The sequence below is a fragment of the Rosa rugosa genome, chromosome 2 (genome assembly GCF_958449725.1).
Source record: "Rosa rugosa chromosome 2, drRosRugo1.1, whole genome shotgun sequence".
NCBI lineage: Eukaryota > Viridiplantae > Streptophyta > Magnoliopsida > Rosales > Rosaceae > Rosa > Rosa rugosa.
In genome coordinates this window covers 14,400,499-14,522,394 of record NC_084821.1, presented here as the reverse complement: position 1 = coordinate 14,522,394, position 121,896 = coordinate 14,400,499, and the positions used below count along the sequence as shown (strand labels likewise).

Below are 121,896 nucleotides of genomic sequence, written 5' to 3'. Positions count from 1 at the left end.
TTCTTCACACATTTATAGAGAGGGTAATCAAGTACTCTGGTGCCTCATTGTTTTATATGATTTGGTGGGATTCGATACCACAATTTGCTCAAGATGTACCATTTAGGTCTTTGTAGTTTTCATTTTAACTAGTTTGTAGTTCTTTTGGTTGTTCATGAAGAGACATGTTTCTTCAATTTTTTTGATGGGTAAGGTTGTTGTTTTTCCCTGCATGTTTTAATGTACTCATGTCATTTTTTTTTATCAATAAATTGTCTTTGTTCTGTCAAGATTTGCCAAATAAAAAAATTTAGCAACAACGATTGAGGAGGAAATCCAAACCAATATTATAACTTCAAATCCATGTGGTAAGTTAAACCATACGGGATATGATCAAATTCCTCATTGGATAACTTCATCTAGTTTGGAAGATGCTTCATAGCAATTCCATCATTTGCTATGTCACATGATATAAACCATGTGGGAGAGGATATAACAAAATATAAACCATATATACCCCCATATCTCCATGTGGGTACGTAGGACAAAAGAGAAACTTGGCAAGGAGGATATATATATATATATATATATATATATATATATATACATCCATTCTTTTCCATCCTTATCTATGATCCTTCCTCATGTGATATATAATCTAAACCAGATCCTTAATACATCATCTGGTTTGTCAAAATTTGCAGGCTACATGACCCATGGATGTGACATAAAAAAATAAACAAAAAATAAATAATAACAATTGGGTAATTTCATGGATAATCCAAAGTACCGTCCTACATATTCGAGATCTTCGAAGGGTTTGGTGATTCGGATACTGTCTTTATCGTCTAGCTAAGGAGATGAATTATTATGGTTGTCATTGATGCAGTAATGCAGAAGAGGACCAAATAATGCAGGTGTTGGGGTGCAGGGTTACAAAAAAAGCTTACTAGAATGACTGCATTTCTGGAAGAAAGTAGTCCTGCATTGCATGCACTTTGGAATAATATATTTGGGGACTTCAAACAGTTTGACTGGGGGGAGTCGGGGAGGACAAGTTTGTCAGCGAAGCAGGAGTTGATCCAACTTAATGTGAACATATATCTCTGATGGACAATGGGGAAAGCTAGATATTCTTCAGTTCAAAAATGATGGTAACCCAGTTAGCCAAAATTCCCAAAAAGATAATGGTAAACCCCAAACATATTACTGTTTCCTCTATAAAGTTCATATAATAATGATCACCTCCAACAGCTGGTACGAATCTGCAAATTTTACTGTATTTTTCTTACAACTTTATAAAAACAAATATAGAAAAGTTAACTAAATATTAATTGTGTTGAGAATATATATACATCCCACATGGAAAAAATGAGACCTTGCCTATGAGTTTATAAGGGTTTAGGCAACTCTATCTATTGTCAATTGGTTTTGGATGTGAACCCCAGATTACTTTATCATGGTATCAGAGCGGGTTACCCACGTGTGAATGTCTCACGCCCACACGGGCTCCACGTCACCCAAAGTAAAGTTGTCCACGTGTATGGCTTGAAATTAAATTCGCCAAGACACACGTGGGGGGGGGGGGGTGTTGTGAATATATATACATCCCACATGAGAAAAATGGGACATTGCCCCCCCCCCCCCCCCCCCCCGTGTTGAGAATATATATACATCCCACATGGGAAAAATTGGACATTGCCTATGGGTTTATAAGGGTTTGGACCACTCCATCCATTGCCAATTGGGTTTGGATGTGAACCCCAGATTACTTTATCATGGTATCAAATTAATTTTTAAAATACTATATTCGGATTAATGGTATCATTGATCAGATTAATTTTTATTTATGAAACTGTTATTCGGAATGGTCTTTGAAATACTCTATTGCTTTGCTTTTAAGGTTTACACAAATGACAAATTGTGGCATATATATGTTCATACTCGTGCCATGCATTCATGTGTTGTGTCTTTGTCGAGCTCATATCGTGAGAAAGATCATTGATTGTGAGAACAATAGTCAAGCTCAAATGGCCTACAAAATGAAAGTAATCAAACATGCCATGTATGAAAATGATCTATGAAGATGACTTAATTTTTTACTAAAGTTATATGTAGCATGCATGAATGATGTGCGAGAATGAACTATGAAGATGACTTAACATGTTGTATGCACTATGCAGTACATTTTTTCTTTTTTAATTTGTCTCAATTTTGGTACCTGGTTTTTTCATTTTTTTTTTTATAATTAGTATTGTTGTAATAGTAGCTTGGAATTGTTTTACGTTTAGTAAGTAAGAAGCATTTGTACCTTATACAACAATGGATATTTTACCCATCTCATCTTACATTAGTCACCACGTATAGTCAAGCGAAACCTAGGGTTTCGAGTCTAGCAGCCGCGCCGCGTTCTGGCCGGATCTGTTGTGCATAGCGACGCCAGCGTCGAGCGGAGTACGCCGGAGTTTTCTGCCCTGATCGTTGGTGGGTGGAATTGGATCTGGGTTTTTGATCGATTGGAGTTCGGATCTGCGTATTGAGGGGATCGGATTCTACCGATCTCTGGTGGGCTTGGAGCAAGCGCGGTAGTTCTGCACTCTTCTGTGTTTGACCGCCTCCGATCGAGGTTTTGAGTTTGGTTTCGTTGGCGTCGGGCTGTTGTGCAGGTGCTTGGAGGCGTTGGTTGTTTTGTGACTTGAGTCCACCATGGTCAGGCTCAGTTGTGGACGGCCACCAGAAGGAACGGCGGCAGCGGCGGCTTGGTTCCTGAGGGTTAGGGCTCATGTTTGGGTAGCTCGGGTTTGGGCTTGGGTTTTTGGGCCTGGGCTCAGACTTGGGCTGCTGGGCTCTAAGCCTAGGCTTCAGTTATGGGCTGCCAAGGAGGGTGTCTTGCCACCCTCATTCATTACTTAGCGCGTCGGGCGGGCCTGACCTGAGAATTTGACCTACTTGGGTTATTTGGGCTTTTTAAGGTCTTTAAAGTGCTAGTCGTACTTTAGATCATGATTCCACGGAATTGGTAATTATCTTGAGTGGGACTGGCGGAAGCGGCTTATAGATGAGGAACTGACTCTTATTTGTTTGCTGGGAAGTGGCTTTTCTGTTGGTACCGCAATTGCGCGCCTGGCTAATGGGGATGCTAGTCAATGATTTTGCCCTAGAAGACACGGAGTTGTTCTTTGTTTATGGGTCGGCTTCCAAAGCGGGCTCAAAATCGACTTGTAATGAGTTTACATTACTTAGATAGGAGCGTGGTAGTTACCCCGCCATTTTTCTGTCTTTAAGTGTATGTTTAGACTCTGGCTTATTGGCTGGTCATCTAATGCAATGAACCATTGTTTCAAAAAAAAAAAACAATGTACGACATGTGCGTCCGTTTATAATGTACAGTGATCTCATAAGAAGGAAAGATTGAAATATCTATGATGATCGAGAGACAGTATTTAATCTCTAGCTAGAAAATGGGATATCTTCATTAGAATATAAATAAAGGGGAGTGCAATTTACATTCTCCATTTTACAATTCACACTCATTCTTTTATTTTTTCGTAACTTAAATTTTTGTGTTTAGTAACTTAGTTTTGCCTTTTCATTAGAATTTGAATAAAAAATGAAAACAATGAGTGTTGATTGTAAAATGAATAGTGTGAATTTCACTCCTTTAAATAAAAGGGACTCCTTTAAATAAAAGGGAAGCAGGAAGAGATGGAAGATACAAATTAATGAATGGAGTGATTCATATGGAGCTACCCCAATAAAGATTTGAGGACGATCTCAATGTGGAACAACCCCTCAAATGGTACTATTTGGCTAGAAGTAGCAAGTGAAGAACCATTTTGAAGCAAAGCGACATGCATAATTGCATTCTATCAATACGGGGGTTTGGTGCAGTTCATTGAAGGAAGCAAAATCTAGCTTCATAGATTCATGAATTCATAATAATAGGCATCAGGCATGGGTACAGAATGATTGAAGGAGTCCTTATAGTCACCCTTTTGCCCTAGAAGGATGGATCTAGATCCCTTCCCATGGGGGCCGGATTAGAACTTGAGGGAGGTTATGTGGTGGTGGTGGTTGCGAATTTATAATTGAAGGATAAGGGATACCTTAAAAGGAATGGAATTAGGTATTTGAGAGCAAATTGCAATCTCTCAATTTATGATTTCCAAAAAGATATTTTTTGTGACGGAATACACAAAAAATTAAATTTACAACCCATTTAAAATAAAAATATTTCGGATCATTCCATGAATGATTTAACAAGAACAACTTGTCAGTTGGCCGTGCGCGTAGCTTAGCACCGATTATTTTCGAGTTAGATTGTCTAAAATTTGTCAAGGACACCAAGGCTGAGGTGGATAATACTTCAGTTTTTGAAAAAATTGTGTATGATATCGTTTATCTTCAATTATCTCTTCCAAGTTCATTTTTTGTTCATGTCTTTAGAGAGGCTAACTCGGCAACTCACATGCTTGCCAAGTTAGCACTCAATTCCGAAAAACCAAAATGGTTCGAATCATTCTATTTGACAAAGTTAGCATTACTTGTGGTTTCTCAACCAACTTTCAAATTTTAGAAATAACCCTAAAATCCGAACGATATCTTTTATACATTTAGGAGGCTAGCTTTCCTTCAATCTTGGGAAGCATGGCCCTGTCTATGTTCCCTTTCAAGTAAATTCGATTGAAAAGCAATGTAGACCAAACATGAAATCTATGATCATTTAAATTTTGATGCTCAAGTTCGCATGCATGGGATCATCAATATCATTGATATGGTTGGAAGTAGGGACCAAAATAATTCCCAGACGTACAACCTACTATGCATCAATCTAATTCTAATGCGTGCCTACCCGAATTGTTTGGACCTTTACGCAATCTATCTCCATGAATAAAGCCACAAGTTTCTCAACCAAGCAAATGGTGAATCATATCTATGAGACCAAGCAACGACCTTTTTATAATCTTTAGTTTCTTCTAAAACACCAACATTTGCAGGGGCAGCACCATCACTATGTCTGTCCAAAACCCCCAATTCATGGCCCCAATTTTTTCTTTACAAATTGCCAAAGTAGTCGGGTTCTTGCTCAAAGCTTGTTAAACAGACCAACTACCACACCAACCAACTTAACTGCCTCTTGTATTATATACTACACCCAGAAGGGGTCGAAATATTAAATTGAAGGATTCTGGCCAGCCTTCTAATTGATTAATGGTCTTTAATTTTGCTCGTTGATGATTTGATTAGAATTTTAGATTTATAGGGGAGTCACCTACCGCATGCATGAAATTTGCAGAAGACAAAATCGATCCATGGACAAAACCACACCATAGATTGGAGCTAAACTGTCAGTCTTTATTCACTTCGAAAATTCTGAAAGTATTAATGAACAAAATTGATTCTTCTCCTACTTTACCAAAGTGGCCGGGTTTCAATGAACACATATGTTAGTTGATGTCTTTAACAAAAGTAAATGAAATTAATGATGAGCTTCAGGGAAGTATTGCTAGGATGGTAGCTGGTTGATAGACTCGATAGAAATGGAAAGCATGCCTTTCATTAGAGATTTCAAAGTGAACTCGTGTTGACATATAATTTGGTGGTAAATTGACTGCATGAGCAAAAAAAAAAAAAAAAAAAAAAAAATTGAACTAGGACCCGTCTACTGTTCTGCAAAAATGACTATGCTAAGAAATTATAATTAGGTTATGGGCTTTGGACATGGCCCTAGAATAATGTAACTAACTACAACATTGGGCCATCCGGAAGCAAAAGATCCACAGGCTACAACAACCAACACCGTCCACAATAATTCCATTGCTAAATGGGCTGCATATTTCAGTAGGAGGACATGGCCCTCTGGGTAACTTAGAATTTGAGACTTTAAAGAGGAGAGAGGGAGTAAAAGAATGAAAAGAATATATTACCAATGAAAACCATTGCTTGGTGAATACACAGGATTATTCTCTATAGGTATAAGATTGAACCACATCAATTAGCATTAATTCTATCACTTCTTGCATCTGTATGTATATGTATGTCAACTGCAAAGCTCCGTACATAGCTGCTGAATCCGGGAAGGGCTGTTATCTGCCAATGAATACGTGCCGGTTCTCCCGTTGCTTGAGCAAGTCAAGTTCAGTTGATTTCCAAGCTGGTTTGTCTGCAAGATTGGTGAATACATGCATATATTGAACCATGTATCAGTACAAAATCAATTTACAGTAACCTAGAGTACATAAATACTCAGAAACTTATTTCGGGAAACAAACTTAAGGCTAGAAGCTTCAAAACCATATGGATGATGGAGCATAACAACAGGTGAGTTCAGGAGCTCAGAATGGCTAGATGGACCTTTAATATCTCATGACTTTAGTAGAAACAGACACAAGCAGTGAGAACTTTTTGAATCCATTTCTTAAATTTTGAAAACATTAGCTTAAAGTTTTGATAGAACTAAAACAGACTTCATCTGGTTTGATAATTGTCTCTTCAATTTATCATTCTGTTGGCACTTCACTTTAATAAGCGAGTATTTCTATTTGTCAAATATTATGGTGAAAGTTATATATCGGAAGAAAAGTGCAGCAGCAATTACCAAACACTCAATTTGGCGTGGCTGGCACTTCCATTTGGAGGTTGGGACACAGCTCAAATAATGACACCAGGAACAGTAGTCATTCAGATTGACTCCTCTTAGGAGATAAATCAGGGCAAGAGTATACCTGTCAAAATCAGAAGACTACTGTCAGAAAATTCTCATATCTACTGATGTTAGGCACCTAAGATGAGAATGAATTTCCATTTCCAATAAAGAAGATACTAAAAAACCTACTATTAGTTAGTACTATCATCATAGTATTAGACATAAGGAATCAGGCAGGTATCAAGGTTATCCATTAGTGACAGTCAAGACATAGATTATTATATCTGTAATCTGCATATAAAACCAAGTTCTCTGATTTGATTATAATTATGCACTCATTACATATGCTGTAAAATTGTCATGAAAGCAGTTATGGTATAGGAAGTCAAACAATTAATAACCAGGGATTCGGATGCTTACCCAGCAATCAGTAGTATCAGAGAGATAACCCACAATACATACTGATAGGTCTTGTGTTTAGATCTAACTGGAGTTGTAATACTTCCAGGGGGAGCATTCATTTGATTAACCCATTTATACTGGGGGCGGATCAGAAACACAAATCCAAGGAGAAATCCAGAAACAAATCCTCCAATATGAGCAAAGTTGTCCACATGTGGAAGAATTCCCACTGCTAAATTTATTACAATGATGAAAATGAGAGTAAGCAATGCCGCTAACTGCACATAAAAATCTGACATAGTAAGATAAGGGTAGTGCATATAGAAGAGGTGCAACATTTAACTTGTCAGTAACTTTATTTACCTTGTTTGCATATATTGTCCAGTTTGATATAAGCTCTGAAAGCATGCTTCCTAGTAAACCAAAAAGTGCACCAGAAGCGCCAACAGAAATACCATTTTTGATAAAAAGTGCTGAGAGCAAACTCCCACCAAAACCAGAGATGACATAAACCAACCCAATTCGGACTGTAGAAGAATAAATCAGAAGCAATTAGGTTTTCAAACCAAGTGATGACATAAACAGTTCTACATGTTACATACTTATCCATCATTTTCTATTACTTAACATGATTGCTTCATATAAACTGCATCATGGAACATTTCAAAGTATTGAGGCAATTTGTCTACAGGAAAGCTGAAGCTTTCCATGTTCCCTTACAAGTAAGGGAAAAAGATAAATAACAAGCCAGTGTTTGTTTCAGCCACTTTCGTTCAGTAGAATACTGTGTCTAAACTAAACTTTGAATAGCCTGAAAAGCCACAACCATAACAAGGTTTCTCCTGAACCACATCTTAGGTGTATCACTTCATTTCTTTCACACACCCCGCTGAATAAAGCTTCCTTTTATTTGATGGAAACCTATCAACATAGTTATGCAGGTTATTATGCAATCCGTGCCATATGACCACTGCTCTAGGATTGCAATTCAAAAACTTCATGCCCTACAAATCTAGAGCTGCAGATTATTCTCAAGCCAAGACATCAAAAATTGTTTGTATTTTTGCTTAATAATTTCTGTCTTCTGCTTTGTGTTTCACTACAAACTTATAATTTGACTACAAATGCATTACACCACATGTCAAGATGGAAAAACAGAGGCATACCAAACCCAAATTCTTGCTCAAGCCGAATTCCAATAAATACAAGACTCAGCATATTGGCCAGTACATGGAAAACTCCAGCATGTAGCCACATACAGGAGAGCAACCGCCATGCCTGGTGGTGTCCATGGATCATTTTCTGCACTTCTAGAGCACCCATCTTGTCTAATCTGAAGAATGAAGGCACATACGAAGAAGTCAGATATATACCCTTCTCTTCTGATTACAACTAAGATCTGCTAACTTTAGCCTTTTTAGACTTGCAATGAGGCATATTACAATGAGGACATCAAACAGCTCATGGTTAATCACTCATAAACTCTCGACAAGTGCCAGCCCCTTTTTAGTTTCAACTTCTTACAAAAGAGATTAAGAAACAAGTAGGAGCTGCTGACCTATATGTGCCATATCTATAGCTCTTAATGTCAAACAGAAGAGTGAGAAGACAAGTCCCCCTTAAAGTGCTAATTTTAGCTTGGGATGAGGCATATTCCAACGAGGACATTAAACAGCTTATCACGTTTCACTCACAAATCCTTGATGAAGGCAAGCCCCTTCTTAGTTCTTACCAGAACCATTAAAATTCAACAGTTTCATTTTATCCATAATTATCCTGTTTATGGCCTCACAGAGCAAGGAAAGGTCAACTAAAAAGAAAAAAAGTGAAACCACTTTGTCAAATTATAAATTAATGCTGGAAATTTGACTCTTAACATATCAAGCCAGGTAGACCATGAATCATAATCTCCAAAATTTTCACACAGTTAATGACCATTGCTATAAATTGATTCCACTCATATTTCCCATGAAACCCACCCAATCCTCCTCATCACAAAAGCTCATATGCACTAGTTTCATCAACAACTAAAACAACCCAATTATGAATTCTAATAACTCTCCCAGAAGCAACACACAAACCCAATTAAATCCCAGCACACACATTTCCATTTCAAACTACAAATACCAAATCATTCTAAAAAAAAAAAAAAATAACTGCAAATACCAATATAATAAGACAGAGAAACTTGAAAAAGAAAAAAGAGTGAAACTTTACGTGGATGAAGATGGCCCCAGAAGTGGGTTTTCTTTGAAGGGCTGAAACGAAAAGCGACCCAAAAACCGAGCAATGCATCTATCAGATTTCTTGGGGCAATTATTCACGAACATGGTGATCACAAACACCACAATGTTGATCACAACAAACCACGGCACCAGCCACGATTTCCACCTCTTGAACGGCCTGTAGTCGCTGAAGGTCCTCGACAGCGCCGGCGACCGTACCGGAGGTGGCCCCTCCGGGTGGACCACGTTGTCACCGCGCTGCGGAGTGACCACCTTTATCTCTATCTCCGGCGAAGATTGCCGTCTCGCCATTGCAATCTGTCTTCTTCTTCTTCTTTTTTTCACGTTCTGGTATGAAATCAGTGATCTTGATTCAGACCCGGAAAACCCATTTGGGCTGTGAAACCAAATCAGGGATCAAAATGTGGGATTCAGAGAGAAATGGGATTTGGATTTCTTGGCGTTTTGGGGGGGTTGTGTGAGTTTAAAGTTTCTTGATTTCTTGAATGAATGTGAATAAAAATGATTGGCTTTATGGGTGGTGGGAGGAGTTGGTCTAGTCTCACAAGTCACAGCTCCCTTTCTCTCTTTTTTCACAACAAACGATTAGCTTTGGATTTAAGATTTTCCCGGATTTGGATTCATGTTTACGAGTGGAAATTGGTTTGGTGAAAAAATTGCAGAGTGGTGGGATTTGCGATAAAACACAGACGTGTGTGTGTGTGTGTGTAGAGAGAGTTTGTTATTGTGACGTTTTGATTTGCAGTAGCTGGAGCCTGGAAGGAAGGTTCTTCCTATACACCGCCAGCATTGTAGTTATGCCAATTGTCATTTCGTAAGCTACCAAATTTACTGTTTCCATTTTGGTGTTTATGTACGGAAATATTTGTCACGGAATTGGCGGTCAATTATTACACGGTATCTTTGTTTTTGATATTTTACATAATAAGCTCCTTTTTATGTATTACAAGACGATTCTCGAGTTTTGTTCATGTTTTAAGCGAAAGCTACGTAGCCCAGCAATTTCACTTTTGACACTACTTGTAGATGTGAGAAGTTACTATTTAGACTTCATGATTCCTTGGATCATTTTTCGCCGACTATTGCTCGTAAGTTCCAGTCATGTGGCTATCAAATGTGTTTACGGTTTGCACACGGTAATTGGTTATTGGATGCAATAGTGTCGTAGTTGCTTACAACAGTATTGAATACCAAAATAGTGTGGTATTTGATGTATTTTTGTTGAATACAATTCAACCAATCATCAAATTATGAGAATATAGACTTATTGATAAAAACCTAAAACTGAATTTGCGAGGAAAAAACTTATACTTTGAATTCTGAAATTTTTTTTTTTTTTATTTCTTTGTAAAGCCTTTTGGTATAACTTCTAGTTTTTGCACCCTAATATGAATTATGTTGGATTAATTATTATTTGAGTTATCTATTTTATGACAATGTTGGTACATGGTGTTTGCAAAGTTGTGAGTATCTCCAACAATAAAAGTTATTTTTCTTAGTCAAATTGTCTAAAAGTTAAATATAGTTTGCCAATTTTGACTTTGTTAGCTATTTGTAAGTTAAATTTTTTTTAAAAAAAATGTTGAAACTAGAAAAATGAGTTGTGGGAGTGCTAGGGCCTGTTCGGTAATGTTTTTAAAAATTATTTTTTTAAAAAAAATTATAAAACAAAAATGAGAAAACGAGATTTTATTTTTAAATTTGAAAATGTGTTTGATAGTTTAGTGCGAAAAAGATATTCTCCATATTTTCTAACTGGGAGAAAGAATAAGTGAAAATGTCAAATTGTTGTTTTCATTTTTTTTAAGTAAAAGTTGAAAAAAAAAATTAATTTTAATTTTCCATATTTTGAGAAATAGATTACTGTACCCATTTTCACCATAGGGAAAAAAATACAAACAGTACCCAACCTATGGCCGACTCCGAATTTCTGTACCCAAATTTTCAAAACTATCACTTTGGCCGACCCCGACCCAACTTTAGTACCTAGAACACTGTTGGCCGTTACGGAGTTAGCCACCCAGCAAACTTTGAAGGGTATTATGGTCCCTTCACTGTTCGTCTTCTTCTTCCTCACACTCTTAGTTTGTGTGGCCGGAGGGTTTTGATGAGGTCGCCGGTTTCGAAGTACAAGAGATGGAGGGTTTTGTCGTCGGAGACGGAGACCATGAACTGGGAGTCGGCAGAGAAGGCAAGGTTAGAGATGCACTGGTCGTGGCCCTCGAAGGTCTTGTCCAAATCTGCTCTTGTTCAATCTGCCTATAGTTCCTTCCTTCCCTGATTTTTCAAAATCCTCCACACACACACACACACACACACTCTCTCTCTCTCTCTCGCTTTCAATTCAGCCATAAACTCAAAGCTTTCATCTCCTCCACCGCCGACCCTCCAGAAAACCCATTGCATACCCAGAACACCGGACATGCAGGACGCCATCGATATTACCATCACCATTGACGGCAATAGAGATGCAGCACACCAAGCAATCCAAACAATTCACAATCGGGACTGATCTCATGTACAAAGTCAGACCATGAAATCAAAACCCCGTCGCCGTCTGCAGTTCAAAACCGTCCCCGAAGCCATCGCATCTTCCAGAAAAACTGACGGTCCCGATTGTGCCACATCTTCCAGAAAAAAAAAAAAGTCGTCTGCAGTTCAAAACCAAAACCAAAACCCGGTCGCCGTCGCATCCCACCACCAATCAAGGCCCTAACTCCGATCAACCTGGGAAACATCAAACAACATCAATCCAAATCTGGATCAATTACCCGACCTCCGCCACAGCCAATTCAGACCAAGATCACAACAAATACGAAAAGACAAATCTGGATTGTCAAATCCCCGACTGGTGAGGGATCTGAGAATCAAATCAAATGGCGTCGTAGGGCCACGGAGGTCCGATTGGCCAGACCTGGGAAGCAGGTCCATCTCTCTGAGTCCGAGATCAAACAGCTATGCGTTGCTTCTCGGAAATTTTTTCTCCAGCAGCTCAATTTGCTCGAGCTTGAAGAAGAGAGAGAGGAAGAAGAAGAGATTGCCGTGGAAATTAAAAAAAAATTAGAGTTGAAATTACTTATATACCCTTCAAAGTTTGCTAGATGACTAACTCTGTAACGGCCAACAGTGTTCTATGTACTAAAGTTGGGTCGAGGTCCGAACTTCAGTTACCAAAGTGATAGTTTTGAAAATTTGGGTACAGAAATTCGGAGTCGGTCATAAGTTGGATACTGTTTGTATTTTTTTGCCCTTTCACCATATGTATTTTTATTTTCTAAAATGAAAATACAAGCTAAATATATAGCTAGAGAATTGAGCAAAATTTAAATTTAACTTTTATTAATTCTATTGGAGTGGTAAATTATGTTAAAATTAATTAAGTTTTTAACTTTATGTTAATATAACTAATTTTTTAGAGATGTTCACTTCAAATAATTTTCAAATTATTAACGAGACGTGAAACGTGACATGATGGAAGATAGGAACTTCAGTACATCGATCTTTCTTTATTTGATGGCAAAGAACGTGATGATATGAAGTAGTTTATATGTGGTTGAATACCGTCGGCCTTGATGCCAATGGCCAACCAAATATTTTGCCAAAGTAATCGATCACTTCATTTAAATGACGTGACGCTCTCTCTTTCAAGATGATTCATAACTTCACGAATGAGGAATCCCAGAAGGCACCTATTAAACATTTTTCTTTGTTTCATTATTGAATGAACAGCAACTGATTGAATTATCTTCAAAATAAAGTCGCAATTTCATGAGAACTGTAATTAATCTCTATTTCTAATAATGTACAGTAATCATATGATGTTTAATTCAAATATCATTACGTATTAAAATACGAGATTACTATGATATAGCTTCTGACTTCTTGATTAATTGGATTAACATTTATATATATTTTTTTAACCAAACATATGGAATTCATCAAGGTGATGATTATAATAAAGGTGCATGGATCCTAATTGTCCAAAACCTTAGCATCACGCAATTACTTGGCAAAATTCCATGAGGTAGCTCGCTGGCCAATTAATATAAATTTGCAAGCATTCGACACTTGTTAAAAGTTGTCAAATGGGTCTCTATCCTGTATGCCTAATCATAGCTAGTTTAGGAACAAATAAAGCAATAGACAAAGCAATTGGAGAGTCCGCCATCAGTTCATTCATCCTCTCCAATTCCAACTTTTTCCCTGCAGATGAAGAAATAGTCCTTCGCAGATATATATGTAGTCCTTCAAATCCCTGCAGGCTTAAGATAGAAAATTAACGGAAAGGACTTTTATATTTAATTTAGGTTAAAACCAGATTCCTTAACTCTATATATATGGTACGTACGTAGAAGTGTATAGTACTAGGATTTATATTGACGTTGCATGGCCGTCTCAATTTCTCTATATAGCCTAGCTAAGCTTCAGTTTTTAATAGTTTAAGCATGTTATTCGCAGACAACGACTTACTCGATCTGCCGATTCTCATGCATGCAGTTTAAATCCCTATTTTTGGGGTGAATTGGTGAAATTGTCAAATCATTCCTTGACTAAAGCAACGACTTGCGTTTTGTTTATGTACATCATGATCTCTAGGAACGTACTAAGAACTAAATACTAAAGTAAAATTAATCGGAGATGGTTTAGAAGAAAAAAAGAAACCAAAGATATAGATTTTTATCAAAGACTTGTATCATTTGATCATGTAATTAAATGTGGATTCCTAGGAGTATGTAAGGTTGTATGGCTAAGAGCATCTTTAGCAGACTCTCTATTTTGACTCATTAATTATTTTAGAGAGCATGTTTAGCTTTTTATCTATTTTAGCAGCTGCACCAGACTCTTAAGTGACTCTCTATTATAACCCACTAACGAAAGTATCGTAAAGAAAACTAAAGCAAACTACGACCGGACAAAAGATGGAGGAGTCGGAATTTGTTTAGAAGAGGCATTTCTAGTAACTAGTACGTACATATATACCCAACCATAAGATAAAGATAGATCAGCTAAATAGATTCAAGTACTCTTTGAGGCTGCTGTGACAAAATAATGGTATCAGAATTGAATCAATTGATATATGGCCGGAAGTGTCTCAACGAGAACTTTCGATCTTTAAATGAGATCAATTAGTGACATCTGCAGCCAGCATCAAACACTAACAATTACCTGGTGCATAACTGCATATACAATCCCATATTGCAGTGGGTGACATATTATCTTATTATGCGACAATCAATCACTAATTCAATAATTTGTCTTCAGGATTGGGTGGAGGGGTATACAGTTTTTTTTTTTTTTTGGCTGAATAGAGAGATAAGAGAGGCAATGAATTCCTCCTAAACTCCTCAAAATTTATTTAAAGAAGTTAAAAGAGATACAAAGAGAGGGGGACTAAGCCAAAATATCTCTAGTAAAAATATCAAACACACAAGAAACAAACTAGCGAATGCGATACTGTGGAAGACCTAAACGGTCACTATTACATGATTTTTTTTTTTTTTTTTTTTGAGGAGAAGACGTCAAAGTATATATTGAAGAAGTCAATCAGTTTGTACACAAAGTGGCTAAGAAGCCACTGATTTCTGTGGAGACAAACCCATTCCAATACAGATCAAAATCAGAACCTAATGCAAATCTAGCCATCATGTTGGCAACCTTATTTACAGTCCGACTAATATAGCTGAAATAAGAGCCATGAAGGCTCCCCAGCATAGTGAAAATATCTTCATAAACTCTACCCAACAAAGAAGTATTCACACCTTGTGAGTTAATGGTAGTCACAACGTGCTGACAATCAGACTCAAAGGCAACTGGAGCAAGACCAAATCTATCCACCAAGTTGCATGCAGCTCGGCAAGCCAAAACTTCAACAGTTGGCAGATTTGACACCCAACGCACCTTAGAGCAAACACCGCCTGCTATTGAGCCAGAACTATCTTTAAGCACAACCCCAATACCACCAGAATGGCTTGAAGCATCATATATCCCAACACAATTAGCCTTAAGCCAACCCGGGGAAGATGGAGTCCACTGTGAATTCCCTCTCCCCACAACCCGGCGTGAAGAAGCTTGAACTGACCTATGAAGATGATAAAAAGAAGTAACTTGAAAAGCTAGCTGATCAAGGGATGCAAACCTACCATTCCAAAGCCTCTAATTTCTCTCCTTCCACACAAACCAGACCAATATCAAGAATAAGGAAGCATCCGTTTTAGTTAGATTCCCCAAACACAAAGCCAACCAATCACTTACAGAACCATGCACCATATGCAACGACTGCACTATACCCAATGAAGGAAAATAATTCAACAAGTCCTTCACAAAAGGACATTCACAGCTGACATGCATAATTGTCTCCTCCGCAGCATTACAAAAGAAACAACCATCCAAAATAGGTACTCGACGAGAACAGAGCTGTGAATTAGTGGGCAAAATGGAAGAACAAACTTTCCAAATTAAAGTGAACCTTAATCTTCCCAGGAACATTTGCGAACCAAATAGACTTCCAAAACTCCGAAGTCCCCCCACCTTCAGAAGAAGAAGAACCCCCATGTAGTAAATCAAAAGCTAACAAATATGCGTTCTTCGTAGTAAAATTACCTTTAGCGTCATAATGCCAAACTAATCTGTCAGGTACATCCCGTCGGCTCAAAGGAATGGCCAAGATTAACTCGGCATCACACTGATCAAACCACTCTAGCACCAAGTCGACATTCCAAGAGAGTCCGGAAAGCATATAATCCTTTACCCAAAGAGGCCCCCCATCCATACGAATAACAGGCCTGAAAGTAACAGGTCTAGGAATCCACGGATCATCCCAAGCATGAATAGACGCTCCATTCCCCACCTGCCACCTTATACCGCTTCGAAGTAGTGGAAGTGAAGAGTAAATGTCGCGCCAACATGCAGAAGGAGATGAAGAACACTACTCCAGATATCACCCTGCGAAAAGTATTTGGCACCATACAATCTAGCTACCAACGAAGTGGGATTGCTTAATAAGCGCCATCCCTGTTTAGCTAAGAGAGCAATATTGTGTGCATGTAGATCTCTGAACCCCATCCCACCTGCGTCCTTAGGTTGGCAAAGTTTAGCCCAAGAAAGCCAATGGATCTTCCTATTCTCAGCCTTACTACCCCACCAGAAACGAGCACATAACTGATTAAGTGAATCACAAAAATGTTGTGGAAGCATAAAGCAATTCATAGTGTAAGTAGGCAGCGATTGAGCAACAACCCTAATAAGAAGGTCCTTACCTGCACCACTGAGTAATTTACCCTGCCAACCAACCAACTTCTTACTAAATCTTTCCTTGATAAAAGCAAAAGGCTCAGTTTTATTCCTACCCAAATAAGTTGGAAGACCCAAATACTCCTCATGCTTAGGCACAATCTTGACACCCAAGGAATCAGACAACTGACTCTGTAGAGCTCCACAAACTTTCTTACTGAACACCACACTGCTCTTAGTATAGTTAACCTTCTGCCCCGAGGCTAACTCATAAGTAGAGAGAACAGACTGGATTTGTGTGAACTCTTCCTGAGTAGCTCTGCCGAAAAGCAGACTATCATCAGCAAAAAGTAAATGGTGAATAGTCGGCGCCTTTGGGCATATCTGAATACCCTGTAACAAACCCAGAGCCGCTTTACGCTCCAACAGCATGGAAAAGACCTCAGCACATAGCAAGAACAGATAAGGGGACAATGGATCTCCTTGCCTCAACCTTCTAGAAGGAGACAAGTAACCACAAGGTTGTCCATTAATCAGAAAAGAATAACGAACAGTTGTCACACACTGCATAATAATCTGAACCCAACTCGTAGCAAAGCCAAGTCGTAACAGTACTGCTTCTAAAAAACACCATTCCATACGGTCGTAAGCCTTACTCATGTCCAACTTCAGTGACATTATCCCTTCAGTACTAGACTTCCAGTTGTGAATATGATGAGAAATTTCATTTGCAATAAGTGTATTATCGGTGATCAACCTCCCAGGAATAAAAGCACTCTGTGCTGGTAAGATCAATATATCAAGAATCTTCTTTAACCAGTTAGCCACAACCTTAGAACATATCTTATAAATCACATTACAAAGAGCAATGGGGCGTAAATCAGACATGTGTTCAGGATTTGGTACCTTTGGAATCAAGCATATATGTGTATAATTGAGGGACCCAAGCAACCTCCCTGAGTGTAGGAAACCCCGTACTGCAGCCACAACATCAGGCCCAACCACCTCCCAATACTGCTGGAAGAACAGCGGAGGCATCCCATCCGGACCAGGTGCCTTAGTGGGATACATTTGGAATAGAGCGGTCTTGATCTCCTCCTCCGAGTAAGGTGCACATAAATCATCATTCATCTCCCTAGACACCTTAGGCTGTAGCAAATTAACAACCTTATGCATCTGAGAACGATCAAAGTCATCGGACTTAAACATAGCTGAAAAATATCCCATAACCACCTCTTCCATTCCTACCTCCGTGGACTGCCAGTTCCCGTCATTATCAAATAAGCCCAATAACCTGTTCTTAGCTCTACGATTCGATGCTTTACGGTGAAAGTACTTTGTATTATGATCGCCTTCAGTCAACCATGTAACCTTGGACCTTTGTTTCCAAAAGTTATGCTCAGCAATTAAAAGATTATCCAGTTTAGAAGACAACTCCATTTGTTCCTGCTGCACTTGGTCAGAGTGAGAACCAGAAAGCAAGTGTTGGAGCCTACTACGTATCATTTCCATCTCCCTCCACCTATTACCAAAGGTGGCTCGCTGCCAATGATTCAAAGCAAAGCGAGTATGCATAATATTTTGCTGCACTTGGAACATATCAGTACCACCAACTTGGGTTGCCCAACCTTGTTCAACAATTTGATGGCAGTCCGTATGCTGGACCCAAAATGACTCAAACCGAAATCTCTATGTCGGCACTCGCAGTGGCAGAGCACCCCCACAACTCAGGAGAATTGGGAGATGATCCCCATGAATAGGGGCCAAGTGGGAAACCCTAGCCGCTGGAAACAGGTCCACCCATGATGCCGACGCTGCTGCCCTATCCAACCGACATTTCACACCGCCTCCTTGCCAAGTAAACGGAGAATTCAGAGAACCCCAGATCATGCAAATCACAGTGCGCTAAAGCATCGCGCATTAACTGCATTTGTGCTTCGCGCCGTGGTGCACCGCCGTCCTTCTCTGCAATATGCAATATCTCATTGTAGTCACCGATCACCACCCACGGCAAAGAAGATGAGGCGCTCAGCTCTCGAAGCAAGGCCCAGGTACGAAACCTTTCTGATGTGGTCGGGTGTCCATAAAACCCGGTCAGCCGCCATTGCTGCCCCGACCTGTCAGTCACCTTAATCTCAATATCAACATGGTGGCTTGATTTCGACTGGAAGCAAACGTCCAGACCATCGCGCCAGAAGAGCGCCAGGCCGCCGGACTGCCCCTCGCTGAAGACGGCCTCACAATTCAGATAACCCACCTTCAACCAAAGATTTGTCATGTAGTCAACATCAGAAACCTTAGTCTCACTAAGGAAGATAAAATCCGGCTTATGTTTCTGGATAAGAACACACAAAGCCTGCACAGAAGCATCATTACCGATTCCTCTGCAATTCCACGCCATGATCTCCATTGAAATCGACGAATAGTGCTGAAAAACCCGAAACCCTAGCCCAAGCCCTAGCTCCGTGTTTTCAGGTAGTGTTTAATAATAATAGCTAGACAAAACCTCTTTCGCTGCTGTCACTATTATATGATGATAGTATGAAGAACGTGAAATTTTTTTTGTCACCTACTTCAATTTCCTTATACATGCATATGTTTTTATATTATTTTATTTACTATATATGCAATCATTTTAGTTGATTTTTTTTATAATTTTTATTTTTTTATTCTAAAGGATAAGATGAGCATTTCAAAATTCCGTGAAGACTTTAGTTAAGCCAAATTCATAAAAGAATCAACGAAAAAGGGAATTTTAACCATTCTTCTCTCCTTTTCATTTCTAGTGGTTTTCCTTCTTTCTTTCCTTATAATCTGCATAGAAATAGGCAAAACTAAGCAAATAGTGACGGAAAAATTTCAACAAACAGGGAGAGAGGGAGAGAGAGAGAGAGAGAGATCTCAACAAGAAAATTCAAAAGTTCATCTACTGCAAAATACATCAACAAACATACCTTCTTTCAATGATTATTTTGATCATCATGTTTGAACCGAACTCCCAATCTTGAATATATTACTATATTATCTAAAAATTCAATTGACCGTTAAAAACAGACTAGGTATCCAACTAAGGCCCAGTTTGAGATATTAGCTTAGCTTAAATCATAAGTAGTTGTAGCTTTTAGCTTATGATAGGTTTTTTTTTTACCAACTTTTATAAGCAGCAAGTTAATAGTGTAACTTTTAAAATAAGCTGCTTTATTAATTTCACCCAACATCTTCTACTACTATAAGTTATAAGTTAAGCAACTTTTTACATTTTAAAACCTATGCCAAATTGGGTCTAAAACCAAACAAAATCAATTGATGTTAATTAAGCCATATTCCACGACCTTTTTTTTTAGCATTAGGACCAGGCAATATTAAGCAAAGAGCCAAAGAGTGAGAGACCGAATCAAAAGGGGTTTGGGATTTGTTCAAAAACTGGGATTATCGTGCTCTGTACTTCTTTCTTCAATTCTCCGATTTCTTATTCCATTTTCATCGGTGGGAAAAAAATCTTTTTTGTATGAACTGCAAATCTGCAATGGTAACCCACATTTTTCATTCTTTTTTCTATCCTCCACCACCCTTTTTGTATACGAACTGCATTCTAAGCATGGGAGAAGCCATGTAGCGTACTGCATACTCCAGTTTTGTTGTAAAAAGTGGCAATATCTATACTATTATTAAGAGAAGAGGTTTTGTTTGGCAAAATAAAAATTTTTGACTGATTTAACCCTGAAAGATTAAAAAACTTTGAGAATAAATTAAATCACAAGAGTAAATATGACAATTACAAAATAGATTTTCATTACAAAAATTAAAAAGAAATTATCCTACAATCCCCATTTTTCTCTCCCACTATTTTCTCTCTGCAATAACTGTTTTATTTATTTTTTATTTTTTTATTTTCTTAAAAAAAAAACAAAAAGAAGTATCATACATGCAGGAGCATGTGTGAAGAATGCTAGTATAGTTTATGAATTGTAAACATAGATTAATTCAGCATTATTTCAAAAAAAAAAAAAAAAAAAATAGGGCATGTATTATCAAAACATCAATTTGAGCCCAGTACCATTTGGTCTAGTGGCATAGTCTTTTCTTTCTAAGTAAGAGGTTGTGAGTTCGGCTCACGAAAGACTAGTTGTAGCATTTGAGTTGTCTATCTGATAAAAAAAACATTAATTTGAGATTTGCTCCCACAAGAACTTACAAATAAAAACTATTGAAACTGATTGGTTTCCCAAATTCTGATACACTCTTGACTGCTTCATCATTCATCTCTCATTCTTTCCCTTTCTCTCTCCCAATCCACTTTCCCAGAAACTAATCCATGCAAAGACGTCCTTTTCAAATCCCATGCATTTCCTTGCCTCTAATATTTCTACAATCCAATACATCCATTATTCTTTCTGAACCACAAACAAACATTAACAAATTTTAATTTCTTGTGCTCCAAACAAGGATTCGGATTCGTATTGGTCTTTTTCTTTTCCATTTTCCTTGCATGGATTCCAATTCTTTTGCTTCATCTCTCTTTCACATAATGTTGTATTGAGGTGGTTCTTATTGATCCAAGATAGACACAACGGAACAACGACGAATCGAAGAAGATTCAGATTACGGGCCTTTCGTGACAAGATGGGAAGGCCTTTAGTGACAACCGGAATATGCCGCCAATCATGGTTCGTCGTTTTAGCCGGTTCTCTTTTATGGTTTTTATTGATTGGTGCATACTATTCCCAGTTTATGGTCAGCAAGGGTGTCATGATCACCTTTTTCAATCACAACATCTTCGACAACAATGTCGCTACTGTTGCTTCAAATTCTGTTGATCCTTTGCTAGATAAAAAACCCAATGTTGAAAGGAAAGTTGTTTTCAAGGACGAAAGTGGGGCTATGAGAACCAAAGATGTTAATGATTCTGAAGAGCATGGAAATTCGACGAAAGAAACAGATCGAGAAGCACATGATAATTCTAGAGGGAATAAAGAAACTCAATTTGATGTGAAAGGGGTTACCAAAATACCCATCAAGGAGGAAGAGATTCATACTGATATTAAATCAGATTTCAAATCTGAATCTGAATCTGATCTGTGCCTAGGTAAGTACATATATGTCCATGAAATCCCTAGCAAGTTTAATCAGGATTTGATCCAGCATTGTGGTTCACTTAGCAATTGGACTAATATGTGTGAGTTGTCATCAAACTTGGGTCTTGGCCCTCATTTTCCAAATAATGAGAGAGTCTACTCCAAAACTGGTTGGTTTGCTACAAACCAGTTCTTGTTAGAGGTCATATTCCACAATAGGTTGAAGCAGTACAACTGTTTGACAAATGACTCCTCTCAAGCTTCAGCAATATTTGTACCTTACTATGCTGGCCTAGACGTGTCGCGGTACCTTTGGGGTTCCAGCTTTAGAATGAGAGATTCTGGCTCACTTGAACTTGTGAAGTGGCTGAAAGAAAAACCAGAATGGAAGAGAATGTGGGGCAGAGATCATTTTATGGTGGCAGGAAGAATCACTTGGGACTTTCGGAGATTTACTGATGAGGATTCAAACTGGGGAAACAAGCTTATGCTTTTGCCTGAGTCGAAGAATATGACCATCTTGACAATTGAATCAAGCCCTTGGAATAGTAATGACTTTGCAATACCATATCCAACATACTTCCACCCTTCAATGGACACTGAAGTGTTTCACTGGCAGAACCGAATGAGAAGACAGCGAAGGAGGATCTTGTTCTCATTTGCAGGCGGCCCGAGGCCTAATCTTCAGGACTCTATCCGAAACGACATCATCGACCAGTGTAAAGCTGCAAGGAGAAAATGCAAGTTGCTAGAATGCTCTACAGGGCCAGACAAGTGTCACAAGCCGGTTTTCGTGATGAAAATGTTTCAAGGTTCTGTGTTCTGCTTGCAGCCTCCTGGTGATTCTTTGACCAGAAGATCAATCTTTGATTCTATTCTAGCTGGGTGCATACCGGTTTTCTTTCATCCTGGTTCGGCCTATGTCCAATATGTGTGGCACTTACCAAAGGAGCACACCAAATACTCTGTGCTTATCTCACAGTTTGACGTAAAAAACAAGACGGTCAGCATTGAGAGGGTCTTGAGTGGAATTTCAAGCCAGGAAATCGTGAAAATGAGGGAAGAGGTTATAAGATTGATACCGAGAGTTGTGTATGCTGACCCAAGTAACAAATTGAAGACTCATGATGATGCATTTGATATTTCTGTTAAGGGGGTTCTTGAAAGAGTTGACACAATTGGAAAGGACATGAGGGAAGGGAAGAATACTAGTTTTGATTTTGCAGAAAAGGTGAGTTGGAAGTACAATTTGTTTGGGATAGTGGGAGAACATGAATGGGATCCTTTCTTTGAAAGCCAGGATTTAAAAGGCTAGACAATAGAGATATGAAAAGCTTTAAAGAATTTTTTGTAGTTGTAGAGAAGTGAGCTTTACCTAGCTAGTTTTTTTTTTTTTTTTTTTGGTCTGAGCTTTACCTAGCTAGTTGATTCTTATGCAAACATAGACATTTTCCTTTTTTCTTCTTCTTTTCCTTCTTTTGTAGAGACATGTTTTTTTTCTTCTCTCTTGTACAAAATATTGATGCTTTGGACGTTGGAACATACAACAGATAAACTAGATTTAGGTTCTTATTCTTTTTTTGTTCTTTTGATCACAAAGATGGATCTCATTCATACTCTTTAAACTTCAAAGACGAATTACTTACTACTTATTAGTCTCATTATTAAAAACCTTAACTGCAAGCTGCGAAAACGGACAAAATGTACCACATCGATCCTAGAACTACAATCACAAGATAAAACAACACTTGAGAACAAAAATGATTAAACCAAACACCTTTCGAAGAAGTTTTTGCCCCATGCTAGCAAGCCTAGAAATCAATGTTTGAAAGAGATATTTCTAAATTAATTCTTGAAGAATTATGTGTAGAAGAGTCTAAAAAGGATTAATCATTTTGACCTTACACCCTTTTTGATCAATAGATGGGAATCACTTCAAATTGTTTGCCTACAATACATAAGGTTGGTTGCTTACTTAGTGCTTGCATATAACTCTGTTATAATACCAATTACTCTAGCTTACAAACAAACAAGACGGAAGCAACACTATCTTCCGTTTTCATCAAAATTTCCATAATTTGACATTGCCGACATTTTAGCGACACATCAAAATTTTTGCTCACCGAAATTTTCACTCATAATCGAAATGAAAGAAGATTTTAAACAAGCAAGCGTCTGTAGTCCAACGGTTAGGATAATTGCCTTCCAAGCAATAGACCCGGGTTCGACTCCCGGCAGACGCATTCTTTTTTATTTCGTCTCTTTCCTTTTTTTTTTTTTTTTTTTTTTTCCCATTTCCTGGAAAACGACGTCGAATCTTGATCTAGAAAAGTATTCCTCTGCCTTATTCTGCCCGGAAAGGCCATACTCATCCTCAGCCAATCAACCAACCCAGATATTTACGCGCCAAAACCATTTCCGTGGCCCCAAACTCTCTCTCTCACCACTCAGCTTGAGGTGCTTCACCTCCACGCTTTCCAGTTTCATGGCGGCCACGGGCGCCTCCTTCGCCCCCCACCACTTAATCGGGTCCACCGTCCCCGAAAGTTCCAGAACCCTCCGAACCGGAGCTCCATTCTCCGCTCGTATCTCCGCCAGCGGCAGCCACCTCGCCACCACTCCCGACGACCCCGCCGCCGGCCCCTCCTGCATCTACGTCGGCCCAATTGAAACCGCCAGCAAAGAAACCCTCGAAGCCCTCTACCGTCAAGTATGGATTTTCCTTTCTTCTTTTTTTTTTTCCAATTTTAATTTCGGTGATGAAAGATTCAATCTTTGATTATTTGTTTCTGGTGCACGTGGCAGGCACGTGATGCGTACTACAGTGGCGACCCTTTGATAGTTGATGACATGTTCGATAGAGTAGAGGTACTACTATTATATATGTGTGTGTTCCTTTTTCGTTATGTAGCGATTTGGGGTTTGCAAAGTGACATTTTTGATTGGAAAACAACAGTTGAAGTTGAGATGGTACGGTTCGAAATGCGTGGTGAAATACCCCCGTTGCAGTCTCCGGCGACAGTCGGCTTACTCCGATGCTGAGGTGATTCATTTTGATTTTAGTTCATGAATAGTTGAATACAATTACTTGGTTTCATAAGCATACAGTATGTTATGGCTTTTGAGGTCCTTGTGTTTATGCTCTTGAGTAGTGAGTAGTGCTATTTCTAGCTCAAGTTCTGTAATGTTTTACTTTTGCTTTGCTTTGGACTATGACCTATGCCTGTTTAGGACATCAGTTTTGCAAACTGATGTGTTGTGGGATAATACAGTATTCACCAAGATTATTATTTCCTGAGTAGTAGTGATTTCTTTCTCTTCTTGAGTATTGAGTGACATGGATGTAGGGCAGGCAGACGTATCACAGGTTTATGCATTAGCGAGCATATGGATACTCATTCTTGCGTTTGGCACTGGATCGTTTCTCATGCCCATATTATACACCGTTGGCCTAGCTTATCAAAATGCATTCAGTCCAGGACTTTCTTATGTAAATCCAGCAGCTAGTCTTTCCGTGCTGAATAGCATTCTCTTTATGATAGTCGGTTCTGTCATTGGTCTCCCTATTGCATCTGCTTCGGGTAAGTTAATCTGCATCCATTATACTAGTGAATTCTGTTGTCAAATATGGAAAATTGAAAATCAATCGTAATTAGGGAAATGAGGAAGTTCTAATCTTCTTATAATTGATTTTAATGTCAGAGTTAACATAAGTTCCTTTTTTTCACAGTTAAAGTACTTGAAGGCCTATGGACGAACGACTTGATGGCACTGAAAGGGGTGTGCCCAAACTGTGGGGAGGAGGTGAGTTGATCATGATAGATGTTGTCAGCAAGAGCTTCTAAAAGCTGTTTACTTTTTTCCATATCATCCATTTTCACTAATTGGAATACTTTCTACAGGTGTTTGCATTTGTGAAATCAGATCAGTCTAATAACTCCCCACATAGAGCAAATTGTCATGTATGTGAATGCTTGTTAGAATTCCGCACCAAGGCTGAGGTAATTTGGCTGCTTCTTGTTTCCCCCACCAACTTTCATGTGTTAAAACTTGTATTTTGTGAAGATCTAGATTCAAAGATGACAATTATAGAGAAGTTAGGAGTATTTACTTGAGGATCAATAAATTGAAGTTTTAAATAAAGACATTCATAGAGTTTCATACAGAATATGTCATATTTTAAAGGCGTTCTGTGGGAGGTAACTGAACAAGACCGTAAGGTATCTTTTATGTTGAAAATGCTCTACATGTTACCATGTCAGGAGAACTTTAATCAACATTTATACACCACATTGCTGGCTCTGTTAAGAGGTGAGGTGAATATAAGAATCACTTCAGTAAGAGTAAAGAGTAAACCCTAGACCCTAATGAGAAATGTAAGAATTCATAAGCGCCTCACTTTCTCACTATTCATATTACCCCAGTTTCCTCCACATTTTCCTATTAATTGCACTTTAAGTTTTGTGTTTGAAACTGCCACAATCCACCATTGGTCATAATGCCTCTCTTTATCTTTCCGAAATGAACCTAGCTCTCTTATTTTGATTTGCGAGGCTGAAAAAAATTACATGTTCAGTCGCTATATGATATTATAGAATCTTTTGCTGTTTGTGTATTGCTTGCTTAACAATGGTTTAATTTTGTGCAGAAATCCCTTTCACCTCTGGGTAGAAGATGGGTTTATGGACGTATCTATCTTGTTTCAAGAAAAGGTGGAGGTCGACTTCAAAGAAGGGATTGATACATGCATTGTTAAGCTTGTGTACAGTACGGCAATTTTTTCCTGCTCCTTTAGACCAATTGTAATAAACTTAAAGTCAATCTTACCTGAGTAGGATCAATTCATATGTGCCAGAACAGAAATAGGATCATTCTATAGATTGTGACTCTTATGTCAAGGGAATGCACTTCTTAGAAGTTTAACTATTATCATTGTCGAACAGTTCAGATACTTTTGATGCTTTCTGATATGAGCAGTTGATAAATGGCAGCATCCCTTTGATGTTCTCTAATTTCAACCAAAATATTCATCTAAATGATTAATAAACCTCCTAGTTATGTTACACGCCCCCATTTCATTAAGGATATGCCACTCAAAAACCGAGAGATCCAATTCTTAAAGCCGCCTTCAGTTGGAACTCACGTAATAATTCGCAAACAGCTCCCAGTCGGGTGTCAACCTAAACATGCTAGAGAGAACAAAAGAAGACCACTAAATGATAAGCACATTGCATTTGCACTCAAATACTCGGCAGTAATACTCATATATCTAGCCACGTAACAAAAGAATACATAAATTTACCCCCAAAAATAGACAAAGGCTAGAATTCCTAATGTGCACATAGAATATAATGATGCAAAACAGGCAATTGAAACTGCATTTCTTTTACATCAGTTCACTCAAATATTCACCCCAACCCGTATAACATACCTTGTATTCTTTAGGAAAACAGAACACATCCTGCTTGTCAACTACGTGTAGCAACTATGCAGCTAAGCACCCAAATTTGACTGCAGGCAATTTTATTAATGGCTACCAAAACAATTTTGATTCTCATCAGTTTTTTGCAGGTCATACATTGCTACATTGCGTGGGTGTTTATGAAGAAACATTGACTGAAACATCTATGCACCATAATCAGATGCTAGCATGTCCATGCTCATATTCATAATGTTGCTTAATCATAAAGAAATGAGCAAACAGTAATGACTTCATAAGAAACTTTCTCATTGTATCCAAGGCTATCGCTCTTCATGCAACCAAATCCTAGTGAAATTGAATAGATGGCCAATCAGAAGTGTCCCAAGCTGTATACTAGAACCCATGCAAGCTGAAAAACAGAAAGAGAAGAAATGAGAATGAGATCAAAGTCCTAATGAGGCTGTACTTATATGAGATGGTAAGTAAGGAGAATAGATCACAAATGATATTATATTACCAGAAAAAGAGTTACAGATGCAAAAAGTCCCTCTTGGAGGAGAGCTCCATGACCGCCAAATTCTTCTTCATCAAGCTTCAGTATCATCGCATAGTAGCCATATATAATCCCAGTGGATAACAAGAGAAAACTGTAAATCAAAGTCCACCTCATAAAGTCAACAAATGATTTGACAAGTAACTATAAGAGTAAGGAAAATGTTCATAAGAAAGTGGAAGAACATGCTACATTAGTGAACACTGAAGATTCAAAAGCATGAAATACTATTTTTGAAAACATTAAGCAGGAATCATAGGACACTCATCACAGGCACAAGTCCAATTTTTTTTATTTTTTTTATTTTTATTGATAGGAAGACTAAACTCAGACATAAGTTGTCACTGGATACAATAAGCACTGCATGACCATAAAAGGCTATCAAGTTGGAAACACTGAAATGAAAAGTATCAACACCCTCTTTGAGTATAGGCGCTGTTCCTTTCAGATAACCATAATATCACAAAAGAACAAAGCATAGTATGAAAGAAGCAAATTAGTGAATGAGCCATTTCTACAATGCTCACCAAAGAAAGACTATGCCAAGCAATGTCATTTAAAATTTAAGTTCAAATGACTGGCTGTGCTAGTATTTGTTTCAATAAAGTAACAGCTACGAGCCTACAACTCATCTGTTACTTCGCATGCCTTCTTCAGAAAGGAGTCAAAGAACTCAAAGGACACAAGACCTAGGAATTGTTCAATATTCCTCTTTTAAAAAGCATATTTAGAAAGTAACTCTATAATTAGCCAAACAATACTATATTTAAAAAAAAAAAAAAAAAAAAAAAAAAACTCTGAGAATGGAAAGTCACGAAACCTCTACAACATTATTGATTCAACAGGAATGAAAAACGAATCGTTTTGTAGTTTTAAAGTCATGGTGTATAATATTTTGATCTTCCCAAAATGAGCAGCTAAAGTCCCCAACAAGCTACAATGTCTGACTATTACTGATTCCTACCCTTTATTTTAAGAAAATCATTAATTGATTATTAAATTTTTTTAACCTACGCGAATTCATCTTCCCCAACAGGTAGCAGAAACCTACATCTATCTTTACTCAACCTTTGTAATTGATTTTCAGAAAACAGACCTCTTAAGTTTTCAAGTCATCAATCAAACATTGTCTCCCAACACTGCCCTGCTTGCCTTACGAGAGTTCGAGTATCCTCTTACTCAATTCTTATCAAATTTTACATAGTAAATTCATTGAAGTAAGACGATTAGCAGCAATAAATGCAACAGTTCAGGGTATTCATAAACTTACAGGACGAACCATATGCCTCCTACCAAGGGTACCGCACCCCATAGTAGCCCACACACAAGAGCCATGCCCTGTCGAATCCAATGCAAGACATCTCCCAATTGATCCTACGCGAAAAACACAAAGCAAACTCAAATTTCGAACCAAAACAATCTAACACCCTATATTTAATTTAGCTCAGAATTAGAGTCAAGTTGCAGCAGCTATTAAGCTACCCAACAGTTTCAACTCATTATATATAAGTTCAATAAATTAGACCGTTCCAATATTTCCCATTAACTTCAAAAATCCACAAAACCCATTAAAAATCCCACTGCTTTGCTTCAGGATCAAACACTTTCATGACTTTTTGGAAATCCAATTTCTGAGAATCGAATTGGAAACAGAGAGGCATAGGGCATAGTAGTACCTTGTCCCAGGAAGCTTCCGGATCGAACAACTTGGCGAATTTGAACGGCGACAAGTGGGCACCGCCGTTCTGGTGCTGCTGCGGCTGCGGGTACTGACCGTTGGCTTTCGCTTCTTTCATGCTTCCACTTTTAACCTTCACGGAATTCCGCGAGGCTTTGACAGTTGGCGAATTGGGAGAGAGACGATCGGAGCTCCTTAGGGTTTTGGATTGGGCGGAGAGTGATATAGAGAGAGAGAGAGAGAGAGAGAGAGAGTATGTGAATGTGAATGTGATCGGAGTAAGTAAAAATTTTAATTAAAAGGTGAAAATCAAAAACGAATTGATTAGTGAATAGAAAATTGAAGGAGCTTCGCTGTAGATCTGAGACAGATTTGGGTCTCACTGTGACTGCCCAGAGATTAATACTGCTACTAATCTTCCCCCACGTGAAGATGAGAGAATTTGATACCCAGTCGGAGAATATTACCGGCTTCTCTTCTCTTTTTTGGGCTTATGGGCCTCTTCTTTCGCTCTCTTTCAGGTCTTTGTCCATAAATGGACTGTGTTAACCACAAGCCTATTAACTACGTATTAGCCTACATCTTCTTCCTTAAGCCCAAAATCTTTGGCCACGGAAAATGGAAGTGGCTGTATTTGGAATTTTGCTTTTATGGAAGTGATTTTGTTACGTACCGTAACCATTTTTACTAGAAAAAAAATTCTTAGGTAGGGTAGACGGTAGACGTGCCAAATATTCTTAGGTTTGCCCTACTTAAGAATTTATTTTCCACTAGTTACAATATTGTTGGAAGCACGTAGAGCAATAAAAATGACACTTACAGAGTAATTTTATAATAAAAATAATTTTTAGTGTCTCTCAGGAAACACATGTCAAGTGCTTCTGAAAAAAATCACAAAAAACATGCTTTATTGTTCTACTTGCTTTTTGAAAAAACCACCAAAAAAACACTTTATTGCTATACGTGGTTCTTGCAAAAACCACCAAAAAACGTGTTGAGATAACTTCTTAAAGCGCTTTTGATAGACTGATATCGTTGTTGCCAATTCTAGAAACAATTCTAAAAAGTGCCGATTTTACCAATTAAAACTTTTTTTTTTTTTTTTTTAAATGTGTGTGTGTGTGTGTTTTTTTTTTTTTTTTAAAGGACTGATGCGGCTGCCCTCAAGCCTTGATCAATGAAACTGCAGAATACAAGAGGAGGGGACATAAAGCCTGAACCTCAGATTACAATAAGTATAAAGAGAACATCCTGAAATAATACCAAGACTCTCCACAAAATCTATGTATTCTAACAAGCACCAATTAGCAAAAAGTGCACGAATAACTATTCTATTTGCTTTGACATAGCGATAACATACCAAAAAGATAACTCTATCACGTAGAAGCATCATTACAAATACCCACGTCACCCAAACCCAGACCCAGGCCCAAAAACCATCCAGCCCAAGCAACAAAGCCCGAGCCCAGAGAACCAAGGCAGTGGGCCTCCATTCCTCACGCCTAGCCCAAGGTCTCACCTGCACCATCACGCCACCACGCCCACCACTCCGCCCTGGATGTCGAGCCTCCACCACCGCCGCTCTATCGCCGCCGTCGGACCACCAGAGGAGGACGCCATCCACGATCCCATCCCCACACAGCCTTAATCCATATCGCAGATCCGCCCCTCTCTATCCCTTCACCTCCCCGTGGTGGCACCGCCGCATGTCCCATCATCGCATCGTGGATCCACCCAACGTCGATCCCACCCCTCAACAGCATATCATACCCTGGTGCAGCCGGATTCGAGAAGAAACGGGGAAAGAAACCTCCACACCATAACCTCCGAGTGTTGGACCTGTCCACGGGCAACAGAACCCGTCACGTGCGGTCGGCAAGGCCAGTGGCCAGTGCCAGCGTCGAGGCGCAGCCGGACAGGAGCAATCCCAACCAACGACGTTCTCTCTAGGGTTTTCTCTCTCTAGAGTTTCTCTCTCTCAAAATCCTAATTTTTCTCTAGTAACCTTAAAAAAAAAAAAAAGTGTTGTTTTATAATCACTGAAATAAAAAATCGATGGTCGGATTAATATATAGCCCTTCCGTATGGAGTTGCAACTATTGGAAATTTGAAAGAGCACCATCTAAAACACCGAACGTATCGAGCACGCTATTCTTCGTGAACCCATTTGAACGCCAAAACAGAAAAGGGTAGAAGAGGAAAAAAAAAATTACGAAGATCCCACGCGCCATAGGAGGAGCGTTAAACTCAATAAAACAGTAACCGCCAGTTAACGAATTCCACGTCGTCTGCCCTTTTTCCACACTTTATGTCATATTTTCTCGGTTCATTTTTCTCCAAACTTGTTGCCAAAGCCTTGTTCCTAAATTTTTCAGAGACACTTTGATCTCGCAATTATCGAATTAGGGTTTTCAGAGAAATGAGTTTCCCAAACAAGGATGAGAAGAACAACAAGGGCTTCTTCGCCGCCATGAGTTCCGGCCTCTCCGTCTTCGGCAGCGCCATGCACCGATCCGTTGGCGGGTTAGCTTTCATTTCTGTCCCTTTTTTTTTTTTTTTTTTCAATCCTCAATCTTTCAGTTCGATTTTTCATGCACTTGGTGTTGTAGAACCCCTAATTGTTTTCCTTTCTTACTCTTAATCACTTGTTCTTGATTTCGATTGGTAAATTCGACTTGAGCTCTGACATTTTTGATCGGATTCTAGCTTTCAGTCTTGAAATGTACTTGCTTTCATTGATGACTGCGATCTCTTTCGGTTTCGGAATATTATTTGTGTGTGAATTATGTGATGGAGAGCTCCGTAACCGTGTTTTCGGGGTTCTGTTCTTGATTTTGTGAGAGAGGAGTGCCACCTTTAGTTTCTGAATAGTCACAACTTGAGCTACTAGCTAGGTAGGCATCTGGAGTGTTGAATGAGGACTCTTGTGTATATATGTGTACTTGTCTTTTGAGGATTAATATTAGAAATACCAATTTAGTCACGAATATTAGATGTCTGGGATTCATATTAGATGATTCTCAACCTGTGATAATCATTGAAGCAGATCTCTTGCTATAGATTAATTTGAACAAGGCTTGTACTTTTGCCTTGGATGGGGGACTTTAGTAATTTTTAGGCCAGGGGAATGACTGGAATCATATTATGGCTATTGGCGCAAACTTTCTCTCTTTTTCTATGCTAGTTATATTAAATGAGTTTGTTGACACTCCAGAGAGTAAGCGTCATACTGATAGCTTCATTCTGCTTCTGGGAAGGGGTTTCTGATAGTGTTGTGCACAACTGTCAGCATTGTATACTCGATGAACTTTAAATAGTGTCCCATGGGGATTTCATTAAAATGGTTAAACATAGCTTCATCTTTTGATTTAGCCATTAGTTCATCTGCTTGTGTACATACTGATAGAGGAAACTATCCTGATACTTACTGATTTGTTAATAAGGAGTGAGTTCTATCAGTTGAATGTGATTCTCCTCTTTCATTTAGGATGCTTGGTTATGAAGGGGTGGAAGTTATAAATCCAGAGGGAGGCAAAGAAGATGCAGAGGAGGAAGCTCAACGTGGAAGATGGAAGCAGGAGGTATGCTAATTTTTCGTCTCTACAATCTCCCTTTTAAGGATGTGTTGCTCTGTTATCATTTGCATTTGGTCATTAGGTGTAACAGTTCGTTTTCATTTTTTTTTTTTTTTGGTTATCAAGTATGTGTTTTTTAAGAGGGTTGGCTTTCTGCTCGGGAAGGAGCGTCTTTTTTTTTACTCATATAAAATTTTGATGTGGCAATAGGCCAATTCTCATGTTTAACTCCAGATTGCAATGTTTCTGGAGTCTTAGGTGTCATTGTGAATTTATGATAGGTGTAACATTAACTTATAAACTCTATTAGTGAACAGTTGATCAAAAATATGTGACTTTGTAGCATTTTCTTGTCAGTTCCCCCATTCTTCCCATCCTCAGTGCACAAATAAAATAGGAATTATGTTGTCTTCTTCATGAAATGCTATTGATCATACTTAACCTGAATTTCTTATGCATCTGTACATTTCTCTGTTAAAGGAACGAGACAGTTACTGGAAGATGATGCAAAAGTATATAGGTTCAGATATAACATCAATGGTGACTCTTCCTGTATATATTTTTGAGCCAATGACAATGCTGCAGAAAATGGCAGAGGTTTGTACTAAACATCTGGCTGCGTGTCTACCTGGATACTTGTGCACATTGTATATATAGTTTGATTGTTTTGTTAACTGTGCAATACCTACAGCTGATGGAATATTCACACTTGTTGGATCGCGCTGATGAATGTGAGGATCCTTATATGCGGTTGGTGTACTCCAGTGAGTATGGCTTTCCTTCGCTTGTGATGCACATTCAAGTTTCATTTTATGGTTGATGTATATCTATACATATCTGTTATTCATTACAGCTTCATGGGCTATATCTGTCTACTACGCCTACCAGCGAACATGGAAACCATTTAATCCTATACTTGGGGAGACTTATGAGATGGTTAATCACTGTGGGATTACATTCGTTGCAGAGCAGGTGAGCTTTTGAGGGCCATGACTGTCCAAGTTTTTCATGTATATGCAAAACTCCCCTCCCATGGTGTTACACATTAGATTTTCTCTCCTACTCTCGTGATCCATTTAAGATCGTGAATACCCTTAATTGACCATCATACAACATTATTCCAGGTCAGTCATCATCCACCAATGAGTGCTGCTCATGGTGAAAATGAGCATTTCACTTATGATGTGACGTCAAAGCTGAAAACTAAATTTTTAGGGAACTCTCTTGATGTTTACCCTGTTGGAAGGTATTACAAACTCTGCTTGTTCTTTAATATGTAGTTTTTGATCTCCCGACAATATATTATTCATTTGGATGTCATGCAATACACTAGTGCTGAACTGCTGGTAGAAAGTTTCACCTCTTTTTTCTTCTGGTTTTGAATGGTTTCTAGAGCTAATTCCTTGGGAGAGCTCGATCTCTTCCCCTAGAAACATGTATAATTAATTATCTGCTTTGGCTGCATTGTAATGAATTCTTCCTGAAGGAAAAAGATGTAAGAATTAGATATAATCGATAGCTAATGCACATATATCAACAATAGATGAACAATTATTTGAATTATGGATATGCGTCATTTTAGAATTTTTTTTATACTTTTGTTGATGTATGGTTGGCTTTTTTGAAATTCTATGTAATCAAGTGAGATTTTATTCTTCATTATGATGTGTTTTTTTTCTTTCTTTCTGTTAATATTTTTTCCTTGAAATTAAAAAATTGGATGGAACATTTATGTTATTTATTTTGCGTTTGTTTGCAGAACCCGAGTGACTCTTAAAAGAGATGGTGTAGTCTTAGATTTAGTGCCACCTCCCACAAAGGTAAACAACTTGATATTCGGACGGACTTGGGTTGATTCACCTGGAGAGATGATCATGACAAATCTGACAACTGGGGACAAAGCTGTGCTATGTTTCCAGCCTTGTGGCTGGTTTGGGTATGAATTCCTTCAAGCATAGATCTATGAATTATTCAAGTGTTTCGATAGCCATGTTGTTACTGCTAGAACTTTGTAGTACAATGAGATTTGAACTTTCTATTTGTCACCTTTTAATCTCATTGGAATTGATTTCTGACCTGGTGTTTTTTCTGTGTCTATAAATCAAGAAAAATGCTTCAAAATAAATGATTCACTGGATCCTGAAATGAATGAAGTATTTCAGTACAATCTACTAACGAATGAATTTTGAAAATATTACTTTTGATTTATAACCTTCAGTGTTGGTTTGCAAAATTAGTTTATAGACCATGTAGTAGTTACAAGTTTTGCTAGTGTTGATAAATTAAAAGTTGTATTTTGTTGCAGAGCTGGTCGTTATGAAGTGGATGGATATGTTTATAATTCTGCTGAGGAACCTAAGATATTGATGACTGGGAAATGGAATGAATCCATGAATTATCAACCTTGTGACATGGAAGGGGAACCCCTTCCAGGAACAGAATTAAAAGAGGTACTCATAGTCTTATCTTTGTTGTATATTTTTGTCAGTCAAGTTTCATCTGCAATATGCACAACTGTATTCTTCGAGTTAAGTTACGTCTACATTATTTTTATGAAGAGCATTTTAATACTGTTGTAGTGTATTATTTATTATAGAGCAAATGGTGTCCATCTAGAGCGTGGTGAAGGCTTGCTACTCATTCGTGTTTAGTAAAATATTCACCAGTATTTATCTGCTAGGTTCAGCTATGTTCTTTGGTACAGAAACAAAGGTTTGAAGAAGATGATGAATCGTTTACTTGAGATTCTCTTTATTCTGGACTGTTGCTTGTATCTTGCAGTTATATTGCTGGCTGTATATACTAAATAGTCTAGCTTCTGGCATTCACAAAGAATGATATCTGCAGGTTTGGCATATTGCCGATGTTCCGGAGAATGACAAATTTCAGTACACATACTTTGCACATAAAATAAATAGCTTTAACACTGCTCCTAAAAAGTTGTTGGCATCGGACTCGCGTTTGCGCCCTGATAGATATGCACTTGAGAACGGCGATCTATCCAAAGCAGGTGCAGAGAAGAGCAGGTATCTTTCTCTCTCTATTCGTACTTTTTCCAAAAGGGAATCAGTGTTGGATTATATGTAATATTTCTAATATTACTGTGAAGATCTTTGAACCTGTTATTTATCCTTTGTTTCTCTTTCAGATTGGAGGAGAGGCAGAGAGCTGAAAAGAAAGAACGAGAAGCAAAGGAACAAAAGTTTACACCAAGATGGTTCGAATTAACTGAGGAGGTTACACCTACACCGTGGGGTGACTTGGAAGTCTATCAGTATAACAGTAAATACACTCAACACCGTGCTGCAATTGATAGCTCTGACTCTGTTGATGGGGTTGATGTGAAATCAATTGACTTCAACCCATGGCAGTATGGCAATGTGTCCGCAGAATGAGGTATACCCCGTTTTGTGTTAGCTTGTTTGATTGTGATACTGGCCCATTTGACTTTTTGGTTTGTGGAAGCAGTTGTTGTCATGTGTACATTGTATCCCATTCCAGAGTCCATCCTAGATAGCTAGCTTTGTTCCTTCTCCCTACCCCAAATCTCTGTTTGTTACTGATATCTCTCATAGTTTAGAGAAAGGCAATGAAATGGAAAAAAGTTTAAAGAGTTTGTTTGGTTAATGCTATGATATTTGGTGCGAAGCCATCAACCGTTTGTTTGGTTGGTTAATGGCTTAATGCTATGATATATGGTGCCAAGCCTTTGACTCATAGAACGAGCTACTTTTGGTGCCAAGCCTTCGACTGTTTCAATACTTCCCATTTCAGAATTACTGCTCTGAGTGTAGCCATACTTGAGTGGCAAGTCAAGTTTATGATTTTGGTTAGTGCTGGTTTCTACCATGACCCTTCTCTCTCTTGATTAAGTCACGTACTTAAAAGTTTACAAGTGCCGCTGCTAGGAAAAGAAATACAGTAGTCTTTTGTACATTGTATGGATCTTGTTAGTTGTTATATAATTAGGATTCTTGAATCGAAAAGGGCACCAAAATACCTTTCTCCAGTAAATGAAAAGGTATACTTGTTTTAAAGAATATGAGATGCAGAGGGAAAAATCCCGTCGAGTAAATTGAACAATAAAATTCAACAAAAGAGACCTGTAGCATATTCTTCATTGTCAAACAGATTACAGTACTGCCGTAGGTTTCACCGTGTGTTGCCGTAGTAGCCACAACCTCTCCAGGCTCGATTGGAAAAACTATCATTTCTTCTATCAGAGAAACCGCATCGGATTTATGGGAAAACCTATTATTTCTTCTACCAGAGGAATCATGAACCCTGCCATCTCTTCTTCCGAATCCATCACCAGGGCCAAATCTTCCTCCCCTTGCCTTTTTCTTGTAGATTAGGCAATACTTCCAACATTCACATTAGTAACTTTCTTCGATCCTGCACCCATATACAGATATACGAAATCAATGAGTGATCCATGTCTAAAAGAAAATAATCAAATAAAACAAGTCGATTGACAACAATTCCATAAAATGAAGAAAACACACTTTACCAGCAAGAATATCCAAATCTCAGCAGCTACTTCAAACATTGCACCCTTTCCATCAGTTGTTAACTTCATACCCTTCAGTGACTCAACCTTCTCCTCAGGCAAGAACCTCTTCAAGAGTTTATAAGCACAAATGAGAGACAAAGTTGGTGGAAATCAAGAGGCAAACATATTGAAAAAAATCGAACCGGTTCAAACTGTCAGCAGATTGATTATCGGAACCATATGATCCGAGTCATATAACTTGATCATTTCATGCAGTATTTTTTTTTTTTTTTTTGGTGTGATGAGAATTGTTTTGATGTCTACTATGCATAAGACTTAAAATAAAACAAGGTTTATTCAAAAAAAAAAATGACTTAAATTTAAGAGTGATTAATGCTAACCCCCGGGGTGTAAAGGGCTCTTCCACACTCGAGCAGTACCGTGACATGGTAAGAAGTGCTCTCTTCTTTATCTCGGTGGAGCCCTGCACACCGTAGAACAATAGCTCACGTTTTAGATCGGCAATTTCAGATCAAAATGCATCATGTAATGAGAAATAGATAAGAAAAAAAGCTTACAGCAGTCTTAGCAAGGGCCTTTGCCAGTAGTTTTCTGCATATAGGCCAGAGGTGTTAAGAAGCTCCTCTGCAACAGACTCGAAAGCGGGAATTTCACTGCATGCGATTAGAAAAGGTGCATTAATATCTGATTATCTGAACCCAATCAACCTCAGTTTTGTCTGGAAAAACAAAGAAAAAGAGCTCGCCTCTAAGTATCTCATTATACATTGCAACCATTCAATACCAAAAGAGAGAAACCATCCAGGATCCTCACCTGCTCTCCCTGTGCATCCACATCGATGGATATAGTCTTCTACATTACGTGGAGGTTCATACTGAATCATGAACGATAAAAGTAACTGAGATGAACAAATATAGATAGAGTTCTAATTAAATTGCACTCACACATACCTGGATAAGTAATTGAATATCATTGATATCCGGTCCATGTGCTGCAACATTTGTGGCTACTAATGTCAAGAACTTGACACCCTGAAGTCGAAAGCGTACAAGAAGGTGGGAATTAATTCTGTGAATAGCTAGAAGCTAAGACCCTGAAAATACCTTGTTTAGTAAATTTTACCGAAAGAGAAGTAAATATGTATCATGTTTAACTATACCTCACGTTGAGCCTGCTGTATGTCCCCATGCAAAGATTATGCTCCAAGCAACGAACCAGCAAGTTTAGAAGCACTTTCCTTTGTCGCAGTGAAAACTATTATGTGACCTCCCTTGACTCAGAAACATAGAAATTGGATACATGAGGAATTGAGGAGAATGATTCAAAACTAAAAATAAAATGCATTATTTGCTAGACAGAAACCGACCTGCTATAGTAAAGAATGGATGTCAGAAATTAGTTTTTCTCTTTCTGATCTAGAGCAGCGAAGAGCAATATGCCTAACGTTTTTGCTAGCCTTCGGTTCTTCATTGCCAACCAGATCTACCTTTTTATAATTTGATTTAAGAAACCTAGAGAGAGCAATCTGAAAACCAAATATGAAATGTTTGTGCAAAAGGTAGAAGGAAATGGCACACCAATTTCTATGTAGAACTTGTTTCGATTCAAAGTCGAACAACTCGGATTCATATACTTATATACCTCTTCCACCCAAGAAAGTATGGTTGCACTGAAGAAGTGTCTGTACTTTAGTGACATCATTGAACTTCCCTGCAATTCTATGAAACAGAAATAGCTATAGAGGATATGTAGCCTTTATGAAAATATGAGAACACAGATCATGAAATTTAGTTACATATACCTAGAATGAGTTCAACATCTTTAACAAACCCCTCGTTTAACATTTTATCAGCTTCATCAAGGACCCGAAACTTCAAAGTGCTCGAGTCTATGTTGACCCTCTCTACATTATCCTACACCAAATTCGCAAAAGTTTAATATGGAAATTCCTCAAAGCTTACACAAGAGCTTAATAATACTGTAAAGTACTCGATCGATCGATCTCAACCTTTACACGACCAGGTGGTCCAAATGTCCAACAATGACATCAACCCCGTTCTTTAACTTGTGTGTTTGAACCGAGTAGGAAATCTACCGTATACACAACATGACACTAACCCCAAAGCACCACCATAAAATTCAAAGTCCTTAAGAACATGAATAAACCAAAAATCACTTTCAAAGTCACATTCAGGCTATAAACCAAAAATACGTACAGTGGATATATAACTGGATATGATACCACTAAAGCAAACTATATTGAGGTTGGTGGTAAATAAAAATACCTATATGGTCAAGTCCCTTGTGGATAAAAGGACGATCACACTTGGAACCCTGTACCCAGTCTTTTTTGGTTGTTTTATATTTGCTAGAGACTCTGAGACACAAAAGCCAGAGTTTTACCCTGCAAGTAACATTGCAAGAACAATATATAAAATTTACAATATGAACACAAAAACTGTAGTTGAATTACTAAATTGTATTCTAATCAACATGATATGTAATGTAAAATAAAAGAAGCTATTATTTGGTACACGCATATTTTTCATACCAAGGAAAAGTTGTGATATCGAGTTCATAAGCGCTTATGAATGATTTTGAAAAAAAAAGTTTCTAAGTAGGAGTATCTTTCATAATGAGCACTGTCGACTCCGCCTCGAGCTAGGAGACTGGGTTCGGAGTTTAAACGAGTACTCAACCGAGTCCTCAGAAAACTCGAACAGAAAGAAGGTTAAGTTACTTTAGTACCAGGGCAGCGAGAGCTTGACCCAGCAAGTCAAACCCATCCAAAATGGTATCGAAGGTCATGGCCAGAATTGGATACAAGGACTCAATCCCCTCTACTTCAATTTATCTCTCAAAGGCTGCGAATTCCGAAACTGCGACTGCGCATTTCGGGTTCTCCTCATCCTCTTGCTCCACCTTGGCCTTCTTTGATTTCTTTTTATTCTTCTTTTGTACCTACAACACCGTAGAAAGACATAAACTGATGGTGCAATTTTCTCTGTATTGAATTGTACCAAGCACCATGTTAGCTCAAATAAAAACTCTTTTTGTCAAACAAGGCAAAACACTAGACAGAAGGATGGGTCCTGGTTTTGAAATCCCTCCTGCATTTGTCTCAGCATTCATAACAATCTTCATGCTCATAAGCCTTTTGCTGTATGACCGATACTTTGTTCCAATAGTCCGGAGATACACAAAAAACCCAAGAGGGATCACATTGCTGCAGAGACTAGGCATTGGTCTTGTTTTGCACACGATTATCATGATCACGTCTTGCTTGGCTGAAAGGAAGAGGTTGAGTGTTATACAAGAAAACCACCTCTTTGTCAAGAAGGATCAGTTCCCCTCACAGTTTTCATTCTCTTCCCTCAATTTGCTTTGATGGGTATAGCTGATTCCTTTGTGGAAACAGCCAAGATTGAATTTTTCTATGATCAAGCACCAGAAGGCATGAAAAGCTTGGGGACTTCATATTTCACTACTAGGTTGGGAATTGGGAGTTTCCTCGGTAGTTTTATTCTATCAACAGTTTCCAACTTCACCAAGAAACATACACACAAGGATTGGATTTTGGATAACCGGCCTAAACATCTCTCGTTTAGACTACTATTATCTGTTTTTGGCTGTCTTGACCTTTCTCAACTTCCTCTTCTTTCTCTTGGTTGCGAAATACTATGTCTATAATGCAGAGTTGAGGGAGTCCGAGGAAGAATCTGCCATGGAAACTTTGCCAAACAAAAGTACTTCAGGTCTAGATCGCACGGTAGACTCAAAAACTACACTTCTAAGCTGATAACTGCTTCCTCTATATGCTACTTTAAGCTCCAAAGGTACTGTGATGCTAAAACATTAATTATATAAAGGTTTCATTCAGTGGATCAATTATATTGGGGAAATGATCATTTACTCAATTTCAGCTTAAAAATTGTCCACTTGCTCCGCAAACAGTTTTTTAACACCGTTTACCCAAAACACTAGCATCAACCATCTGTCAGTATTTTAGTGGCATTGGGAACAAGCCGTTAGATTGGACCGCAAGTAAATATCGTTATCTTTATGTGCAACGGGTAAATTAGTAACACATCGTTTTTTTGTCAAGCATCTGACACTTATTTCAGAATGTCGATCAAGTATCAACCATTAAAGAATAAAGAAACTATATATGTATGTTTGTTCAAATGTGGAATTCAATCAGGGTCATCAATAGCACTCGACCTAGAGCCAACTCGATTAGAAACTCAATCGAGTAGTCCATAATCATTCAAAATAAGTGTGTGATGAAACTCGAAAGTAAAGGCTTAATTTTTGGATGAAGAGGCAACCGGACGTCCGATTCATATCTTGTTTAGAGAATATTCCCTATCGTCGTTGATCATAATTAACAAGATCCATTTTGTCCCAAGAAGGATAAGCGGCCAATAAGAATATACTTCTAAAAAGAAGCTTCTGGTTCAAGATGAGTAGCTGAACCCTGTGAGGAAGTTCATCCAATCAATGATCCAAACTATAGTCTAACAACATTATCAACTTGTATGGCTCTGATCGACTCTTCTTGGCCTGCAAATATAAAAGGCCTAAAGAAAGCAGACAGGTACGTAAATTTAACTCACATGGTAGGCGTGCCAAAGTGCCAAAAGCCATGGCGTAAACTCGAATGCTGAAACACTTGTATGCATATGCAATGTTGCAATATAGCAAATTTGCAATATAAGTCGCCTTGATGACGGTCTACCTCCATTTTGGTCTGCATGAATCTATCTCACCCTTTCTCTCGCTCATAATATATAGGATGTTTGGTAATGCTATGATATTTGGTGCTGTCGTGCCAAGCCTTCAATTTGACCATATAGAAGGAGCTATGTTAATGGGGCAACATCACTGCTCTGAGTATAGCTAGCTATGCTTCAGTACGTAGTACTCCAAGTTTATAAATTTTGGATATGTTTCTTCTCTTCATTAAGTTATGTAGCTCCTTTAGCCCTACAAGTGCTGACTGTGCCGGAGCTAGCAGGATAAGAAAAACTCTATGGATTTTGAATCACGAAAAACCTCGATCCAATACTACACTTTTAATTTTCTCCAGTAAATAGAAAACTGAATTTAAAAAAGTGAACTTTCATTTCTACAAACTTGATCGAGAAGCGTAGGGAAAGGGAAAATCCCATAGACTAAAATAGAAGAAAAAAAAAAGGGTAAGCCCTCTAGTGAATATTTTCTTCATGATCATATAAGCTCTTCCCTTCACGTCGATTTACCGGCTTCATCACTTCCGACCCTTATATGCAACCTTCATTTACAGGTTACTTGATGAGCAACGCTCTAAGTTTCACCATCTGTTGCCATAGTTGCTACGACCTGTCCCACCTTGACTGGAAAACCTATCATTTCTTTTATCAGAGAAACCACCATCGGATTGACTGGCCTTCATTTTTTCATTACCAACCAAATCAACCTTTTTATAATTTGATTTAAGATACCTGGAGGGAGCAATCTGAAAAAGAAAAATGAAATTCGTTTATAGGTATGTGCCAAAGGTTCAAGGTTTTTAGAAGGAACTGTCACCCCAACTTCTATGTAGAACTTTTTTGGTTCAAAGTTGAACAATTCGGGTTCATATACTTACCTCTTCCACCCAATGAGGCATGGTAGTACTGAAGAGAAGCGTTTGAACTTTAGTTACATCATATTCCTTGCCTGCAAACCCATGAAACAGAAATAGATATAGAAGATATGTAGTCTTTGTGAAAATATGAAAACACCCGTTGAGCAAATTAAGGAATACCTAGAATGAATTCAACATGTTCAACTAATCCCTTCTTTGACATTTCATCAGCTTCACCAAGGACCCGAAACTTCAAATTGCTCAAGTCTATGTTGCCCTTTTCTATTTGATCCTACACCAAACTCGCATTTCTTTAACTTGGGAATTCGGCAAAGCTAACACTACAAGAACTCAAAATCAAATACCGGAAAGTACTTGATTGATCTCTACCTTTACACGGCCAGGTGTTCCAACAATGATATCAACCCGGCCTCTCTTTAACTTCTTTGTTTGAACCTTGTGGGAGGATCCTCCGTATACACAGCATGACACTATTCCCAAAGAACCGCCGTAAAATCCAAATTCCTTAAGAACCTGAATGAACAAAATTAATTGTCACGCATGCGTGGATATGATACTAAAGCAAAACAAACTGAGGTTGATGGTAAATGATATATACCTGTACGGCCAAGTCCCTTGTGGGTAAAAGTACGATAACAGTTGGAGCCCTGTACCCGGTCTTTTTAGATTGTTCTGCAGAACCATTTATTAGAGACTCCAGGATGGGTAACACAAAAGCCAGAGTTTTATCCTGCAACCAACATTGCAAAAATGTACATATAATGTCCAATATTAACAGAAAAACTGCCATTGAATTTTCTAAATTGTATTCTTCAAACAAAGGCCAAAAGCACGGAGATATGGTATATTATATGTGTCTACTCAACAAAAGTTTTCATTTATCAATAGGGATTGTCTACGACATTAATGTACCGATACATCAAGTAGACTAGTTCAATACAGAGGTAGACTAGCTCAGTACATGTATAGACTAGTCTACTTATGCATGGAGTTAGTCTACCATTGTACTGAGCTAGTCTATCTCTGTATTGAACTAGTCTACTTGATGTATCAGTACATTAATAATGTATTGATCTTTTCCTTATCAATATATGAATATTTCTCACAAGTTATATTTTTTCAAGTAGTCAAAGTGATAACTAAGAAAAAAGGTGTGATATCAAATTCAAGTTTAGTTATAGATTTACTGAATTCCAATGTATGATGCTAAAAAAAATATCTTGCTTGGTCTCCTCTATCAACCTAGTAGAATCTGTTTATGTATGTGGAAAAATCGAAAAGAAATAATATTAAGCTACTCATTTAGTACCTGGCCAGCGCTAGCCTGACCCATCAAGTCGAACCCATCCAAGATGGTATCGAAGGTCATGGCCTGAATTGGAGACAAGGACTCGAACCCCCTCTCCTTCAACTTAGCCCTCAATGGCTGCGAAATCCGAAACTGCGACACCGCATTAGGTTTCTCCTCCTCCACATTCTTTTTCTTCTCCTCTTGCTCCACCTTGGCCTTCTTTGATTTCTTTTTGGTCATCGACATCGCTTTCAGGGTCTCCTCCTCCCCTTTCTTTTTCTTCTCCTCTTGCTCCACCTTGTCCTTCTTTGATTTCTTTTTAGTCTTTTGTACCTCTAACTCGCTGTTGGGTTTGGCATTGTTCAAGGGCTCGCTCCTGTTTTCCTTGTCGCCAGCATTCACGTCCATATCCAAAGCCTTTCGCTTCTTTGACTCTTTCTTGCTCTTCTTCTCAATTCTCATCTGAATCGGAGTTTCTACGCGTTCCTTTTTCGCCTTTTTCATCTTCTTCTCCTTCTTGTCAATACCTATGGAAGACATGGTGGGTGTTCTATAGAGTGAAACGAATATATAATGTATATGTTATTTATAGCGCGAGGGAGAAGGGTTTCTCCTGCTTCCGAGGAATATAGCAGTGAGTTGCATTACAAGGAAAACCAGAGAGGTTAGGGTTTGGCTACTTTTATTAGGGTTTAGTTGCATTGTTTATTGGGCCGTCGAATTGTGCTAATCCCCCAGGTCCGGCCCAATACTAATTTTTATTTACAATGAACCACTTGATGGCAACATGCCCAATTGCCGACAATGAAATGACCACAGCTTATTAACAAACCATTGTAGCTCGCTTCTTGAAACCTAAAAACAAAGGTACATACTACCCTTAATCACCAAGATAGGAATATCATTCACTATGATTGTCGTTAAACATGGTAGAAAAACTTGCAAAGACCAGTCGATCCCGGAAATATTGAAAAGAAAGTTGCGGACACCCTGCCCCTCTACTGAGATCGACCCATCAGGACAACGGCCAACTAATTGAGCTGCTGGTTCAAGACAAGTAGCTGAAATTTGTGATGAGGAAGTTCATCCAATTAATTAATGATCCAAACTACAGTCTAACAACACTACTAACTTGTTTGGCTCTGAATACTCTTCTTGACCTGCAAGGGTCGACACTCACCGGCCGGCCTCTCAACCACCTAAAGAAGGCAGACAGATAAGTTTAACTTACATGGTAACATGCATGTTCCGATGTTCGCTTTGTCCAAAACAACCAACCTCTTCTCATAGTAGCCAGGCCTGCCAATTCAAAGTAGCCAAAGCTCCTGGCTTAAACTCGAATACTGAAAGACTTGGAGTGTTTTACGGTGCTCTCTAGTTTCATTACTCGTTCTCTCGAAAAACAATGAGTTAGTCTAACTCCGGAACACTATAGAACTTTCGGAAATGACTTGTGCATATGCAACATCGCAAATTTGCATTGTCACCTTGATGACCCTACCTGCCATTTCAAATCAAAAGTCCCTGAATCTATCTCATGCACCTCTTTTTTATGGACCCAGATGACGAGATTCCCTGCGACGTCTCATGTCCCTCCCAATTTAACGAGTTTGACGCCTCCATGATTAAAAGCTTTCTATCATTTGAATTCGAAATTCAAATTACTAGAAATGGCATGTAAAATTCAGAAACTGATTGCCTTCCAGCCAATGTCCCTTGTGAAATAATTCATCTTGAAACATTTGATTTTGAAAGAATGAACAAACTGCGGAGCGGTCGTTTTCAAGTGCACTTAGTTTGCTAAGAGGCTATGGCCCTCCATTACAGATGCACAACTTCTTTGAAGTCTCGTAATTATATATAATTAGCCGACAACCTACTGCCTAATATATATATTGCTGCTAATTTGGGTGGAATCGGATCTTACTTAACCCATCTTCATCAATCTTGTTCAAAATTGTTGTACCTTGTTCAAAATTCTCATCACCTCTAATGCTAGCTAGCCAATATTAATTACAAATTTCGGGAGCCACTAGTTAAACGAAATTCATATCAATTAAGAAATTACATTCATAATGTGAAAATTATTGCGAATCTCACACTAACCGACAGTTATTAGTTATTGATGGACAATTATCAATGAAGATCAGAAAAATCAAGAGTTTTCAATTGCTTACCCACGTAAAATTCATAGATCAACCTTCATACTGATCAACAATATGTCAATTCATCATCCATTATGAAACTCACACCAATCAATGGTTGTAAATTACCGAAATTGAACTCATCACAAAATTCACATCAATCAACGATTGTTAGTTATTAATATAAAGTCGATCTAATATGAAATTCACACTAATCAACTAGTGTGTCACTTGTGTGCATTCAGGCAATATACACTAACAAATTCCATGCACCTTGTAAATTACCTGACCATAAAACTTAAATTTTCTTCTATGGCATGGCTCTTTGGGATATATAAGAGCTTTGTTCTACCACTTCGTCATTCCTTTCTTCTTTGCAACAAGGTAACTTGTGTCTTGGGTAGGTATGCTGCAGATTGGCTTTGCCTTTAATGTTAGCGTATTCTGTTAAAGAACTAACCGTGTATTCCGAATAAGTTCTCCATTTTAAATGTGGGGAACAATTTTTTATGCTTAGTTTGGGAAAAATGAAGATATAGTTGAATTAATCTTCCATTCTTCATCGCCTGGATAAGTCATGGGTCAAAAGCTTACCATTTGGCACAGTCAAGTATACCATGCTATCTTTCTCTTGCCGTAGCCTTCTTGGTCTTCAACTTCATTTTCTTTTGTACTTCTTTGCTTTGGTCTACGCCATTATATAATACAAAATATCTATACATATAAGAAAATTTTACTGCATGTTGATATATAGTATATATCATTTTTTTTTATTAATAGAATTTAAAGATTTGCATTATGAATTTTTATAATGAAATATACATTTAAAATAAGATAATTTTAGACATAATAACAAGATGAACAATAAAAGAATCATCCAAATGAAATGAATCTCAAGAAACCACCGAAAAATTAAGAATTTGATAGTGAAAACATACATCTTAAACCACATTATTTTCGATATATATAAGCACAAGATCTACATGCACTATACGCTATTAACTATATATAAATTTCTGAAAACAATTCACGTAAAAGAATAATGCAACGACACAAATGATATTAGTAGATCAATTTCACCAATATATTTTACAACCTGTATATCACGTACTCAATTACAAAGCTAATTTGTAGCTAAAAAGATCAAGATGGAGACAGGATATTATGATATCTTAAGGGAACAATTTATGATTAAGTAGCGTGTAACTAAACCCATGGAATCTTTTAAAAGTGGCTTATAGTTTTGTTCTTTATAATATCCACCTGATTTTGGTGTTGAAGAATAAGGATCAATATCTGCTGCCAAAATGTAGTGATTTACAGACTGTTGGGTTGCAAAGTCTGTGTTTGAAAGGCTCCACGGAACAGAAAGAGAGATGAGCCTTGGATCTCAACCGCCACAATGACCCCAATTAGATTTATATTCATGATGAATGTGAGAGAGAGATCTGGGTGTTACTTTTACGTCAAGAAATCCTTTTCTGTTACGTGAACTTCAATTCTACTTCCTCCAGCAAACACTTTAGGTTTTGAAACGAAACATTCATATAGGATCGACTTTTCTTTTTTCTTACCATTTCCAGACCATAACAATGACTTTCTTCACAGATTAATTTTTGACTTGTTGTGGTTAAGAATTTACTCAAAGAAGTACTTTTGCTTGACACGAGAGTTTAAGACACCTCGATCTCTCTGGCTATCGGACATTTTTTCGTTATTTTAAAAAAAAATTGCATTCTAACGAGTCGAACATTAAGTTCAGGACTTTTGTTTTGCCTAGAAGTTATCGTAATATATTTCACTGTAGTATCAGTTTATATCAAAAAAAGAAATATGAGAGTGTCTTTGGGCTCTTTGTTTTTTTTAAAGAAGCGTAAGCTAGGGTTTCACCCTAGGCGTTTGTTCCTTAGCACAATGGAGGTGGAGTGGCAGCGCCTTGCTCTACCCTTTGATCCATGTGGCGTGACTTGCTTAACCCGACTCAATGCAAATCAAGTTGCTTAATATTTTAGACACATTAAGTGTTGTCTATATTTACGTGACACATAATATATGAATGATTTAACGATATCGTACAATATATGACACAACTTTTACTACAAACTTCACACCAACTCATAACTCATAATCACTTGCATGCGCAGATGACTATGGCTGTTACATTAAGCGTAATTGAATTACATGTAGTAGTGTATACTTATTACATCAGATTACTATTAGCTTATACATAAGCTCAAACTGCTTGATCATGTGATGGCATGGGCTAATTGTATGCCATTGCCAATGCGATAGAAAATGTGAGTCCTCCTATCCCTTATTACTCATGTGACACCACTCTTTTGTGGATTGTAATGTTCCTAAATGCCAACAAAAGCAGCAGACCCGTTATAACTAACCCCTAAAATTTTAAATAGAAAAAGACATTATTATAAAGGAGACAAGCAACGTTGTGGTCACATTGTTGGCATGGCATTTCCAAAATGCACTCAACATCAGCTGGCACTTCAACAAGGCTAGCCGAGAACAATTTTACATCATGCAAGCATCTTATTTTTGAGTTAGTTAATTATCACCAATACATTACCCAAATCCATGTTTGTAGTACTTGTAACTTTTTAAACAATTTTTGAGACATTGTAAGGGACAAATGAATCTGACTGTTGAGAATAAATGCGCAGTTTTGAGTTATAATTTAAGGCTACGAATTTAATACATGTGATTAAAATCTCATTTGTCACTCATAGTTCCCTAAAAACGTGTGTGTGTACCACCACATGTGGTCGAATTGGTAAGAGCCTCCAGGTGTGAAACCCTCACACCCGGATTTTAATCCTGCTGACACTGATTGGAGTTTAAATCTCAATCTATTCCTGTTGCCAAGGAGATCAGAGGAAGCGTTTTAACATGACCTCCCGGCACGATTAGTCTTTGGGCCTAAAAAGTCTTTAAGAATACTGTGTGGTCACGGTAAAAAATAAAATAAAAATGTGTGTGTAAATGGAAGACATTAAAATTATTTATAATTACGATTATCGAAATGGGTGTTTCCGACTATGAACAAGTGTTGAGAGTAGCCTATCATGATTTACATAAAAATCTAAAGTAGAACAAATTAAAATGTATTATAGTAGTCGATTGTCTGATCACATGAATAAATCTCACTTTTTAGAAATGGATAAACAATACAACTACAAACTAATATAACTAGATATCATTGTCGCTAAAAAAGGGCTACTCTACTCACCAAAAAGAACATAATTGTGGTGCTCAAAATTGAGACTCGTTGATGCAATACATAATAATCTCTGTCAATTACAGAAAAAAAAAATTACAGGTAAAAAATTTAATGTAATATGTATCATTCAAAAGTATTGTCGAGTTTACTTTCGCTCTTAATTATTAATATTTAAGATATTTATTTTTTTAAGCAGTGTATTCATAGTATTTTATACCCTATACAAATCTAACTTTTTTCTGGTGAATCATACATATATATCTGCTGTAGCCAGAGATTCATCCAGCCAGTAAACAAGAAAATAAGAAATGATGCACTTTTAGTTTTTCCAGCTTTCTTGGGATCCCTTTCTCTCTCTCTTCCACGCTCATATTCATATGGGCCAGCTTGGATGACCTAATGAAAAATACTTAGGTGGGGGCTTCCCCACCACGTGGCCTTACGGCCACCCAATCAGAGGAAAGAAAGTTTTTCATTTTTTCCGAAAATGCCCCTGCTCCCTAATGTGCAATACCAAAAACACCCCCCTCTTGGGCGGTGATTGGCCCTCCCCACCACGTGTCCGTGCGGGTGCCCTACGCAAGATTATCTCTGAGCTAATTAGCTACCTGCCAAACCCAAACGATCTTACTTGTCGATCATGTGACTCTTCACACCTGTCATGCCATGTGCCTTTCATATATTTAACAAACTCGATTCTTTCGCACAGAGAAGATGGAGATTTCTTCAGCCATTTTTGCTGGACGTACATAATGTACTTTCATGATTTCGATCATCTTTGCTTCACAGATCTAAGGACCTGAAGACATGATCTATTCTTGAAACACTTGTTATGTATTGGATTGATTCTGGAAGGCATGAAACATTCTTCACGGATCCCCAATCTTGATCGATCTCCAAAATACGTATGTAGTATACTATAGATCGATTATGTCAATTTTTACTCCAGATGTAACGTGACTATAGTATATATGCTGAATATCAACTAGGAGAACAAATACAAAGTACACACTCAACATAAAAATTTACAAATCATATATTCTAAATATACTAAAGCTCCTAGCACTGTTCATCACTGTTCAAAAAATGAAGTGACGGTTTTACTCCCGTCTTTTGACTTCTAATTCTAAATATACTAAAGCTCCTAGCACTGTTCAAAAAATGAAGTGACGGTTTTACCCCTGTCTTTTGACTCAAATTACAATTCTACCATAACCTTTTTTTTTTTTTTTTTTAAGGGAGAATAATTCTGTTTTGTATTTGTAAATTTCTACAAATCATGGAAAAAGTTTATTGTTGTTGTTGTATCATATTTATTGTTAATCTATTATTAACAACAAAACAAATCATATTCTAAGTAGCGCCTATATTTTTCAGATTGCGAGTATTTATCTATTACATATGAAGCTTGGAAAAAAAAAAACAAATCCGCAGCATCGCGCTGGTCAATTTACTAGTGCATAACTAAGCATGTGGAATTGTTGATTTTGTGGTACAAAATTAGTTAGGATTTAGGCTCTCTTGACTTTGCTAACAATGAGTAGAAGTAGAAGTAGAAGTTGGGTGGAAAGTGCTTCTTGCCACACTCAACATGACTTCTTTAGTAATTTTTGTTTTTCTTCGCTCAACAGAAAATGTCAAAATTTATTTCATGCTTGAGGAAGTATTACAAAATATTTGACAACTCATAGATGGTTGCCATGACAAAAGATATCTAATAAAATGCTTGCTCACTTAAGGGACTGTGAGGGACAAGTGAATCTAACGGCTGAAAATGAATGCACAGTTTTAAGTTGTTATAATTTATGCTTTTATATTTAATATATGTGGTTGAGATGCATTTGTCCCTCACAGTCCCTTAAGTGAGCAAACCTGTAAATAACAAGACCCTAAATAAAGCACCAAATCAAATGATTTATGACAATTATCACTAACATTATTATGCTCGGGTGATAAGTTAATTGTAAACTCAGTCGTGCTTAACTGTTTTTGAATTTATATCCAAATGTGAAAAGTAAAGAGGCAGATAGAATAAATTTATTTGACTCATTGTTCTCCGCCATTGAATTTAAATCCAAATACAATTGGAAACTACTGAATACAGCGTGATCAATTGACTACGAGAACATGACTTTGGCTAACATTTATAAATATTGCATCAAACATCATGTCATCATCTCGTCCCCAAACATCAAAGTTTACAAAAATGCAGAGAACTCATTTATTTGAAACCTCCACCACATCAGGCTCCCTATAGAACTAATATCAGATATGGTCGTAAAGCTGCACTTCGAAACTTCACGAATCAAATTCCTCGTCCTCATTGCTTTCAAAAGGCATGGAGCTCAAGCCAGTACGAGTTCCAACTCCAAAACCCTAGAGAGCCCCTCTCTTGTTATTATGGCGAGTTTATTAAGCAGGTAACACGACTCAATAGAAAATAAGAATACAATCAATTTGATCTTCAAACAAATACCATAAAGTTCAGGGTCAATATACATGATTTCAATTTTTTGTTCATCTTCATACGAAGGTACGTATGATCCCTTAGAAAAGATAAGTAATCAATTTTGAGATGGAAATCAAGGAAAGTCGTTTTCTATCTTATCTACTTAATTAATTGGTTTCCGACTCTGTAATAGTTGACATTCAGGCAACGCCGTGATGCATTAAAACCCACAATTACCAACTGAAAAACATGTCTTTTCGCATCGGTAGAATACATAAATGGTTTTACGAAGACCAATTAGTCAATGTTAATTAATAAATATTTATTAACCTCTTCCTTCAATCAGAGGTCGTTGGCCATCAATAAACTCGTCAATTTTCGCAGACAATAGTGGACATTTTGTTTTTTAGGCCACAAGAAGGGTTAGGGTTTTAGGATATGAGAAAGATTGTCTAGTCCATATAGCAATATATTGTATGTTTTCGGCTTCCCTCCTCGCGGTTTTGTTCTTAGGTTCTCATCAAAAAAGCATCTTGGTACGGGGAAGTGAGTCTACGATATGGGATCTCATAATTCACCCCCTTTAGGGGCTCGACGACCCCATCGACACACACTTCCAGCCGGGGAGTGGCTTTGATACTATTTTGTCACAGCCTAGTTCGCATAACAAGATATTGTCTGTTTTGGGCCCTGCCCTCACGGTTTTATTCTTGGGCTCCTACTCGAAACGTGTCTTGTTATTTTTTTTTTAATCGGATAAACCTATCTAAGCCAATATTAAACTCATTAAAGTCTAAATGGACGATCGCCGGAAAGCAAGCCTAAAACGAGCAAGAACAAGTGAACAACCTCGCTATTCTAAGGAAAACTCATTTATCTAGTCTAATTTGCCAGCACGCCATTGTGGTACAAATAACAACTAAAAACATCTTAGAACAACTCATAGAGGTTACTCCAACTCTATAAGGCTTGTAACCAGATGTCTAATAGCAGAGATTTAAGAAAATACTAGCTCCTCCCCCTTAGGGTTGGAGCCAGTACCGTCCTCAACCTCTTCAGGAGCCAACAACCTCGGCAACAGGTTGGTCTTGTTCTTCTTGTCCATTGCAGTAGACTCAACCAGCCCAAGTTTGAGCTCCTCAAATCTTGGCCCAGAAGCCCAAACACCCCTCATTCTAGGTTTGAGTCCAAGCCCAACGACCCAAACCCAAACCCAGGCCAACCTAGCCCTCTGATTCCAGGCTGCCTCTGCTGCCGGCAAACCCTCCGGCGGCCGACCGTGCCACTCCTCCATCATGCTTCAACCAATGATCAGCAGAGTCCGACAAAAGCTCATCGACCTGTACGATACGCCGCTACCAGTCGCCAATCAAGCCTCGACGTTAATCACCTTTGCTTCAAAAAACTCGATCTGTGCTCCGATGAAAGAAAAGAAAAAAAAAACGGCCAAGACCCGTGTCTCGTCCCGCTCTTCTTCACCGTCAGTGCTGAGCCTTGGCTTCCAGCAAACCAGATCCACCTAGAATCAGAGACCGGATCAAGAGATTCAAATCGACAGCTCTCTCCCTGTTCTATCTCGGCGCTACAGCCACAAGCCGGAATCAGTCCGACTTTCTGCTGCCACCAAACCCACGCTGAAACCCACGACGATCTTGCTGGGCCAAAACAGACAGCAATCCGTAGAGATGCTGCCGCACTAGACTCAAAACCTTAAGGCTCTGCTTGCTTGAAACGTGTCTTGTTATGGGGATGTGAGTCTGCACATACAAAGCACATTACCTATTCTCTCCCAAATGATGTGGGATCTCACAAAGATCCATGAGAAAAGCCAAGAGGAATTGGAATTTTGGTTTTGAGTAAATATTCTCTATTTCTAGAGCTTACCGGTATATGTAAGTAACTTTTCATCTAGATGAAGTAAGGATTTGAATTAGGGACTCAGCCAAATAATATGAGGAAAATTTAGCAGTGAATTAAATTTATTATGGAAAGTACTTAAAATTTATTATGGAAAGTACATATCACTATACACATCCAAAACATTCAAATCATGAAGAATGCAAATCATATGTATTAAATTATTGCAATTCCCTATCACATATTAGTAAAGGCAAAGTACACATTTGAACCCTATAAGCTTTGTGATTGACGGTTGAGTTTCGTGAGAGTTGGTAGCACAAGTTTCATGTTGGGGAAGATGGTATAGTCCATCCTAGTCTAATAACATTTAGCATGTAAGGGTCTTCATTAAGTTTAAGAAGGAAAAGGAAAGAAAAATGACAATTTCAATCATATTATTAAAATTTCATATACAAACACATTCAAGTATGTATGAAAGAAAGCGAAAGCCCGAATGGTCTAAACTTAGCCAAAAAAAAAGAAAGTGAAAGCCCTAAAAAAAATACGATTATCAAATTTGCCATGTTACCATGTGATAATCAAATCTAAGTAAAATGTCATAACATTATTTTTTCATCACATATTATTTTCGGAGATTGAAAAACAAAAATCTCCTAATACTTGTCTCATGCATGCAGACTCTCTCCTTATCCAAGTTAACCCAAATTGTTTCACAATGCATTATCGACCAAAAAATCTATTTCATAGTTTCAATAAAAAAGTTCGCTAAACAAAAAAAGCGACCAATTGTAACTCTCCAACCAAACTCTCCTAAACCAAGTGTGCCTAACTACCCCCTTAATTTTCCTAAACAGAGTGCGACGGAACAGAAAGTTTTGTTTTTCTCCTTGAGTAGGGTCCAGCCACTCCCTCAGCGCCACGTGTAACGATAAGTTCCCACGTTCTTACAACGTAACCAGATTGTCCAGATAGATAGAGAGATAGAACTCATAGAAGAAGAGGAAGCGAAAACCTTGTTCATGTCCGACGACGTCATCATCTTTCATACTTGGCATCCCCACTCCTCTCGCTCGACACGCGTCACCTCCGCCCGGCCCCACCTCCACTTTAATCGCCATCACCACTCCTCAAATTAACTCCCACTTCGCTTCCCCACCCGTTTTTTCTCTATTTTTCATTTACAAAAATGACCGGTCCCACCCTCCCTTATCCCCCGAATTAACCGCCGTTTGCTCTTTTCGCTCTCCACCAGCCACTCCGCCGTTATCTCTAACGGAGATTCCCCCATCGTGCTCCCACTCGCCAAAAAGCGACCAATCGGGGCATCCTCCCTCGCCACGTAGGACTCGCAACCAACCAAAAAAAAAAATATATATTTATTAATTCTTTTTAAAACGACGGCCACAGGTTAACGCTGATGAAAAGCACGCAACATGCTTATCGGGATAACTGCTGGAAACGAATAGAAACAAAAAAATAAAAAAACGTAAGGTGTAACGTTTATATGGAATTGACGAAAATACCCCCTTCACGTCGATCGGATCCATGTCTAGATCTGAAAGACGAGGAGGAGGAGGGAAGGAGATAGAGCAAGGAAGGCATAAAATAACGGGGTAGTGTCCGAGACGACTCCTAGATCCCTCTCTCTCCCTCTCTCTCTGCGGGCTGGTGTGGCCCACGTGAATAGTTTATTATTTTTCTACGTAACTGCCCCCAACTCTCTTCTGTTTTATTTCCCCCCTCTCTTCCTTAAAAACTGTTGATGCTCTACGGCTTGCTCACTTAAGTGTGTTGGTTTTTTTTTTTTTTTCACAGCGTTTCGGTTTCTCTACGGCTTTTTTTTTTTTTTTTTTTTTTTTTTTTTCTGATGGCAGTTTCAGTTTCGGCTTCTTTTTCTTAAAGACGAACGGATGCGTCTGGATGTAGTCTTGTAGACGTAAATATGGAGACAAGGATAATTACCAACTCGGAGTTATACGCATTTATAATCATATAGTCTATTATTGAAAAAATAAATTTACTCTAGTAACTTAGTTTTGTGTGTTTTGTGGACTGAGGTGAATGGAATTGTATGTTCATCATAGTTCTTCTAGCTAATGAATGTGTATCCATACTTTGAATGAATTTAGTCTACTTTTAATTATTGATAACTTTCAATTTTCATAAATTTTTCGCAACATTAACCATTTTACGATTGTTTATTTATCATGTCCAACGAAATGTATTAGGGTTTAAGAGGAAGGTGAATGAAGATAAAGCATTTCTTAAATGAACTTATCATAAATTAGAATGTGCTAGTTCAGAGATTTTATTTCTTTGAATGAATTTGTTATGTTCCACAACCGTGAATGTTGATATAGGTCTTCCTAGGCAACACAGGGAAGGCATTGGTATGACGAATGCCACTAGGGTTTAGAAGAAATAAACTAACACGTTGCAAATCACAATTTGATGCGTTATTGATCTTTTTTTGTTAGACATATATGATTCCGCAATGATAAACGTCGCGACATAAACTAATGATTTGAAATTATTTGCACGTGTAAGATATGACATTTAAAGTATTTTAACGAATGCTAGTTAGTGGTATTCAGGAAAAAGTTGGAGGAAAGAGAGACGTTTCTCATGATTTAACACTTCGTACATTACGTCATTTCTGTTACAGATTGATTTTATTCTATTTCGACGACTAGAATTGGTAGTATGGATCCCACACCAGTATTCAATTCATGAAATTATATATAAGTAAGACAACATGAACACGCTCGACAGATGTACAACATGAACACGTCCAATCTATTCACAATAACGGTTTAACAGTAAAGACAAATTTATAGGTAAATTCTGTTTGTTACGCATTATGCTCACTTGATTAACCACAACTGCTTTTGTAGGTCTCACACATAATATGAGTCATAATTTTGTAATGCGATACAACAGATGCTGCTAGGGTTTAGAAGGAAAGTTGGAGGGTTGAGAAACTTTTCACGAATTAACACTCATAGATGACTATTTATGTCATTATAAATTTGATTTCCCTGAAAAATTTAACAATTTATTACTCTATGCACGCAAGATATTTGATGCAAGAAAAATGTGTGTGACAAAATCTACAAGAGTTAATGGGAAGATAAAATTGCCTTACTTTTCCAGTTTTCCTAGATTTCATTCATAACACGTCTAATCTTATCAAAAACATGCAATTAAAAATCCATGGCAAATTTTGCATCAATAAAATCACCAATATCCTCCAAATCCGTTATTGTACTAGTTATTTCTTCACAACTTTATAATAGGCCCTAGTTTGGTAAGTACAACTTATTTTTCAGTTTATTCATTTCTTTTTTCTTGGTAACCAAACACCATCCGTTCAATTCAACTTTTATTTGAGAAGACCAGAAATATTCCCACATGTGGTAAAAACACCAATTCAAAATTTACAGAACCCAAAAAAAAAAAAAAAAAATTGTAAAATAAACTCCTTCATGACCCAACGTTTTTCTCGATCAGGCGGGCCAGAATCAGCCACATGAAGGCAGAGCCCTCCAAATGTCATCATCTCAAGGCGCATGGAAAGTGGGTCACCCAAACGCGAAGAACCGGTCCTTTAGGTGGTTTCCACACACCTACTATAGCCGGTAAACCCATGGGTAATTACCGGTAGGTTCGGTGAGAGGGGGTCAATGGTATAAGAACTGGGGGTTTAAGCCAAGGATGGGTGGTTTTCAGAGGGTTTTGGCGATCAGAGATTTTGAGAGAGAGAGAGAGAGAGAGAGAGAGAATCTGAGAGATGGGTTGCGTCTGAAACAAAGAAAATTTCAGAACAAAATTCCGGGAAAATATGGGGTAGGAAGAAAATGGGCGTGAGAAAATTGTGGGTGTGGTAATTGGGAAACAGATTTTTGTTGTTTGAATTCGCTGACAATTCTCCGATCTTACATTTGCCTGAAACTTCTCGAGCCCTTTGGATTTCCGTGTGTGCAGATTACAACTTTGAGGTGAGTTTTGGTGGGTTTTTGTATTCATGATTTCTGCAAAAACCTCCGGTGGGGTTTTCCGATTTCGATGAGCCCTTTTTCCTGAACGCTACGGTTGAAAGTGTGGGGAAAGGGGAGAGAATTGTTTGTTTTTTCAGCGTGAAATTTAAGCAAAAGCCTTGACAATTCTGGGTTTTTTTTTTTCTTTTTGCGGTTGTGAATTGTGAGGAATCAAATGGGTCTTTGTTGGTGACTTGATTTGATTCCGTTCATTGATTTTCATGGATGATCTGTTCTCGAAATTCAAAATTGGGTTTGATGTTTCGATCTGAGTTTTGGGTTGGTAATTCATTGCTTTTATGCCAATTCTCGTTTGAAATAAAAAAGTTTTTTTCCTCTGAGAATTCAAGGCTTTGAGACTTTTCTCTTTTTGTTTTTTTTTTTTTTGTCTCTTCTGCAAATCCAATCTGAATTATGTGTTCTTCAGGGTCGATCTTGGCTCAGGGTTTTAGACTTTTTTTTTTTTTTTTTTCCTCTTGGTCTTTTAATCATGGCATCACATGAATTTTTCTTTCTCAATTGTTTCTGATTTTCTGTTTTCGATGGCTACAATTCTTATTCAGATCTGTATCTTGGGTTTGAACCTGGGGTTTTGCTGTGGTTTAAGGCTTTTTTTTTTTTTTTTTTTTTTTCTTTCCATTTTTCCCTCTTCTCTTTTATTCCGTCTAAAATGGCAATTTCTGCTATTCATGGTTGAACTATGAAGAAGGTTTATGATGGGGTTCAATTAACATTTACTGTTTCGTGTTTGTCTCTTTTTTAAGTTTAAAAAAGAGATAGAAATTGTGAGACTTGGGTTGGTTTTCTTATTTTTTTTTCTTCTTTCTATTCTGGGTTGCTATGTTTATGTAAACTTGTAGTCGGATCACGTGGATCTGACGTGGGAGTTACAGAAATGAATTTATGATCCTTGTTTTTTTGAATTGAACTAACATTTTCGGAGTTTCTGTCGGTCAATTTTGGACCTCTATGATTACTTGAAACCAAATGCAATTGCTTTTGGTTTCTGATACTTTGCTGGGTTCGATGGGTATGCCATTTGGTAAACAATTTGGGAATTGATTGATTCTTGCTGTGCTGTGCAAACTGTGTTATGATATTAAGATGCATTGTCTGAATTTATTTTCCGTGATCCGACAATTGAGGTTGATTTTGCAATACTCATTGCTTGTTCATCTATTTTCAGGACTTTTCTTTTGGATTCTGAGAACTGGTAGTTGGTGAAGTGTATATTTGTTGAAAGAAGTTTGTACAGTCCTGGTTCTTTGTGGTTGATGTGCTAATCGTGGTATGATTTTGGAGAAATGGTGTTGCAGAAGAGGTTGGATTATGGATTCAATGGCTTTCAGGTGCCGGTCACTCCCCGGGCTCCGAGATCAGCAAGGGTATATATATATTCTCTAACTTGCGCTATTTGCAGTTTATATGTTTGAATCTGTATGCTTAGTTTTCTTTGTGATTTTCAGAGAAGGAGTACAATTAGCAAGAGAGTTGAGGACAATTCAATGGGCGCATTTGACTTATTGGCCACCGTAGCTGGCAAGTTATTGCTCGAGGGAGAGAGTTCTCCTGCTTCCAGTCATACATCGACTGGAAAAGAAAAGTGCTCAATCATTAACGAAAGTTGTCCGGATGGAGACAAGCCATTGAAAGTGGAACCTTGTGATCAAGGTAGCTGTGACAGGAAATTCTTTGTGTCTGATAATATCTCACAGGGTCATAATCAAAGTTGCAGCTCAAAGGAGTCTCCAGTTCATCAGAATGAAAGCCATTCTGTAATGACAACTTCTAATTGCTCGGAGAGGTTTGTTTCTGATATGTTGGTGGGTGGAAAATGTAAGAATGAAATAGGAAGTTTTACTAGCAAAGTACAGGCAGGCTCCTCAGTGTACAGGGAGTCTGGTGAATGTAAATTAGATGGTGAAGCTAAAGTAATAGTAAAAGATGAGACTAATAAGAGGGGGGAGGTGCTAATTGGTACTGGGGCTGATATGTGCAGTTTAGAGGACCCTATGGTCTGGGAAGGGGAACCTCCCGCACTAGTCAGTTCAGATAGTAGTACCAAGGTGCCTATTTGTGTAGACCATATCCCTCAGAAACCTATCCTTGCTAGCAGGGATGATGTAAAAATAGTTAGTAGAGATGATGACGAAAATTCCTCTGGGTGTACTCACCCTAGTACCACTACAAGGTATCTAAGGACCGCACAGCGGATTGGTGACCGAAGAATAAGGAAAGTATTGGCTTCGAGGTATTGGAAAGCAGCTCCAAAGATGAAGGATGGGGCACATTCTAATTCTTGTAAGTGGCTGCCTTGTACTTAAAATGTGTGGTTTTTTCAGAAGTTTTGTCAAGTTTCTTTAGCCAGGATGTTGAATTTAGTGATCTTGCTAACTGTATTTTTGCTCTGTTTTTTGTTTTGAATCTTTTAGATAGGGATATGCGACCAATTTACCATGGCAGGAAGAATGGTTACAAACGCCAGAGATCTCAGATGAATATGCCTTTTAAGAAGAGGAGGCTTTTTGACCGTAGCACAGTTCTAAAATCCAATGGAGGTATTAGTAGTGTGAGCTTCTTTGACTCAGGTGAGAAGGGAATCACTGGAAATGCTCCTGCCTCATGTTCAAAGATGCAAGGAGGTCATTTTCAGACTACATGCTTTTCAATCTGAATTTGATTACCTTAATGTTGAGATGCATGCTCTTCAATTTTTTTACTAATTAGTTTGAAAATATTATGCAGCCAATGCGACATCTTCTTCAGTAGCAGGTCAACATTCAACTTTCCAATCTAGGAATTCTCATGGTATGAGAATCTTTGATGAAGTGCATCATACGTACATTTTAAACTTGATTGGCGTCTAACATTCCAAGAGGTTCTGATATAAAGTTTCTTTCTGTTTTCAGTGAAGCTCAGGATCAAGTCTTTCAGGGTGCCAGAACTATTCATTGAAATTCCAGAGACTGCAACCATTGGTTCATTGAAGGTAGCTTGGGATTTCTCTTCTGCATTTCTCTATACTTTGGCTAGTAGACCATATGTTTGTCAGGGCAAGTGATGCTTGTTGGAGTGTACCTCAAATAGTCTGTCTGACCCATTAGACAATTGGTCATAGTTTGCATCCTAATATGATTGTACATCTGTTCTGCAGAAGACTGTTATGGATGCAGTAACAGCTGTTCTTGGCGGTGGATTGTGTGTTGGTGTACTTCTTCAGGGAAAGAAAGTAAGAGATGACACTAAAACTCTACAACAGACAGGAATTTCTCAAGATGACCAGCTAGATTCTTTGGGATTTACTTTGGAACCTAACCCTCCCCACACTCCCACACCGCTATGTTCTGGAGATTCTCCCCGTATGCTTCCTTGCGACGTACTTCAGCCTTTAACAAGGTAATGCAAATATACTCTGGGAGAGTCTTTGTTTATTTCCTGGCATAATTGTGGAAGAGTTATATACATCAGTCTGTCCTAGTTGTTATCCAAGCATATTCTCCTAGGGTTACTTTCAGACCAAGACTAGAAAGTTGTACCATTTGACTGACTGATGATGATTTTGTATCAGGTACGCACCTGATCCTAGTAGTGAAGCCTCACTCGAGCCTCATATGGCTGCTTTAGGAAGCTTCATCGAAAGCGATCATGATTCAGCACCCTCTCCAACCGATACGTCCGCTGACAAAAGCACGACAGATTCTAAAGCTCTGGTTGTTGTGCCGGAAATGAGTGCAGAGGCACTAGCTGTAGTTCCTGGGAACAGGAAATCAAAGCGGTTCGATATTGGGCAGCGCCGAATTCGTCGACCCTTCTCTGTTGCTGAAGTGGAAGCACTTGTTCAGGCGGTTGAGAAACTCGGTACTGGAAGGTATTTAAATGAAACATGAACATAAACTCTGGTTTAAGTTTCTATTATACTCACAAGCAGAGCCCCTTGAACTTAACTCTGGACTTTTACAGATGGCGTGATGTGAAGATGCGAGCTTTTGAAAATGCCAAGCATCGAACTTATGTGGATTTGAAGGTGAGGCTCTAGTTGCCATTATTATTATTAGTATTTTCCTGGTTCCTAGTAGAACTTGAGAGGCGGGTAAACATTTTAAAATTTTAAATTCAAAGGATGTTAGCTCCATGTGATTGTTTGATTTCTTTCCTGATCGTTTTATTAAAAGTCCTTTCAATGGGTAGGGCCCACTAGAGGGGGGAAGTTAGTTTGATCTGTTCTGCCTCATGGTTTGCTTGTATTAGAGGCAATGATTTCAGTCTTTATAGCTTTGCTGGTTTGCTTAACTTTTATCTGTTACAATACAACTGCCTCAAGGAATCTCTCATATTCTACTTACACGCTTCTTTTAATCCATCTACCTTTCAACATATTTCACATTACCCATCTTGCCCATCTTTGCCTCATCTATTACCTTTTGCTATTATTCTGTTTGTAGACTGCTTGAAGTTAGGCATGTGATTATGGTTGGTTTGGTTTGTGACGGTGCTTTTGGGGTTTGCAGGATAAGTGGAAAACACTTGTGCACACGGCAAGAATATCTCCTCAACAAAGGAGAGGTGAGCCTGTCCCCCAGGACCTCTTGGATCGGGTCCTTACCGCGCATGCTTACTGGTCCCAGCAGCAAGCAAAGCAACAGCTCAAACATCCCGAGAGCTGTGTTCTGGTCTGAACAAAAATAGAATGGGAAATTGGTGGGGTTTAGAAGGGTATGTCTAGAATTTTCGAATTAATTTTTTTCTTTGTATCTTTGTTAATGATGTAAAAAAAGTAATGACAAAAAGGAGTATTAAGTTGAAGAAAAGGTATGTAATATCTGTGGGTGGTTCTTTCTTTCTTTTTCCTTTGGTACTTTCCCTGAATGGAGAGGCTGGGGTTTTGTAAATGGTTGACTGAATAAGAAGAGGAGAGATTGCTGACAGAATTCTTTCGAAACCCAAAGATGTTGTTGGTGTTTCCCTGATGTTTTTTCTTTGCCCATTTCCGTTGAAGAAGATGTAGGAATCGAAGCTGCTACTGTTTGTGGAGCTTTGGTACATTGGTCTGTAATTTTCCTTTAGTTACTTAGGCATTAATGCAATGCGGTTACTTCTTGTAATATTGTTTCAATTTGCAATGGATATATATTTTGAGGGTCAACTTGGCCTTCTCCAATTCAAAGTCTCTCCATCTCTCTTGAATAAAGAAGCATTGCTGTGTACCATGTTATGCATTCATTGGATCATGTGGGTTTGATTCGAAATGGACCGAGATGACCTTGGAGCTGTTACTATTGGATCAGATCCAAATCTCTATATTATAGTCTTTCATAGAGGGCCAGTCAGATTGGAATCGATTAGGGATAATGATGCATATGCTGTGCTTAGAATATAGGGTTCAGATTGGAGGCTTTAGAATATAATAGGCAAGAACAATGATTAAGAGTCCTTAATTTTTAATTCGAATCAACTTTTGGTAACATGAGGATTCTTTCAACCCAACTTATACGACCAGGTTCGTGAGTTCGTCCATTTATAACTTCTTTTATATTACGTCAGATTATTATGTTCACTTTATTATTAATGTTCTGGTTATTTTGAGATAAATTTTCACTTTATTGTTGTTGCAGTCTTTAATAGAAAAGTAAAACGCTTGAAAAATTTAATTATTTAAGGCTAAATTACCCTCACCGCCAAATTAGTGGATAATGATGTGACCCTTGATGAGTAGGGGAGCAAAATAGAGAATTGGAGGAAGTGTTCCGTAGGTTTCTTCCACCATAAGTTGTTAAATCTTAACTGTGTGTGGTGTGGATTTCCTTATAGAAAAGCTAAAGATAGAATACCACCTCACTTGAGATTTTGTACGTGCTGTTAAGAGTAAGGAGAAGAAGAAGATAAGAAGAATATGCTTATTACTATAATATGCCATTGCCAAATCAAATAATTGAGCTACCCTCGTGTATCATTCAAACCATTGGTCCCTCCATGAATGTCACTGTAACGTTCCTACCATACCAATATGCCATACCATACCATATTAGCTATCACTTTCTTGTACAAGTGACTTAATTGTACACACAGGAACATGGATAAATAGATAGACAAGATGACTAGTGGGTATCAATAAAAAGAACATGGGTTTTCACTATTTTCAGTTGTTAATGCAAGAAGATAGATATTATAGCTAGTGTGTAGTTACAGGACCAGCCTAATAGTTCTATAAATGGTTACTACATGCATTTTCATTTTGGGACTCTAAAAAAATCCTAAAAATTTAACTAGTATGCAGTATCTTTATCATCTTTTGTTATTTGGGTTTCAATTTTAGCCTCATTAATTTCTGAACTGTGGCTGGCCGGCCATGATCTCTGAAATTTTGACATAAATGAGGGAGATATGTGGAGATGAGTCCAATCGGAGGTGGGTTTGCCACTTCCATGCTTGCGCGCTAAATCGCTAATTACACAAAGAATGCGATGAAGGTCATGACCATTATATATATATATATATATATATATATATATATATATATATATATATATATATATATATATTTATTTATTGTTTTGTTTCTTCATGATTTTTCTCGAGAAGTTTTAAATACACACCTCTAATTTCTTAATACACACTCATTACTTAATACACCTATCATTTAATTTCTCATTCTAACATTTTACTAAATACACAACCCAAATTACCTAAAATATCCTTAAACTTAAAAACCATGAAATACACTATTATTTAACATTTGATTAGTATATATAATTGACCATATTAATTACTTGTGTTAGTTATTGGGAAATCAATAAGGATTCATTATTGTTCCCTTCAAAGTTCAAATAGATGCTTAGAAATAGGTTTTATATCATTTGAGTTCTCATCCATTAAACATCCAGTTGATCAAGTATAAAATTTTGATTCGAACATTCAACCAAAATTGTATCAGTAGTTTATTCACAATGGCGGAACTACGAAGTTGTCATTGGATGGTCAAACACATTAACAATTACAAAGTTTTATACCTGTGATGTTTTATATTAGATAATATATTGTCTAATAATCACTTTTAGATAAAAAAAAATGAACTAAAAGTGGGAGTAAAGCGATATGTTTTAAAAATATTTAATGCTATTGATTTCGAAATTCTAAATTACATGGTATCTCACCCTATTTAATTACAGTTCATTTAAGGAAAATTTAAATTAGATGGTTTATAACTTTATTCTTGTTTTAAATGAGGATGCCATGTATAGAAATTCGTTGTGTTTATAGTTATAGAATAATATAAGGAACATATGATTATTATTATTATTATTATTCTTTTAATACATAGGTGTCTATTTTGGTAATTTAACCTACCTAGAAAATCTGATTTGAAATATAAAATAATAGGGATGTATATTAAGTAGTTTGGGGTGTGTATTTAAAATTTCTCATTTTTCTCTAGAGGAATTTAAATATCTCGTTATGAAATTCAACGAGGGGAAAAATGTTTTCGAAAAGTTTGAGAGAAGACGGTCTTCACTAAGGGCTTTATATGTATATGGATTTTAGGATGAGCTGCGCCATTCATGAGAGATTGACAGGCTTGGTTGATTTAGCCCAAATTTAGACGCTTAGCCCATCCTGTGAATAGGGTTATAACAATTTAGACCCGTCAATTCTCGGATGGAGAATGTCAAAAAAAATTCTCGGATGGAGAATGCCATGCATGATAAAATGGGTGCTCAAATGATCTTCCCAAAACCTAGAAAGAACGTTTGAAAAGTCTTATTCACATGAAGGTATCGGTATTCAGTTTCTAGGTGTTACATGTAGGAAGCAAGACAGTCTGTGTGAGTTTGAGGACCATGGCTGAAGGGGGCGCTCAATGCATGGCATTAAGCAACAAGCGTTACCGGGTTCGTTGGTAGAAGCGATCCCAATATAATGATTCAATCATGCAGTTTCGATTAATCTCCTTCACTTCTCAAGATCTCAATTAAACAGGGTTAGAAAGGAAACTGAATTGCCCTTAGTGGCAGACTCATCAATAGCCTTTTACTTTTTGCGGCTTAGAGCTCAGACTCTTGAAGAGAGGTTGGGATCGTATGAAAGAAAAAAAAATCTGCGAGAGAAGTTGTCATTATGTACGAATAGAAGTTTTGGTATTGTGGGAACACCAATATAGTTGTCATTAAAAATCTTCCCATTCTCTATTCTTGTTATAAATATTATTATCTATGTGGCCGTCCACATAAATACTCATTAGTTATGTACTTTGAAGTAAACCCTACATCTATATAAAGGAGGCTAATGAGACTGAATAAGAACACTTCTACTTCTTCCCAACTATTGTCCCTCTATATTTCCCGTACTTTATATAACACGTTATCAACACGTTTTGCTTTTTTTTTTTCTCTTAAAAACTCGATGATGATCTAAGACATCTTGGTGCAATGTTTGTTACTTTTGACCATGATTCATGATCTATGAGTTTAATTATCATAATTATAGCGGTTGATTTTGTTTAACCCATACATGTTTTGATTCGCAGGTTATGTAATTATGCAAACAAATTGTTTCTATTTGGATATATTACCATGCTTCATAACATATCTTGATTAAGGGACGGCTAGCTACTGACTTGCTATCAAATCATTTGTTTCGATTGGCTTTAGCCAACAAATAAAAGGGGCCTTTATATATATTATCAGTGAGTATATAATTAGCAGGTTTGAAAAAATGATCATGGTAAGGTATTGTTTCACATACAATTGCTAGCTATTCTTCACATTGATGTAGGACGAGATTTTAGCTAATTTCAACCAAAAATCTCGAAAAGAAAGAAGCGTCTTCACATTAAGAAGAATAATTTGAATATTGGAAATTGGTATTCAAATAGGCTTCTTAATGATGAAATTAATCATAAATTACTCTTTTGGATATATCGGGATTCTCGAGCAAAATCTTGACTGAGATTCCAAACGTAATATTCTTTAGTATCTAGGATTTTATTTTCGATTTTTATTTAATCAGGTTTAATTTGGTTTCCTAGTTTTAGTCTACAATAAATTGTTCTTTATATTTTCTAGTTGTATAATACTATGTGCCCTATATAAGGCACGTCTTAGATTGTAATTTTCATTCAAGTTATCAATAAAAACCAAATATTAGAGAAGTTTCTCTATGTTTCTTACGGCTGTGCTCGTAATTGCTAGTGGATTCTAGCTCATCTCATATGGCTTTCGGCGCTTGACGGAGTCTCTTACTATCGTGTTCACCCTTCCCGCATCATTTGGTATCAGAGCGGGTATCGCCCGCTTCTTAGTAGACGACGATCAAAGGGAGAAGTTCACTACCACCAACCTCAACGACGTTGGTCGTAGAGTATCTATCAAAGAAAGTTCATTGAAGAGGAACATGCCAAGGGATTCGCCCTAGGACAACCTCATCAATCCAAAAAAAAAAAAAAAGAGAAAAAAAGAAGAAGAAGAAACATGGAACGTTGGATATTCACAACGCCGGATTACGACGACTTCCGAACTATATGTGTCATCAAAGACAAGGTATGCTCTGTAATAATTGACAGTGGTCTACGAGAGAACTTTGTAGCAAACAAAGTTGTGGAATATTTTCAATTACTGACAGTGAAGCTGAGTGATCCATACTGGATTCCATTTGGAGAGGATGAATATGCACAAGTAATAGAGGTTTGTAAAGTTCCTGTCTCTATGGGAAAATTTTATAAAGAAGAGATTACTTGTCATGTGATTGACATGGACGACACTAATGTACTTTTTGGAAGACCATGGCATGAAAGCGTCAAAGGTGGTTATTGCAAGGACAACACATATTTATTTAGGTGGGAGTCGCATAAAATTAAAATCAAGCCTGGAATAAAGAACATCAAGAATGACCATCTTGAGGTGTGTGAAAAGGAACATGAAGATGCCACTTTGAAGATTGAAGAGAAACTCATTAAGGACAAGGAAGCTAATTCATTCATCACATCGATATCCATGTCATGCATGCCTAATTGTGTTCAAGATCAACCCAAGGAGAAGTCATTGCCCATTCCTTTTCAAGTGGAGGAGTTCAAGTTTCAAGATGCTTATTCTAAACTTGTCTACGGTATTGGATTCATGGTGATACCTTTTAATTTCGAGAATATTAAAGTTGATGGCTTATCATGTTTTATTCCTACTAATGATCGAGCTGCATACACTCGAGGTTTTTCAAGTTGAGGAGACTGATGTAGGACGAGATTTTAGCCAATTTCAACCAAAAATCTCGAAAAGAAAGAAGCATCTTCACATTAAGAAGAATAATTTGAATATTGGAAATTGATATTCAAATAGGCTTCTTAATGATGGAATTAATCATAAATTACTTTTTTGGATATATCGGGATTCTCGAGCAAAATCTTGATTGAGATTCCAAAAGTAATATTCTTTAGTATCTAGGATTTTATTTCCGATTTTTATTTAATCAGGTTTAATTAGGTTTCCTAGTTTTAGTCTACAATAAATTGTTCTTTATATTTTCTAGTTGTATAATACTATGTGCCCTATATAAGGCACGTCTTAGATTGTAATTTTCATTCAAGTTATCAATAAAAACCAAATATTAGAGAAGTTTCTCTATGTTTCTTACGGCTGTGCTCGTAATTGCTAGTGGATTCTAGCTCATCTCATATGGCTTTCGGCGCTTGACACAGTCTCTTACTATCGTGTTCACGCTTCCCACATCATTTGGTATCAGAGCGTGTATCGCCCGCTTCTTAGCAGACGACGATCAAAGGGAGAAGTTCACTACCACCAACCTCAACGACGTTGGTCGTAGAGTATCTATCAAAGAAAGTTCGTTGAAGAGGAACATGCCAAGGGATTCGCCCTAGGACAACCTCATCAATCCAAAAAAAAAAAAAAAAAGAGAAAAAAAGAAGAAGAAGAAACATGGAACGTTGGATATTCACAACGCCGGATTACGACGACTTCCGAACTATATGTGTCATCAAAGACAAGGTATGCTCTGTAATAATTGACAGTGGTCTACGAGAGAACTTTGTAGCAAACAAAGTTGTGGATTATTTTCAATTACCGACAGTGAAGCTGAGTGATCCATACTAGATTCCATTTGGAGAGGATGAATATGCACAAGTAACAGAGGTTTGTAAAGTTCCTGTCTCTATGGGAAAATTTTATAAAGAAGAGATTACTTGTCATGTGGTTGACATGGACGACACTAATGTACTTTTTGGAAGACCATGACATGAAAGCGTCAAAGGTGGTTATTGCAAGGGCAACACATATTTATTTAGGTGGGAGTCGCATAAAATTAAAATCAAGGCTGGAATAAAGAACATCAAGAATGATCATCTTGAGGTGTGTGAAAAGGAACATGAAGATGCCACTTTGAAGATTGAAGAGAAACTCATTAAGGACAAGGAAGCTAATTCATTCATCACATCGATATCCATGTCATGCATGCTTAATTGTGTTCAAGATCAACCCAAGGAGAAGTCATTGCCCATTCCTTTTCAAGTGGAGGAGTTCAAGTTTCAAGATGCTTATTCTAAACTTGTCTACGGTATTGGATTCATGGTGATACCTTTTAATTTCGAGAATATTGAAGTTGATGGCTTATCATGTTTTATTCCTACTAATGATCGAGCTGCATACACTCGAGGTTTTTCAAGTTGAGGAGACTGATGTAGGACGAGATTTTAGCCAATTTCAACCAAAAATCTCGAAAAGAAAGAAGCATCTTCACATTAAGAAGAATAATTTGAATATTGGAAATTGATATTCAAATAGGCTTCTTAATGATGGAATTAATCATAAATTACTTTTTTGGATATATCGGGATTCTCGAGCAAAATCTTGATTGAGATTCCAAACGTAATATTCTTTAGTATCTAGGATTTTATTTCTGATTTTTATTTAATCAGGTTTAATTAGGTTTCCTAGTTTTAGTCTACAATAAATTGTTCTTTATATTTTCTAGTTGTATAATACTATGTGCCCTATATAAGGCACGTCTTAGATTGTAATTTTCATTCAAGTTATCAATAAAAACCAAATATTAGAGAAGTTTCTCTATGTTTCTTACGGCTGTGCTTGTAATTGCTAGTGGATTCTAGCTCATCTCATATGGCTTTCGGCGCTTGACGAAGTCTCTTACTATCGTGTTCACGCTTCCCGCATCACACATACAATTGCTAGCTATTCATCTGTGCTAGGACGGGCTTTTGTTCTTATTCGTAATCTATTTGATTATATCCGGTTCATGTTTTACATGCTAATGCATTTGTTGCCTTCTCATGATCCATATATATTTATATATACATCATCGCAAATTGCGACGTTCCTTATTGATCTGATCATGATAGATCGATTTGACGATATAATAGACAATTTTGGCTCACAAACAGTTATACCATGAACTGGGAATATTGGAGGCCAATTCACTGGGAGACAGTGTAATGCTCATATGAGAGCGATAGCTTAATGCACCATGTAGAGTGTAGCTTACTTTTCATAATACGGTATTTTTTTTAGATACACAATTGAGGCAAGAGCATCTCAATTGATTTTTATTTTTTTTTATTTTTTATTTATTTATCATTTTTCAGTATTTTTACTGGGTAGTATAACTGCTATATATACCATTTTCATCTTGGCTTTTGTAATATAGATCTGATTATGTATCTTTGTTCCATATATTCGTTTTGAATGTGTTCATAACACCCTTATGTTTGATAATAATTTCTGGAACTTTCAGTAGATTTACACATCTTGACCTTATTGCCTATTCAAGGACAGAACAATATTAGTGTAGGCATATATTACACTTTTTGTCAACAAAAGCTATATCCATGTACCTATTTGATACTGTCGTATGCATATAACTTGTTTGCCTTTATAGTTTTGTGGGCTATTTGATGTCTGATATTGTATATATCGATTACTATGAATATATGCAGCTTATCTGTAGATGTTCACCTTGTTTTCATTTTTTTTTTCTTATGGAAATCACTTACCTTTGCCAGAACGGGATTACCAATCGTGAAATCCTTTGATCCTCTTTTACTAAAGAAGAAAAAAATTTGTTAATTCATAACTTATACAAACCCAGGTATGTTTTATTTGGATTCGATTCATTTTCTTCCTCATCAAATTTGAAATAATGGTGTAATAAATTCACGTTTATGGTACTAAATATTAATTGTAATCACATTAGATCGAAACCTCATGTTTCTTAATCCGATTACATAAGGGCCTGAAGGTTCCCGAGTTACACAAACAAAACTGTGACATAATTTTTCTCAAAGCTTATACAATTAATGAGAGCCAGAAGTTCCTCAGAGTTAAACAATGATCGAACCCACATGTTCTAATCTCTAGTCATATGGGGACCTGAAGTTCCTCAAGAGTCATGAAATGTAAATTGAAAAATTGTGACATGTAGCTCTTCAGAACTTATGTAATTATGAGGGCCAGAAGATTCTCAAAGCTATATAATCAAGTCTATGAACTCAAATGTTTCTTAATCCCCAATAATAAGAGGGCCTGAAGTTTCTCCGATTATTTTTTGATGTTGAGGTTCCTTCCTCCTTATGACTATTTGTGAATTTGGAGTTTCAAACCACCTCTAGAAGACGTAGTTTGAGGTTGCACACTTGGTCAATGCCAGAAGCCTCTTGGCTTTACATTTTTTTATAAAGGAAATCTGTCTAGAAGACAATACTATGTTCTTGTGCAATTAGAAGAGAAACAAAAGACTATCAAGAACCAAACTAGAAGTTTTGTGTATTCTTTTTGTTAATGGAACCAAAAGTTTCCATGATTATTTTATTTATTTACCCTTATTCTATTAATTTCTTTACTTTCGTTAAAGTAATTATTTTTTTAATTATAGCAGTCCTAAATCTTGAACCTTGAATTATCGAGTGTGTCATTTTGGCTAGAAGTTCAAAATGCATTTGATGTTAATACGTACATCAAACAACAATACAGTAATTGAACATCGAATTTTACTCGAATAACACAGACCAGAAGTTTCGTGTGTATCTTATGAGATCCACTGTTCAATTCTTACAAATTTAATTTGTGTCATCTTCATACTTATGTTTTGAGTGACTTTTAGGCAATCCAATTTTACCCATGATCTCTATAGGTCCAAAAATATTACTAAGGCTTATGCTTATGAGGCTAATATAACAATCATCTTAGATCTTAGTATGTATCTAATTGATGGCTCTAGAAGAGCACATATATTGTCTCGTTGCATCACTTTCTTTGGGCATGTGATAGATCTTTAAATGCATATTTTGTGCATGGTCATAATAAGACAGTCTTCCCGCCGTTAGGGGGAGAAAAGACTACTGTCATTTGGAGAATGACGTGAATTTGTGTGGAATGTATCCACCCAGTCTAAACTTTTAAGCTCCCAAAAAGGGAAGATCATACAAGCCCTATAGTGCTCTACATGAGATTATAAGTAAAAAGATCCACATTCTACATAATTCATCTATGAGAGATGATTGTCCTGGAATTGACAACTTATGCCCCAGAAGTGGCATGGGTACCAAATATTAATAAGCTTATTATAGCTAATGCATGCATATATGAATGTGTGAGATCTATGATTGTTGATCATCAATGATAATTTACATTTGGTAGCTACTAAAAAATCTTTAAGGGCTGTATTGACGCTATACAACGTTTCACCATGAATGTCGACAAAGTATATTATTGGCCAAAATTGGAAAGAGGCAATTCCAATGAAATTAAATATTGGAAACGTGATGAAAGGCTTTTACCTTTAACCCTACAAGTTACAAAAGGGTATTTATTAAAGTGAAGAAGTGAAATCACTATGACACAATGTCTATTTATAGAGACATGGGATTATGAATATCTTCCCTTATACGAGTGACAATTTTTTGTAAGTACAGTGTTACCTCTAGCTGTTATATTGACAAGAGATTTATGGTACATTGTCATCGTATATTATGAAGATCTTAAAGACACATTGCTAAAAAAAAAATCTCAAAAGTAAAAGTGTCATTATAAGCGTATTGCTTATCAAATCCTTGAAGGACTCAAATACATGAAGGATTCAAATGCAAGTCCATGACTGGTTAAAAGAGCATGAAGCCTACTCATGGAATCAAAGAGTCTAAAGTTAGCTCATATATACTCATTCCGTTATAGTTAACGCAACCGAAATTGCCTCAATGAGTACTATGACAAGACTACGAAATCGAATTCGAATTATGATTATAATGTTGCAACATATTCTAACTTTCACAAAGTTATGAATTATTTAGATCTCTTAAAGAGCTTAGATGAGATGTATCAATACACAAAGATATTGATGTGTATGGCTAGGTATGCCATGATGATTTTTCAATGTTTTAAACTATACAAAGTTAAATGTGTCAATTTCTTTATATTGTTTAGCTATTACTAAGTGTAAGAATTTGAGCATATGAGATTGTTTCTAACCTTATTATATGAGGTAAGGCTTATAGCTTTGTTGGTATTGCTTTAACTTTGCAAGTATGAAAATTTGTGATGAACCCCTATAACCAAAGCACACATGGTCTCACTTCATTGATAGACACATCAAACCACTATACATGGTACATGTGGCTTATCGCATACATAATTGAGGCTTGCAACAATAAGGGGGAGAAGCTCATCAGGGGGAGCATTTGGAAGTATGCTACCTAAGACATATGCGTGTTGTCCTCTTTTAATTTTGTCGTTCGATCGGGGTTATTTTTGTCCCACTGGATTTTTTGTTACCTGGCAAGGTTTTTAATAAGGCAACAATAAGCGCGTTCAATACCATCATTCATTGGCGGACATCCAAGGGGGAGTGTTGTAAATATTATTTTCTATCAACGTAAATACTCATTAGTTATGTACTTTGATGTAAACCCTACCTCTATATAAAGGAGGCTAATGAGACTAAATAAGAACACTTCTACTTCCTCCCAACTATTCTCTCTTCATCTTCTTTTTACTTTATAACAATTCTGTCTTTTTTAATTATTATTTATTTACGATAATCATTATACAAATATATTAAATAATCCATAAATTTATTGATAAGTTCAATTTTATGAATAATATATGTATATAACTATCATACCGCGACATCGCGTATCATGAGTGCTAGCGTACCCCGTACCTGTATCGCGTTCTCGTACCCTAGCGACCCGCGATCTAGGTAACACTAATTATTATGTGATGGTTGCATTGGTTTAGAGTTAACTGGGAGCATTGACAACAAACATGTCTTCATCATCGACGCTGCGCTCGGCTTTGCCTAGCAAATGGATTGATGGTGCCCGGTTGTTCGATCCCCTGAACGAGTTTGCCGCATTTCCATTGGCGGAACTGGGATTCGGAATGGACAATTCTTAGGTTCACCCCTGAGGTGAATGAACATATTCACCTCTATTATCGATTAACATACTTTTACTTAATAAATTTATCATCCAACGGTTCATATCTTAGATTAGCCTTTAAAGATCATCTCTGTAAAAAATCAATTGAATCAGAAATCGTTTAATTATCTAATTGAATCAAACAAATGGATGGTTCTAACAACACTTACTACTATTATGATGAACTGTCTATGTATTTCATAGAAATGAATAGCTAAAATGTCTTCAATTTGATTGATTTTTTACATAGGTAATTAATCTTTGTATGATGTTATGCAACATGAATGGTTAGATTAGAAAATTATAAAATTAAAATGCATTAATCATAATAAAGAGTGAATATGCTCATTCACCCCAGGATGAACCTAAGAAATGTCCATTTGGAATTAGGCTGAGCAGCCTAGACTTAAACTATAAACCAAGTGTTCTGATTCTATAGTAAAAGTGCTGAAAGGAAAACGAGAAAGTAAGAAAGCTAGAAATGACAGAAAATTGCGACTTATTATAAGCAAACGATACTGGATTTACTGGAGGTCCCGGAATAATGTCACTGAGAAAATTAAGAAAAAAACGAAGGCTGATAATGACACCAATATATGGCTCCAACTTGATTACTTTCAATGGATTCTTACAAGCGGGGTATGAATAATATATAGGGTTGAAGAACGATCATATTCTGCTTCTTGAGAAATCGACTATACGTAACTAGAAAGGTCCCAAAAGGATTGGGTTGATGGGAGTTTGTAGCTACCTAGCTAGCTGGGTTCTCATAATTAAGGACATTCCAAGTCAAGAAATAGACTGCTATTCCAATCGTGTTTGTTGGTATATGTTAATGTGTTATTTACTTTTATTTAAATGTTACGCATAGTGTGATTTTAACTCATTTTTCGACTCTCAAGTCTTAATTATGCACTTGAATTAATTAATCCTAAGAATTAGCAGTCGAATTATTAAGATTGAGTGTATGTAACACTTTGTACATATGTATAATGGCAGTCAAATAACAGATGATCTTTTGTAATTAATACCAGTCAAATACCAGATTCCAACATGGCTAGCTGCAGGTTATATATATCTCTGATTAAGTTGGAAGTACAATTAAGTTTGAACCTTAAGCGCTAATATATTGAAATCTAAAGTTAAATATGACGTACTACAGAATAATGTTGCAGGTTTAGAGAAACTAAACGTGCTCGCGAAACAGAACTAGTCATATTCTCTTAGAAATTATTCAGTTCACACCTTTAGATCGAGTTAATATGCATTATCGTTCAAACAATGGAGAGCCTCCATTTCCTTCTAAGTTTGATTCTACAATGTTATGTTGAATTATTTTATGTTCAATTTGTTGTAGATAGAATTCCTTGAGAATGTTCAAACATGAACATGTGGTCATTTAAAAAAAAAAAAACATGAACATGTGGCTTTAAGTGGTAACTTAGATGTATCATGTATGTCTGTATCAGTTCGATAAATACTTACGGTGATAGCTAGACGGCGGTTGGATGCGGGTTTGGTTGGCGGATTGTCGGGCTGCAAAAGGGTCTGCAGAAAATGAGTTGGGTCTAGGCAGAAGTTTGGGCCTGAGCCGCAGGTTTTGGCTTGGGTCTGGGTTTGGGCCTAATTTTGCCCTGGGCTTAGATGAGACACTCCTCTTAGTTTAGTTTCGATATGTTTTAAATCATGCACATTCACTAGTCGAGAGGTGGGAGAAATTTTTCTATCCTCCAGTAGAACCATGTCAGCTTGACACATGGTCTACCAACCCAATAGAATAATGCCTCATATCATAGCAAATTACCCTACATCCTACTGTAGTAAAACCAACGTGAAACAAAAAAAAACAAGAATTTTAAACGGGATGTTAACTATTGCCGTTAACTGATGCAAACACTATCAAAACACAAAAAAACTGAAAGTATATTCATCCTCTGCTGTCATAGTTCTAAACTCGAATTTGGGTGATTTGCTAACTCTGCGATTTTCCCCTTCAGTTTTATCAATTCTCTTTTGGGTAGATTATGTGTTTAGATGGGTGATTTTTCTTGAGCGTTAGTTTTACATCCATACTTCCAACCCCGATCCTTATAAACACAAAGAGAATGGGAGAACCAAATTCACAGAAATAGAAAGAGAAACTAAATTCGCAGGAATCGAGCAATCGAGCCGACCATGAAAAATGTGAGTATCATTCGATTGAACGATTTCGATTAGTTCCGTAATAGAATCTGAGACTAATTAAACTTGTATAGATCTCCCTTCTTGAGTATTTCATTTCTGGGATTTGATTTTGACACCCAAGTGTTGGGTATGCTATAGAGTAGTAGTCAAACGGAAGCACACCAATAGCAACACCCAATTGCCTCAGCCCTCAGGTACCGTCTCCTCTTTAGCAAATGCGATTTTTAGCTTTTCATATAAATCTGTGATTTGATTTTTCAATTCATGAAATTGAAATTAATAGTAAATTGCATCTCATTTCGGTTTGGGTATTGAAATTTGCTGTTTGTTCATGCTCTGGATTTATAGGAAGTAAGTGAAAAGATAGATTAAACAACTATAGCTTAGTTATATACGGAAGGGTGAGATATGTAAGATTACTCAAAAGTCTTCAGCAATGGAGTCGTCAAAGCTAGGAGTCAACTCTTGAGAAATATATGTTTATAAGAATTTTGATAATGATCACCATTCATATATATGCAGCCTCGGAACTTTTAGTTTGCAACTAATATAGTGGTGAGTTTACCTCAACATTGTTTTATTGAGTTAAGTTCATATCCATTCAAGCATTTGGTCACTGATTAAATATGTTCACTGTTTCGAGTCAGGAGTAGTATAGTATGTTGTTTAAAGAAAAGCCAATGTACCAAAATCAAAACGTGTGCAGCTAAATATCACTGAATTCTACTGCTCTACCAAAGCAAAGAAACTGGAGAAAGAAGCTTAGCTATATTTATTTTCTGTAATTAAATATTAGGCCTACGTTAGTCTGGGGCTTTTTATCAATTTGAGTGAGCAAAACAAAATTTATGGTGTTCCTTTTGAATTTTGTAAAGCTCTCTCTTTGATTTTGTGTTGCCATCTGAAGGCTACTGGTTGATTATCTGACTTCCTTTCTAGGACTGATCTAAAGTACAAGTTCCAACTAACATCTGATGCATACCATTTTTATTAAATGGCCAATTGCCTACTTTGAAAATTGCTAATGCAAGTGCAATGTGATATTCACCCTAACAATGTAATAGATTAGTTGGTGTTATGCATCGAATGCTAGTTATACCACAATACAAAAATATTTGGTGTTGTTTTTGAATTTTGTATAGCATGTGTTGCCCCAAAAAAAAGAGAGTATGAAATCCATGTTCATTTTAGTTCTTATTCACCTGTATAGGTATGAGTTCATTATTTGTTCACTTGTTATGAAAATATTGATTGCCTACATAGGAGAGGTACTAATCCTAATGCTCTTGTATCAATGTTGGCTTAGATTCTTAACCGTATCCAAACCTGTTTTGCAGGTTTCAGCCTTGCAGACCTAAAATTGCAGAAGCAACAAGGGAAAAGGATGCTCAATTGGCTCAACGCCGTGCACAATACGGGGTTAAAACAAATTTATGATGCAATTTGTAATCGGATAGATAATGATATCGAGCTTGCTCTTCGTGACTTAATTTATGGTTGATTGCCTAAAATATACAGAAGCTTAGGGATTGATCAATGTGTTATGTTCACGTATTTTGTTTGTATTGAGCAAGACTACCACATATTTTGTAGTGTACTGTGTACATATTATTTTTCAAGGAAATTAATGGAACAGATTAGCAATATACAATCATTAGAGACAGAGAGACTTATCTCAAAAAAAAAAAAGGGAGATCATGGATTAGACGTCAAACAAAAGGATGGAAGTAGGAATAACTAAGCTCATTTTAACTAAGCATTTAGTATATAAAACAAATGCCAGAATCCTAAACAAACACATTTTATACTCTTCATTAGTATAACATAACAATCCCGTATTTAGCAAAATCTAAGCCAATCTACTACTACTATTGGAGAAATTGGTTGTTTTTTTCTCCACTGGTAGCATATCAAGTCTTCTCCCATAAAGTATCATAGCATATCCATATCACCAAATTCATAGAACAGCTGCAAAAATTTCATATTTGAACCGAGTTAAAATTATTGCACTGTAAAGTACACTACAATGTGAAAGTAGTTCATAATAATCGGAGCAAAAACACTGAAGCAAGTATGTAAACAGGGACTAATAAATTATTTAGTAATTCACTCCAATCAATCATCTATATAATAGAGGGGTGTCGATTTACTCTAGAACACAACTCCTAAAAGAAACCAACAAAACAATAGGAAGAAGGACGCACCAAACTAATAGATTGAAGAGCCTAAGCGAAGTAGCTAGGGGAAGAGGGGGGAGGGGGATGAGCAAAGAAAGAAGCTAGCTATGTAGCTTGGGGGAAAAGAGAAGAAAAATAAAAAAGGAAAAAAAACCAGCAAAGCAAGAAACTATGGCAGCGACTTGCAACAACAGAAGCAAAAAATTAAACCCAATTCAGACAAAAAAAAAAAAAAAAAAAAAGAGGAGCAGAGCAAGAAGCTATGGCAGCAACTTGCAACAACAGAAGCAACAAACTAAACCCAAAGAAAAGAAAAAAGATGAGCAAAGCAAGAAGCTATGGCAACAACAAAAGCAACAAATAAAACCCAATTCGGGGAAAAAAAAAAAAAACCAGAAGCAAGTAGAACATGGAAGAGAAAACGGAAGCAAGTACATGAACTTTTACTATAAAAGCAGCAAACGCAGTTGGAACCCAATTCGAAAAACACAGAAGCAAGTTCATAAACTTGTACCAAATACATACATATCAGACTCAAAATAACATGATTGAACAGCTTTGTTTACCTTGATTATGATCATCGTCTGCATCTCTACTCATTGTTGGAGAGAGAAAGTTCAATCTTTATAGAAAGATAACAAGATTGTAGCAGCGAATTCTCAGGTTGATGAGATAAACAAATTTCTCTAGGGTTCCTTTGAGACTGTTTGTATAGTTAACGATAGCTGCTAACGGAAGGTTTAGGAGTTGTTTTTTTTTGTTTCACGTTGGTTTTACTAGGGTAATTTGCTATGATATGAGGTGTTAAATAAATCCACGTGGCGTTTTTCTATTGGGTTGGTAGACCATGTGTCAGGCTGACATGGTTCTACTAGAGGACAGAAAAATTTCTCGAGAGGTGGAGGTGGCTAGAGTGTAGCTGTTTCCTTCATAGGTTGAGCCATTATTTGTTTCCTACATGGGTTAAGCCATGACTCAGTTGGTATACCAACGTTTGGAACTAACTATTTTATGGCCCGTTGCTGGTTTAGTAGTCATCTTTGTTACCTCATAATGTAGTGAGTTTTTTTTTTTTTTTATTATTTTTTTTTATACTACTACGTGTTCATATATGTTAATATTACTTTGAGATAGAAGCAAACCGTTATCACTTATACGTTTCATTGTAATCTTGCTTGTAACATTTATTCTACATGAATGAAATTGTCTCTATTATTTGATTAAAGGAAAAGAAAAGAAAGAAAGAATGTTCGATACTATCCTGCCAAAAAAAAAAAAAAATTCTTTAATCACATTTTCCTCGTGGCCGAGTGTTTGAATGTTTTACGCGGTAGGTCGCGGTCCTTATCAACAGCACCCGCTTCTGACTTCCAAGTTTTCGCCTGAGCTCCACCTCCAGTGCTTTTAACCCAGACGCGTAAATGGGATTAGGGTTTAGCTCAACTCTCTCAGGTAAGCAGACTCTTCAACCCAACTCGCATCAATTTGCTCTTAGTTTCACCTAAAGTCGAATTGGGTTTCCTTCAATTTTGTGAATTTCATAACCATGGATCCACGTTTCTCTGAATTTCCCAATTTCAACGATCAAACCCTTTTGCCTGATATGTTGAATGAGTACCCAAGTAGTCACCCTTTTGAAGATCTTAGCTTTTTGGACCCAAATCTCAGTAACTATGCTCTATCATCAAGCTTTACCCCTGAGGGAGATGACGGTGAGTTTTCTGGTAGTGTGCTCAAGTACATAAACCAGATGCTTATGGAGGAGGACATGGAATTAAAACCCTGTATGTTCCATGACCCTTTGGCTCTTCAAGCCACTGAGGAGTCTCTTTATGAGGCTATTGGAGGGAAGTACCCAACTTCCCAACACCAAAACCCTCTTTGTACTGATCAAAATGTGCATGGAAATGGGAATGGGAATGGGATGGTGGATTGTGAGCTTATGGTTCCTGATGTAATTTGTAAGAATGAATTGTTAGTGCAATTTAACCGAGGGGCAGAGGAGGGTAGTAAGTTTCTTCCTAGAGGTCAATTGATTAGTGCGGAGGGCAACAAGCCGTATGCTGTGGCGGATAGAAAGGTTGGAGATGTGGTAGTTACGACCCAGAAGAATGGGAGTGAGCATTTTCGTGTTGGTTCTAGAGGAAAGAAAAATCATCAAAGGGAAGATATAGATTTGGAGGATGGGAGGAGTAACAAGCAATCGGCGGTTTATATGGATGGTGAAGAGGGTGAGCTGTCTGATATTTTTGACAAGGTGTTGCTCTCCAAGCCTATCAAGAGTAAAGACGATCAAGTCAGTCAGAATGGAGCAAACAATGGCCTGCAGCCGGATGGGCAATCTGTTGGAATTGGTAATGGAAAGGTTTGCGGCAAGAATCAAGGCAACAAGAAGGAAGTGATAGATTTGAGGGCTCTTCTGATTTCATGTGCAGAAGCTGTATCTGTTGATGATCGCGAGACTGCAAGTGAGCTACTAAAGCAGATTATGCAGCACTCTTCCCCATTTGGTGATTATACTCAGAGGTTGGCTCATTGCTTTGCAAATGCTCTTGAAGCACGGTTGGCTGCCACCGGAACTCAAATATATACTGCTTTATCTACTAAACGAATGTCAGCTGCTGATACGCTGAAGTTTTACCAAGCTTATATTGCAGTCTGCCCGTTCATGAAGATGTTGATGGTCTTTGCAAACCATATGATTTTAAAAGCTGCTGAGAAAGCAGAAACACTACATATAATAGACTTTGGTATCCTTTATGGTTTTCAATGGCCTGCTCTCATTCATTGCCTCTCAAGAAGACCTGGTGGACCTCCTAAATTACGTATTACTGGGGTAGAGCTTCCCTTAAGTGGTTTTCGACCAGAAGAAAGAGTCCAAGGGACAGGGCATCGGCTGGCAAAATATTGTACGCGATTTAATGTTCCTTTTGAGTACTGTGCCATAGCCAAAAAATGGGAAACTCTCCAATTTGATGACCTTAAAGTTCAAAGAAACGAGGTGCTTGCTGTTAATTGTCTGTGCCGATTTAAGTACCTCCTTGATGAGACAGTTGTGGTAAACAGTCCAAGGGATATTGTTCTAAATTTAATTAGGAAGTTGAATCCTGATGTCTTTGTTCAAAGTGTTGTTAATGGATCCCATCAGTTTCCCTTCTTTGTTCCACGCTTCCGAGAGGCACTATTCCACTTCTCTGCATTGTTTGATATGTTGGATAACAATTTGCCTCCTGACGATCAGATGAGATTGGGGTTTGAGAAAGAGTTTATTGGACGTGAAGTTGTGAATATAGTAGCTTGTGAGGGCTCTCAAAGAATTGTTAGGCCAGAAACATACAAGCAGTGGCAGATTCGAAACATGAGGGCTGGGTTCAGACAGCTGCCATTGGACCGTGAAGTCATGAACAAAATAAAGGATAAGGTAAAAATGGGGTACCACCCTTATTTTGTTGTTGATGAAGATGGCCACTGGATGCTGCAGGGATGGAAGGGCAGAATTATGTTTGCTTCTGCCTGTTGGGCACCATCTAGGACTTGAAATGCTCGACTGTTAGATTTGACTCGTACAATTTGTCAAATGCAACTTCTTTCCAACCTTGAAGGTAAAAAGCTTAGTGTACAAGAGCTTTACTTCAGTTGTGGAAACAATATAGGCGGGCTTTAGCAGTTGTTATCTCTATATCACGGCCTCTCAGTTTGGGGACTTTGGAAGATCAGCAACTGTTGTAGCTGTCTGTGCTTGTTTCCATTTTTTTTTTTTTTGGAACTATTGTAAATTACTTAGCACCACCCCACTGTATGTTGCTGTAATGCGTTACTGATTTGCCGAGTTCTAGTCTGGGGTCTGGTCGTCTGGATCCTCCCCTGTATATGTTGTAGATCAGATGCTTTTTAATTTTTTATGTGTGGTGAAAGCTTGTCCCATAGGCTACCGCCTTACAATTCTCTCCCTTTTCTTTTCAAAGAGCTGGATAACTTCGGTATTAAAAGTTTGGCTTATGATTAAGAAGTACTAGTTTACTGTTGATCCTCATACTTGAATCGGCTAAACTTTGATGTAGTCTATGGTCTGTGGTCTCTGGTTTTTGCAATATTTCATCTAACTTGTGAAAGAAGAAAAGTAAGAAGAGGAAAGTTTGTCAAGAAGAAAAAGTACAGAAACAAGGACTTGTTTGGATATGACTTCTTAGAATCGGCAGTGTTCTTTGAATCGTCAGCTCCATTTCTTTATGTTGCGTATCCAATTTATTGATGAACCCAACCCTTGAACTTTCCGAGAGGCATTGGCTGATATAGAAACAGAATAGTGCAGCAAATGATGTCATATCTGAGATCCAGAAATGTGCATACTGAGAATTCAAAGCCTAATATGACTGAATACTAAGCATAGGTGTGCTCATCAGTCATCACAGTAGTCTAACATACCATTTCTAAGATAGAAACCATTGATTAAATAGAACAGAGTCACAAAATAGATATTAGAGGTGACCTAATTAACTTTGATGCAACTCGATATGAGCTGTGAATCTGCGAGGCCATATATCCCGTTCCCCTGGTCAGTAGCTGACTAGGGGAACATCACTGTATTTTCTCATACTCTCCGATGCATATTCGTGCTACGGTTTTTTTTATTTTATATTTTTTAAAATTTTTATTTTTATGTTTTTTAGAACTTTTTTTTAGGAGTCTAGGTTTTTGAGTTTCAACTTTCAACTCAGTTGAGCAAACGACTTTTTTTCTAGCCCGATCTTCTGCTGGATTATTAGGGTTCTGGAAAAACGTGCTTTAATAAGCATATGAGTTAAGCATTCAACACACTTTTTGGTGTTTATGGTGTGCTGAATATGGATCCCCAATCAGAGTGGTCGAAACCGACGAGCCCGTGGAGGTCCAACTCTTGCCGAACATGGAAGTTGGGCCGTTGAGAGGGGTCTGGGTCCATGAGATTTTGTTGGGTTGCCAGGCGGGTTTGGATGGCTGCGAGGCGGTGGAGAAGGAGGAGGTTTTGTTCTTTTGGTCGTTGAGTGATCTGGGGTGGTTAGATCCGAGACCCAGATTGGAATTGATGGTGGAGTTCTTTGGATCAAAAATGGAAGTCTGAGGGAGTGGTGGTGGGGTAAAATTGACCCCAAAAAACATGCACATGAGGAGAGAGAGGTGTGTTGACTGCTCTATTCCTTTATCAAATGAAAAGGTGACACATGCCTGAGATTGGTTCACACACACTGTGTATCTAGCACTCCACTTGGAATATCATCAGTATTAATTAAGCAAACAACTCTTATGGTTAAATTTTCAGAAATTCCTGCAATTGCCCCTCTCTTGATAATAACCAGCGTAAAAGAATTTAATAACAAATGGGTAAAAGAGTAATAAATTAGTAGAAAAGATAAGAGGATAGACAAAGATAAATTTAAACGTTCAGTTAAGCAGTAGAATATCTCAAACAGATTGCAGTTATATCCTCCCACCTCATCTTTACGTGCAAAAACTGCCCACCTTTAGGTGCAAAAAAGAATTTAATAACAAATGGGTAAAAGAGTAATAAATTAGTAGAAAAGATAAGAGGATAGACAAAGATAAATTTAAACGTTCAGTTAAGCAGTAGAATATCTCAAATAGATTGCAGTTATATCCTCCCACCTCATCTTTACGTGCAAAAACTGCCCACCTTTAGGTGCAAAAACTGCATATTGGTAGCAGCACCCCTCTCATAATCTCACACACTTTAAACAACAAGAAGTCTAAGAAAGGTATGTTGTGGTTCCATGGAAGAATATTCAATGAAGGGACCTTAAACTGTTCAATTTGTTCATTCAGGAGGCTTTGTTTTGTTCACGCGGAAAGGTATTTTATTGTCCTTATTGCAACTCTTATTCATTTTGATTTCATGTTTATTGGTCCTTTCTGATTGTATGTGTCTTTTGAAATAGGTGAGGGCATATGATCTATGAATTGTGACTTTTGATAACACTTCTTTGGCGATTTCATCTGTGTTTTATGAATCAATTGGGTAATTGTTTGTTTATCTCTATCTCACTGGTCAAGGATTTGTTTTTCTTTGAAAAATTTATGCTTTATTAGAGAAATCAGTACATTACACCACACACTTAATTTGTACGTTTCTTCTTTCTCAATTGCAAACCATATTACCTTAAGTTCTCTTTGCCGGACTATCATATCGCTACCTCTTTTTTTTTTGGACTAAATACTGTTTAGTCCTTGAACTTTTGCCCTAAAAACACTTCAGTCCCTGGCCTTTTAATTTCACACGTTTAGTCCTTGTACTTCAAAATTTCAAACCAATAGATCCTTGCCATGACTTTCCGTCCAAAAATTCCTTTAAAGCGCTGACGTGGCAGCTTCTCTGCGATAAAATGACTATTATACCCTCACATCATTTTTTTTAATTTAATTTTTTTTTCTTTTCTCTCTTTTTTCTGTTTTTTTTTTCTTAATTTATTCTTTTTTTTTTTTTTTTTTTTTTTTTTTTTTTTTTTTTTTTTACGGTCTCTTCCTCCTCTCTCTCTTCCTCCTCTCTCTCTTCCTCCATCACTTGTCACCATGCTGCCGCGCCGGAATCTCTTACCAAACCCTTCTCTCCTCTACTCAATCACCATAGTCCCCTCACCTACCTAGAGACCCAGAGCCACCAAACTAACCGGACCTGCCCTGACTCACCCACTGGTGCACCCATCACAACTTCAACCCCTTTGTCGATTCCATCGATTCGTTCACCTCCGACGGTGACTTCTTCTCAGATGCCGCCTCCGATTCCCACGGTGTCGTCAGCTACTTCGATTTGTAGATCGAGATGGAGAGGCTGGGGCGCTTGGAGGTGATTTGGGGTTTGGTGAGGTTGAAGCAGGAGTTGAGGGAATGGGAGCGGGCGGCGTTGTGGGTTGTGCTGGTTTGAGCGGCGGCGGCTGCGTTGTGGTCGATGATGAGAGTGATGGCGGAGAACTGGTGGGGGAAGTTGGTGAGCTTGATTTTGCAGAAGCAAGGAGAGGAGGTTTTGAGTTTTCCAAATTTGGGGATTTGGAGAGAAAGAGACAGAGAGATAGAGAGAGAGAGAGAGCTGGCCAGAGGCTCGGGCCAAGGGAGGGCGAGCACCGCCGAGGGCTGAGCGAAGGTGATGGCGCTGCAGAAGAGGAACCCAACTCGGGGTAATTTTGGTTGTTGAGAACAGTGTGTGCGAGAGAGAGAGAGAGAGAGAGAGAGAGAGAGAGAGAGAGAGAGAAGAGAGAGAGAGGCCCTTGGTGAAGATCGGGAAGAAGAGAGAGAAATTTGCCAATTTCCCAGAAAAAAGAAAAAAAGAAAAAAAAAAAAGAAGAGATAAACAAAAGGAAAAAAAATTAAATTTAAAAAAAATGATGTGAGGGTATAATAGTCATTTTATCGTAGAGAAGCTGTCACGTCAGCGCTTTAACGGAATTTTTGGACGGAATGTCACGGCAAGGACCTATTGGTTTGAAATTTTGAAGTACAAGGACTAAACGTGTGAAATTAAAAGGCCAGGGACTGAAGTGTTTTTAGAGCAAAAGTTCAAGGACTAAACAGTATTTAGTCCTTTTTTTTTCCAGGAAAAGATCAAGTGATGATCTTGATCAGCTCTGGCGTATTCATTGCTGCTATACATATGACAATCTAGGAGAGGCAACATAGCCTTGATCTGTCGGCTATTGCTGGATCTTAGGATTAAATCTAAATTTGTGGTACGTAAAAGTGATGAGATCGGAACCGTCATGTTTCTTTGCTTAGGAAAGGGAATTCGTCTTTTAATTCCAGTAGGCCATCGTTTGTGTTGAATAATTATGATAGAACTAATCGGTAATAATAGTAGGTGTCATGGTAATTTCTTTCTCTGTCATATCTGAATTTATGTTGTAACTTACTTTTAATATACAAAGAATTCCAGTCAGCTATGTACCGTACCCTTTCATTTATCGTTTGATTATAAGCAGTTGTTGAAATTTACATTGAAAAGATGCATATTGAAAAGAAGGATTGGAGGAGTTGGATTTGGACCGTAGGGTATATCAATGATTTCTCCTCTTATCTATTTTAAATGGGATGTGTATTGAAACCGTTTGCTCTTGAAAATTTTATTCCGTTATTAAAATTTTATTTTTGGTTTTTCAGGGAATCTCATAAGCAATTAATTATAAAGTCTTGATGGTTAACCTAAAGAGATGTTGTTCGTGGACTCGAAAGCGTTTAAACTGAAAGTATTCAAAAGAAACAAATTATTCGCAAGCGCGAGCACGGCCCCTTTTGCACGCGCTTACGCGCGTGCAGGAAGTGTTCAAGAGCTCTGATACCATGAAGACGTTGGAGAAATTTGGAAATCAAGATAGAGACAAGACGTGGAGTGCTATTGTTGTATGAGTTTCGAGCATATCATATATTAATGAGGAAAATTAAAGGCTAAGGAAAATTGAGGAACTACTATAGGCATGGCTAGTGAAGATTTCGAAGAAGATTATGGAGATGCAATCGTGAGCACATCATGTTCAGAGAAGTCATAAGCTGAGTGGATCTGAGATATGGGTTGTTTCGAACACATACAGATTGATTTTTTTTCTTCCTACAGGCCTGTGTAGGAAGGTTTAGTAAAGTGGGTTTGTGCATAAAACCTATGAAGTCGCTAGTGTTAGAACAATCAAAATTGAGGTGCATGATGGATCAAAGGACTTTAGTGAATGTCGCCATGTTTCTAGTTTCGAGAGAAATCTGATATTTCTTGGGACTTTGGATTTTGAAGACCACAAGATGATTGTGGGTTAAGGTGGAACTTTTGAAGTGTTGAATGGAGCACTCGTTCTGATAAAAGTTAAGAATGTGAAGGGTCTCTATCATTGAGAAAGGAGCTTTGTTCGAGGTGGAACTAACTATTCCACTAAAAGTTTGGTTCAAGGTGGAAAGATTGGCAATCTTGGTTTCTATAGGCATTCGGGGAAGATGAGCAATAGTAAATGTGGAGGAACGAAATTTGCTTATGAGATGAAATTTCAAGAGCAACAAAATTGCAGCAGTCCTTAAAGGGAGGCAGACCCATAAGGATCCTAACACAAGTTTGTGGTGGAGATATGCTAGCTCATGCATATTCCACAATCAGAGTGTCACCCACTTAATTTGGAGAGTAGAGTTAATGAGGAAGTTGAGAAGCAAACTTGGTGTTCTAAGAGTGATGCGTTAAGAGAAGATTTCCATGGAGTTTATGGTGAGAGAATTGTTTCAGGGGGATGTTGCTCAAGATAAGTTGTGCAAACCATTAAAGATCGCTCCTATTAGGTTTGGCAACTTTGGTGAAGCCTTGGATTGCATGCAAGTGGCTGCACGGTGCATGTTTGGGAAAAAGAATTGTTATCCAAGGGTCAAGTTGGAGTGGTTGTGAAACTTGGCAAACTAGTTTGGCTATTGAGCGCAAGAGGCGCATTGAGGAGTGGTGGTGATCGTGGTTCGTTGAGATCGAAGACCCAAGGAAGCTTGCGTTCAGTGAAAGTTCAGAGATTTTTGAGCCGAGGTGGAAATTGTTAGGATTACGGCTCAATATCTAATTCCTTGTCTGTTTTGGATTCTTTACTTCTGAAGGCTTTGGGTAAGCAATTCTAGTGTATCTAGGATTTATGGAGTTTTTCCTTAGAAGTAAAGGTTTAGGATTGAAGATCCTATTGGGAGTTGGACTAATCGTGAGCCTATAAATAGTCATTCAGGGTTATTGGTTTGGTGTGTGCTTTCGGAGATTGGAAGACACCATTTAGAGAAGATGTGAGGGTTTGGAGATTCTCATATTGTGGGTTGAAAGAGACTCATTCTAGACGGTGCCATTGAGACATCGTTTAGAGAAATCCATGTGTGGATCAATTGAGAGTTCTGGTAATTTGAGAGATTTTAGAGAGTTGCAAGCTTTGAGAGATCGGGTGTATTTGAGAATTCTCTATTGAGAATTTGGGTTGTGAGGATAGAGGTTATTTGAGTGGAAGAACCAAAACGGTCTTCAAAAGTTTGTAATCTTCTTCTTGTTTAGTGGATCCACCATCATCATCACCCGGGGACGTAGGTCAACTGTTTGACCGAACCTCGTCAACAATCTTGTGTTTACTTGCATAGTTTGTGATTACTGTCTTCATTCGGTTTCGGTCTTGGGCTAGGGAATTCGGAAGGTGACCCGAATTTCCTAACAGGCTAGTAATTATGATAGAACTAATCGGTAATAATAGTAGGTGTCATGGTAATTTCTTTCTGGGAAAAATTCACCAACGGTGTCTGGACACTTAGGGGACTTTCAGAATGATACCTGAACTTACAAAGTTATCAATGTGATACCTGGACTCATTTTTTCGTATTAACATCGTACCTATGACCAATTTCCGTAACGGCTCCATGACGGAAATTGGCCGTAGGTATCACATTGATACGAAAAAATGAGTCCAGGTATCACATTGATAACTTTGTAAGTTCAGGTATCATTCTGAAAGTCCCTAAGTGTCCAGACACCGTTGGTGAATTTTTCCCAATTTTACATGTGCGATGCACGTGAGTCACTTAATGAAGACAAAATGACCGATTTATCCTCAAATTCTTTCTTTTCTTTTTTTCTTTATTCTTCTTCTTTTCTGGTTTCTTCTTCCCCTGATTTGAATCATCAAGATTCAAATCATCTTGCTCGTCCAATTCCCACCGCTGATCGCTGATCAAACACTGCCGCTGCGTCTCAATCCACCTTCATGCACCACAGATGTTTCTGGTTCCTCCAACTTCAAATCCTATAGCAAATTGAAATTGTGCATTGAGGCTTCACCACTCACTCCGAGTTCATCCCCGCCGCCGCCACCAATGACTTGACCACCACCACTCTCGTTCTCTCCTCCGACCCCTTTTATACACCGTTGATCAGAAACTCAGACTCCGCCAGCCTTCCACTCTCAAATCATAGCTCCAATCCCACCCCTCCATCCTCTCCTTCGTTCCCGACATGCAACACCACCTCCACACCATCCTCACCTGCAACTTCATCGGTTTAGCCGAAAACTTCGGCCTCTAGCCCAACTTCGATCCTGTCCTGCATGTCTTAGAATTGAATGGCGGTGTGGGCGACGAGCCGGATGCTGCGGTCCCTAGGGCCTTTGGTGGTGCAAACCTTGCTGTGGCGGTCCTTCCGGTCGGTGGCCCTTAGAATGTGGCATTGAGCCTCCACAATTTTGCTAGCGGTGGAGGAAGAAGCAGTCCTTATCCCCAAACCCAATCGAGAAGCAGCGGAGGACGACGTTGTTGTGCGGTGGTGGAGGTTGTTGTGGTCAAGTCATTGGCGACGGCGCGGGGATGAACTCGGAGTGAGTGGTGAAGCCTCAATGCACAATTTCAATTTGCTATAGGATTTGAAGTTGGGGGAACTAGAAACATCTGTGGTGCATGAAGGTGGATTGAGACGCAGCGGCGGTGTTTGATCGGCGATCGGCGGTAGGAATCGGACGAGCAAGATGATTTGAATCTTGATGATTCAAATCAGGGGAAGAAGAAACCAGAAAAGAAGAAGAAGAAAGAAAGAAAGAAAGAAAGAAGAATAAAGAAAAAAAGAAAAGAAAGAAAGAAGAATAAAGAAAAAAAGAAAAGAAAAGAAAGAAAGAATTTGAGGGTAAATCGGTCATTTTGTCTTCATTAAGTGACTCACGTGCATCGCACGTGCAAAATTGGGAAAAATTCACCGACGGTGTCTGGATACTTAGGGACTTTCAGAATGATACCTGAACTTACAAAGTTATCAATGTGATACCTGGACTCATTTTTTCGTATCAATGTGATACCTACGGCCAATTTCCGTCACTGAGCCGTTACGGAAATTGGTCATAGGTACGATGTTGATACGAAAAAATGAGTCCAGGTATCACATTGATAACTTTGTAAGTTCAGGTATCATTCTGAAAGTCCCCTAAGTGTCCAGACACCGTTGGTGAATTTTTCCCTTTCTTTCTCTGTCATCTCTGAATTTATGTTGTAACTTGCTTTTAATATACAAAGGATTCCAATCAGCTACCGTATCCTTTCTTTTATCGTTTGATTGTAAGCAGTTGTTGAAATTTACATTGAAAAGATGCATATTGAAAAGAAGGATTGGAGGAGTTGGATTTGGACCGTAAGGTATATCAATGATTTCTCCTCTTATCTATTTTAAATGGGATGTGTATTGAAACCGTTTGCTCTTGAAAATTTTATTCCGTTATTAAAATATTATTTTTGGTTTTTCAGGGAATCTCATAAGCAATTAATTATAAAGTCTTGATGGTTAACCTAAAGAGATGTTGTTCGTGGACTCGAAAGCGTTTAAACTGAAAGTATTCAAAAGAAACAAATTATTCGCAAGCGCGAGCACGGCCCTTTTGCACGCGTACAAGCGCGTGCAGGAAGGCTAGTAGCCTATGATTGAAGTACATCAGAGGATCCATTTCAGGAAAGTCTCTTTGTATTATTTTTCTTTCTTTATCTTCAAGCTTTTGGAAATTGTGGTCGACTAGTTATGTAATGGGGTCGACTATATATCAATTGTGGAGATTTTTCATCACCCACAAAAGCAAAGGTTATTACCCCTTTATTTGGTGTTCAATGTACCTGTCATAATCAACTCTACGAGCATTTACTTATTTTCGTACGGAGTGATTATATTCCTGGGTTGCTTTGAGAATGAAAGGATCGACCTTTTGCCAAAAAATGGTGATAAGAGATGCCTGTGGATGAAGGCCTTAAGGACCACAGAACATAGACATGCGTGTGATTGAAGATGAGAGACTTGAGAAGCGACAGAGAACTGGACAAGAAAGTCCAGAAGGTCTATAATATCATTGGTTTGCAAATTGCAAGCTGGCTTTGGAGTTTGGAGGTCGAATCAGAAGAAGATTCATAACTTGGCAGATCTCTTCTCTGTTGATATAAATCTTTACTATTTGGATCTGGATTTTTTGATTTTTCTGATGTTCAATATATATGGATTTATATATGCGAATTGTCTTTCCTCTGGTTTGCATAAGCAAGTCTTTATATCATGGAGTTCGTCTCAATGACTCTACCATGGTTTGTTTCTGTGGGATTCTAAATCAGTTTTTATTGGACATGCATGTACTGTTATGAACGGTAGCCCCTTTTTGAATTTGATCCAAGATATGCGCTCAGATTAGGGCTTGTTGGGTTTCCCTCCTTGGATTCCTTAAAAGAGATTTGGTTTTTATCTTTTGCTATTGAATCTACGTACTAGTGTGAGTTCTGATGTGCATGTTTTCAAGTAGAGATTATTAGAATCATTCTAGTGGTGGGAAGAAATAGTAACTTCTCTGTATTTGGTTTGCCAAATTTACTTTAGAGGTATCGCCTCCTATTGGTGTTGATAATGAAAGAATTGAGTGATCCAATAGGGTATTGATATTGTTTTGGCATTGGTTCTTCTTTATTTTCTCAAAGAAAAACAAAATTTTATAGAGGGGACTTGTTTCAGAGTAAATTCATCAATATATGGTGGGGATTTTTTGTTTTTGGTATTAGTTTCTGATGTAAAGGAGTTCTAGTTAGTTATGGTACAATTTCGATTGTGAATTTGGAGTTCTAGTTATTGTTTGGATTCTAATTAGTACTGGAAGTAAAACTATCAAAATAATAATAATTTAGCACCAATTTTTTCTTTTTTGAATACCATCACTTTTCCACACAAAAATCAGTGTGAGTTAGAAGTTATTTCACATTGACTGAGATATTAAAATAATATTTTTGACTCACATAGATTGAACTAAATTCAATTGTACATGTGGATAGACAGGGGGCTCACGACAAATATTCACATGGACTTCTAAAATCGTGTGAGAAGAGCATTAGCGCCCTTCTGAAGACCACGAAAAAGCAATCCGTGTGTGCACTGTAGGTAAAGCTTTTTATACACTAAAATCTGTGTGAGAAAGCCTTATTTTCACACAGATTCAAATATGTGGATGATTTATGTTTTGCTAGTAGTGGTAATTACCTTGCATCATGCTCTCTCTCTCTCTCTCTCACATACACACACACAGACACACACACACAAAATGTCTTGTATGCTATTAAAATATGAAGTTAAAATAGCAATGTTAGAGGCTTAGAGCAACTCCAACAACTTTCCCATATTTTAATTTTTCTCTATTTTAGGGAAAAATGAGTCTCTAATTTTGCTCCAACGGGTTCCCTACAACTTTCCCTATTTTAGGGATAGTGAGGAAAAAGAAAATAAAATTCCCTAAATTTACAGCAATCTCTAAAATTTTAAGAGAGAATTATGGAGATTTTGGAGATAGCACAAAATAGGGAATCTATGAGTTGGAGAAGAAAAATTGCCTAAAACTTTGACTTTTGCTTCCTTATAATACAAAAATTATACGGAAGCTGTTGGAGTTGCTCTTAACATTGGACCTTTATTGTCATCTAGTTGGTGACTTTTCGTCATTCTTTTCTCTAAGTCTCAAAGCTTTCCCTGGAAATGGATAAGCAAGGTAGGACAATTCTTAGGGTTTCAATGGTTATTCAATATTCTTGATAAAAGACAAGAGTAAATGTCTTGAAGGTTTTTGACCAAGTGTAGTTTCAGTATTGATTTACCAAGACGATTACTAATTTCCTCGATCATCAAATAATGACAGGTTCTCCATGAAACATGGTTGGTTAATGACAAGTCTGATCAATTTTGATTGTGTTTGTGAGCTGGCTGTATCTGTGTATTTGAATTTTATGTCTGCATAAGCCAATCTATCGTGAATACATTGCTATTTTCCTTAATTTTTTTTAGTAATGATCAATGAGTTTTATGTTTTTTCTTTTTTCCCCAGAATCTCAAATTTGTTATGGAATATTAATGGATGGATTGTTTGAGGATATCACAAGTATTTTTTTTTTCTAAGGAGAAAAAGAAAATTACAAACAAAAGTCTCTACTACAACGATCAACCCAAAGACTATTTTGGTTAGTGTTAGCTTGGATTGAAGGTAAATTTTTAATCAAAAGTGGATCAGGAGAACTTAACATGGTTAAATTACTCTCCAATGTTTATGTGCTCATATAAGTGGCTTATTTCATTTTGGACTTTTGTAGTTGTAGTTGTTAATATAGGTAGAGGGGACTGATATATGTCCCCTTTATAAGCAAAGGGGACTATCATTTTTATGTAGCTAGTTGGGTTATATTGTTGTAGTGTGAGTAAAGTTACTTTCATTTTGGTTTGCAGAAGATTTACTAGATATTGAAAGGCAAGGAGTTGGTGATTGGAAATGTCTTGTGAGGTGTGAGGAAATTGTGTATTAATGTAGACTGCTGCATTTCAACTTAAGTTGGTTTGGCTTCTCACCCTGTTTCGATCAATTTATATATACATATCTATATGCACTTTTATTTGGAGGTGCCAAATGGTAAAAGTTTGATTGTGGCACTTTCAATCTAAGGTAAGCTTAGTAAGGCTTATTATATGTTTTCAGCTATTGGTAGCATGAATTAGTAAGAACCAGCTTCAAGTTGTTTTGTTTCATTTCGTTTCAGAATTGCATGTTACGCTTAGCTGTTTTTTCTTTGTTTCTTTCTGGGTTTCTTTGTTTCTTTCTGGGTTAGAGCAAGCTTGCTATATACGAACCTGTTATTGGTTTCAGTGATCATCTTAATTAACCTAACTACAAGGTACATATAATTATAGAACACGAAATCAACATAAAAATTAATATGCAAACTAGAATGTTTAACGTCCTCATATAGAGGTATAATTATTTTCACCTCATAAAGAGGTAAGTTTTTCACCATATATGTCTAAAATAACGGTAAAAGTTTAACCACGCACTATATATACCTCACTAAACAAAAATTATATTTACACGATAACAAATCATCAATCCATTGATAAGAGAGAAATGGTTCATGTAAGAGAGTGATGAAGACAAATTAAGTCAACAATATCAGTACACACACACATGGAATAATAATATTTACCTCAATGGTGGTGATAAGAAAAGTGATGGTGATAAGAAAGACGAGACAATATTGATAGGAGATGAGAGAAAGAAGAAGAACATGAGAAAGAGAATGAGGCAATGTGTATTAGGCAAGATCAAGGAAGAATAGTGTCTTATTATATATAGATTTTTCTTTTGAATTCAATCAAGAAACTAATGATATAAATTAATGTCAACATATTAAATTTCCTGATATTACATTAAAATAGATTGCAATAATTTAGGATTACAGTTAATATATTGATTTTTTGTGCAAAAGATATTAAATAAGGGTATATTAGGAATGAAAAATTTAGGTGTTGAGTCAGCAAGATAGAAAAGGAAATAAATCCAATATGGCAGCTGAGTCATAGGACCACGATTAACAAAAAAATTCATCCGGACTACAATCAATATAGGGTCTAGATTTTGGACTTTAATCAAATTAACTCTTTAGTTTACTGGCTATTATAGTGTTTTCCTCTGATAACTAACTATAAGTTCCATTTTTCATTCAAGTAGAAACACATGTGCTTGTTTGACCTACACTTTAATTTAGCATAACTTGTTGTTTCTTTGCATTAAAGGCCTCAAAGCAGCATTAACCAGATTGTCTTCTTTCTTGAGATCAAGGCTCATTACTGGAAAAGAGGACAATGACCACACCACATTGGGGATGATTGTGCTTTGGTGACTTAGAAGCACTAACTTTGCCAAGATTAGCCACCCAATAGCGAAACTTAAATCATTTTAGTGAAAATCTCTTCATTTCATTCAGGTTCGATTATCCATGGTTTTCTTTGATTTTTCTTGTTCTATTTTTTCAATATCTTTTAGGCGTTGATTTGGTTTAATTTGATCTCAGAAGCTTCTACATTCATGTACTTTTCTCGTAGGTGTTTTCTCAGAAGTTGTGATGATAGCTTTTTAGATCCTCTGTTAGATATATGGAAGTTGTATTAGCGTGCTAGAACTCCTAGCATGAAGTTGATATGTAATGGAACAAAAATGAACTCTAATTCAATTTATGTTTTTTTGTTTTGAAATTAAATTGACGGCAGGGACCAATTGGGACAAAATTGGGAGTTCAGAGACTTTTTAGGTGAAATTCTAAGGTCAGGGACTGAAACGATGAAACCCTATAAGTATAGGGAGTAAGCAGTATTTAACCCAAAAAAAAAACCATTCAACTAGCTTTTACCTACCAGACAAGCAATTGTGGTACAAGTAAAAAACTAGAAATATCTTAGAAGCTTATAGAAGCCCACCTTTTTTTGGTCAAATAGTTCATTCATTTAACATAAACTTACTACAAATGTAGATGTGCATAAGGAAGCAAGAGTCCTAGGCCCAGAAGCCCAATAGACAAAAGCTTAGGGGGGTGTATTCATTTAAGAGTTTACAAGATTTTTTTGTATTTTGAAAATCTATGGGTATTCAATTGAGATTTTAAACAATCCTTTAAAATCTTGATGTATTCAATTAAGATTTAAAATTATCCATTCAAATCTGCAGATATTCAAAAGTATACGGATTTTTAAGGATTTCATTAAATGCTGGATTTTGAAGGATTTTATAGTGCTTTTTATACTTATCAAAACTCAAAAACAATCCAACCATTTTCCAAGAGATTTTGATGGATTCTTTCTCACTCAAAAAATGAAGAAGCTCTTCACCAAACAAAAAAAAAAAAAAAAAAAAAAAAAGAAGAACAAGAACAAGAACAAGAAGCAGCTCTCAATAGGTGACACTCATCTATTTTGTCTTAAACCTATCTTCCCACTATCCTCCTCTGCCTGTGCCTCTGCTCTCATCTAATAATTTATTTATATTTTTATCACTATAGCTCTGGAAGCCTTAATCCTTCTAGCTAATTAAGCTCACTTTCAATGGTATTGTTAAGATGATACATACACACATGTTTCTTTTTTTTGAATCAAACCCGAAGCCGGGTGCCGATATATATACATATATTCATCTAAAACCAGAATAGGCCGTTACATACACACATGTTTCTTTTGTAAATTAGATATGAAATAAATTATGTCATTAGTTTACTACTTTATTTTTTGTGTAACATTTTGGTTGATTAGTTTTCTCTTATTATTCATATATCATTATACACAACATAAAGAATGGTAGATTGCCATATATATATATATATATATATACACACACACACACACACACACACACACACACACACACACTTTTTTGTCACTGATCTAGCATTATAGTTGGATCCATACATCCATTGCTTTTAAAGAAGAAGAAAAAAATAACCTACCAAAAACATCATAAGAACTTGTAAAATCTAAACAAATACTAGTAAATCAATCCATTAGAATCAATCAGAGTCCATATAGAATTTAAACAATCCGTGGATTAAGTAAATCCATGGATTATAAAAACTCAAACAAAATCTTTTAAAATCTGAATTGAATACACCCCCCTTAATTAACCAACATCTTACAGAAAATAAAAAATTGAGGCCAAAAGCCCAAAAACCCAACAACAACCAAAACAACCCTAGATCTACAACCACAAAGAACTGCCTCCAGTATACCAGCCGCCATGGCTGCTGACCACCAAGCTGCAAAGAGAGTAACATCGACCAAAGCTTCACTTCCAGATGCTAGAGGTTTGTCAACCATCATTCTCCATACCCGAATAGTCTGCACAAGAAGGACACAAGTACCCAAAAAACATAAAAACGGCCGTCGTGGTGGTGGAGACCACCGAGCAACACAACGTCATTGGTCCGGTGACGTCCAAAAACTTCTGTGGAGTACCAGTTCGGCAACTATTCCCAGTTATGGAGTTAGGTGTATAGACCCAGGTCGAGCACAAGTGTGATGGTAGAATTATGGAAAAAGAAAAAAACGGGATAGAGGATGAAGAGGGGAGCTGTATGAGGATGAGAGAAGTGAAAATAAATATGGGCATTTGGAGAGGAATTGGGCTGAAGCAAAGAGAACAATAAAGAAAATGAGACATAAAGCCTTAGAACTGAGACAAAGCTTAGGGAAAACACACCAAAGAGGGTGGAGGCGTTGTCGACTCTCAAAACTGCAGAGAGATGGGAATCGACGGGGGTCTTATAGAAGCCCACCTTACACACAAACAAAGGCTTAAAACCTTAAAAAAAAAAAACTTTGTTGAAGGAAATCGACTTTGTGTGTTTTATCAAACTAGGATTAGTATTACGATTGTAATAGGAGGGAAGGTTCTAGAATTCCTAATCCTATTCAGAATAGTTTTCCTTGTATCATTAGAATATGTACTTTGTAATCTCTATATATAGGGCTCCTATTATCAATAGTGGAACAGACAATTCTCTCATCAATCTCTCTCAATTCTCATATCCTAAAACACGTTATCAGCACGATCCCTAATCCTGAGACCAAAAATCCAAAACCAGAAAATTCTCCAACGTTAGCTTTGCCAAGCACCTAGCCTGTGCTAGCCCGCCTGCCCTTGCAGCCATCTAGGCTAGACTTGCCTGCCAGCCTTCGGCCAAGCAGTCCAGCCATTCTCAGTCAACCACTGACCCGCTTCGCTGGAAATCGCAGCCAGCCAGCGGCGTCGTGCCACCTACTTCGGAATCAGGATCGAAAGCTGCCTTGCAATCCTACAGAAAGGATAAAAAAAACATCAACTATCCTAAAGACCTTTAAACGCCTGCATCAACACCCGCGTGTATCAAGGTTTTCAAGCTTCAAATTACCAAGTAAGTTTTATATTAAAGTTCCCGCTTTTTAATTTAATTTTAATTTAAATTCTTTTTCTTGGGGACTTGCAACCTCCCTTCTTCTACATCCCACCTTTCTGTAACGTGGATTCGATTTTATAAAAGCGGAATCGTGGGGATTCACGCTATATACGAACTAAGAGTGTTCGTAATCTTCGGACTAAGAGCGTCCATAAGCATCGATTTTTACGGACTAAGAGAGTTCGTAGGCTACGAATTAAGAGCGTTCATGAGCATCAAAATTTGACCATATAAACGTCATTGGTACTATAAGAATCCAAGGTGATATTTGTGGACAAATTCAACCACCTTGCGGACCATTTAGATATTTTATGGTGTTGATTGATGCATCGATACGCTAGTCACATGTCATGCTATTATCCACGCTGCATTTGCTAAACTCCTAGCACAAATTATTAAGTTAAGGGCTCACCACCTTGATCATCCTATTAAGTCTATAAGACTTGACAATGCTGGGGAGTTTACATCAATTTTTTTTTTGATGATTATTGCATGTCCATTGGGATTGAAGTTGAACATCCAGTTCCTCATGTTCACACCCAAAATGGTCTTGCAGAAGCCGCCATTAAACGACTACAAATGGTTGCTAGAGCATTGGTAATGCGCACCAATCTCCCTGTTTCTGCTTGGGGCTATGTAATATTGCATGCAGCTATGCTTGTTCGTCTGAGGCCCACTGCCACTCAACCCCTTTCTGCATCTCAGATGGTGACTGGGTATGAGCCTGATGTCTCACACTTACGCATATTTTGGTGTGCAGTTTATGTACCAATTGCGCCGCTACAGCGCACCAAAATAGATCCTCAAAGACGATTAGGCATTTATGTTGGATATGACTCTCCAACTATTGTCCGCTACTTAGAACCCTTGACAGGCGATCTCTTTACCTCTAGATTTACAGTTGTCACTTTGATGAGACAGTCTTCACGTCGTTAGGGGGAGATAAGAACATAAATATTCAACAGGAACTACAAGAATTGTCGTGGTCTGTCCCCACTCTGTCTCATCTTTATCCCCGAACATCACAGTCCAAAATTGAAGTGCGAAGAATTCTCGATCTTCAGAAAGTAGCAGAATCGATACATGATGTGTTTTCTGATATCACTAAAGTGACAAGATCACACATACCTGCTGCAAACGTGCCTGCAAGGATTGATGTCCCTAAAATTAGAGGACATGGCGCCATCCCTAGTGTAATTGGGCACGGCGCCGCCGCCCACAATGGTGATGGCGCAGTGGCCCAGGCCGGGCTCCCTGCAAGGAAGCGAGGGAGGCCCAAAGGTTCGATGGATTCTCGCCCAAGAAAGAAAGCGAGTTTGGCACAAAATAATCCATTAATCATCGATGTAAATAATCAATCTCATGAGAATATTCCGGATTATGGTTATGTCTAAGAGACATCATTGGGGGACGCTCCAATGTCAGAACCAATTCCAGAGAATAGGGAGATCTCCATGAATTACACTAGTGTACATGAGATGATGGATAGAAATTCTATTGCTATTGATGATGCCTTTGCATATCATGTTGCAAAAGGAATTATAGAATAGGGTTGTTGATATCACTTATATTACATACCGCCAAGCATAATCAACGACCTCATAGGTGGGCCCCACGACATGGCTAGCCCCGCCTATGGCATGCATCCGGTAGGCCGACACCCGAGCTACGTTGTCATGGTGGAGGTCGACCGGTACCTCGTAGGGAGGCCACCCTCCCATGCTCTCCAAGAGGCTTCAAGAGAAGCAATATGTATGTTGTGTCCCACATCGGAAATGTATACTAGATGGGGACTTCCTTTAGCTATAAGAGGAAGCCCTCCCCTTCTTAGAAGGGATCGATGGATCCATGATCCCCTCACTTGTATCACTATCAAAGGCTACTTGGCCTCACTACATAGTAAAATATCTAAGTGGACGTAGCCTTGCCTCAAGGGCAAGGTGAACCACTATACATGCTTGTGTCCCTCTCTCTCTCTCCCTCTCATGATCCACACTTAGTCTCGTTCCGTATTCTTCAGTAGAAACATTGGCGCTAGAAGGAGGAGCCCTAAGTTTGGGTAACGAGCCTCCGACCTTGAGCAAGAGTCATGGATGGGTACAACGAGTCATGTACGGGTACCAAAGGTCATCGGGTACATGAGTACATGCCGGACACCCCTCGCCCTCCCTAAGCCTCCGGTACTTTCACAAGCCAGCGGGTACCGCCCATCAGCTTATCAAGCAACTCTCTCGTCCATGCATGCATCACGCATAGTGACCTCTCCTTGGTCAACATACCGCCCGGTATCCACTACCGTCCCGACAGCTCCCAACATTCTTATATCACGTCAACTTCTCCTTATAGTACCGCCCGGTATCCAACTCATCCCGGCAGTCAACCTAGCAGCTCCTCCCGGCAGCACCTTTGCTTGGTACCGGCAGCTTCAAATCCAGATTTGCTTACCGAGCGGTCTCTTTCACAGTACCGGCAGCCTCAACCCCAGCTTTACTTACCGAGCGGTATCTCACTTCTTGGTCGACCAGTCTGGTACCAGCAACCCTTACAGGTACCGCACTTCAGAATTGCTCTGGGCAGCCATGCTTCCTAGGCTGTCATCAACTCTCATACCGCTCTACTCATCCGGGAACTCACCACAACCTGGACCCCGAAGTTCTTTCTCCCGGTGACTCACCGACACCATCCAGACCCGTCGACCCAAAGTCAAGAGTCTAGTTGGTCACAAAGCTCAATCCGGGAACAATCATTTCCCATCTCTGCCCTTGCCTCCCGGTAGCACCTGCACTTCCCGGTAGCAGCTTCGCTCCCCAGCACTTCATTTCTTGGTTGCCAGTGCATCTGCCTCCCGGAACTCGGAGCTTCACCTCCCGGTATCCCTCGACGGCCTCCTTGCTGTCCCGCGACACCGGAAACAGAATTTGGCTACATCTTCACCTGCCAATCCTTCCACCCCGACCGGGACATGTGAGTCTAGAAGTTCAGGACACTAGATCAACCCATCCGGGTTCGCTGCCACCAACCCAGTCAATCCATTTCAACCCGTGACCTTTGGCTCAGTCACGACATCCCGGTGATAACATCACATCCCGGAGACGTTCACATCCCGGCTGCACAATATCTTCCCCCGAGCACCACCAACACCTTCTTCCGGGACCTTTGACTTCTTCTCCTCCGGGATCATCGATCATCCAATTCTCCACCAAGAACTTAGCGTTGTTTTCTTCTCAAGCATCAGCTACCTCCTCCGAGGTAGTCCAGTAGCTAGGAAGACTGCTCGAACACCCATCAGTTTTTTTTCTGGACACCCGGCAACACCAGTTTCTATCTCTCTGGGCACCTGCGAGTCTCATATATTCGATTTGCAGTCTTCAAACTACAGCTTCGCTGCAAAGATAAGTTGCCGGACACACACTTATTCAATTACAATATCAAAGCATGCTTGCCCTCATGTTTTCATTCTATATATGATCTGTGCAATTAATACCACGTATCAACCAACTACATATCCATGCACACCTAGACGGTTTCTTTCTCCATGATGGTTACTCGTGCCCTGCAATATTATTCAATAAACACATGCATGCAAGATGTCTTCAGCAAGACACTTTCACTTGTTCCAATCTGATGTTAACACATAAGTTTCCTATCATTTTATATCATTGCTTGTTGCCCACGTGCAATACGGCATACATATGGTTACATGTCTCATGCACAGCTATTGAGTACGTTTTGTGCATGACTTACAATCATACAAATTAAGAAATGCCATTTTATTTCAGTAAGCCAATTTAGGTTCCAGAGACCAGAGTCTTTTTGTTTTATTTTGTCATAGAAAATATTGAGCATGATTATCAGTTATTGCACATATATACTACTCTATGCATCACATCCCTGGCAACACTAAACCACCATTAAATTGCAAAATTACGTCATGTAATTTACGTATCCACATTAATTGGCTTAGAGGCTTCAGCAAATCATCATGCTTTTTGTTGCACCGAAACTTTACATTACTTATTACATTTTTTATTAGTCACACTAGGGGCTAACGTCCATTTTTGTTTTGAGAAGGCTCAATCACTCGAACCGGATATATTGTCGACACTACACTGTGACACCACTTTTCAAAACATGGAAATCTCATACTCGGACAACTCCGTCATTGTTTACAATGTTTATATCATTTTCGACCGGTTCCAAGTAAGTTCTCATTTACACTTTTAAATTTGAGCTAATGCAATGGTTTACATGCTTCAAATAACGATTTCTATAATCTAAGCATGCCTACGATATTTGATAATTTCGGTATCATATCTATTACGACTATGTATTAATGTCAAGCGTTAATTTAATTGCAATCCAATTAAATTGCTACATATATACATGTGACACTCACTAAAATAAATGCAACATGCATCTCATAAATCCTCGCCCCGAGCGCGGTACCCCCAAGGGGTAAGTCAAGGTCATATCATTACACAAATCCTCTCCAATCGGCGAGGTACCCCAATGGGGTTACAAGGCCAATGTCATTATTCTTCCCGGGGCCACGCCACCGGGTACCGGAGGCGAAAGCTACCGGATACCCCAACGGGGTTAAAAGGCTCGATCTCTGATTCTACCCGGGGCCACGCCACCAGGTAAAGGAGGCCTACAGGCCCTCATTCAACCCCATTAGGTTAAGGAGGCTCAAGTCCTCACGTGACTCCACCGGGCCACGCTGTATCAAGCCCTCATGCTACCCCATCGGGTACGAGAGGCATCAAGCCCTCATGCTACCCTATCGGGTACTAGAGGCATCAAGCCCTCATGCTACCCCATCGGGTACGAGAGGCATCAAGCCCTCATGCTACCCTTCCGGGTATCAGAGGCATGAAGCCCTCATGCTACCCTATCGGGTACTAGAGGCATCAAGCCCTCATGCTACCCTATCGGGTACTAGAGGCATCAAGCCCTCATGCTACCCTATCGGGTACTAGAGGCACCAAGCCCTCATTCTACCATTCCGGGTATTACAGGCACCAAGTCCTCATTCTACCCTATCGGGTACTAGAGGCACCAAGCCCTCATTCTACCATTCCGGGTATTAGAGGCACCAAGTCCTCATTCTACCCTTCCGGGTATCAGAGGCCCAAGTCCTCATTCTACCCTTCCAGGTATCAGAGGCCCAAGTCCTCAATCTACCCTTCCCGGGTATGAGAGGCCCAAGTCCTCATTCTACCCTTCCGGGTATCAGAGGCCCAAGTCCTCATTCTACCCTTCCGAGTATCAGAGGCTCCAGTCCTCAATCTACCCTTCCGGGAATCAGAGGCCCAAGTCCTCACTCTACCATTTCGGGTATCAGAGGCTCAAGTCCTCAATCTACCATTCCGGGTATCAGAGGCCCAAGTCCTCAATCTACCCTTCCGGGTATCAGAGGCCCAAGTCCTCATTCTACCCTTCCGGGTATCAGAGACCCAATACCCGGCCCAAGTCCTCATTCTACCCTTTCGGGTATCAGAGGCTCAAGTCCTCAATCTACCCTTCCGGGTATCAGAGACCCAAATCTTCATTCTACCCCATCGGGAACCATAGACTCAAGCCCTTAGAAAACCCCACTTGGTACCGAAGGCGGGGTAAGCCAAGGTCCAGTCCCTTGCTTTTGAGTCATCTCACTTCCCGAGCATTCTCTATACTTGGGGGACTTATTCGTACCACTTATTACAAGTGGAGGTAGTACCCGACCGGGACTATCATTGAGCTTCACGCTCATACTTTCGTGTTATGGTCTATTAATGGAAATATTGAAAATTTTCACCTATTGTTGATCGCAACAATTAAATTTCTTTTACATCCCATTAATAAGACCATAGGACAAAAATCCCACAACCTATCACCCGCTCCACATGAGCGAGCTCAACTCTTACATTCCAGTTACACATGAGCCAACCAACCGGGTTATGGCTTATACGTTCGGGTCAAGGAAGTTGGAGTTCCTTCCTCTAACCCATACTTGGGGGACTATCATGGCCACACTATAGTCTCACTAGTATGAACAATAATTACTACAATACCGGAGCTCTATGCTCAACGTCACGGGCATTCTCGAGCGTAACCTAAGTACTAACTACGTGACTTGGGGGACTCGGCGAGTAACTACACTTCCGGTCCTAACACATGTATTCATCACGTGCATACAACATTACATATCACTATATGTCATCGTGTTCATCACACATCTATGCATCATATGCACTTTGTATGCTATCACAATCGCATACATTTTCGACTTATACGTCGTATGTCAACAATACATAATACGTGCATACACACAAGGTGTAACGTACATCTCATATAAACATTCATGCACCTCGATGCTTTTGACTCAAATGTCACTTAGATTGCCCTAGCGCAATCAATATGTATTTTGTACACTCTTATCTTATTTGCAGGTACTAACGTGATGAGGGCCCCGTGGCACCAACCTACCCGTAGAGTCCCTTCTTACTTACGGAGTTGGGGGACTAGTATGGGTATAGCGTTCTACGAGGTCATCACTCATACTTGGCGGCATCACATTTAAACTCCCCAACCAAGAAGCGCCTCTTACTCGGGGACTTGGGGGACTTGTTGATATCACTTATATTACATACCGCCAAGCATAATCAACGACCTCATAGGTGGGCCCCACGACATGGCTAGCCCCGCCTATGGCATGCATCCGGTAGGCCGACACCCGAGCTACGTTGTCATGGTGGAGATCGACCGGTACCTCGTAGGGAGGCCACCCTCCCATGCTCTCCAAGAGGCTTCAAGAGAAGCAATATGTATGTTGTGTCCCACATCGGAAATGTATACTAGATGGGGACTTCCTTTAGCTATAAGAGGAAGTCCTCCCCTTCTTAGAAGGGATCGATGGATCCATGATCCCCTCACTTGTATCACTATCAAAGGCTACTTGGCCTCACTACATAGTAAAATATCTAAGTGGACGTAGCCTTGCCTCAAGGGCAAGGTGAACCACTATACATGCTTGTGTCCCTCTCTCTCTCTCCCTCTCATGATCCACACTTAGTCTCGTTCCGTATTCTTCAGTAGAAACAAGGATTAAATTCAGTTTAGTCCCTCAAACTTTAGGCCAAACATCAGTTTGGTCCCTCATCTTTTTTTTTAAAATCAAACTCATCCCTGATCTCCCAAATTGCATCAACCTCGTCCAAAATTTGAATTTGATTCCGAAGATGACGTCATGCGCAGAGTTGGAGTCGACAAGGAGGTCCCACATTTCTGATTTTGAACCCACAAGAAGGGCAAAATGGACATTTCAAATTTAATCTAATTTCTAATTTTTTTTCTCTTATTTTCTCTTTCTTCTGCCTCGCACTCAAATCTGAAACCTCCTCTCTCTCTCTCTCTCTCTCTCATTCCCAGCCACCATGAACATCTCCTCACAAGCTAAACAGATCTAACACAAACAATCAACCAAAACCAGACAATCGAAAGAAAAAACAATCCAAAAATCTCAGCAAAAACGAAATCAAAGAAAGCATCAGATCTCGAGGGATCACAAAAAATGAGAAACCTCAGAGGGCGGAGAATACGACGGCGTTTAGTGGAGTAACTCGGCGAGACTGCCGCGCAGATCACGGAGGACGACCTTGTCGAGGCCATTGACGAACTCGACGCCGTGAGGAGGAGTGGTAATCGCCCTTAACGAACTTGACCCGGCAGGCGATTCGGTATGCAGATGGAGGAGTCAGAGGACTTGGAATCGGAATGGGAAGGGGAAGAAAGAGAGAGAGAGAGAGAGTGGATGATGGCCAGCCGCATTAGTCGATCCCACGGTGTTGCAAGGGCATTGAAGAAGGAAGAGGTATTGGGCTTGAAGAAGGAAGGCCCGAAATTAAACATGACAATCGAGAAGATTGATGGCTTGTGGCTTTGATCTGCCAAACATTTTAAATTCCAGTTGGGATTGGTTGCATATGTAGTTCATTTAAAGCATTCTACTGCAGGTGTGAATTCAAATCCCATTTCGATTTTGCATGAATAATTTTGGTTTTGGTGGATTGGTTGACTAAGGTTGAGTTATGTTGGGTTGAAGGAATATCTAAATCTTGTTATTAATTTATGGTTTAGTGTATCCTCAGTAGATAAGGCCAGAATTCCATCTGTATATCATTCTTGTAGCCTGGATTGGGATAAATTTTGCAACTTTTGATTTGATTATTGATACGCTAAAATTAAGCGCTCAATTTAACCCTGCAAAATGTAGTCGTTAGCAATATAGAGTAAGCAAGGATCGTTCAAGCCGGGGATTGAGGGTAACAAATTAATCACACAAAATAAAAACAAACTAACTAAAACACAAATCAAAGAAACAAAGAGACTAACTAAAAGAAAAATGCAGAAAAGGGGAAAGAAGAGAAGAAGCAATCGAAAATAGAAGAAGAAAAATAAATGTTTTGGGGATTTTTAGATTTTACGAAAATAAAAGGAAAACAAAACAAAGAAAGCAATTTCGATTTTTAAGTTTGAGAAAAATAAGATGGAGAACATGTTAGAGACTCGGAAATCCACCACCAATTATTTTCGAACAATGTTAAGTTAACCTAGTTTCAATTACTAAGGTGTGAACAGAAATCAACCAAGAAACAAGTCGGAGCAGATCATGTCCCTTATTAATGTTTCCCTAATTACTTAGTCTACGTGAACGCACAATAGCTAAGCCTATCAAACATGCAATCAAGGTATAGAACGCTATCCTATCAACAACACATATAGTGTCAACATATTTGAAGCATTAAGATCTCATGGAAACGATTGATTATAGAGTTGCAGTCTAGTGTGGAACGCCTACCTAGCATGCTCTTCTAGTTGTTTAAAACATCAACTTTTGTTCAAAGCCTTGCATACTTGTGGATTAGAAAACAAGACAATTAGGTGAATTATTTTCTAAACCTAGCTCCAATTACATGCATAAATCCTATGTTGGCCACCATAAAACAAACACATGCAAAAGTTTTCAATCAATCAGAGATAAACAACCAATCCACACCAAAGATTCAGAAACTAAATTTAAACAAACATATGTTCTACATAATTGGGGCTTCAAACCTCGCCCCTAACAAAAAGTAACTAGCCACACATCGTCTTAAATTCAATAAATAAAAACATGAGTATTAGATTACAAGATGATAAAAACCGTAAAAGGGAGAGTATGAGAGCCATGAATTCACTTTTAGGCAGCCTTGGACGCAGGCACTTCTTCAAGATGGCTCACGGCGAAGCTTGATGGAAGGTGGAAAATGGATTGCACGGTTTTTCTTCTTGAAGACTTGGGAATTTTAGACTTTGTGTGCTAGGGTTTGGGAGCAGAAGATGGCGCTGTAGGATGGTAATTTTCAAAGTGTTCAGAGCCTCTCTATAGGTGGAATACACAGCCCAAGTTTCCTGTTCCAATTCTGCTTTGAAAGCCTCCCCTCGTTGCTTGAGGATTACTCTGATTGATGCACAATTAAATGATTTTCAAGCCTTAATAGTCTTCCCAAATTCTTGATGAATCATTCTAGGACTCTCCTTGTAATTTTCAGCATCAATAAACTTCCAAAAATGCACCCAAAATTCGTCCATAGAAGATTTCTGCCAAACAGTCCTGTTTTGACTAGGATTCGATTTCTGACTCTGAAGCTTCCTTCTTGGACAAGAAACGACTTCGTCTTGACAGGTTTCTGGATTTTTCTTGACTCCCACGTGTTCTATGACATCATATCTTCTATATTGATCAACAACCTTCTGGAAAAACTCCAATTAAATATCCGGAAAAGATCTCCCAAAAAGCTTCGTGAAAACCTGACAGTTTTTGCCTTATCGGGAAGCCTACTTTGCATTTGATTTTCTGCTGCCTCGTTGACGTTTCTGACCCGTTCTTTGGCTCTTATTGAATTATAACATCATGTCTTCAAGGTTCGCTGGCCCTTTCTGCAAAGGTGCAGCCGGAAGAATGCAAGAATTGCTCCTCAAAACCGTTCCCAGAAAGCTGATTCTGAAACTGCAGTTTTCTGCTTTGCAGCAACTGTTTTGCACAATGATTTCCGTGGACTTCCCTTGTAGTTTCTGGCCAAATGGTTGATCAAACTTAGTCCTCTGCATCAGTAATTCATGATCCATGGCTTCGTTGCTCCCTTTAAGTTCTTATTTCTCTTGAATCACTCCACGAACTACCTAAAAAGAAAACAAAGTTAAAACTGACTTTTAAAGGAAATAGCTAAGAAAAGTGTAAAGTATTGCACATTATATTTGTAGCATTTTTTGCTCCTATCAATTATCTCAATAACAGAGTGGTTGCAAAAGGGAAAAGGGCTGATCCATTGAAGCTTTAGGAGAGAGTTCAAAAGAAGTCCACCACCAAATTTGGTACGTGCATTTTTTTACCAGAATTCATGGTGGCAGGCCGGTGTCATGGTGGCTGGGAATGAGAGAGAGAGTAGAGAGGAGGTTTCAGATTTGAGTGCGAGGCAGAAGAAACAGAAAATAAGAGAAAAAAAAATAGAAATTTGATTAAATTTAAAATGTCCATTTTGCCGTTCTTGTGGGTTCAAAATCAGAAATGTGGGACCTCCTTGTCGGCTCCAACTCAGCGCATGACGTCATCTTCGGAGTCAAATTCAAATTTTGGACGAGGTTGATACAATTTGGGAGATCAAGAATGAGTTTGATTAAAAAAAAAAAGACGAGGTACCAAATTGATTTTTGGCCTAAAGTTTGAGGGACTAAACTGAATTTAATCCTATAGAATATGATGATATCGAACCTCGCTCTATAGAAGAATGTCAACGAGGAGAGGATTGGCCTAAATGGAAAGATGCTATCCAGACTGAATTAGATTCACTAGCAAAGAGACAGGTATTTGGGCCTATAACGCAAACACCCCCAGATGTAAAGCTTGTTAGCCATAAATGAGTCTTTGTTAGAAAGCGTAATGAAAAAATGAGGTGGTTATATATATATATATATATATGAAGGTTCTAGATGGACTTCAATTACCCAAATCAAGTGGCTCTAAACCACGGAGCTTGTTTTCAATAAGATTAAAATGCTCACTATATGGATTAAAACAATCCAGACGGATGTGGTATAACCGTCTAAGTGACTACTTGATTGGGAAGAGATATATTAATAATGAAATATGCCCATGTGTGTTCATTAAAAGAACAAGTTCCAGATTTGCAATTGTAGCAATTTATGTCGATGACATGAACCTGATTGGAACTCTAGATGAGTTAAAGGAAACTGCTAAATATTTGAAATATGAATTTGAGATGAAAGATCTTGGGAAAACACGGTTTTGTCTCGGTTTAGAACTTGAGCACCGTAGTGATGGGATTTTGATCCATCAGTCTGCATATACTCAGAAAATTCTAAGGCGCTTTAATGAAGATAAAGCAAAGCCTGTGAGTACTCCCATGATTGGCCGTAGTCTTGAGTCTGGAAAAGATCTGTTTCGTCCAAAGGATGAGGACGAAGAGTTATTAGAGGCCGAAGTGCCCTATTTAAGTGCAATAGGCGCATTGTTGTACTTAGCTCAATGTATAAGACCGGACATCTCATTCGCAGTGAACTTGTTAGCTCGACATAGCTCTGCCCCAACACGCCGCCATTGAATTGGTGTAAAGACAATCTTTTAATACTTGAAATGTACGATTGATATGAACCTATTTTTATCCCTACAGAAAGAAGAGGAATGACAACAAATTGGGATCGGACCCCAAGAGGCAAGTTGCTGCCGTGCATAACATGACCATTGGCCCATGACCGCCGGCCATGCTACCGCCACCGGCGCTGCCGCCGTCCAAGGAGGCCGGCGTCCTCCTCTTGCCCTCCATCAAAATGACAATGATGTTTTGATGGATTTTGCTGATGCAGGTGTTTGAACCCAAAATGAGCATTTTGGCCTGACAAGGCACACCTTGGAGAAATTGAGCCAATGTCAGTGGCTCAAGCTATATATTGTCGACAAGTTTGAAATATATATTTAGAGGCTAAATAAAGCCTACTATGGAAACATGGAAGCATGAAAAGTCAACTTTAGCACATTTTCCTACTTCGGCTAGGAGAAACCGAGCTAAACAGAAGGAGCGGCCGCCTGACCAAATGAACTCGAAATGAGCTGAAACTCTGCAGATCCATTCTAGACAGCCCAAGGATCATTTCTTATGAAGAGTACCAGAGCTAGTTTTGAGTGGAAGACCTTCAAACAATCAGTCCAATTTTCTGCAGAAGCAAAACTGGAAAATTGGACCTGTAAGAGGTCCAGCAGCGTTTCCTGCCCAACCACATGGAAGAAAGCTCTGAAAATTTGTCACAATGATCTACACTCATTGTGGATCATTTGATGTGAAGAGGTCGAAGGCCCATTTTGAGTTCTTGGTGGAGATATAGCTGCAGCAAAATTGGAGCAGTAAGTGCTTAAACCTAACATTCGATTAGTGTTTTAAGTGCTTAAACCTAACATTCCATTAGTGTTTAAGTGCTTAAACCTAACATTTCATTAGTGTTTAAGTGCTTAAACCTAACATTCGATTAGTGTTTTAAGTGCTTAAACCTAACATTCCATTAGTGTTTTAAGTGCTTAAACCTAACATTCCATTAGTGTTTAAGTGCTTAAACCTAACATTCCATTAGTGTTTTAAGTGCTTAAACCTAACATTCCATTAGTGTTTTAAGTTCTTAAACCTAACCCATTATGAGTTGTTTAAGGCCAAATAGTGTTGCTTGGTAGCCTATATATAGAGGCTACAACAAGTATCAAAAGAGGAACACAATTCACTCTACAAATATCTCTAAGATGATCTAAGTTCTCTCTAGAGCAAACCTCTCTAAGAGCAACTCCTCTCCTTCTCTTTCTCTTACCGGTGATCACACTCCTAGTCCTAGTCTTCTCAGAAGTCGACTTTTAGTGCCACCAAACCCTCTGTCAACGTACTTCGGTCCTAGTCTCCTCGGGAGCCGATTGTAGTACCATGACCACAACGGTTATGGAACCAGCCAAGCAAGGGTAACGCCCTCGCAAACTAGTCAAGCTAAAGTCACGCTTTAACAAGTTCTGTCTACTTCCCAATGGTTCTCGCTCTGCTCGATCTACAACATCGAGTATCGATTGTGATTTTCAAGAAGCTCAGCAAAAGTCCTCACCACGAGGCATAAAGAATCCCACGACGAGGTTGGTGCTCTCCTTGTCTACAATTGCTTGAAAGAAGTCAGGTCAAGGGACACCCCCAACGACCGCACCCGAACAGTGCTGGCATGCCCGCGCAGAAAAGAGATTGTTGACCAGCTGCAACAAAATTGGAGACAAACAGCAGGGTACCTCTCTGAACCTCACAAAGGTCGCTCCCAAAGGGGTTATGTCTTTACCATGGGAAGCACTGCGATATTTTGGAGGTCTACAAAACAGACCCTTGTTGCTACTTCCTCAAATCATGCAGAGATTATTGCTCTACATGAAGCCATGTGAATGTATATGGCTAAGGTCTGTAATTAGACATATTCGAGGAAGTTGTGGTTTGAAGTCTACCATGGATGAACCTACATGCATTTATGAGGATAATGCAGCTTGTATTGAGCAAATGAAGTTAGGTTTCATCAAGGGCGACAACACCAAGCATATATCGCCTAAATTCTTTTATAATCAGTAACAACAATCACTTCTAAAGATTGAAGTGAATCAAATCCGATCAGAGGATAATGTAGAGGACTTATTCACTAAGTCGTTACCTAAATCCACATTCGAGAAACATGTGAAGAGTATCGGATTGAGAAAGTTATCAAAACTCCCATGATTGTAGTAATCAAGGGGAGATATCGACATCAGGGGGAGGTATGATGTCTACATGTTCGATCTCGAAGAGTGAATGACGTGTTGTACTCTTTTTCTCCTTCTCGAGCTTGTTTTTGTCCCGCAAGGTTTTTCACTCGAGCAAAGTTTTTAACGAGGCAACAGATGAAGCGTCACCACCAAGTTTGAGCGGTACAAGGGGGAGTGTTGAAGGAAATCGATTTTGTGTGCCTTATCAAACTAAGATTAGAACACACAATTCTCTCATCAATCTCTCTCAATTCTATATCCTAAAACAAACTTAAACAAAAAGCAAGCTCCTTCTCTTTAGGGTCTTTATGTGGCAAATGATTGTGACGGCTAGTCGGCCTGTTGTGCTCGTGTTGCGTCTCTCATGATATTGCACCAACGGCTATTTGTGATGATGAGTTTAATCTGCATCTTATCACACATATTTACTAGTCAAGACACGTGCATATTCGTTGAGCCATAACTCAGTTGGCATGCTGGCGTTTGGATTTAACCATTTTATGGCCCGTTGTTATAAATAGTAGCTATCTTTCTTACCTCATGGTGTGGTTAGTTTTTTGTACTATTAGTCCTAGGATACTTTCTTGTGGACACAGAAAGTTTGATACTCTTTCGCTGTTCAAATGTTTTCCGCGGTAGGTCGGTACTTATCGACAGCACCCGCTTCTGACCTCCTAGACTCCTAGTCTTCGCCTGAGCTCCACCTCCGGTGCTTTTAACCCAGACGTGTAAATGGGAATAGGGTTTAGCTCATCTCTCTCAGGTAAGCAGACTCTTCAACTCGCATCAATTTGCTCTTAATTTCACCTAAGTAGAATTGGGTTTCCTTCAATTTTGTGAATTTCATAACCATGGATCCACGTTTCTCTGAATTTCCCAATTTCAATGATCAAACCCTTTTGCCTGATATGTTGAGTGAGTACCCAAGTAGTGATCCTTCTCAAGATCTTAGCTTTTTGGACCCAAATCCCAGTAACTCTTCATCAAGCTTGAGCCCTGAGGGAGATGATGGTGAGTTTTCTGACAGTGTGCTCAAGTACATAAACCAGGTGCTTATTAAGGAGGACATGGAATCAAAACCCTGTATGTTCCATGACCCTTTGGCTCTTCAAGCCACTGAGGAGTCTCTTCATGAGATTATTGGAGGAGGGAAGAACCCAACTTCCCAAGACCTAAACCCTCTTTGTGTTGATCAAAATGTGTATGGGAATGGGATGCTGGGTTCTTATAGGAGTGAGCTAATTGTTCCTGATGTGCTTAGTAAGAGTGAATTGTTATTGCAATTTAACCTAGGGGCAGAGGAGGGTAGTAAGTTTCTTCCTAGAGGTCAATTGATTAGTGCGGAGGGCAACAAGCCGTATGCTGTGGCGGATAGAAAGGCTGGAGATGTGGTAGTTACGACCCAGAAGAATGGGAGTGAGCATTTTCGTGTTGGTTCTAGAGGAAAGAAAAATCATCAAAGGGAAGATATAGATTTGGAGGATGGGAGGAGTAACAAGCAATCGGCGGTTTATATGGATGGTGAGGAGGGTGAGCTGTCTGATATCTTTGACAAGGTGTTGCTCTCCAAGCCTATCAAGAGTAAAGACGATCAAGTCAGTCAGAATGGAGCAAACAATAGCCTGCAGCAGGATGGGCTATCTGTTGGAATTGGTAATGGGAAGTTTTGCGGCAAGAATCAAGGCAACAAGAAGGAAGTGATAGATTTGAGGGCTCTTCTGATTTCATGTGCACAAGCTGTATCTGTTGATGACCGCGAGACTGCTAGTGAGCTACTAAAGCAGATTATGCAGCACTCTTCCCCATTTGGTGATTGTACTCAGAGGTTGGCTCATTGCTTTGCAAATGCTCTTCAAGCGCGGTTGGCTGGCACAGGACCTCAAATATATACTGCTTTAACTACTAAACGAATGTCAGCTGCTGATTCACTGAAGTTTTACCGAGCTTATATTGCAGTCTGCCCATTCATGAAGTTGTTGATGATCTTTGCAAACGATATGATTTTAAAAGCTGCTGAGAAAGCAGAAACACTACATATAATAGATTTTGGTATCCGTTATGGTTTTCAATGGCCAGCTCTCATTCATGGCCTCTCAAGAAGACCTGGTGGACCTCCCAAATTACGCATTACAGGGTTAGAGTTTCCCTCAAGTGGTTTTCGACCAGAAGAAGGAATCCAAGAGACAGGGCATCGCTTGGCAAAGTATTGTAGGCGATTTAATGTTCATTTTGAGTACTATGGCTTAGCCAAAAAATGGGAAACTATCCAATTTGATGACCTTAGAGTTCAAAGAAATGAGGTGCTTGCTGTTAATTGTCTCAACCGATTCAAGTACCTCCTTGATGAGACAGTTGTGGTAAACAGTCCAAGGGATACTGTTCTAAATTTAATTAGGAATTTGAATCCTGATGTCTTTGTCCAAAGTGTTGTTAATGGATCCCATCATGCACCCTTCTTTGTTCCACGCTTCCGAGAGGCACTATTCCACTTCTCTGCATTGTTTGATATGTTGGATACCAATTTGCCTCGTGAAGATCAGATGAGATTGGGGTTTGAGAAAGAGTTTATTGGACGTGAAGTTGTGAATATAGTAGCTTGTGAGGGCTTTCAAAGAATTGTTAGGCCAGAAACATACAAGCAGTGGCAGATTCGAAACATGAGGGCTGGGTTCAGACAGCTGCCATTGGACCGTGAAGTCATGAACAAAATAAAGGATAAGGTAAAAATGGGGTACCACCCTTCTTTTGTGGTTGATGAAGATGGCCACTGGATGCTGCATGAATGGAAGGGCAGAATTCTGTATGCTTCCGCGTGTTGGGCACCTTCTAGGACTTGAAATGCTTGACTGTTAGAATTGACTCGCACGAATTGGCAAATACAACATCTTTCCAACCTTGAAGGTAAAAAGCTTAGTGCACAAGAACTTTACTTCAGTTGTGGAAACAATGTAGGTGGGCTTTAGCAGTTGTTATCTGTATATCACGGCCTCTCAATTTGGGGACTTGGAAGAGCAGCAACTGTTGTAGTTGTTTGTGCATGTTTTTTCTTTTCCTTTTTTCGGCCAATTGTTGTAGTTGTGTTTAGATATGTAACTATTGTATATTGCTTAGCACCACCCCACTGTAGGTTGCTGTATTGTGTTGCGGATTTGTTAAGTTCTGTTCTGGGGTCTGGATCCTCCCGTATATGTTGTCGCTCAGCTGCCTTTTATGCAGCTTTTATATGTGGTGAAAGCTGGCCCAATAGGCTACCGCCTTACAATTCTCCCCTTTTTCTTTTCAAAGCGCTGTATAACTTTGGTATTAAATTTGGTTTATGATTATGAAGTACTAGTTTACTGTTGAATCTGGCATAAGTTTGATTTGGTCTCTGGTCTCTGGTTTTTGCAATACATCTTCTAACTACTGGAAGAAGAAATTGTAAGAAGAGGAAGACAAAAACGAAGAAGAAAAAGTACAGAAACAAAGAGTTGTTTGAATATGACTTGTTAGAATCGGCAGTGTTCTTTGAATCGTCTGCTCCATTTCTTTCTGGTATGTATCCAATTTATTAATGAAGGCAACCTTTGAACTTTCCAAGAGACATCGACTGATATAGAAACAGAGTAGTGCAGCAGAAGATGTCATCTGAGGTTCAGAATCGGTGTATAGTGAAAATCTAATGCCTAATATGACTACATACTAAAGCATTGGTGTCCTCATGAGTCATCACTCATCACAATAGTGTAACATACCATTTTAATGATGGAAACCACTGATTTGATAGAACAGTCACAAAACAGATATTAAAGGTGGCCTCATCAACTCAGATGCAACTCGATAAGGGCAGTGAATCTGTGATGCCATATATTTTCTCATGCTCTGCAATGCATCTTACTGTATCCATGAAGGATATGTGGTGCTACGATTTTTTTTTGTTGTTGTTAGAGTTTAGGATTTTGAGTTTCAACTCAATTGAGCAAACATTTGGTGAGACTTTACGTGCTTTATTGAGCAAATGAGTTGTGCGTTCATCACACCTTTTTTTTGGTGTTTATGGTGTGCTGAAAGCGGATCACCGTTTGTAATATAGTCTATGATTAAAGATTTAAAGTACATTAGAGGATCCATTTCCAGGAGAGTCTCTTTGTAATATTTTTCTTTCTTTTCTTCAAGGTTTTGGAAATTGTTGTCGACTAGTTATGGAATGGGGACAGACAGAGTCATCCACTAGAGATTTTTCATTACCCACAAAAGGAAAGCTTATTAACCCTTTTATATTGTGATCAATGTATCTGACATCATCAACCCTTTAAAGTTACTTTTATTTTTGTTTGCAGAAGATTAGATGCTTTTTCAACAAGGAGTATGTTAGGATCAGAATCCATAAAAGGAAATAGAAGAAGTAAATTCCAGAAAATGAAAGGAAATAAGCTAGACAATATTCATATTCATCGATTATCTTTTACAATGGAGGCAGATTGCTTATATAATTCTATCTGCAAACAACCCTACACACACCCATCTACTGAATGACCCAACCCGAGCCCAATCAACTATATAATTGTAGAGCCCAAGATGGAAACTCAGCCCATTTAGATAACTCAACATATCAGCCCAATACAATATGTAATATTGTAATTATAGAACAATAGTCCTAACAGAGTACGTAATCGGAAATGTCTTGTGAGGTATGAGGAAACTGTGTATTGTAGACTCATGCATTTCAGTTTTCCAATTTTAGTTTATGATTCTGTTCTGGTCTTTTTGATATACTTAAGATAAGCTTAGTAAGGCTTATTAAATCTGTTTTCAGCTATTTGGTAGCATAAATCACTAAGAACTAGCTAGCGCAGGGTGTTTCGTTTCATTTCAGAACTGCAAGCTAGGATCTTATTGTTTTTTTTTTTTTTTTTCTATGTAAGAGCAAGCTTGTTATATATGTATATTATGATATCTGCAGAGTAGTTATTAGTTTCGATGATCATCTCTTGAATAGTTATTTTTAACAATGTATGTAAGGCTGCCTTTCTTTCTCCAAGGTTGCTTCTAATTCAGTTTCTTGGCTATTATAGCTTTTTCCACTGAATCCCTAGTAACTATAAGTTTTATTTTTCCATTCAAGGGGAAACAAATGCGCTTGTTTGATCTACACTTTCATTTAGCATAACTTGTTGTTTCTTTGCATTGAAAGCCCCAAAACAGCATTTGCCATATTGTCTGCTTCCCCGGGATACAAAGATCACTACTGGAAAAGAGAACAATGGCCACACCACATTGGTGATGATTGTGATTTGGTGACTTAGAAGCACTGATTTTGCCAAGATTAGCCACCCAATAGCAAAATTCAAATCGTTTTAGTGAAGATCTTCATTTCATTCAGGTACGATTATCCATGGTTTTCTCTAATTTTTCTTGTTCTATTTTTTCAATTTCTTTTAGGTGTTGATTTGGTTTAATCGTTCAGTTCTCAATTTCTTCATGGTATCAGAGCTACAAAGCTTCTAACGAAGAAGAATCTTTTGTTCCCGTCTCTCCTCCTCCTTCATTCTATGGTTACCACAGACTCCTCCCTTCCCGGTCCTAATGTTGCTCATTTTCTCAAGCTCACAGAAACCAACTATCTCATTTGGCTTTGACAGAGGTGGACGATGGCCGCAAAGGGACAGCGGCAGCGGCTGAAGGCGCAGCGGTTGTCCGAGAGTCTCCATGAATCAACTTTTGATTCTTTCTTCGTGTAGCTTGATAGAAAAGATGTTCGTGTGAAGTCTTAAGAATATGGATCATCATATCACGATCAGGATGACCTAACTTATTGTGCTAAATCCAATATGTGTCAGAATCCCATAAGTCATCTCTTATGACATTGTTGGATTTAATAGCTCGAATAGTGGTAACATAGAGTCCACTAGAGAGACATATAAGTTTCTCCAAGATGCGCTTACATCCGCAATCATTAGAGGTATTGCAAAGGAATTCATTCCCATTTTCACAATGTGTTTCCTCATGATATACCTTGGCTCAAATATCTATAAAGCTTAATATAGCCAACGAATTACATCGAATTCAAGTCTCGAAAAGAATCTAATCCAAATAAATTCAAAATAATGGTCATCACTCAATTCTTTCGGTAACTCCAATCAGCCACGACTAGGTAAGGTAGGAAGATTTTAGTGAAGTTAGACTCACATGAAAACACTTTTCTTGTTCAGACCTTGCCTAGACATGACATTTAATTGGATGAGCCTAGTCGGAAAAGAGTTATGACCAATGTTACTAATAGTAAGGCAAAAGCCATTACAAAATTTCTTGAAAGATAAACGAGGTTCTAGTCATCATATTCAACATTCATGTCTTTGACTTTGGCAAAAGTAAAGTCTACAACCTCGAGCTCGACATCTTCACCACGTTAGACATGAAGGGATTCTCTTGCGTTTTTCATGGTCCTTTATGCATTAGCTACCACATTTGGTGCTCGACATACATCTACCCAATGATCATATGCTCCACATCAGAAACACATCTCACTATTCATAAAATTTTGGTTGTCCCTCTTTGACTGAGATGTGGGATTCGCGCACATGCCATGACCCCTTAAAACCGGCGACGCCACTATTGGTGGTGGCTCATCGCTGTCCACGGTGACCTCCACGGCCGAGGTTCCGCTGGTTGTTCCAGTGGCTTCCTTCTTTTGCTGAGCGATCGAATGGATCGGATCGATTCCTCTTTAGGTTTGAAGTTTTGCTCAGGACGACCTCTCTTAGGGGCGTCCAATATAATTCAACTCCGGAATAACCTTAGCTCCAAGGAGTCGGGAATTATAATTCTTCATGACAATATTGCTGTGCTTCTCAGCAACAGACATCTCTGTAATCAGTTGAGGAAATCTCATGATCCTTCCAGCATTCATATCGATTCGATATTGCTTACATACCATCATAACAGAGACGGGGAAGGTAGAGAGAGTTTTCTCAATCAATTACTCTTCTGTAATAATCTGATTACAAAATTGCATTATTGATCTGATGTAGAGGAATTCCGAATTGTATTCAATCACGAACTTAAAGTCAGCGAAGCCGAGATTGTTCCATTTGTCATACCGTTTGAGGAGCTGGGAGTCCTAGACATTCTCAAAACGCTCTTCAAGCGCAACCCATAAATTTCTAGGGTTATTTTCAACCATATACACGAGTAGTGTCCATGGGGCAAAGTTGAGCTAATATTTTGGAGCCTTAAATGCTTCCACAAAAATAAAGTAAATTTCTGACCGCAAAATGCTATCATGAAACTAATTTTCAAGAGTTTTGGATTAGACCAAAACAATGATGTTTAATGGTCGATTGTTCAAATTCTCAACGAACCTATGTTCGGAGTAGCACGAACCCCCATAGTTTGGCTTAGAATCTCACGTTATAAGAAAGGTGGGAGGTAGAAGAAGGGATATAAGAATCTCCAAAGAACATAAAGCGAGAATTTAAAGAAAGCAGAACATTTAATAAAGCTTACTTGGAAATTTTCTCAAAGGCTGTTTGCTAGGATTGCAACGATGCTTTTGATCCTGGTGCACGATTATTGCAGGCTTGTGATCTCGGTCAGCAAGAGTTGTTTGCTGGTGGCGCTGCGGTGGTTCACGGCTACAAAAGTGGTGCAGGAGAGGCCGAGACAGGTTTTGGGTTTTTGTCTTTAAAATGAGGATTAGAGCTCGTGCTGATAACGTGTTGTAAGAAAAAGAGAAGAGAGAGATTGAAGAGAAAGTTATTGTGTATTCTATTGATAATAGGGCCCTCTATCTATAGAGGATTACAAGCACAATATCTTTGAATACAATAAATCCTATTCTAACTAAGATTAGGATATCTGGAATAATCTACTCCTATTACAATTAGGATAAGGAAACCAGTTTGGGCCAGGCACACTAAATATGAATTTTCTTCAACACTAATAAGCAATAGAAAATTCAACAAGCATAGAACTTGAAGTTTGGTTAGAGTCAAGAACGCTTCGAAATTGTTAAAGTCAAGACTGTAAAGGACAAATGAATTTGACCGCTAAAAATAAATATGTAGTTTTAATTTGTTATGATTTCAACTCATAAATTTAATAGGTGGTTGAGATGCAATTATCTTTCACGATTCCTAAGTAAAATAAATACCAGAGCCTATTTCATGCAACTATAATGCATAAGCACTAGTAGGGTTCGTGCAGTGAGTTGGTTTTTCCTCTTTCCATGCACCATCTCTAAGGTTCTGACCATGGAACCGATTTCAAAAGGACAGTCTGGTCCAGTTTAACTGCTGCCTGAGCTCTAACACCCTCCATAATAGCTGATGAGAGCGTATCAAATAGGAGACTTGAAACCCAACCGTATAGGACTATAGGTTATAACCTCCGCTTTCACAGGGCTTCTTTTTAGATTAGAGTACTTCCTCCTTCGGCCACCTCGAGCTCAGTCACCACCAGGGTTGTGTTTCTCTATTCCTTGCTGTTCCAATGTCACTAACCATGCACATCGGATCGATATGTGGATGGAGAAAGTATAATTGAAAAATCTTGGCACAAAATCTTTCAAGATAAAATTTTCATCTCTTATTCATATTTGAACTACGCGCCAGAAAAGTTATTGTCGAACTAAAGACAAAATCAATGTCATCATCAGTTTCACCCTAGGATGATTAAGTAAGTGGCGGGTTCAACGAGGTCGGTACATAGAATAGTTTCTTATAAGCCACATGGTTTTCGTTTCTGTGTCACAGTTTGGAATTACAAGTGACCACATAGCAGATACGCAGCTCCGGCTTTCTGATTTCACCTTTTCACACTTCCATTTTCTGGTCCACGATTCTTCACCCACAAAAGTCTTCGCCTGAGCTCCCCCCTCCTCTGCTTTTAACCCAGTCCCGGAAATGGAATTAGGGTTTAGCTGCTCATCTCTCTCAGGTAAACAGACTCTCTAACCCAACTCGCATCAATTTGCTCTTAATTTCACCTAAAGTCGAATTGGGTTTCCTTCAATTATGTGAATTTCATAACCATGGATCCACGTTTCTCTGAATTTCCCAATTTCAATGATCAAACCCTTTTGCCTGATATGTTGAGTGAGTACCCAAGTAGTGATTCTTCTCAAGATCTTAGCTTTTTGGACCCAAAACACTGTAACTCTTCATCAAGCTTTAGCCCTGAGGGAGATGATGGTGAGTTTTCTGATAGTGTGCTCAAGTACATAAACCAGGTGCTTATGGAGGAGGACATGGAGTCAAAGCCATGTATGTTCCATGACCCTTTGGCTCTTCAAGCCACTGAGGAGTCTCTTTATGAGGTTATTGGGGGAGGGAAGTACCCAACTTCCCAAGACCAGAACCCTCTTTGTGTTGATCAAAATGTTCAGAGCCCAGATGGCGGTTATTTTTCTGGAAGTTCCAGTGATTCTAGCTCTGGTCCTGGTCCTTCCGTTGACTCTTGCCCGGTCACTGCTCAGTTTGTAGAGACTAGGAGCTCTATATTGCAAAACCCTATTCCTGAAAACTTTGTTTTCCAGTCCCCTTCCAGGGCTAGGTCTCAA

The 121,896-nt window shown here is 38.3% G+C and overlaps 9 protein-coding genes, 1 non-coding gene and 1 pseudogene across 12 annotated transcripts in view; 8 read left to right on the top strand and 3 right to left on the bottom strand.

The window, feature by feature from the left end:
• Nucleotides 1–5,881: 5,881 nt before the first annotated feature.
• Nucleotides 5,882–10,025, bottom strand: LOC133734230 (RHOMBOID-like protein 1). 2 transcript variants are annotated; one of them, XM_062161867.1, is made up of 6 exons: nt 9,245–10,017; nt 8,194–8,360; nt 7,391–7,554; nt 7,046–7,305; nt 6,578–6,704; nt 5,882–6,142 (listed from the first exon to the last, which is right to left on the bottom strand). In XM_062161867.1, exons 1-6 carry the CDS (start codon nt 9,562–9,564, stop codon nt 6,020–6,022), a joined length of 1,161 nt encoding a protein of 386 aa, XP_062017851.1. In that variant the 5' UTR covers nt 9,565–10,017; the 3' UTR covers nt 5,882–6,019. The 2 variants fall into 2 exon arrangements, with proteins under 2 accessions (XP_062017851.1, XP_062017852.1); XM_062161868.1 differs by lacking the exons at nt 5,882–6,142; nt 6,578–6,704 and having other exon boundaries at nt 7,046–7,259; nt 9,245–10,025.
• Nucleotides 10,026–20,494: 10,469 nt separating this feature from the next.
• LOC133727905 (oxysterol-binding protein-related protein 3C) lies at nt 20,495–36,433 on the top strand. The gene is made up of 11 exons (XM_062155318.1): nt 20,495–20,515; nt 31,601–31,754; nt 32,719–32,812; nt 33,287–33,403; nt 33,498–33,570; nt 33,660–33,778; nt 33,931–34,052; nt 34,566–34,742; nt 35,112–35,256; nt 35,654–35,832; nt 35,955–36,433. Exons 2-11 carry the CDS (start codon nt 31,651–31,653, stop codon nt 36,199–36,201), a joined length of 1,377 nt encoding a protein of 458 aa, XP_062011302.1. The 5' UTR covers nt 20,495–20,515; nt 31,601–31,650; the 3' UTR covers nt 36,202–36,433.
• LOC133733815 (probable xyloglucan galactosyltransferase GT11) lies at nt 20,910–22,968 on the top strand. Its single transcript, XM_062161454.1, has one exon. The coding sequence runs from the start codon at nt 21,127–21,129 to the stop codon at nt 22,891–22,893; it is 1,767 nt and encodes a 588-aa protein (XP_062017438.1). The 5' UTR covers nt 20,910–21,126; the 3' UTR covers nt 22,894–22,968.
• Nucleotides 23,750–23,821, top strand: TRNAG-UCC (transfer RNA glycine (anticodon UCC)). The gene has a single exon. It is a non-coding gene; the product is annotated as a tRNA-Gly (tRNA).
• Nucleotides 23,979–26,590, top strand: LOC133727906 (PGR5-like protein 1B, chloroplastic). The gene is made up of 7 exons (XM_062155319.1): nt 23,979–24,288; nt 24,384–24,446; nt 24,535–24,621; nt 24,931–25,159; nt 25,309–25,382; nt 25,481–25,579; nt 26,227–26,590. The coding sequence occupies exons 1-7, from the start codon at nt 24,064–24,066 to the stop codon at nt 26,317–26,319; spliced, it is 870 nt and encodes a 289-aa protein (XP_062011303.1). The 5' UTR covers nt 23,979–24,063; the 3' UTR covers nt 26,320–26,590.
• On the bottom strand, nt 27,100–29,682 carry LOC133727907 (uncharacterized). The gene is made up of 4 exons (XM_062155320.1): nt 29,230–29,682; nt 28,824–28,927; nt 27,518–27,647; nt 27,100–27,409 (listed from the first exon to the last, which is right to left on the bottom strand). The coding sequence occupies exons 1-4, from the start codon at nt 29,347–29,349 to the stop codon at nt 27,371–27,373; spliced, it is 393 nt and encodes a 130-aa protein (XP_062011304.1). The 5' UTR covers nt 29,350–29,682; the 3' UTR covers nt 27,100–27,370.
• Nucleotides 36,434–36,564: 131 nt separating the features above from the next.
• On the bottom strand, nt 36,565–44,865 carry LOC133727908 (DEAD-box ATP-dependent RNA helicase 7-like; annotated as a pseudogene).
• Nucleotides 44,866–57,658: 12,793 nt separating this feature from the next.
• Nucleotides 57,659–63,122, top strand: LOC133729193 (telomere repeat-binding protein 5-like). Of its 2 annotated transcripts, none has more exons than XM_062156683.1 (10): nt 57,659–57,925; nt 59,151–59,349; nt 59,431–60,265; nt 60,397–60,552; nt 60,710–60,772; nt 60,874–60,953; nt 61,119–61,360; nt 61,533–61,832; nt 61,925–61,988; nt 62,473–63,122. In XM_062156683.1, exons 2-10 carry the CDS (start codon nt 59,269–59,271, stop codon nt 62,638–62,640), a joined length of 1,989 nt encoding a protein of 662 aa, XP_062012667.1. In that variant the 5' UTR covers nt 57,659–57,925; nt 59,151–59,268; the 3' UTR covers nt 62,641–63,122. The 2 variants fall into 2 exon arrangements, with proteins under 2 accessions (XP_062012667.1, XP_062012666.1); XM_062156682.1 differs by having other exon boundaries at nt 60,397–60,606.
• Nucleotides 63,123–80,098: 16,976 nt separating this feature from the next.
• On the top strand, nt 80,099–82,678 carry LOC133728112 (scarecrow-like protein 14). The gene has a single exon (XM_062155517.1). The coding sequence runs from the start codon at nt 80,301–80,303 to the stop codon at nt 82,290–82,292; it is 1,992 nt and encodes a 663-aa protein (XP_062011501.1). The 5' UTR covers nt 80,099–80,300; the 3' UTR covers nt 82,293–82,678.
• Nucleotides 82,679–112,933: 30,255 nt separating this feature from the next.
• On the top strand, nt 112,934–115,704 carry LOC133732149 (scarecrow-like protein 14). The gene has a single exon (XM_062159631.1). The coding sequence runs from the start codon at nt 113,210–113,212 to the stop codon at nt 115,193–115,195; it is 1,986 nt and encodes a 661-aa protein (XP_062015615.1). The 5' UTR covers nt 112,934–113,209; the 3' UTR covers nt 115,196–115,704.
• A 5,391-nt stretch (nt 115,705–121,095) lies between these two features.
• LOC133732008 (scarecrow-like protein 14) overlaps nt 121,096–121,896 on the top strand; it is a 2,950-nt gene continuing 2,149 nt past the window's right edge. The window contains exon 1 of the mRNA XM_062159463.1: nt 121,096–121,896. This exon is cut by the window's right edge and continues 2,149 nt beyond it. Within this exon, the coding sequence (XP_062015447.1) occupies nt 121,369–121,896 (528 nt within the window). The 5' untranslated portion in view covers nt 121,096–121,368.

Coding starts and splice junctions, on each gene's coding strand:
- LOC133734230 (XM_062161867.1), bottom strand. CDS start 9,564: ATGGCGAGACGGCAATCTTCGCCGGAGATAGAGATAAAGGTGGTCACT. Junction 7,306..7,390: donor GGACAATATATGCAAACAAG/GTAAATAAAGTT, acceptor TTTTATGTGCAG/TTAGCGGCATTGCTTACTCT. Junction 6,705..7,045: donor CTGATACTACTGATTGCTGG/GTAAGCATCCGA, acceptor TGATTTTGACAG/GTATACTCTTGCCCTGATTT.
- LOC133733815 (XM_062161454.1), top strand. CDS start 21,127: ATGGGAAGGCCTTTAGTGACAACCGGAATATGCCGCCAATCATGGTTC.
- LOC133727906 (XM_062155319.1), top strand. CDS start 24,064: ATGGCGGCCACGGGCGCCTCCTTCGCCCCCCACCACTTAATCGGGTCC. Junction 24,447..24,534: donor ACATGTTCGATAGAGTAGAG/GTACTACTATTA, acceptor GGAAAACAACAG/TTGAAGTTGAGATGGTACGG. Junction 25,383..25,480: donor GCCCAAACTGTGGGGAGGAG/GTGAGTTGATCA, acceptor TACTTTCTACAG/GTGTTTGCATTTGTGAAATC.
- LOC133727907 (XM_062155320.1), bottom strand. CDS start 29,349: ATGAAAGAAGCGAAAGCCAACGGTCAGTACCCGCAGCCGCAGCAGCAC. Junction 28,928..29,229: donor CGGAAGCTTCCTGGGACAAG/GTACTACTATGC, acceptor TTTTTCGCGTAG/GATCAATTGGGAGATGTCTT. Junction 27,410..27,517: donor CATCTGTAACTCTTTTTCTG/GTAATATAATAT, acceptor TCTGTTTTTCAG/CTTGCATGGGTTCTAGTATA.
- LOC133727905 (XM_062155318.1), top strand. CDS start 31,651: ATGAGTTTCCCAAACAAGGATGAGAAGAACAACAAGGGCTTCTTCGCC. Junction 32,813..33,286: donor GTGGAAGATGGAAGCAGGAG/GTATGCTAATTT, acceptor TCTCTGTTAAAG/GAACGAGACAGTTACTGGAA. Junction 34,743..35,111: donor CAGCCTTGTGGCTGGTTTGG/GTATGAATTCCT, acceptor ATTTTGTTGCAG/AGCTGGTCGTTATGAAGTGG.
- LOC133729193 (XM_062156682.1), top strand. CDS start 59,269: ATGGTGTTGCAGAAGAGGTTGGATTATGGATTCAATGGCTTTCAGGTG. Junction 60,773..60,873: donor CCAATCTAGGAATTCTCATG/GTATGAGAATCT, acceptor TTCTGTTTTCAG/TGAAGCTCAGGATCAAGTCT. Junction 61,989..62,472: donor GAACTTATGTGGATTTGAAG/GTGAGGCTCTAG, acceptor TGGGGTTTGCAG/GATAAGTGGAAAACACTTGT.
- LOC133728112 (XM_062155517.1), top strand. CDS start 80,301: ATGGATCCACGTTTCTCTGAATTTCCCAATTTCAACGATCAAACCCTT.
- LOC133732149 (XM_062159631.1), top strand. CDS start 113,210: ATGGATCCACGTTTCTCTGAATTTCCCAATTTCAATGATCAAACCCTT.